Source organism: Dipodomys merriami, unplaced genomic scaffold, assembly GCF_024711535.1.
Source record: "Dipodomys merriami isolate MVZ:Mamm:240054 unplaced genomic scaffold, mDipMer1.0.p SCAF_72, whole genome shotgun sequence".
Classification (NCBI taxonomy): Eukaryota; Metazoa; Chordata; class Mammalia; order Rodentia; family Heteromyidae; genus Dipodomys; species Dipodomys merriami.
In genome coordinates, this window is record NW_027206313.1 from 4,505,603 (window position 1) to 4,649,781 (window position 144,179).

At 37.8% G+C, this 144,179-nt stretch overlaps 1 protein-coding gene and 1 long non-coding RNA gene across 11 annotated transcripts; one reads left to right on the top strand and one right to left on the bottom strand.

The window, feature by feature from the left end:
* Nucleotides 1–7,172: 7,172 nt before the first annotated feature.
* LOC138818233 (uncharacterized) lies at nt 7,173–17,705 on the bottom strand. The gene is made up of 2 exons (XR_011369017.1): nt 17,572–17,705; nt 7,173–8,487 (listed from the first exon to the last, which is right to left on the bottom strand). It is a non-coding gene; the product is annotated as an uncharacterized lncRNA (long non-coding RNA).
* Nucleotides 17,706–17,958: 253 nt separating this feature from the next.
* Nucleotides 17,959–108,783, top strand: LOC138818204 (casein kinase I). 10 transcript variants are annotated; one of them, XM_070009180.1, is made up of 14 exons: nt 17,959–18,403; nt 46,511–46,936; nt 52,538–52,578; nt 57,199–57,268; nt 65,774–65,922; nt 68,030–68,264; nt 79,705–79,790; nt 79,911–79,995; nt 82,608–82,756; nt 84,430–84,525; nt 88,242–88,337; nt 98,000–98,106; nt 98,594–98,617; nt 106,394–108,783. In XM_070009180.1, exons 2-14 carry the CDS (start codon nt 46,759–46,761, stop codon nt 106,446–106,448), a joined length of 1,371 nt encoding a protein of 456 aa, XP_069865281.1. In that variant the 5' UTR covers nt 17,959–18,403; nt 46,511–46,758; the 3' UTR covers nt 106,449–108,783. The 10 variants fall into 10 exon arrangements, with proteins under 10 accessions (XP_069865281.1, XP_069865284.1, XP_069865283.1 ...); XM_070009183.1 differs by having other exon boundaries at nt 88,242–88,331; XM_070009182.1 differs by having other exon boundaries at nt 82,611–82,756.
* Nucleotides 108,784–144,179: the final 35,396 nt, after the last annotated feature.

Consider the following 144,179-nt stretch of genomic DNA (forward strand, 5'->3'; position numbering starts at 1 on the left):
ACACTAATGTATCTTTAAAAATTATAATAAAGAATGATTTGGAAGACTTACTCTCCTGATATTCATGCTTATTAGCTAGCTACAGTAATCAATAATATGGTATTGGAAGATGGGTGGACACACAAGTCAGTGGAACACAAAATAGAAAATAGAGGCATAAAAAGTTAATCAGTTAATTTTACAAAAAGACAACACCTGTTGAAGAGAGGAATGACAAGTGCTGAACAGCTGAATGAGCAAGGGAATATGAAGAAAAAGAACCTCACCTAGTATAAAAGCTAACTCTAAATGGACTAGACTTCATTGAGAAAATCTTTGGGATCTTGAGCTAGGCAGAGTTCTTAGGCCCATTGACAGGGGTCTAAGTTCTTAGACCCATACAAGAAAAAAATGTGCAGATTAACTTCACCAGAACAGACTTTTCTCTGAGAAAGACCCTGTTAAGAAGACAATGTGGGAAGCTGAGCACCAGTGGCTCCCTCCTGTATTCTAAGCAACTCAGGAGCCTGAAATCTGAGGATTGTGGTTCAAAGCCAGCCCAGGCAGGAAACATCAGAGGCCTTTATCTCCAATCAACCACAATAAGCCACAAGTGGAACTGTGGCTCAAATGGCAGAGTGCTACCCTTGAGCACAAAAAGCTCAGGGTCAGTGCCCAGGTCCAGAGTCCCCTCCCCAAAAAAGCCCTCAAAAAGAAGACAATGCAGATATTAGGAGAAAATATTTACAAAACACGTCTGACATTGACTTAAGTCAAGACTATATAAAGAATTCAGGCCTGGGAATATAGTTCAGTGGCAGAGTGCTTTCCTAACACAAGGAGGCCCTGGATTTGAGCACTTCCATACCCACCTTTCCCTCAAGAAGCAGATATGAAGAAATCTTGAAATGCTATAGTAAAAAGCCAAATAATCTAGCTAGATAACAAGCAAAGACTATGACCAAGCATTTCACTAATGAAGTCAAACATATGCAAATAGTTAAAAATTATTAGCTTTTAGAGAGATGAAAAAATTTAAATATAATCATTATATGAATATGACTAGAATTAAAAAAACTAATAACATCAAATGCTGGCGAGAATATGGAGAGATTAAGTTGTCATTCATTCATGGCTGATGGGAATGTAAGATAGTTCATCTACTCTGGAAAATGGCTTGGCCATGTCTTAAAAAATGAGACATCTTTGTCAAAATGAACGTTTTCTTGTATAACTCATTGATGTTAATGTTCTGACTGTATGATCCAGAAATTAACTTCCAGAAAATGGGAAACTGGCATTTACACAGAAGCTGTGTAGAAATGTCTATAGCTGCTGTAGTTATAAGCCAAGAACTAGATTCAGCTCACATAGCTCTCAGTGTGTGATTGATTAAACAAACTAGTGACTAGATAGTATGGAATACAGTGTATCAGCAAAAAATAACAAACTGTGATGCATGCAGCAACTTGGATCAGAAAATTAGTCTGAGGAAAAAAATAGCCAATATCAAAAGACTAAACACTGGGTGATTTCATTTATATAACCTTTTTTGAAATGAACATATTTTAGAAGTTGAAGGCAGGGCAGAAACAACAGAGGTACTTTTGGAGAATTAAGGAAGGAGGTAAGCATGTTTTGTTTTGTTTTTTTTAAAGCATAGCACCAACACCTTAATAACAATAAAATTTTGTACACACACACAGAGCACTGCACAAAGAATCCTTTTTTTTTTTTTGGGTCCGGTCGTGGGGCCTGAACTCTGGGCCTGGGCACTGTCCCTCAGCTCTTCAGCTCAAGGCTAGTGCTCTACCATTTGAGCCACAGCGCCACTTCCGGCTTTTTTTCTTTTTGCTACACACACAGAGCACTGCACAAGAAATCCTTTTGATGTTTATTTTTGTGGCGTTCAATATAAGCTGGTGGTAAATATATGAACCTATGTAGGCAGCCAAATTGCCTAGAACTTAGCACTGACCACACACGTGAATGTACCAAAAGGGGACTTTGAATAAAACTAGTGGATTTCCTCCCTCCTTCCCTCTTTTCCTTCCTTCCTTCCTCCCTCCCTCCCTCCCTCCCTCCCTCCCTCCCTCCCTCCCTCCCCCCTCCCTTCCTTCTCTTTCTCTGCCCTCCCTCCCTTTGTCTTCCCTCCCTTCCCCCTCTCTTTTCTTTCTTTCTATCCTTCCTTTCTTCTTTCTCTCTTTCCCACTTGGACTGGCTTTGAACCACAATCCTTAGATCTCAGTCTCCAGAGTAACTACGATTATAGTCCTGAGCCACAGGCACCTGGTCCAAGAGGGGATTCTTGCTGGTAATTTAGATGCTCTGTGGCTCGTCTGAACCCCTCAATGGTGAGGAGGATTTATGCATTCATTCCAAAAATGCTTCTGGATGCTTTCACAAAGAGTTTACATAGTGTTTACAAGTGGAATGATGTCAGTCCATGGCTATTCTTATGTGTTTTTCACAGACAAATTCAGGTGCAAGTGAAGTTCAAAGATTTAATTTATTTTGGCCGACAGTGGGGTTTGAACTCAGAGCCTAGGCACTGTCCTTGAGCTCTTTTGCTTAAGACAAGGGTTCTATTACTTTGAGCCACAGCTCCATTTCCCATTTTCTGGTGGTTAATCAGAGGTAAGAGTCTCACAGATGTTCCTGCCCAGGCTGGCTTCAAATTTGTGATCCTCAGATCTCAAACTTCTAAGGAGCTAAGATGACAGGTGTGAGCCACTAGTACCTGGCTTTTCAAAGATTTAATTAAAAAAAGAAAACTTATTATGCTCAAATTTTGTGTTTCCCTTTAGTAGAGAAACATTTAAATCTAAGTATAAATGATAAGAAAGGCACAGTGGTTCACGCCTGTATTTTTAGCTACTGAGATTAAGGTTTGGAGGGTGGTAGTTCAAAATCAGTCCAGGTGGAAAGGTTCATGAGACTCTTGCACAATGCAAGGTAGGTGGCATAGTTCAAATGGTAGAGCACCAGCTAAACAGGAAAACTGAGGGGAATGAAGCCCTGAATTCAAACCCCAGTGCCTCCAAAACAAACAAACACGCACACAGCATAACCAATTACTACAGATGTTTCCTATTACTATGCGGAACCAAGTCATGATACAAACCACTGGGATGTTAGGTTCTCACCTTTACCTTTACAGAAAACTGTAAGGAATGTAGAAATCATCCCAAGATATACAGAATAGTCATCTGCCCATTTTCAAAAGTTTTACTACAGTTTTGAAAAATGAACTTTTATGTAATTATTTTTAGGATGCTTTATCCTATTGTTCCTGTTAGCATGAATTGTAGGAGAGTGGAAAGGGGGCAAAATAAGGTATTAACTTGTGCTAACTTTCTTTTCTTCTTTAGTAGAGGAACATTTAGAATTATTCAGATGACAACTACAACCAATTAATGTGTCCAATGGCATGATATGTTAATATGTTTACCATTTGTAGCAATGTTTCCCATCTGGGCTTAGTTTTGGAGCCCACTCATGAGCTTCACTCATTTCTAATCTATAGAAACTTAAAGGAATTAAATCTGATATTTGTAGAGGTCAAGGGTGGTAGAAGGATCCTAAAACAACTATGAAATAATGTGTAAGAATACTGTAGAATTAATTCCAACCCACAAGCAGTCTAGAAAGTATACACATAAACACTTTAAATTTGAAATAGCTTGAGTTATCAGGATCTTTCCCAGAAACTCCCCTCATTAGAGTGTGTGGAAACCAGATCAGTTCTTAGAAACATGTATGAAACTGAAGCTGTGGATTTATCCCAATACAACCTCTTCATGAAGACCATCTTGCTGTAGCAGTAACCATAAAAGGACTGACAGGTTGTGGAAGTCGAAGCGAAGGGGTGCTTTAATATCTATGAGGTAGAGACCTTGCCTAATCCTTTAAGCATATATACTTCGAACACCAGTAGCTCACACTTGGGATCCTAGCTACACAGGAGGCTGAGATCTGGGGTTCAAAGTTTGAAGTCAGCTTGGGCAGTAGTCTGTGAGACTTTGATCTCCAATTAAACTCTAAAAGTCCAGAAGTGGAACAGTGGTGGCTCAAGAGGTAGAATACTTCCCTTGAGATAAAAGCTCAGGGATAATACCAGGCTCTTAGTTCAAGCCCCAGGACCAGTGCCAAGAAAAAAATGTGTGTGTGTGTGTGTGTGTGTGTGTGTGTGTGTGTGTGTGTGTGTTTGTGTATTTTCCAGTTAGTACAAATTTCATAGGCATTGCAAAATCTACTACTATTTTACCTTTTAGCAATCTATGTAGTACACATTTATCTTTGCACAATGTACTTCAAACTCTTGTAAGTTAATTATATTAGAATAAGATAGTAACATTATCAAAGAACAATTTCACTGATAAGGAAAATAAAAGGCCTATATTTTCAAGACATTATAGGAAGGCATATTCTATTATCCTTGAAAAAAAAGTAAAAGATAATTTTGATGAAGAGAAGTTTCCAGAATTTTTTTTTCAGAACCTATGTTAAAATAGAGAAACGTGTGTGTGTGTGTGTGTGTGTGTGTGTGTGTGTGTGTGTGTGTGTGTGTGCTGGTACGGGGGCTTGAACTCAGAGCCTCAAGCTTTCTTGTTCACTGCTGGGGCTCTACCACTTGAGCTATGTCTCCAGTCTTGCATTTTGTTGGATAGTTAGAACTGTGATCCTCCCCATATCAGTTCCTCCTAGATAACTAGGTGCTATTTTGCAGGAAAAGTGAGTGAGTAGGTCTTAAGAGAAAGTACTTTGGTTCGTTCTTCCAGGGCATGTTCATGAGACCAAAGCTATAGATAACTTAAACCAAGTGTGACCTTAGAATTAGCTCAGTTACTGGATATGGGGTTCAAATAGAGTTAATTTCCAACGTTTAGACCTGAAAAATTTCCAAATGCAGAGACAGCCTTTGTGTCCAATAATGGTTCTAAACCACTGATCATAGGCCAATCTGAGGGTCCAAGAAGCTCTTTAGGCTGGGTTCCAAAATGATAGAGGGAAGAATCTAAAATTTGTTAAAAGGGATGGATCTAAAGGTGGAAAAAAGAGCCAGGTATTTTACCAGAAAGCATCAACATTTTACAGCGAGAAATGTGTGGGAAAGTGAGAAGTCTTTGAAGCTTGTGTTACTCTTGTGTAGTTGTAACAAAGGAACCTGACAAGAACAAGAGAGGAAGGATTTATTTTGGCTATGGTTTTATAGGGTTTCTTTCATTATGGCCAACCCCACTGTTTCAGGATCTGTGATGAGGGAGAGAGCATCATGGCGACGGGAGTTTGTGATGGAGAACAGTTCACCTCATGGAGGACAGGAAGTAGAGAAAGAATACAGGAAAAGTGAGGGCAGCTACAATCCCCAAGAATAAGCTCCCAGCGATGTACTATCTCTAGGTCGGCTCCACCTCCTACCTTTCAGCATCTCTGAATAATGCCATCATAGTTTGAATCCATGAAGGGATGAAGCCATTCATTAGGTCAAAGCTCTCAGGATAGACTCTGGAAACACCAACACAGATACTCTCAGAAGTATGCTTTTCTAATTTCATAGGTGTTTCTCCAGTCAATCAAGCCAGCAATGAAGATCAAGCATCACAACGCTTAAAGTGGGTGAATGTGATTGTGAGTGATTCACATGCAGTCAGTGGTACAGAAGTCGAGCATGTTTGAGCATGTGTGTGTTGGGTTTGGAGGTGACGGCAAGGGCTGATGGACAACATGCAAAACAAGCACATTCTGCAACCACACAGCTACTCACATGTCTACTGCATCATCTACACATACACATAACATGTTACACACCATATATTTATTCTATAGCTACACTGTGTTACATAAACCATACATTATCTAAAGGTATATTATAGACTCACACAATTAGAATGCAGATAGCAACTTACAGTGATATCCTTTTATGGAGACCACACCCCAAATTGGATCTTGCTTCACACTAGTCCAGCAGTACGGTGGAAGCGTCGTACCACATGAAAGAATGCATAAAACATATAATCTACTCACAGACAGTCACGAGACATGTGGGAAACCAGTATTACTGAGACCACAATGAGGAGACCAGAAGGAAGGGCAAAGACTGTTGAAGCAAGAAGAGGGCGAAAATTAGATGCTGGTGGGACAGGAACGTCTACATTACACTAGGCCATTTTGAAACATGTTTTGTGGTGAAGTGTGGATTGGGCAATCCACAATAACTTTACTTTAGTTGCATTCTTTAAGCTTGAGACCTAGAAAATATTTATTTATTTGCTTCTTACATTTATTTTGAACCTGGCTGTTATTGGGGCTTTAACATTCTTGGGGTCCTAACATGACTGCTTGGCTTTTTCTACCCAAGGCTGGTACTCTATCACTTGAGCCATAGCTCCACTTCCAGCTTTTTGCTGGCTAATTGGATATAAAAGTCTCAAGGAATTTGCTGCCTGGGCTGGCTTTGAACCACAATCTTCACATCTCAGGCATAAGCCACTGTTACCCAGCCCTACTGTTGTTATTTGCATAATATCAGATTCTGTATTAAGTTGGGAAAGGCTTCTGAGGAGAAAAGTCAAGAAACATTTAAGAATCTTGATGTCTTAAAGTACTTCCAGGCTGGGAATGTGGCTTATTGGTAACCGAGTGCTTGCCTAGCATGCATGAAGCCCTGGGTTCAATTCCTCAGTACTACATACATAGAAAAAGCTGGAAGCGGTGCTGTGGCTCAAGTGGTAGAATGCTAGCCTTGAGCAAAAAAAACCTCAGGGACAATGCCCAGGCCCTGAGTTCAAGCCCCAGTACTGGCAAAAAAATATATATGTATTTAGCTGGGCACTGGTGGCTCATGCCTGTAATCCTAGCTACTCAGGAGGCTGAGATCTGAGGATTGCGGTTCAAAGCCAGTCCAGGCAAGAAAGTCCATGAGACTTTTTTTTAAAAAATTGTGAATACCATACAGAGGGGTTACAATTACATGGGCAAGGTAATGAGTACATTACTTATCAAGCATTGTTGCCTCCTTTGTTTCCCCTTCCCGGCCCTTCTCATCTCCTCTCCCCCCCCATGTCAAAGATGTATATTTCATTTTCGACATAACAACTTGTACATCTCATCGTTGCAATGGGTCTACCTGTATCCCTATTTAAACAATTTGTTTTTTTCCCTTCCCCTCCACAAATTATACCAACATCAACTACAGTGCAAACAGGGGTTATATTGTGGGGGAGGGACATACAAAGCAACAAGGAAGTATCTTATAAATATGTTAGACACAATATCAAGAAAGAAAAAACATTTGAGTCCTTAACTTGGGGTTCATTTCACTTAACATCAACTTATCTAACCATTTCTGCTTGTCTCAGACATATACTAGTTATTGCAAATAAGGGAAACTATGGGACCTATGTTTCTTTGGGCCTGGCTTACTTCACTTAATATAATTTTTCCAAGTCTTTCCATTTCCTAACAAATGGGATAATGTCATTCTTTCTGATGGAGGAATAGAATTCCATTGTGTGTATATATACCACATTTTCTTGATCCATTCATCTACTGAGGGGCTTCTGGGTTGTTTCCATATCTTAGCTATGGTAAATAATGCTACAATAAACATAGTTGGGCTGGTAGCTTTAGTATGGTCTTGTTTGTAAATTACCAAAAATGGGATTGCTGGGTCATAGGGGAGCTCTATGTGGAGTCTTTTGAGGAACCTCCATACTGCTTTTCAAAGTGGCTGAACAAGTTTACACTCCCACCAACAATGCAGTAGGGTTCCCTTCTGTCCACATCCCCTCCAGCATCTGTTGTTATTAAAGTTCTTGATTATAGGAGGGGGGAGGCTGGGAAGGGATGTGAAGGGTAAACACAGGAGGAGGCTGCAATGCTTGGTAGGAAATGTACGCATTATCCTGCCCATGTAATTGTAACCCCTCTGTACAGTATGTTCACAAATAAAATAAAATAAAATTTAAAAAAAAGTTCTTGATTATAGCCATTCTGATTGGGGTAAGGTGGTATCTCAACATTGTTTTGATTTGCATTTCTTTTATGGCTAGTGAGGTTGAGCATTTCTTTATGTGTCTATTGGCCATCCTTCTATCCTCTTCAAGAAGTTTCTCTTTAAGTCTTTAGCCCACTTATTTATTGGGCAGTTGTTTCTTTGAAGATTTGTTGTTGGAGGATTTAATTTTTTGAGTTCCAGGTATAGTTTAGATATGAGACCCTTGTCCGATGTATGACTAGTGAAGATCTTCTCCCAATCTGTGGGCTTTCTCCGTGAGACTCTTATCTCCAGAAAACTGGAAGTGGCGCTGTGGCTCAAGTGGTAGAGCGCTAGCCTTGAGCTGAAGAGCTGTGGGACAGAGCCCAGGTCCAGAGTTCAAGCCCCATGACCGACAAGAAACAAAAACAAAACTTCCAAGATTTTAGCTCTCTCACACCTGCTCTTCCATGTTCTCCAGCGCAGTGGGCTTGGTGCTGGTTCTGCTCACAGAGCTGCAGTGGTATGCACTGCAGAAAAGAGAATAAGGAAGTAGGTGCTAACTTTTTCCCTCTTTCCAAAATAAAATTACAACTCTTCCTTGGAAGGCAGCCTACATGGGGAATGCCAAATCATCAAGGAAAATCCCAGGGCTTCACCCTCAATATGGTCAATATGGAGGAATGACAGAACTTCACTTGACATTTGATAACCTTCACTTAGCTGACTAACATGCTTTGGGGATGAAAACTGCTTTGCCATATTCTCTCTCTCTCTCTTGCATGCACACACACCACTAAGTAAATATATTCTGAATCTCACACACTTCCATAGCATTCTAGACTTATCATGTGCACACATTTACTATGAAAGTAACTATGTGTATGTGTGTGTGTGTGGCGGGGGGTGTATGTGCTTGTCCTAGAGCTTGAATTCAGAGCCTGGGCATTGTCCCTTACCTTTTTATCTCAAGGCTGGCACTCTGACATTTGAGCCACAGCACCACTTCCTATGGTGATCTTCAGATCTCAACCCCCTGAATAGCTATAATTACATGAGTGAGTCATTGGTACCTAGTATGTATACACCCACTGTGAACGTTTTTCTTGTAAATTAACGTAGGTGCATCCCTCATGCTGATTCTACGTTATCAAAGCTAATCACAATCTGGACATGTAGAAGATATCAAACTTCAAACAAGGCAGCTTCCTACCGAATCTTCAAAGACAAAATTACTTCAGAGTTCTAAGCAAATAAAAGTTTGGAAGATAAAGCCAGGTGTTGGTGGCTCATACCTGCTTTGAGTGAAAAAGCTAAGGGACAGCTCCTAGACCTTGAATTCAAGCCCTAGTACTTGTACAAACAACAAACAAGCAAACAAACATGTAACAGACAGCTGGAGGAAGTCATATGTTACTAGCTTCATGGGCAAGCATTTTGCTTAAACTGAGTCTTTTATAAACCCACAAAAAGGGAAAATAATAACCTACCTACGGCAATTAAGAGATGTTATCCAGAAAAAGCTCGACACTCTTCCATTAGGCACTCATCGTTGTCATTTCTATTTCATCCCATCCTACACAATAATGATTAAATTAAGCAGCCAGACTCAGACACTTGTATATCCTTATCTCAGCCACAGGGAGTAGTTTCTACCTCCTTTTCAAAATCTAAGCCCTTGTATCTTACTTGGAACCTGGGGGTAGAATAATGATTCACCACTCGTCCAGGCCCTAATATTCAGAAACTGTGAATAAATTATCTCCTGTAGTAAATAGGACTTTGAATTATATTAATGATTTTGAGAGAAGGGATTATCTCTGCACCACTATGGTGAGTTCGATGTCATTACTAGCACTCTGATAAGTAAGAGAGGAAGCCAGGAAGGGAAAACCTGGGCAGGTACTGGGACAATGACAGAATGGTGTGATGCTGACTTTGAAGATTGAAACAAAGAATGCTGGAAGCTTCTAGAAGCTGGTAAATGCAAACATGTGAGTTCTTTCTTAGAGGCTCCAAGAAAGGAACACAGGCAAACCAATGAATAAATTTTAGGTCAAAACCACTTTAGACTTTTGATCTCTAGACCTATAAAATAAATTTGTATTTATTTTTAATTCTTGAGGTTTGTAGTAATTTACTTTAGCACCAAGAGGGAAGTAATCTAATATTGTATTTCTATTTGGAGTGTGAAATATGGGGAGCTGCAGATACCGCAGTTCCACTGGAGTTCTTTCTGGGCTTTTTCAGAAGCCAGAGCTAAGCAATATGTGCAAGTTCATGGTGATTCTTCCAATTCAACTCTAGGATTAGAGGCTGGTTAGCTGCTCTCTGGTTTCATTTGTATTTATATTAGGCCCTTAGGGATAGGATAGCATCATTAGAACACTCAGTAATCCAATTTAGTAATTTCAGCAAAGCCATCCTCAACAAGAGGACTAATGTAAAGTTTAAAGAAGTCTTTGCATTCTTTGTCCATACAATGTATTTCACTGGAAATTGTTTCATTTTAACTTCAGCATTGAATACTTTTTCTTTTCTCTCTTTCTTTCTATTTATTTATTTTTGTGCTGGTCCTAGGGCTTGAACTCAGGGCCTGGTTTGTCCCTGAGCTTTTGTACACAAGGCTAGTGCTCTACCACCTGAGGCTCAACTTGCAGCTTTTTTTTTTTTTTTGGTAGTTAGCTGAAGAGTCTCAGAGACTTTCCTGCCTAGGCTGGCTTCAAATCACAATCCTCAGATCTCAGACGCCTAAGTAGCTAGGATTCCAGGGGCAAGCCACCAGTGCCCAGCAACATTGTGATACTTTATGAAATAATTTTATATTTATGAGATAAAGTAATCTTTATCAATCCTATGATTGATATTACAAAATTATTTTTATTGCTCTGGCCAGTGTTTTAGTCTGTTGGGTTTAGTAATAATAATCTTTATTATTATTATCATTTAATCACATGCAACTAGTTTAATTAACTTTGGTGACATTATTTTAAAGCTAGTTTCCCTTTCTTGGAGGTATGTAGGGCTTCATACTTGCTAAGCAGGTATAATTGAATTTTACTCTGTTATCTAGACTGTAAGACCAAATGACTGTTATTCCTGATTTTATAGTCTTTTCCTATCACTTAACAGAAAGAAATTAATATCTAATTTAAAGACACAAAGGAAAAAGTTGATTAAACTTTTGGTTGTAGCCCAAATACTAAACAATTGTATTCTCTTTATCATTATAAACCCAGGACTGATTTGATTAGGCAGCTTGCAAAAAGGGAGTGAGACCCATCACCAAGTACCTAAATCCAGGAACTTTATAACAGAACATTCCATTGTAAAGAGACCAGTGGAGCTTTCTTTGCTAGTTATGTATTAACACAATCAATAGATAGCAGGGCAATCGTGGCTTACATCTGTAATTGTAGCTACGCTGGAGACTGAGATCTGAGGATTATGATTTGAAGCCAGCCCAGACAGGAAAATATGTGAGACTCTTATCTCCAACTGATCACCAAAAAGCCATCAGGGGAGCTGTGAGAGCAAACGCTGAGGAACAGTCCGGAGCTGAAGCCCTGGTACTGATACAAAAGGAAAAAAGGGTTTGGGATACTGATTTCAATGATTATCACTATAATCTCACAAACATAAATTAGTAGATACCACAATAATAGTTCCAGAAAGCAGTAATGTTGACATGTGGTTTAAATTTGTTCTTAGTTAGGTTAGTTTATCCAAGCTGGTAGAGCACAATGCATTCACTGACAGTCCAAAGGTTAGATCTGCAGTTGGCAGAGTTTCATCAAGAAGCCAAGGTAGAGCTGCATGGTAGTAAGAGGCAGCTGTACTGAAATAGAAAGCTTTGGCAGGGCGTGATGGTCTATGTTAATGAAGAGAACACAAGCATGAATCCAGGGAGTCTTAAGACAACAGTGAGGCACAGATTACATCAGAGTAAAGCTGCAGATTGAACCAAGTGTTCACTTAGACATAGAGCCAGACTATGCAAGGACACACTACTCAAAGGACACAATGTATTGTCAGTTGTTTCTGCCCAACTGTAGGCCACACCTAAGGCAGGCAGTGCCCCTGGCCACTGAATAGAGGGAGAGCTGAAAGTCTGTCTAAAGGAATTTTGAGTGTTATGATAAGCAGATGCTGGACAATATCCCAATGATGTCTATGTGTACACTTAGTAAAATGAAGAATAAGAGAACCAAAAGGGCTAGAAGCATGACTCTGGTGATAGAGCACTGGACTAGCAAGCAGGAAGGTCTCAGTTCAAATCCTGTTATCATCATCATCACCACCATCATCATCATCATCAATAACAATAATAATAAATAGTAATAATGCCTGAAGCAAAGTCAAAAAACAATGTTTTTACCATGACTAAGAAAATCATTTCAATTCTAAGTTTCAGACTCTTTCAAGTTAAAAGTCAGCTGGGGACTTGATATTTTCAACTTCTGATTACTGTCACGTTGGATTGGAAAATATAGATTTCTGGGGTCATGTAGTATTTAATAATGACCAATGGCTTAGTGCTCACTACATACCGAAACTGACATGACAGATTCACCATTGCAACCACTGATGCTGGTGGCTCATGCCTGTAATTCTAGCTACTCAGGAGTTTGAGTTCTAGAGGATCACAGTTTGAAATGAGCACAGGTAGAAAAGTTCTTTACTGACTCATTTTACAGATGAACTGGGGATCAGACTACTTAAATAGTTTGTGTAGGAAGAAGTATAGAAAGAAACTTAAAAGTGGTATTATCTTAATTATAGCAAAAACAGAAAGAGAACTAAATGGAAGGTTTTAAAGGTATTCTCTTACATCAATTTTAAATTCTGTTGACCTTGTAATTTTATTTAATCAGTTATGAAATCAAGACCATAATAGGAACAGGTGGAAAGATGAAGACACGTCAAAAATTCAGCAGTACCAGTTGGTAAAGACAAGGATGAAGTTACAACCAAGTATGACAATGACTATAGAAACATAAATAGGCTAATTTCCTTCTTTACCATCCAAAGGGCATAGGAAAGTTTGACATAGCTTAGCAAGCTTTGGCACGGTGTCATTCTGTCCAGCAGCAGAATAGAGCAAGCCACTCTCCTAATCGTTTTGAGACAGTCATGGTGAAGAAGTTTGGAGGTAACGCATCAAAGCAGAGTTCCACCCAGTTAGAGTCTGGTCAGAACTGAGGTGGACAGAACTAGAAAAGTTTTCCAAATTAAGCTCACACCTTCTCTGGATTGGTTAGGTATTTAGAAAGGGTTATAATTTTCAAAAGAGAAGTTCAAGCTATACATTGTGTGAACACTAAGAATATAGGTGGGTGCAGAGGTCTAAGCTAGAGTGTGTATGGGCCCTCTCTATCTCCAACCAGAATCCTGAAGGATTTCTAAAGTCTGGGGCTGCGGATATACCTGAGGTAGATCTAGGGAGAGATACAGTCACAGGAAGTGAAAGACAAGAGAAAGGCAAAAACAAACAGGAATTGATCATTAGGATTATCTCCAAGTATTCAGTCCTTGTATTACCCAGAATTCAAGCTATTCTTAAATCCATTAAGAAAATAACAGCATTAGCTGACTCTTCCATTTATCACAAAACATTCTTTGGATGGCCAATTTTTCTTAAAAGCTGCCAAAATTCAGGTCTGCTAATGGAAAAAACACAAAAATTAAATTGCCTAGCAAGAAATTTACCCACTGTTTTTGGTAAGATACTTTTACACTTTGTGGTGTTTATAGATTTTTCTTTTTAGAGATTTTCCTTATTGAACTTCTTTCCCTTCAGAATGTATCTTTAAGGCTTAATATGCTTCCCACAAGTTATTATCGCTTACTGAGTGTCTACTCTTTTTCTTCTCTCTTATTTATAGGTGATTTACTTTTTTATACTGCTCTGAGGGAGTCCAATGGACTCGATTTTATTTTCTCCAAATTCATAGGTGGAGGTCTTAAGCCCTAATGTAATGGTACTTGGAGGTGAAGCTTTGGGAGATAATTAAACTTAGTCAAGTTCAGGGAGGGTACCCTTGAGGATGTATTTTTAAGAGGAAGAAGAACCCACAAGAGAAAAGAGGGAACAGGTATTACTGAAGGCCAGGATGAATGTTCTCACCAGAGCCTATAACCTTCCTGGCAAGCCTGATCTTGGACTTCTTGACTTCAGAAATGTGAGAAAATAAATTTAAATTGTTGAAATTATAGGTTACTCCATAATACTGTGTATTGCAGCCTATCTCAGTTCATTGTTCATTGCCATAACAGAATACCAGAAACTGTATAAAGGAAAAGGCCAGCCCAGTGCTGGTGGCTCATCTCTGTCACTACCTGGGAGACTGAGACTTGGAAAATCATGATTCATGAAGCAGCCCAAACAGAAAGGTCTGAGAAACTTGGTCGTCAATTAATCAGTGACATGCCACCATGAAGGCAAGGCTCAAGTGGTAGAATGGTGGTCCAGAAAGCAAGTGAGAATGTGAATCCCTGACTTCAAGATCTGGTAATGGCATAAAAAAGGAAGGGGTTTATTTTGGCGCATAGTTCTGGAGGTTGGGAAATCTAAGATCAAGGGGCTGAATCCCATAAGGACGTCCTTCTGCTTGAACTAATGGCAGAAAGTAGGGCAAAAGGGACAACACACGGACATGGACGGATGGCCGGACAGACAGATAGACATAGACAGACAGACAGACAGACAGACACACACTGAACATGAGGAGTGGATTTGCTTTATAACAATTTGCTGCCAGAGTAACTCCGCCAGTGCCACCAGTGAACTCGCTAATGCAAGAAAGGTTTTCATCTTTTCATGACTCAAACACACTTCCATTAGTGCCTACTTCCCAACTCTGCTACACTGAGGAGTTAGGATTCTAACACAAAACCTTTGGGTCACGGCGCACTCAAACCATGGAGCAGCAAGAACTGGAAAAGAAGTCTTCAGAGTGGGATTTTGTTAAGCATTTCTGGAGATCATTATTGAAAAGTCTCATGATTTTTGTATCTGTAAACCTCTTCCCATGGCCCAAATAATTAAAATGATCCTCCCTTATGTCTGGACTCCTCTTACCTCCACTCATAACAACACTCTGAAAGTTTCCTAAAGAGCTATCTTGCCCCACAATTGGAGAGTTCCCAGGATGTTTGCGGCCCCTCCCTTGATTTGGCAAGCTGGAGTAGGGAAGTGAGTAAAATGTGCTTCTTTGTTCTCAGTCCTAGGCAACTGTTACAGTGTCACACTTTATATCCCTTCTCTTTCTACTTGACCATCATACTTTTCTTAGTTGCATTTCTCTTCCAGGTACATTAAGAGTGATACTGAAAAAAGGAAGTGAATATAGTTCAATAATGCCTGAAGCTACTTAGCTGGTGTCAATCATTGTCACTGTAGCAGTTTTCTATAAACACTAATTTATTTTTTTTAATTTTTATTTTTTTACTGGTCGTGGGGCCTGAACTCTGGGCCTGGACGCTGTCCGTCAGCATTTCAGCTCAAGGCTAGCGCTCTACCACTAGAGCCACAGCACCACTTCCTAAACACTAAAATATTTTGAAGAATGATTTTTTAAACAAAAATCATTTTATTTCAAAAGTTTTAACCTGTCTTCCTTCCTTTCTCCTTCCTTCCTGTCAGTACTTGAACTTGGTCTTGTACACTCACTTGGCTCTTTTGCTCAAGGCTAGCACACTACCACTTGAGCCACAGCTCCACTGCCTGCTTTTTGATGGTTAAGTAAATATAAGAGTTTTATGGACTTTCCCCCTCTAACTGGCTTTGAATAGGGATCCCCAGATCAGCCTCCTGAGTAGCTACCAGTACCCAGCAAGTGAATATCTCATACTTTCCTGCTAAAAGCCCCAAAATGTTCTATTCTCCTCTTCCAAAACTTACTGCCTACAAACAAACAAAAAAAGCATTTGTTGGAAATGAAGAGGCAGCTTTTGCCAAAAAAGAAATATGACAAATGTACATTTTCAGTTTGTTATAAAATTGGATAGCTATGGACAAATGTATGCCATAATAGTGATAATGTAAAGTAATATATAAAATCACTTGAATGATAATATAAAGTAATGCTTGAAGAGCAGTAATGCTAGGAGACATGAAGATGACAAGTGATTGGTATTTAACTTGTAATGTAGCAAATGGAAAAGTATAAGCTGTCTGCTTTTGATGAGACTTCATGCTATAAAATACAGGTTTAGTTATGGTGTCTGCAGTTAGGCTTTTAATTCGTTAATGTAAGGTGTTTTCATATTGTCATTTTTTCTGATAATAGATCTAAAAGTTTAATAGTTTGTCAACTTTCATATAGGATGTTGTAGCCAAATTTTATCATTAATAAAGGGGTAAAAGCACAAATATTTTCACTTATCTACTTAGATATTTATATATATTTATACCTGAATTTCTTAAACATTTATCAAAGCGAAGAAATTGTTATGCACACCAGTTCTTATTTTTTTGGTAGGGTGGTTGGATTGACAATGAAGCTTTCTCTTTCTGAAAGATAGGAGTAACTTTATTGTTTAGGGATAGATCACAGACTTTAGCATAGGTCCTTTGATAGGCACATCATTCCAAAACGTGAGAATACATAAAATAGCTGATCAACTGGGCTCCAGTGGCTCACACTTGTAACCCTGGCAACACAGGAGGCTGACATCTGAGGATCTCAGTTGAAATCAGCCTGGGGAGGAATCCAGGAGGCTTTTTATCTCCAATTAACCAGCTAAAAACCAGAGCTCAAAAAACTTGAGCTGTGGCTCAAGTGGTAAAGCATCAGCCTTGAGTGAAAAAAACTAAGGGACAATGGCAAGGCCTTGAGTTCAAGTGCCAACACACACACACACACACACACACACACACACACACACACACACACACACACACACACACACACACACACACACACACACGCAGCCTAACTGCTGTGTTTCCATGTTTCCATTTTCTTTCTTCTGGGGTTCAAATCCAGTAAGTTTATACCCAGGGTTCAAATCCTGGAGTGCTGCGTATGAAAAACCCAGTGCCTCCTGAACTTGAGGCAAGCGTTTGTCATTAATCTACAGCTAAGTTCCCTGTTCTCTTCTCCCTCCCCTTCCTTCTCGTTCTGAGGCCTGGTCAGATTGGCCTCCAACTCACCATCCTCCCCTTTCAGCTTCCTGAGTAGCTGAGATTACAGGTATGTGGGTACCCAGTGCCTAGCCCAAAGAGTCGTGTGCAGAATGACAGCGCGGTGACCAGGAAGCACTGTGTGGTAGAGGAAAGGACAGAGCCTTTTGGTCTTTCTCTGTGGGGTGGCCGAGCCGCAAGACTTCAACTCCAGTTGGTGCTTTGCAACGTTTTCGCGCAGGAGTCACGCTTGGCTTCTTAGGATGCAGGGAGGTTTATCTGAAACCTCGCCAAACCTCCCCTACCCACACCAGCAGGTTCGGGGGATCACCTGCACTAGACGTGGCACCTCTCGACACCAGCAGAGGAGAGGGGAGCCTGAGCCACAGTTCCCTGTCCCAAGCATCTGAATGTGGACGTCTGGCTACAGGGCCTGCCAGGCCGGGCCCTGAGCTCCCCTGGCACCTGGAGGGTTGTTCTGACCCACCTAAAGAACGCCGCGGCTCCTTGGTTTGGCACACGACGCCCTCAAGGGTTTTGGTGGCATCTCTACACCGCGGAAGCCCGGCTCCGGTTCTCCCCCTCGGACCTCGCGGCGCCTGGCCGCCCACCGCCTCGCCTCCCACCGCCTCTCCGGACGAAACGCTCGCCAACACCACCGTTCCGCAGCCCCCTCACGCACAGCGCGCGCGAGAGGGCGGAGACGGGGCGTGGCCTCCGTAGCGTAAGCGTGGACAGCCAATGAGCGCGGGGGGGGCCTCTCTTCGGGTCAGCGAGCCGACCAATCCGAAGCCGCCGTGCTCTCCGGCTCCGCTCGGCTGGCTTCGCCCCCTGCGGGCCGCCGGGGGGCCGCCGCCGCCGCCAGAGACACTCTTTCCTCTTCTTTTTTTTTTTTTTTCCCATGTGTTCACTTCCGGGTCCGGCGCCGATCCGGATGCTCGAGGCCCAAGGATGTTTGACCTCCGGATAAGCGAGGCGCCGCTGTGCATTCATTCCCGGCTGCATCGGTGGCGACCGCAGCGGCCCGGCCGGCGACTCTCCCGCCAGCGGCGGTGGTAGGAGGCGCTGGCAGGTCGTGCGGAGACTCGGTCCGAGCCGAGCTGCGCTCCCTCGGCCGCCGCTCGAGGCTCCCTCCCTGCCCCCCGGCTCGCCCCGGCCTCGCTCGCTCCCTCCCGGCGTGGCTGCGCGCTCTCCCCCTCCGGCCGCGGACGGTGTGATGTGCCGCCGCCGCTGACCGACGGACGGCCGGACGGCCGGACGCGGGAGCCGCCGCGGCGCGCCCGGGCCGCGGCCCTGCTGCCGGCGGCCGCGCCTCTGAGGTAAGGCGCCCACCGTGCGCGTCGCGGCCCGGCCCGGCCTCGGCGCGGCCGCCGCCCCGGGTGGGGCTGGGTGGGCGGCGCGGGGAGGGGGTCCGGGGGGGGGAAGGAGGGCGGCGTGGGGGGGCGGGGGGCTCCGGGGGGCGGGAGGGAGGCCTGCGGCCCGGCTCGGTGCAAAAGTTGCCCCGTCGTGCGGCGCGAGTGGAGAGGCGGGGACCGCGGGGACCCCGTCCGGGAGGGGGTGTGGGGCGGAGCGCAGCCCCCTCCCCGCGCTCGCCGCCCCCCCCGACCGGGGACCCCGGGGCGTCCGAGCGCGGGCCGGGGCTCGCCCGGCGGAGTTCGAGACTTCGCCGTAAACTTGCCCGCGGCGTGCGCCGTCCCGGGCAGCGCCGCGACCGCGGAGCCGGCGCAGGGCCCCCCGGCCCCCGGGCTCCCCAGGCCCGCGCACCCCGCGTTTCGCCCCCGGAGGCCGTGCGAGGCGGGGCGGGGCCCCTGGGCCGGGGTCCCTAGGCCCTTGGCTTGGTCCTTCCTCCCCCCCCCTCCAGGTTTCAGGGAAGGAGGGGAGACAAAGCTGGCGAGTGAGGGGCCCGCGCGGGGAGGGGACCCCGCCGTGCGGGGTCGTGTTAGCTTCGACGCGGTGACGCTCCGGCCTCGGGGCAGTGCTGGCCTGCCCGGCACCTTGTCTGATCGCTTCCAGAAAACGTTTACAACCTAAGTGAGGAAGACAGGTCACTCATTTCTTGCACTTCTGCACTCCTGGGTGATCGACGTTCGGGCCCCCAGACGCAGTTCACTCAATTTTGATACTTTTAAGCATAAAAATGTCGAATTTTTAATCATGGGTGGCTCGTTGAAGATTAGCTTTATCCATAAGCAAATACATCCTGGAAGAAGAATACTCACGAATGAATGTAAGAATAATTTTCAGTGAGAAGGATTTGAGACTGGTTTAATAAGTCATTTGACAAGGTGAGAGCTGATTTGGGATCGTCTCAATAGCTTTTTTTTTTTTGAGTTGTGCTTAAAAATGTTTTACTCTTTACAAACTTTGCTTCATTTGTGTCCTGAGCCAGTGTCAGTTGTCTTCTTACTTTGTATATGTTAACCTTTATGGAAGGTGAGGATTATATTCATAAGCATTGGAAGAACTGCATCAAATTAATTGTGTGACTCTGGCATCCAGTTCTTACTATGGTGTGTAGGTACTTCCGCTTTAAGTGAGCTTGCATTTCTGCCTATGCATCAGGTAGGAGTTCCTATGAGAGTGGAAGACAGGATGTTTATTGTTATTTTGCTTTATTACTCCTTAAGATGGGGTCCCATTATGTTACCCAAGTAGGCCTTGAATTCACTGCCTAGCCCAGGCTGAGTTTGAACCCTTGATCATCTACCTTAAGCTGGTGCCACCACACATGGCTTGGAAAGGCTAATTTTAATGTTGATAGAGATAAGCCCTATATGGGACCATCTCAATGAATGATTATATTTATTGGCGATTTATTGTGCTTATTGCTTTGTTCTGTCATTTAAAAATTAATGCATTACGTAATTATTGACATTTTCATCTTTCGACTTGCAAACACTAACCAAATATTAATTATTAATAACTTAATTCAACCATGCCTATGTGTAAGAGACTTGGAAAATGTGGTTGATATTGGAAAAGTAGTTAGAATATGAATGAAATACTCAATAGTTGTCTTCAGAGAGAAGCAGGCATGCTCAGAAATAATTGCAACAAGATTTCTGTGGATTTGGTTAGAGGTTCGTGGAGCATAGTGTATGTGTGCAAGATATTAATCTGGGGGGGAGAAATGCATGGGCCTTTATTCCCCCCCCCTCCTTTTTTGTGTTGGGGCTTGAACTCAGTGCCTGGGTACTGTCTCTGAATTTTTTGTTCAAGGCTGGAACTCTGCCACTTGAGGCACAGCTCCACTTCTGGCTTTTTGGTGGTTAATTGGAGATAAGAGTCTTGACAGGGCTGGCTTCAAATAGAGATCCTCAGATCTCAGCCTCCTGAGTAGTAGGAGTACAGGCTTGAGCCACCACTGCCAACTTTTTATTTACATTAATAGGGAAGGGGGGGGACTAGGTAAAGGGAGCATCCTGAGCACACACGTGTGAGATTCCGAGTTATAGGACCTGTTGAGCTGGACATAAGGTTGCTGAACCAGGAGTTCCTTATAGATGAGGAAGCTGTGAAAGTAGGTGGAGATCATAGAAGCCAGGATCCCTTCTATTTAAAATGAGTCAGTTTGAAGTATGTAGGTTCAGTGTCTGTCTTCTGTGTTGATATTAGGTAGGCAAATAAGGATAAAACGCTTAAGGAAACAGTTTATAACAAAGTAGTCAACTTGCTATCATTCATGCTACTAGAGGGAAGTGGAAAAGTATATAGCCCCAAATAGTTTATACATGGCTTTGTTATATATTTTTTATTTGCATTTGAATATGGGTGTGTCTGGTAATCTGACAATTGGTTTTACATGAAATAAACCAGACTGTAAAAACCATGAGTCAGGAAGAAATGGGAAGTGTCTTCTCTGGTCAATATTCTAATTCCTTCATGCTGAGAACAGATCATCATTATGGTACAGTCTTTTTTTTTTTTTTTTGGTTCACATTTTAAAAAGTTTTTCTTTCAGAATGGAACAAATGTTGGTTTCATATTAAAGGGCTTCTCAGTATGTCAAACTAAACAGGGAAAATGCTGTAATACTAAGTAACAAAACAAAATGCAGGTCACTGGATAGATCTGTTACTGCTAATGCCACTTGAAGGTGAAATTTACTCTGGATAAAATGACCTGTAAAAGAAAAAACTATACATGAAGAAAAGTATAACAGTAGGATTATAAAATGAAAAATAGCACAGTTTCAGATAAGTATATGAATTTTGTAGTCATTAAAGATGGCTAATACTTACAGAGTATCAGATAACTATAAAATAATTTAGTCTTAATCAGAGGAGTGCTTAGAAACACTAGTTTGCCAGTGCAAGTAAAGTCGTATTACAGGGCAAGTGTTTTAATGTTCCCTGCTTCTGAAATAGTTTTCCTCTTAGCATTCACGGTGAATTTACATAGTAGCTGAATTTGTGTTACTTGGAACCTTCCTAAAATGATGTCAGTTACAATTTGTTTTAAATATTTTGTGCTAGGGCTGTAATTGATACTCTTAAAACAGCTCTGAGTTAGATGGTACAATTACCCTTTTTGAGAACGGGGAAATAGTTTTCTAGAGTTTAAGTAGCCTGTTGAAGAAATATCTTGGGAGTAGCATTTTTCCCTAACTTCGTAGTTTTAAGCCACCAATTATTTAATTTTATCCCTAACCTTCCTTCTTCATTTTTATGTCTTTTCTAAACATATTTGATACTGTCAGTAGGATTGAATATTGTTTTTCCAAAATATAATGTGTTTAGAAGTGGCAGTTTGGGTGGTATCTGATTTTAGTTGCAGGGATTCTATAGGGACAAAAAGTATGTCCCTACTAACTTAACCTATTTTGGAGCATCATCTTTGTTCCTCTCTGTAGAAGAAGACCACACTGAACCATACTTGAGATTCAAATGTGTACTATCCATGAATGTAAAGTGACTCTGCAGGGCCTGTGAACTCCTCAGAGAATACGAACTGAGAGAGATGCTTGTGGATATAGATAACATTAAAAACACCATAGGGACTGTCTTTTGATATTCCTCCCCACCCCCCCATTGCCTTCTATTTAGAGAAGTTAGAAACTGTACAGAGTGGCTCATGCTGTCCTGTAATCCTAGCTGCTGGGAAGGAAGTTCAAGGGCAGCAGGGATGGTGGTGATGGTATGCATCTCTCATTGGCTAAGATGGTAGTGTGCACCTGTTTCCCAGTGTTGAGGGAAGCACAATGGCCCTCACCTGTCATCCCAGTGAAAAAAAGAAGCACAAAGTAGGAGGAACCATCTGGAAAGTAACCAATCCAGAAAATGATGAAGATAGGGCTCAAGTGGTAGATTGCTTGCCTAGCAAGCTTGAGGCTCAGAATTCAAACTCAAGTCACACAGACACACAGACACACAGACACACACACACACACACACACACACACACACACGTGTGTGTGTGCAAAAGGCGGAAAAAACCCCAAAGGAAAAGTAGAGTTTTCAGGAGATATGTCAATTTGCATTTATGTATTTGGCTATTTGGGAGATAAAACAGACTTGATCCCCCTCCATTTTTAAAAACTAATGATGTATTATCTAATTATAATTAAATTTAATGAAAATTTGTGGCTAAATTATGTCCATATTTTAATAGATTTCAATGGAATAAGGTAAAATTTCATGATATTCTTTTTAATAAGCTTTTTTTTTCTTTTGTGCCAGTTTTGGGGTGTGAACTTGGGGCCTGGACACTGTCACTGATTTTGCTCAAGGCTAGTGCTTTACTGCTTGAGCCACAGCTCTGCTTCCTGCTTCATTTTTTTTCTGGTTAATTGGAGATAAGAGTCTTAGAGACTTTCCTGCCCAGGCTGATTGTGAATTAAAATCCTCAGATTTCTGCCTCCTGAGTGGCTAGATTACTGGCATGAGGCATTGGCCCCAGGTTTACACAAACTTTCAGTGTTTAAAAAAATTCTTTCGTTGTTGTTATAAAGGTGATGTATCGAGGGGTTACAGTTGTGTAAGTCAGGTAAAGAGTACATTGCTTTTCAGCATTGTCACTCCTTTCCTTTCTCCCCAGTTTCCCCTCTTAGTCCCCACCCACAAGTTGTCAAGTTCATTTCCAACACAGTATCCAGTGAGTACCCCTGCTGCATTTGTTCACTCTTTGTTCCTCCATTTCTGTGCCTCCCTTTAGGCTTCCAAAGCCATAAACAAACAGAACAAAAAGAAACCAAAGCTAGCAAAAAAGAATAAAAAACCCACTTGTTTCCATTTCCTGGGGTTCATTTCAATAAATATTATTTTTAATGTGTTTTGTCTCTAGTAATGTTACATTTCAAGCTAGATACAAGTATTACAAGTACTTCCTTTAGATAGTAGCCAGAGAAAGAGGGTTGGTTTTTTGTGAACAGGGACAGAAACAGACAACTTCCCACTAACTGCCAGAGAATGAGACTTTGAGACTTTGCCATTTTGTTCTTGAAGATTTTTTTTTTTTTGTTTCTTTGGGTCTGGTCTTGGGGCCTGAACTCTGGGCCTGGGCACTGTCCATTAGCTCTTCAGCTCAAGGCTAGCACTCTACCACTTGAGCCATAACGCCACTTCCGGCTTTTTTCTTTTTGCTTATGTGGTGCTGAGGAATTGAACCCAGGGCCTCATGCATGCAAGGCAAGCGCTCTACCACTGAGCCACCTTGCCAGCCCCTCTTGAAGATCTTTGAGAGTGAGACTTTGCCATTATGTTCTACATGATCAGAAAAATTCCTATAAGATGCCAAGGAATGGTGCTGTATAACTCTTCCTTTCACTTATCAAGTTGCTGATACAGATGAATTGCTAGAGGGTTGATTGGTGGGTAGAATAACCAAAGACTGGGGAAGAGCTCATTACTGTAGACTACCTCTCTTCACTCACTCATGAGATGAAATGATACACTTACTTCTCTGTAGAATTAACTGCCTGATACCCATGCTACACTGAGTTACAGTCTCTTTTCTAGTTTGCTCTTGAACTTCTATTTCCAAGTGGTAATGTATAGTCACCAAGAAACATTTGTGTTACCACTCAGTGAACTACTAGTATAGGTAGCTACATCTTGATGCTACAGTTGCATAGTTGAATGAAATATTTAGCTAACTCTGAAGTTATGAGAACCATTGAATGCATTGAAACTGGGAGAGTAGTGAAATCAGTTACAGTTGAAATAGCTAAGGATAAAATTTTAAGTGATTGACAGAAAAACCTAGTCTACAAGGATTCCACAGGAAGGTCACTTTTCAAGTATTGTGTGATGTCTGCAGATTTTAGAAACAGAAACTGGAAATCACAGGTGATGCTATGTGGTTTTGGCAGGAAAAAGAAAATAGAACTTCATCAGTAGACTTGTACTTGAAAAAAGATCTTGTACCTTGCATTCTTTTAGTTGCAATGAAAAGTTTAGGTGATTTTTAAAAAGATGACATCTTTTTTTTAAGCTAATTTAAGAATTGTTGATTAATATTTAAGTAACTACCAAAGTATTTCTAAGTTATACTTCCTCTTAGAGACTTATTAAAAAAATCTTTTAAAAAAGAGTTTCTGGCATTTCTTAACCTACCAGAAATTTATTCCTACATGAATTATTTATCTAGTTAAACATCAGTCTCATTCCCTTACATTTCCCAGTGTGGTTCCTGATCTGGTTTCATGTGGTACCTTTCAGCTTTTATACTGCATCAGCATTGGCAAAGGAGCCTTACAGTTTCAACGTCTACTTGTCTCCTCAATCTAAGTAGATGTGTTGGTGTGAATTGGTAGTGGAGAGTATTCTTTAAAAGAGAAAATGCCACACCCTTGATGTATATCAGGAACAATTGAGTTGTTGCAAAGCATTGCTGGTCTAACGGCTGACTATATAGTTAACCTCCTTACTTGGTCTAGCTCAAGTGGAAAGGAGAATTTGCAATTCAAAACAGGAGGTCCAAGTTGGAAAATAGAGGTATATGGGATATACTGTTTATCTGGATTTTACTACATTACAGCGCCTCTGAAATCTAGTATATACTGAAATGGAATATTGAAATAGGGAATTAGTTGGAGGCTGGAAACTAGCAATGCAGAGTTCTGTTCTGCCTCTGTGACTTTCTTGCTCTGCTAAATGAGTAGTTCATCCACCTGCTGGTAGCAACATCTAGATATGCTTTGGTAAAAAGAAAGAAAGGGGCTTTTTCCTTTTTTTTCTTTCTCATTCTCTTCATTTATTTTTAGTTTATAATTGCCATTTTTATTTAACATTTAATTCTGAAACTTACAGATCACAATCATGTTATGCCAGAAGAGGGAATAATTTACTATCATGAAAGATGATAGACTAAATATGTGTCCTCCATAAAGAAAAAAATAAAGCCTATTTTTTTAAAAAACTCAAAAGTTTTGCCTAAAGTAGGACTTACAGAAATGTAAAAATAAATACTGAATTGTCTCTAAAATGATGAAAATTTCATTCTTTCATACACACAACATAAAACGTTAAAATAATAATTTTTTTCTCTTAGCCAGTCCAGTAACATTTTTTAAATTTTTATTGTGAAAATACTGTACAGAGGGGTTACAATTACATGGGCAAGATAATGAGTACATTTCTTATCAAGCATTGTAGCCTCCTCCTTTGTTTCCCCTTCCCATCCCTTTCCATCCTCCCCCACCCCTCAATCTCTTTATTTCTCTCTCTATCTGGTAAAAAGAAAGAATGGGGCTTTCTCTCTTTCTCTCTAATTCTCTCTCTCTCTCTCTCTCTCTCTCTCTCTCTCTCTCTCTCTCTCTCTCTCTCTCTCTCTCTCCCTCTTTCTCTCTTTTTGCATAAGCCAGAAGGTCTTTTGCATTAGCCTTTTGAATTAACATCTTTTCCCCTCAGATTTTATTGATCAGAATTAGGTCGTACATTAACCAGTCATGACGTGGAGAATAGGGTTATCTCTCTAATCAGGACATGCCCTCTGCAAGTGATATAGGGCTGCATTTCCTTGAATTCTGTGGTGGAGGAATATTGGGAGTAGAGAGAATGTGATAGAAGTGAATGTTAGAGGGATAATCAATAGTGACAGTTATATCTTGTTTTGAGAATAAAAATAAATAATGCATATGAACACACTTTGATTAGAAAGCTGTTTCTAAATTGCAATATTAAATATGTTTAGGTTTGAATATTTTCAGTGCTAAAACCCTGCTAGCTTTTTAATTGATGAACATAATCAACAATACAGGTAATAAGATTGTATATTTTTGATAGAACTCAAAAGCTTATTTTAATTTGAAATTAAAAATTTGTAGTTTTTAATTTGTTTTTCTGAGTTGCTGTCATTCTTCCTTGCCCAAAAATTGCCCACATCTTTGATCTTAATTAGATTACTCTGTTCTGCATACTAGTGGACAATAAATGGATTGAGGAAATGAAAGTTTATTAGCAGATTTTTGTATTGCAGAGTCTCAGTGAGATAGGAGGAAAGGATCATTTTTAACTTACTTTGAGAACAGCAAAAATGGATGGTAGTATAGGGAGGTGTGGGGGAATCACAATTTAGAATTGAAATGATTCAGAGGAGGGTTGAGTGGAATGTTGTAGTCACACACTTGATTAGTAGAGTTCTCATATCCTAATTACTAATGTAGTGCACTTTCCACCTAGCCAGTGGGAGGTAATAAACACAATCTTGTCTACATTGCAACTTTGCTCAGAACTATGGGTGTGACTATTAATCAGCTAGCCAGCCATTTTTCATATAGATTATCTGTGTTTGTGTACTTTGGAAAAAGGTAGCCAGAGGTCTGATTTTTTTTTTTTTAAAGTAAAACAAGCAAACATGTATTCACTCTCCTCCAGTAGTCACTAGCATCAGCCGCTGCAGCAACACACAGAAGCACATACCCTAAATAATCTCAAGTTCAGTCTGCATTATTGTACGTTTATGCACACACATAAATGTGTATGTGTAGTCAATATACACAGTAAATCTGTTCATTTCCTGGACAGTTAATGACACTTATTTACAAGTGGGGGAGATTTGAGATGATTTTTATTTATTTTATTTTTGTATTCCCCTTTGGGGTTTTAACTCTGCCTATGTATTATCCCTACCATCAGCAAAAACGACAATTCATTTTGAGAAGAGAATATTCTTGGTGACAGATTGTTGTCTACCAACTTAGATTTTGACATAAAAATCAGTTTTTATTGCACAATATCCCTAACACATTGATACATTGTAGTTTTTTATTTTAAAAGTTGGATTCATTAGGTTTATTTACTTTTAACATTTTAAATTAAATTAAAATGACCATATGATACCTTCTGGCATAAGTGTACTTTGTAAAAATAGTGTATTTCTAAGCATTTTGAAATTACTGTGTTACTGTTTTTTAGATTTATTTGGTTTTGACTTTGGGTAGTATGTTAGGTAGTGTATTATGAAGTGATAGAGTTAAAGTTATATTCAGAATTTTCTCTAGTAAGTAGGGAAGTGAAAAATATTTTTTTTCTTACACCCAGTCTGTGTCATGTTTATGTTCTATTTTTGTGACATCCCTTTTCTGGCATTGAATATGTACTTTCAAGTGGCAGGCAAATATATTAGGTAATTTAGTGGAAAGAAGAGTGGAAATTCAGTGAATTCCACTAGTTATAGATGTGCAAATATGCAGCTACAAGTCTTTTTAATAAAATTCTAGTTTCAGATAGCCTCGCCTCATTTTGGAGCTGGAATTATTAAATCTCACTTATAGGTGTCGGTATATTTTAGCTAACATACCTTCATGACAATGAGGTTGCCTGAATATTTTCTGATATTGTATTGAAAGTTGATTAACTGAAACATATATGTTGTGTGATTGCTTAATATACCCTACTAATAAGGATGTGTTTTGAAAACTGGAAATCTTGAGTGTGTAAGAATGAGACTAACAAGTAAGTGAAAATGGATTTTACCATACTCCCTAGTTTAAAACTTCCAATAAAATTGGTATGTTTTTCTCCTGTGAGAGTAAAGATAAATGAACAATTTTTGTTATTTATTCAAAAGATTTCATTGTGATTATTTCCATACATGCCTATTCTTTGTTTACTCTATTAGTTTCTTATCTCCTTCCTGACTTTTTGAAAGAAGTTTTGATAGGTTTTAACATTGTATTTTCATACATGTATATAGTTTTTCCATTATTCATCCATGTATATAAAGTAATTCAGTTTATTCATACATGTACATAAAGTACTTCAATCATATTCATACCCCACTACACATTTGTTTTCCTTCCCTGTCACACAGATTCCTACCCTAGACAGTCTCAGTTTTACACATGTGTCATTCATTCATTTGCAAAAGGTCAGATTTGGCATAAGAGAAAGAACATGTGATATTTGTCTTTTGCAGGTTGGCTTATTTTACCTACTACGATGATCTTTAGTTCTATTCAAAAAGTGGACATTTTAAGACAATCCTGAAGTCTTTGCTGTAGGGCCTTGGGAAAACTAGCACAATGAATTTGAACCAAGAAAGGGTCTTGTAGAATGCACCATCTACCAATGATAATATTAATTTTTTCTTGGGATTTAAAAGAGAGAAAAGGTGTGGGGACCCTACCAACTAGTTTATAGTTCAGTCTGGGGATATGATCAGTGCATTGATACCATTAAGGATTTCTATACGCTATTGCAGTTTTGCTACAAGGTTGAAAGTAACCAATTTAGCTGGGCAGTGGTGGTTCACGTCTGTAATCTTAGCTACTAAAGAGACTGAGATCTGAGGATCTTGGTTTGAAGCCAGCTGGAACAAAAAAAGTCCCCATGGAACTCATATGCAATTCACAAATCAAAAACCTAGTGTGTATGGCTCAAAGTGGTAGAGGGCTAGCTGTGAGCAAAAGAGCTCAGGGACAGCCTAGGCTCTGAGTTCAAGGCCCAGACTGACCAAAAAAAAAACACCCCAAAATAAACCAAAAATCATTTTGCCTCTTTCTTGAAAAAAAAAAAAAAAAAAAAAAAAAAGGACTTCCTTGGCCAGATGATAGTGACTCACATCTGTAATCCTAACTACTCAGGAAGTTGAGACTGAAGGGTGGAGGGTTGAAGCCACCCCTAAAATAACCAGGAAAAGCTAGGCTGGAGGTATATGCTAGATGGTAGAGTGCCAGCTGATTGAGCTTGAGCTAGTAAGTGCAAGGCTTTGGTTTCAAGCAAGACTTTTGAGTTCAAGCTCTAGTAATGGCTAGAAGGAAGGAAAGAAATAAAAGGATGTCCTTTTCAGCCTGCCTTCTTAATTGTAGATGAGGTATGGAGATAAGAGAAGAAATACACAGAAAGTTTAGACAGTGGATCAGGTTAAAAAGTGACTTCATGGCTTTATACTTAACATCCTTAGTGAGGCTACTATATTCATTGCTCTTTAGTAAATTCTAGTAAGCATCACATCATCATTAGAACATTTCTAAAATTAAGAAATTTTGTGAAAGGGAATTAAGAAAAACTTGTTATCAGTTTTGGTGCCTGGGGGGATATTAAGACCTAATTAAAAATACAAATATGTCTTCAAAGATACTAAATATTATATGATGGCACTAGTATTGTTAATGAAAAGTTAATTTATCATGTTACATTTATATTTCCAAAATCACTGGATTGTGGTTTTCTGTTTGTGTTTTGAGACAGGGTTTTACTCTGTAGTCTGGGATAAATTTGCACTCACTGTCTTCCTGCTTTAGCCTCTCAAAGTGCTGGGATTATAGATGTGTAACATCAGAACAGAAGAAATCTCAGCAGTTGTTTATAACTATACTTCTGGCTTACTTCATTGGTACTGTCGTTGATGAGTATCTGTCTATATATTTCCCTGAGGGGAGTATAATGTTTGTGCTGCTTGTAGGTTTGCATGTATAGTTTGTAAATATATATCTCAATAACTGGTAATTAGTATTTTATAGGGCTGTTTTATCTGGTAGAAACTACTAGATAGAAACTAATTATCTTCTCTGATATAGTTTTAGTAATACGCTAGTGATTTTTTTTTTGCTTTCTTCTAAATATAAAGAGCTATAGGTTTTTATTTATTATTATTTATCTTTGTTCTTTTAGCTGTTACTTTAGGTTTTAGTGCCTCAGTTATTATCACTGTATATATGGGTCCTAGAAGCACAGGCAATTAGGTGGAAAATGTTTCAGGTGGCTTTGGCATATCCGTATTCTTTAAATGCCTTCTTTAGTCATTGTTGTGAGTATAGAATTTTCCTTCAGAATATAACTTCATGCCAAAATTCTTGCAAGCAGTCCTCTTTTTGTGTAGCTTTTTTCTTTTTCTTTTTGTTCCAGTCTTGGGGCTTGAACTCATGGCTTTGGTGCTGACCCTGAGCTGTTTTCCTCAAGACTAGCTCAACCACTTGAATCACAGTTCCACTTCTAGCTTTTTAGTAGTTTATTGGAGATAAGAGTTTCATAGTCTTTTCCTACTGGACTAGCTTTGAGATCTCAGATCTCAGCCCTCTGACTTTTCTGCCTGGTCTGGCCTTGAATCGAATCATTGATCCTCAGATCTCTGTCTTGTGAGTAGCTATGATTACAAGTATTTAGTCACCCATACCCTGCTAGCTTTCTTTTTATAGGTAACAGAAGCAAGGGTGTGGTTATAATGCATCTATTTTAGTTTCTTTGAACTTCCTTAATTTGTTTTAAAACTTCATTGCAAAAATCTTTATATTTATTTTGGCTTTCCCCACCCTACTTCAGTGCCTAATCTTTATCCTTTCTTTTTTTCCCCTTTTCTTTCCTTTTCTTCCTCAAAACAGTGCTCCTTAAGAAGAAACCTTTTAATTATGGCATTCTGAATCAGAAAAATTCCAGAAATAAGTGTGCGTGTTATATACTAGTATTTCCCTAAAGAGGACCTTGTTGTATTGAAGTCTGTATTCATTTCTTTTTACTGTTGAGCACTGTTCTCTAGCATGTTTATCTAGTCAGCTCTTGAAGCACTGTTTCCAGTGTGTGATGATAATGAATAAAGCTAGCATAAACATTTTGGTTCTGGCTTTTTGTGTCTGTAGGTTTTAATTTCTTTCGGGTAAATTCTTTGAATTTAGATTATTGGGTCATATGAAAAGTGTATGATTAACTTTATAAGATATTGCCAAACTGTTTCTTGAAACCACAATATAGAAGAGTTCCAGTAATAAGTAGTTCTTAAATTGAAAATGGCTATATTCAGTTAGGTTAGTTTGTTTGAGTGCATGCTAGCAATATCATGACAATAACATAATTGTGAATACAATATTTTCATTGTCATAGAACTGTCAGTCCAGGAATAATTTAGGAGAACCTCATTTTTCAGTGAGTGTATTCTCTAGTATGCTATGGAACTTTTCTTTTATGCTGTGATCTCTGTAAGAAACACTAGGCTTTTAATCCTGGTGTTCTGATGGAAGTTTAAGGTACCTTTGGATCAACTACTCTGTCTCTGACTTCAAGTAGTCACCCTTTTGGGAAAGATTCTTTTGATCTTAGAGGAGTTTTCCTTTCTCATTGCTTTTTTTCTTTTTTCTTTTTTCTTTTTTGTCGGTCATAGGGCCTGAACTCTGGGCCTGGGCGCTGCTCCTCAGCTGTTTAGTTCAAGGCTAGCGCTCTAGCACTTGAGCCACAGTGCCACTTCCGGCTTTTTCTGCTTATGTGGTGCCGAGGAATCGAATCCAGGGCCTCATGCATGCAAGGCAGGCGCTTTACCACTGAGCCACCTTCCCAGCCTTAATGATTGCATATATTTTAAAGAGTATCTTAGAGAGTTAAAAACACTGTTCTCTGTCCTCAAACTTGGTAGTAAGAGGTAGAGGATTGATCAGAAAGTTTCAAAACTTTTTTTTTCATTTGGGTAAATCAAAGATTTTCTTTTTGTGATACCAGTCATTGATGATTGTTACCTAGTTCCAGTAATTTATGAGAACTTGCCTTCTCTTATTTATTAAATGGAATACTCTGTGTGTGTGTGTGTGTGTGTGTGTGTGTGTGTGTGTGTGTGTGTGTATGTGTGTGTAAAAGAAAGAGAGAAATTATTGGAGCTTGAACTAACTCAAGGCTTCGAGATTTCCTTTAGCTTTTTTTGCTCAAGGTTGGTGCTCTACCACTTGAGTACACTTCTAATTCTGGATTTTTGTTTTTTTAAAGAGTCTCTTGGATGGCCGGGCACTGATGGCTCTTGCTTGTAATCCTACCTACTCAAGAGGCTGAGATAAAAGAGGATTACAGTTTGAAGGCAGCCAGTCCAAGAGACTCTTATCTCCAATTAACCACAGAAACTGGAAGTAGAACGCCATGGCTCAAATGGTAAAGTGTTAGCCTGGACCAAAAGAAGATCAAGAACAGTGCCCAGGCCCTGAGTTCAAGCCTTAGGACTGTGAGGAAAAAAAAGGCTTCTTGAAGTTGTTTACCTGAGCTGGCTTTGAACTACTCTCCTTACATCTCATCCTCCTGAGTAGCTAGAATTATAGGTGTGAGCCACTGGTGCCTGGCTTGTAATTCCTTTTTTTTTTTTTTTTTAAGACAGGATCTCACTATGCTGCCTAAACTAGTCTTTTTATAAATATGTATATATATATATAGAGAGAGAGAGAGAGAGAGAGATAGATAGATTGTAAAGGGACGAAAGATGAGGAGGATGGTCTGTGTTTCTCTGGGTGTACATAATAAATGCTTAGGGTGCTGGCCATATTTAGATGAGACGGTAATCCAGAGAGTAGGGGAAGGCTAAGAATTTTCAGGTGGCGGATTTTACAAGGTAGTTTACTCAGTGTTTTCTGATCCTTTTTTGGTGACCACTGATTGTTGTAAGAACTAACGTGATCCCTTTTAAGGGCATGGCTGACAGTGTCATACTAGGACTTCTTAAAGATCTCATGACTCTTTTCATCATCACACTGAAGACCACACTATCAGCACACAAATCCCTGGGGAAAACAACTGTACTGTACTTAAGCCCTGGCACTTGGAGAACTGCCAGACTGGATAATTAACTGGAGTAGACTTACAACAATATTTATACTCACTGAAGAAATTGAGATTTTAATATTTTCTCATTTATCATTGTCTTATTCTTACAAATGTCTAATACTCCTGTCATATAGTAGCTTTAACTATAAAAATACATTTTTACTGCAACCTATGTAAAAACTATTTTCACTTTTTGTTTGTTTGTTTTTTGGGGTCCGGTCCTGGGGCCTGAATTCTGGGCCTGGGCGCTGTCCCTCAGCTTTTAAGCTCTACCACTTGAGCCACAGTGCCACTTCCGGCTTTTTTTCTTTTTGCTTATGTGGTGCTGAGGAATCGAACCCAGGGCCTCATGCATGCAAGGCAAACACTCTACCACTGAGCCACCTTCCCAGCCCCTGTATTTTCACTTTTACTATACATGTGAACTCCGTTTTCTGTTCTGCTATGTGCTATATTAGTTAAAAAAACTGTTGCTTGAGGGCCTCTAAATTGGCTTAATGATCCTGTAATGGATCCCAATACATGGTTTGGCAAACACTGCAGTGATAGGTAGTTATGTTTAAAAACTGGAAAATTCTGGATCTTGAGAAGTCACTGAAATGAAGTTCAAAGTAGAAGTATTGTGAGATGATAGTTACTAAATCTTTCTGAGACAAAAAATTTTGTAGCATATAATTAGAGAAATTTATCTCCATTTCTGACATGATAGTTAATGATTTAGCTTTTAAGTATTCTTTTCTTAGACAGCCACAGTTGAGCAGATGCCAGAAGCCAGTAACTGGGACACTTGCTGCTAACAGAAGCACATGATGTAGTGGCTAGCCATCATCACAAACATCCTTACTCATTTAGATTTCAGAGGCGCTTGAACATGTGTATTAAAATATAACTTACTGAGACTGAAGAAAGCATTTGAAAACACTGAATGAGGCATTTCATGTACTGAATATGGGCCTGTTAATTTGATTTAGCAAAGGGAATCAACACTGTGGCAAGTAATATTTGAATACAGAATTGGATTTTTAAAAACTTAGTTGCAGTTCTATACTTGGAAAGAAGACAGTGAAAAGTTACAGGAAAGTTTATCTATAGATAACTTCTAATGCTTAATGTTCCAGGTAAGTGGAACAATTTTGTATATATTCCAACTGCATTTTGGAAGAGTAGAATATTAACCATTAAAAGACTTACAGTTGCTTATTAGTGTTTAGTTGAAAACTGGTGTTTTCTTAAGAAAACATAATAAATATATACTGATAAATTGTTAGAGTACTTTCTCCGTTTTCTCTAACCAACCCTAAGGAGATCAGTTAGCTCTGAAAAGCCCTAAGTTATTGGGCCATACAGATTAGAAAAACTGATTTCTCTCTTCTAAAGATTTAGTGATCATCAAATTAGAAATATGCCTGTGGCCTACATTTCTAGTCACTTAGTCAGATTATATCTAATGTTTTCTAAATTTAGGAACTCTTTTTATCTTTATTGAATGTTGCTATATCAAAATTGAAATTGTTTATGAAAGCAAAGTAAATGATTACTTGTTGAGAATATTCACCAGCACCATTTTCTGTGAGTTCCCTGTTTATAGTTAAATATTTTATTACTATTTGTGCATATTATGTAGGTAAATGTATATTATTATTTTTAGTAGTAGTAGGCCTAAGGTTTTAGTTAAAGTGACTATCTTATTATAAAAGATTATAAAAGTTAAAATATCCTCAAGAAATATAAATAATTATTTAAATTGTGTTATGAAAAGTTATAAGCAAGTATATTTCTATGAAACTTCTCTCTAGTTATTCCTATAGATGCCTAATTTTCAGGTACTTTTCCTTGTAATTTTTGAGTTTAAAGTTTCTGTGACAAAGCCAGGTGCTGTGGGTTTACACCTATATTACTATCTACTCAGTAGGCTGAGAACTGAAGATTGTAGTTTGAAGCCAGCCTAGGCAGTAAAACCCATGAAACCCTTTTCTCTTATTAACCAGCAAAATGCAGGACGTGGAGGTGTGGCATGTGGCAGAGTACCAGCTTGGAGTGAAGAAGCCAACAGAGATTGTGAGGCTCCAGTACTAGCATAAAACAAAGCAATATTAGTTTTACAATTTGAGTTTTTTACTGCCTTAATTGCATCTGTAGGTGTAATGTTAAGGTTTCTTCATGGTCTTTTTAGCAAGTAGTAGATATAAATGAGAACTTGGAATCCTTTAGCTAATCACATTTTTTTGTTTGACTTCTGATTTTTTGTTGCAGAAATAAATTTGTTTTAAATGACTACTGCACTGCATAGAACACCATAGTTTGGTTTCTAACATTTTTCCCTTTTTATACTTAAATCTTATTTTCTTAATCTTTTTGCAGTGCACTTACTTAAGTGGTTCTAGTATTTTTTATTGGTGCTAACAAGGTTAGATATTAAATAAATACAGATGGGACATAGGTTTTAGAATTGTTTCATATATATACGTATTGTTTCTAATATATATGTTATCATATGTATAGTACATGTGTATATATATACACATACATATATTTACATATCTACACACAAATATATACGTGTGTATTTATTTTTGAAGTACAGAGTATAGAACCTACTGCTTTACCATAGAGCTCCATCCCCTCCCTTTTCTTAGGATCCAAGAAAGTAACAATATATTGGTTATATAACCATATCATATGCTTTCCTGAATACTTCCTACCTATGATGTGGAAAGATGGATTTTAGGTGAAGAACTCTGTTTATTATATCTCTACTATTGGATTTTATTTTCATTCAAACAAACAAAAACAAAGATTTATAGAGGTATTGATTACCTTTATTAACTTTTTTTAATCATTTGAATTATTCTTTTTTTTTTTTTTTTTTTTAATTTTTTTATTGTAGAGATACTATACAGAGGGTTACAGTTACATGAGTGAGGTAATGAGTACACTTCCACTTCCTCTTGAACATTGTTACCCCCTCCATTGTTTTCCCCCTACCATCCCCTCCCTCCCTCCCTTCCCCAAGGTTCTTTTTTTTTTTTTTTTTTTTTTTTTGATCGTGATTAAGTGATTACTTAATTTCCGGAAATTCACAGTATTGTGGAATAATGATGCTCATTTAAAGTCACAAGTTCATTCTAACTTTCCTGGAGCAAATTGTCTATCACAGTCTGTAATATATAACGGTGCTCATATGTTATATACCATATATGTGATCAGCAGCATGGGGATATTTAGTAGTGGTTCAACCAGATGAGTGGGAGTTCTTTGTTTCTTAAGTCCTGTTAGTTTTGTCATATCACCTAACCTTTTGGATTCATCATCCACTTATCAGGGAGACCATGTACTGTTTGTCTCTTCGTTCTTGGCTTACCTCGCTCAACATGATTCCTTCTAGCTCCATCCATTTCCCTGCAAATGCCATTATTTTGTCATTTCTAATGGCTGCATAATATTCCATTGTGTATAGATACCACAATTTTTGGATCCATTCATCTGTGGTGGGGCATCTAGGTTGTTTCCATATCCTAGCTATTGCGAACAGTGCTGCAATAAACATGGAGGTGCACGTGTCCTTGTATATTGGTTCCTGTTGTTCAGGGTAGATGCCTAGAAGTGGTATGACTGGGTCGTAAGGGAGGTCAATCTTTAGCTTTCTAAGGACCCTCCAGACTGCTTTCCAAAGTGGTTGTATGAGTGTACATTCCCACCAGCAGTGTAATAGCGTTCCTCGTTCTCCACATCCCCTCCAGCATTTGTCGTTGGCTGATTTGTGGATGTGGGACATTCTGACTGGGGTAAGGTGGTATCTCAGGGTTGTCTTTATTTGCATTTCCTTCACCACCAGGGATGATGAACATTTCCTCATGTGTTTCTTTGCCATTTTTATTTCTTCATTTGAGAAGTCCCTCTTTAGTTCCCTTGCCCATTTAGTAATTGGTGTGTTGGGTTTGGGAGGGATTAGTTTCTTGAGTTCCCTGTATATACAGGATGTTAACCCCTTGTCTGATATATTGCTGGTAAATATTTTTTCCCAATTAGTTGGTTGTCTTTCTAGCTTGGTTGCGATAGCTTTATCTGTGCAGAAGCTTTTTATTTTAAGGTAGTCCCATTTGTCGAGTCTCTCTCCAATTTGTTGTGACCCTGGGACTCTGTTCAGGAAGTTCCTTCCTGTGCCTATTAGTTCAAGTGTCTCTCCTACTCTGTCCTGCAGTAGTTTCAGAGATTCAGGTTTAATGTTAAGGTCTTTAATCCATTTTGAGTTGATGTTGGTGCATGGTGATAGGCTGGGGTCCACTTTTAGTTTTCTGCATGTGGCTGCCCAGTTTTCCCAGCACCAGCGGTTGAAGAGGCTGTGTTTCTTCCATTGTATGTCTTTGGCTCCTTTGTCGAATATCAGCTGGCTGTAGGCCTGTGGATTTATTTCTGGATCTTCTATTCTGTTCCATTGGTCTTCGGGTCTGTTTTTGTGAATTATTCTTTATTAAGCTTTGACAATATTTTTTAGTTATTTTTAGGATGAAAGCTACCTGTTAGCAGAATTTATTAATGTCTATGCATGGAAAATTAAAATAATAAGAATACATAAGCAATAGTCCTTTGGCTCATACCTACAGACTGAACTTTTCAGTAGATACATCTGCTTTTGATTATTTGTCTTAAATGCTCAGATGTTCATTTCCATAGTTCCATGTAACTGACTTTTCTCTTTTATACTGTCAGATTTTTGCAGTCTCTCAGTTATATGCTAAGAATTACAGGATTATTTTTAGATCACATACTCCTTATGTCCTCTTTTAACTAAATGTTTGGATAGTTATGCTTTCTCGTTCCTTTCCTTTGAAAGAGGGGGTCTGGTCGTGGGGCCTGAACTCTGGGCCTGGGCGCTGTCCTTCAGCTCTTCAGCTCAGAGCTAGCACTCTACCACTTGAACCACAGTGCCACTTCTGGCTTTTTTCTTTTTGCTTATGTGGTGCTGAGGAATCAAACCCAGGGCCTTAGGCATGCAAGGCAAGTGCTCTACCACTGAGCCACCTTCCCAGCCCCTTTAATGTTGTTTTTATCTCTATTTCTTGTTCTAGTCAGTTTTTACATTATCTCTTAGCAGATATGCTTGTCCTCGTATTTCCTTCTACTTTGTGCCTTATTAATAGCCAAACAAACTAATGTATTGCTATGTACTTTTCTTTTCTTTTCTTTTTTTTTCTTGTGCTAGTCCTGGGGCTTTAACATGAGGCTTGGGCCCTGTTTCTGAGCTTTTTTGCTAATGGCTAGGGCTTTTTGAGCAACTGCTCCACTTCTGGCAATTTTGGTGGTTAATTTGATAGAAGAATTTCTCAGACTTTCCTTCTTGGACTGGGTATTTCTCAGACTTTCCTTCTTGGACTGGCTTTGAAGCACTTCTCAGATCTCAGCCTTCTGAGTAGCTAGGAAGACAAGCATGAACCACAATGCCCAGCTGTACTGTAGTTTTAACATTGTTAATGTAGGTAATATTTACATTCTTTGCTGTGATCTTTTTCTTGCAGTCTTTTGGTTTAAATTCTCTTAGTTGAAAATCATGTTACTATGCTTACATTGTTATCATAACTCTGGAAGCAAGTAGTATGCTTAGCGATACTTTATTCCATGCCTAGCATTTAAAGTCTCTTTATGTCCCAGTTCAGGTGAACAGTTTTTGGTGATTTAAACTTTCTTTCCCTCCCTATTACTATCTATGATTAGATATTTGCGAGTTGGAGTGTTGGATTGTTTCTAGTTTGAACTCAGGGCCTTAGACTTCCTTGGCTGGTATTCTACCACTGAGCCATGCCTCCAGACTTGTTTTTTCCTAGTTATTTTGTGATATAGCCTCCCATTCCACTTGGGAATACCTGAGCTGTGATGCCCCAATTTTAGGCTTTCTGTTGATGCTGGGATCACTGGCTAGTGCCACCTTGTCCAGCTTTTCTTGATACAGGTAGAGAGGGAGTCTGCATGAGCTGGCTTGGAACTACAACCCTCTCAATTTCAGCCTCCCAAGAAGATTGGGGTGCTAGGTATGTACCACTGCACCCAGGATTTTACTGGCTGAGATTGGGTCTTGCAAACTTTTTTTTTTTTTGCCTAGGATGGCCTTAAACTGTGGTTTTTCTGATCTCAGCTCCCAAAGTAACAGGTAGGATTATAGGTATGAGTCACTGGCACCTGGCTCTTTGATTTCTCTTTTTAAATTCTTTTATATTTCTGCTTTTTATATTAGGATCACTCTCCCCACTTGTCTTTGACTATTTACTATAGTAGTATTTTTCATATTTTGCATGTTGCTATACTTCTCAAAATCTCTGAAAAGCTAATTGTTTTGACTTTCATTGTTTCTAAACATCGCTTCTGTTGTTTGGATGATCTTTACCAGAGTTAAAACATTTTTTTTTTTATATATGAGTACAGTTTTCTTTCATATTGTTCAATTCGCATTTAATGGTAGTAGTGATACTTGGTTGTTGGTTTATATTCATGAATGGTCAGGTTAATATTTCTGGGTAAATAATTTCTTGAGTTTCCTTTGTTATTTTATTTACTTAGCTGACTTTTCTTCATAAAGCTCTTTATTATCTACAGAATGTGTGTCAGGTTTCAGGTACTTTGTTAGGTTCAGGGATCATTAAAGTTATGTAAGAGTACTTATCAGACATGATAGCAATTACAGTGTGTACAGTATAAGAATGCCTACAGAGGGGCTGGGAAGGTGGCGCATGCCTTGCCTGAGGCCCTGGGTTCGATTCCTCAGCACCACATAAGCAAAACGAAAAAAGCCAGAAGTGGCACTGTGGCTCAAGTGGTAGAGCGCTAGCCTTGAGCTGAAGAGCTGAGGGACAGCGCCCAGGCCCAGAGTTCAGGCCCCATGACTGGACCCCTCCCCCCCCAATAAAAAAAGAATGCCTATAGAGATGTCTTAGTCTAATGCTCCCATTTTATAATTATTAAAATAAATTTTGGCAGATTGTCTTCTCCAAGTCTCCCAACTAGTTAGTATCTAAATTGGTGCTTGGAAGGCTTCTTTTGTCTAATCTTGTGCTCTTTCTATTACACAGGCATGCGTCCATCAAAGAGGTCTAGAAGCAGATAGCAATGATCCCAATACCTGGGAGAGTTGGGGCAGGGTACAAAGTTTGAGGCTTAGTTCTGAGAAGAGGTTTCACAATAGAACTTTATATAAGATTAATTCTTAGAGCGTGTGCTAGAGACTTTGGGGTCTTAAAGAAGTCAACAACCACGCTGGAGAAGCCCACATGGCAGGAACTGTAACCAACCCTAGAAACTGAGGGTTGCCTGTATCTTATAGTCAGTAGACAGATTTCACACAGTTGGTGTTTTGCACAGGAGTTCTGCCCCAGTCTGAAGAAGATGGGACTGTGGCCTGTAGTACAAGCCTGAGTGGGTAACTCAGCCAAACTGTACTTGGTTTTCAGTGCATAGAAATCATAATAAAATGAGTCTGTTGTTTGAATTCCTTCTCCTTTTCTTTTTGTTGTTTCTTGGAAATAAGATTTTCCTGCCTTGGAACCCCAATGTCAGCCTCTCCTGAGAAGCTAGAATTAGGGTCAGGAGTCCATGCCTGTGTACAAATACAGGCATTACAGATGCAGTATATACACCGTACTCAAAGGTCGTTACTTTTTTTTTTTTTTTTTTTTTTTGGGGTCTGGTTGTGGGGCCTGAACTCTGGGCCTGGGCGCTGTCCCTCAGCTCTTCAGCTCAAGGCTAGCGCTCTACCACTTGAGCTGCAGCACCACTTCCGGCTTTTTTTCTTTTTGCTTATGTGGTGCTGAGGAATTGAACCCAGGGCCTCAGGCATGCAAGGCAAGCGCTCTACCACTGAGCCAACTTCCCAGCTCTCCAAAGGTCGTTACTTTTGAGAAAAGTTACCTGTGAGTAATCTTAGGGAAAGCAGGAAAGCATATGGACATCCCAGATTGAGCTGTACTTTGCCTGGATTGTTTGAATTTTTTTTTTCTATATAGAATGTGTTTTTGGATACTTTAGTAAGGGAATGGAAATTTGCCAAAAATTTTCCTTTCTGAATATAAAAAGAGGGCTTAAAAATCTTTTAAGTAAATATTTAGACACATTCACTGAAAACACCATATTTTAAGTGAATTTATGGTAAAGATATAGTGGGGAAAACATGATCTTGAGATAAAATTCTCAGTTTTGTGTGTAAGAATTAAAAAAAAAATAAAAACATTAAGCCAGCTGCTGGTAACTCATGCTTGGAATCTAGCTACTAATGAGGCTGAGATCTAAGGATTGTGGTGTGAAGCCTGTCTGGGCAGGAAGAGTTTGTGAGACTCTTACCTTCTATTAATCTCTGAAAGATAGAGTGGAGCTGTGACTCAAGTGGAAGAGTTACTCGCCTTGAGGAAGAAAGCTCTCGGGAAGTACCTAGGCCCTGTGTTCAAGACCTAGGACTGGCACAATTTTGTTTTTCTTTTATGATTGATGTTTCTTATACTTTCTAAGAATCTTGATTATATAAGATCCTTTAAGGACTCCCTTTTTGGATTTGAATATTGTGTTCAGATTTGTGATCCATTTTAAATCATTCATGACATGATGTAGGGTTCACATGCATTTTCCCTCACAGATGTATGGTTGTTCTGGCATTGTTGTTAGAAATACTTTTTTTTTTTTTGTCATTAATGAACTGATGAGGTATTTTGTTGGCTGTGGATATGGACCTATTTCTGACCACTTTCATTTATCTATGTGCCAGTTTCTGTGGCAGCTTTGCCTTGTCTTGATTATTGTAGGGAGAACCCTTTGATGCTATGCTATGTAGTATAGATCCTCTAATTTTGACTTTCTTTTCTGAGATTGTTTATTTTAGATTCTGCTTTTCAAAATTAGTTTTAGGATCAGATTATCAATGAAAAGGCTCTGAAGTCATATTTGGGATTGTGTTGATCCTGTAGATCAGTTTTGGGAGAATGGACATCTTAAGAACATTTAGTTTTCTAATCCATTTATTTCTTTGAGATTTCTTCTCAGTGATGTTTGGTGTTTTCAGTGTACCTAGTGTGGAACATGTTTTGTTGAAATAAAAAAAATATTTTTAATGCTATTCTGTTTTTTCTTCAATTTTATTTTTTCATGTTTGTCGCTAGTATATACAATTCAACCGTTGTATATTGACCAGGATTGCTGTAGTTCCTTAGTAGATTCATTTTTTCCTAGTGACATATTTTTCTAAGGATTTGATTGTTTTATGCATACATAATCATCTGTGAATAAAAACAGGTTTACCTTTTTGTTTCTGATTTTTATGTCTCTTTTCTGGCTGGTTCTTTAAAACATTATTGGATACAAAATCTGATAGTGAATGTTCTTAAGTGTTTCCCCCTTTTCCAGTTTTGAGGGGAAAATAATTCATGGCTTTATTATTTAGAATCACATTAACTATTTTTCCCCATTTATTAATCTTAAAACTTTCTGCCCTTTTTCTGTATTACTATGAGGTTTTAGTCACTAAAGAGTCCAATTTGGTCTAATTAAATTTCTTACCTGTTGAGATCATGAGTTTTTTAATATTAATTTGGTGAACTGGTTTAAAATACTAAATTTATGTTTCTCCTATTCAAGTCTGATTATTTAACTTCTTATATTTTATGAGAAAATTCTGTGTTCATAAAAAGTACTGGTTTACTTTTCTGTGCTTGTACTGTTTTTATTAGGTGTTTGTATGTATTAGTGTTGTGCTGATTTCACAAAGGAAATTGATTATCCTATGTTTCTGAAAGTTTTTTTTTTCAAATCAAAATAATCTTATTTTCCCCTAAATAATTGCCTTAATTCAGCAATGAAATATCTTTATGGGAAAGTTTTTATAGTAAATTATTTTTTTTCCCCAGTAGTTTTAACTCAAGGTTTTGCACTCACAAGGCAGCTGTTTTTGCTCTGGTTAGTTTTCAGATTGACTCTGTTTTCCACATTGGCCAGACTGGACCTCATTCCTCGGTTTACACTTCCCACTGTCATGTGATGACAAACATCTCCACCAAACCCAGGGCTTTCTCTTCTGACAGTCTTGTGACTTTTCTGTCTGGATTGGCCTGAATCCATGATCTTTGTGATCTCCGCTTCTCTCATGCTTTGGACAAACAGGCATGTAACTACCCCCAGCTATTGGTTGAGGTGATGTCTTGAGATCCTCTTTGGCTTGCTGGCCTCAGAACATGATCTTACTGTCTCTGCCTCCAAAGTAGCTAGAATTACAAGCCAGGCATGAGCCTTCAGTCAGACAATAAATTTTTTTTTTTTTTAAAAATAGGTACTTACTTACTGATACTCTGTTTTATATTGATTTGTCTATGTAAGTTACAAATTTAGTAGCAATAATCCTTGATTGTTTTAATAAAATTTGAAGGATCTTTTTGGTACTTTTCATTTTTTTGTTAATTGGTAGTATATTTGATCATTTTTGCTAGGAGTTACTAGTTGTATTTCCTGCCCTCCTTCCCTCTCTCTTTCCTTCCCCCCCCTCCCTCCCTCCCTCCCTCCCTCCCTTCTTCCCTTCTTCCCTTCTTCCCTTCCTTCCTTCCTTCCTTTCTCTTTTTAAAGAACCAGTCTTTCCACCCATTAAGACAGTATTTTCAGCCAGGTGGGGTGGTTTATGCTTATGATTGTAACTACTGGGGAGACTGAGATTGGGAGGATCATGGTTCAAGGCTATCTGAGGCCAAAAGTTCAAGAGAACCCCTCCCAGTCAGTGTGTGGGTGTGGTTATATACAACTGTCATTCCATCTACACGGAGTCATCAGTGGGATTCTGGTCCTGGTTGTCCCGCCTGGTTGAGCTCCTGTTTGACAAATAACAAGAGCAAAAACATCTGGTGGCATATATTCCAAGTATAGGGTTCTGAGTTCAGACCCAATAACTGCCCCCATTCGTACCCATGTTTTTCTATAAGTCCATGGACTTGAAGTATTTCTTTAAATTGCTTCTTATTTACTTTAACTTCTTAAAGAAGTTGTAGATCATTGATTAAATTTTTAAAAGTCCTAATTTCCCTCTAAGCACTGCCTTGGTCTGTAAGCTAAAAAGTTTAACTATCTCACTGTTACTTTGTTAGAATTGATTTCCATTTCCCATGTGATTGCTTTTTCAATTCATGAATTACTTAAAAGTTTGTTTCTTTTTCAAACATTGGGAATTTTCTAGTTATCATGGTTACTAACAACTAATTTCATTTTGGTCAGATATACTCTCATGTTTCATTTATTTGAGACTTAAATTATATAGCTCAGCATGTAATCTTTCTTAGCAAACATTCTTCAAGGTTGGATGTTATATTTTGTAATTTTTATAGGTAACACTAAGAAGTTACTTATGCATTAAGCAGTACTTGATCTTCAGAGGAAATAAATACCAATGTGTTTGCAGTTGCAAGTACTCTTTATTCTTGAAGTTTCAAATTTCTTTCTGATATTGTGATTTGTTAAAGGACAACTTAAGAATTTCTTGTTCAAATCATCTGATGACTAATTCTCAGCTTTCCTTCATCTTAATGGCTTTCCTTCTGTGTGTGTGTGTGTGTGTGTGTGTGTGTGTGTGTGTGTGTGTGTGTGTGTGTGTGTGTGTGTGTGTGTGTGTGTGTGTGTGTGTGTGTGTGTGTGTGTGTGTGTGTGTGTGTGTGTGTGTGTGTGTGTGTGTGTGTGTGTGTGTGTGTTCATTTTCTTCGTGATGATCCAGATTGAACCATAAGTCTTGTGAATGCTAGACAGGTGCCTGCCACCGAGCTACATATCTCAGCCCCTCAACTGATTTAGAGAATAATTTTTACTGGATGGAGAAATGGGTTGAAAGTCTACTTTCTCTTTTCATTTGTTTGAAAACTTCCTTTTATTCATCTTAGCGCCTCCACTGTTTTTGTCAGGAGCTCTGTTTCTCTATAGTCATGGGTAGTTCTCCCTTTTGTTTTTTTAAGATTACTTAAAAATTTTTTTTTCTTGTGGGTTTGAGCAGTTTTTGTGTCTCAGTTCAGTTTTCTGAATGAGACTGCTGAATGTCTTCAATTTGTTGATTGACTTTTTTTTTTTAAAGGAACTTTTCAGCCAAGCTTTTTTATACAGCATAACCAGTAGGAGGGAATGTTTAAGAATACCCCATTATATCTAGAAGCAAAGATTTTGTGTAGTTTTACATCAGGAACAGAGCAAATAAACAAGAGGCATCAGCTGTAGCATGAGAATAAAATAGGGAGTGTACATAGAGGGAGAACCAGTTGGAGGGGTAGGAAAGCCAGTGGGGTATGTGAAAACTCATTAAAACTTGTTTAAAAAAGGGAGTAGAAGGGATAAGAAATGTAATGGAGGGGAGTGACTTTAGTTTGAGTACATTATAATACATGCTTTGTACAATTAATATTCTACTGAAAATTGAGTATTGGGACTAATTACATATTTGGGAAGTTACCAAAAATTAATGATATACTATTTATAGCAATCCAATTTCAGAATTACAAATAAATCCTTTATTAATTCTAGTTTTTTTACATTACAATAAAGTTAAAGCTTTTTTATGTTTTTGTTTTGTTTTGAAATCAAATCTTACTGTGTAGCCTAGACTGGTTTAAACTCAGAATTGTACTGCCTTGGCTTCCTGAGTTCTGGGGTTGTAGGCTTGAGCACCACACTGAACTCAAAGCTTTTTTAACTAAAGAAAAGAAACCTATTTATATTGTTCAAACTAATGTAAGGGATCATGTAGAATAGGGTTGCAGATTTACAGCAGAGTATATGGCTGAAATTCTGAGAAGTGAAGAAGAGAAGAGTCTGTTCAGACTCTTCCCAAAAGCCTTGAACTTTTTATGCATGCTTTAATGTTTTCATCTGTATTTAGAAAATGCAATAATTTGCCCATTTTTTAAAGTTGATACTTCTCACCTGTCCTAGCCATGTGTAATTTCATTTTTTCTAAAAAGTCTAACTCAAATGTTACCTAAGAAAATTTTTCCTAATGAGATAGCAAGAATGATTTAAGAATCACTAGTTTTGTATTCCTTTTCTGTATATAAATAGGAATAAATACTTGAATAAATGAAAATCAAAAGAGAATGTCTATTTGAAAAGACTGAAAATTATTAAGCATATGAGCATGAAGAAGACACTTTCAATAAGGTATTCTGATTTTCCAACTGTTCCATCTTTCTGCCTTAAAATAGAAAAACTATTTATTGAATTTCTTGTATTTATTTAGTTGATATGATTTTTAAGTTGCAAGATTCTAGGTTAGTGAGTATCTACTCTTTTATGACACAATACCTTTTAGCACTATTTTATTTTAAAAACATTTTTAAATTTTTTCTTTTTGTTTTTCTAATTTTTTTTAGCATTAAAGTGTAGAATTAAAGGGCAATAGCCAATTTAAGATTCTGCAGCAATATAGCAATAATTCACGGTGTAAGTTCATGTTATGTCATCTCACTTCATCTTTTCTTGATGTTCCAGCTCTCTATCAACATCAGCTCATATCACAGAGAAGATACTTTCAAAGACATGTTTTGCTGAAAAGACAACTGAGAACAGTTTTACGAATGGGATGAACACGCTCCAGCCCATTGACTACCGACTGAAATTTGAATGTTAAGAGTACCCATCTGGTAGAGTTACCTAGGGATGTACCTATTCTCACAGTACCCTAATTCAACGTGCTTGTCTTGATTAAAGAATTCAAAGTGGAGTACCGCAAACTTGATATGGATAATAAAAAGAAAGACAAGGACAGAGCAGATGATAGAATGGCACGGCCTAGTGGCCGGTCCGGGCACGGCACTCGAGGAACTGGGTCTTCATCATCTGGGGTGTTAATGGTTGGACCTAACTTTAGAGTTGGAAAAAAAATTGGATGTGGCAATTTTGGAGAATTACGATTAGGTAAGACTATTTTGTTTGTTCCATTTTAAGAGAAGCATGTTTTTAAATGGAAGATAAGTTTTAATGAAAAAGATTGTCATTTAATCAATTAATTTTTATGGTAATTCTAAAGAAGGTAGATGTTAGGCATTTCTTATTGACATGGTATTTTATTTGTGAGAATTACCTGGCATAGTAATGTCTACTTACTAGAGTTTAACCATTCTCTTTTTTTTTTTTTTTAATAATATGAGAGAAGAAGAAAGTAGTTTGAAAAGGTTGAGAAGGCTAAAAAAAGGTGCCAATAATGAGGACTTTTGCAGTGTTCTTTAGGTATGATATTTAGGTACCTTTCTTATATTTTAAGATAATTAGTAACTTTCAAACTATATATGACTTCACATTAATGTACCGAAATGACATAAAATTAATGAAATTTACATTGTTGTAATTGAATTTTTCTCTCCAATCTTCTTCACTTTCCCCTAAAAATATGTTGAAGGGCTCAGGAATATTTTCTTAACAAAAGACTCAAGAGTATTGACTCAGGTTATCATATTTAGGTAAATTTGGGAAGCATTCATCTAATAAAAAAAACTCTACATTTCAGAATGTTGAGGGAAAGTTACTTGCCAGATGTTAACAAACAATTTAAGACAGATTCAGAAACATAAAGTCTCAGTCTTTGAGCACCTAGTATAGTAGAATTGTAGTTGTCTCCTTTGAAGAGAAACCAGGAAGGAGTGGGGTGGGGGAGTCAGAATTGATGGGCAAGAAAGTCCTGACCAGTGGACCACAAAGAAATTAAAATAAAAGTTAAGCTTAGGTTCAACTCTACTGCTCGAAACAGTTCCAGTTGAGTTCATCTACTCAACTGTTTCTTCTCATTATCTTGTAAAAACAATTTGTAGTGACTCTTATCTCATGAGTTTTTTGTTGCTAATGTACATTAAATATTTGAATGAAGCCAAATAAAAGCTAATAAAAGATTACATACTTTGTACCTAGCTATCTCATGATGTGTCTGACAAACTTTTAATAGAATCACAAATATTTCTAAAGGTAAATGTGTTGCATTTTCCTTAAAAGATACTGAATCTGATAGTTTGGCATTTTTAAGTTGCTTGACTTTGGAGTTAGAGAAACCAGACAATTTACTTTTGTCTAACTTTGATGCTATCCAGCAAATACTTGACATTAAACTAGAGAATAATATCAAATGTTTCCTATCTATATAGAATGTATACTTTTAGCCATGCAGTGAGCCATTCAGGGCCTCAAGTTTGTCAACTTCATATTACAGTTATTTCTACTTCCTAGATTAGAGGATAATTTAAGAAACCAGCATTATATCTGCCTGTACTTTGGCTATTTCTATTTGAAATTTGTTTTGCATGATTTATTTCAAATAACTATGCACCAACATGCATATATATGTATATATACACAAACATATATACATACATGTACATTATATATATTATATGTGTATGTATTCATACAAAATAAATCTAGTGGACTGTTTTAACCAGGACAGTAGGAAAAACTGTATGAGCCAGAAATTACAGTTTATTCCTAAAGCATAAAACACTCTTTTACAATCTTTGAATAAGTAGTCATATAAAAAAGGTAGCTTCTTAGAACTTCTAATCTAATTAAATCATATTATATATACCTGTGTGATATTTATATAAATTTATTTAAATGTAGTATCTGTATCAAATATGTGTGTTTTATGTATGTTTAGAACACATTGTATATATGTTTATGTATTCTATATATTTATATACATAGCATATATATGATGTATATTAAACATATATACATGCAGAACTAAATCAACTTATTCTTTCTTATTCAAAGACTACTAAAGAAGGCATTTTACCCCTTCTGTCAAGACTCCAGATAATTTCTCTGTTTGGAAGATGAATTATTCTTTCTATAGCTGGCTAAACAATTTGTAATGCTGTGAAAGTTGGTTTGGATTTTTAAAATATTTTCTTTCAAATCATTTTTTTCTTTTTAATTTAAATTTTATTGTAAAGGTGATGTACGGAGAGGTTACAGTTACATAAGTCTGGTAATGTGTACATTTTTTGTTTGAACAGTCCTACCCCCCTCCCTTATTTTCTCCATTTTTTCCCTCCTAACTCCCTGCCTCCGAAAGTTGTATCCTTAATTTCTAACATAGTGTTTAGTGAGTATCACTGCTCAATTGGTTCCATTTGTCCTACCTTTACTGTGCTTCCTTTTCGTCTCCCAAAATCATATAAACATATACAAGGCAAAGTCTACAGAAATAAATAACAGTGACAAAAGAGGATAAACCAGCTGGGCCTGCAGGTAGCTCAAGCCTGTAATCCTAGCTACTCAGGAGGCTGAGATGTGGAGATCATGATTCAGAGCCAGCCTGGGCAGGAAAGTCAGTGAGCATCTTATATCCAATTAACTCTCAGAAAACCGGAAATGGTGCTATGGCTCAAAGTGGTAGAGTGCTAGCCAGCCTTGAGCGCAAATGCTAAGGGATAACACCCAGGCCCTGAGTTCAAGCCCCATCTCGCCCCCCTCCCCCACACACCCTCAAGAAAAATCCAGCAAAAACAGTATCATTTTTTGAGTATAATAAACTGTGTTTTCCTGTGCTATTTATTATGAATTACTATATCTGAAACAAGATACTATTAACTTCTTTTTTTTTTTTTTTTGTCCGGTCGTGGGCCTGAACTCTGGGCCTGGGCGCTGTCCCTCAGCTCTTCAGCTCAAGGCTAGCGCTCTACCACTTGAGCCACAGCGCCACTTCCGGCTTTTTTCTTTTTGCTTATGTGGTGCTGAGGAATCGAACCCAGGGCCTCATGCATGCAAGGCAAGCGCTCTACCACTGAGCCATCTTCCCAGCCCACTATTAACTTCTTGACATAATTTTTCTACAGAAGTTTCCGTTAAACCCCTTCCTGTTACTTTTTTTTTTTTGGCTTCTTATACGACATAGTTCAAAACTCTCTTTATTTAAGTGTTTGTGTTTGAGAATTGTTTGATTGAAAATTCTGTAGGTCTTATATATCAACTACATATACAGATTAGGTGAATTCATTATTATGTTTATTTTTCTACTGTTTCTAGCTAAGTCTAGGACAAAAAACACATTCCCAAAATACAGTGGTTTCAAGCAGAGAGAGAGAGAGAGAGAGAGAGGAAGAGGGAGAGGGAGAGGGAGAGGGAGAGAGAGGGAGAGAGGGAGAGAGGGAGAGGGAGAGAGAGGGAGAGAGGGAGAGGGAGAGGGAGAGCGGGAGAGTGCCAGTGCACACACACCCAGGCTGTCAGTGTACTTGTGCATCCTTCATATGTGCCTTCCCTGTCTTTGTGCAATGTGCTCTTTCTTCAGTACTCCTTCCAACAAGTCAGCCAGATGAACAAAAAGAGCCACAAATGCACACATGGATTCCTGGGAGTGAGAGGTGACATACTTCTTGTTCACTGATATGCATAACTTAGTTGTCACATGGCCACAGTCAGCTGAAAATGAGGCTGGGAAATTATGGTCTGGTAGCCATTTTCAAACGTGGGCATTCTGTTGTTATGAAAGGAGGAAAAGGGATATTGGTGGGTTGCTTATCCCTGCTGCAAACATATTTAGTATATATTGGCAATTTCCTTTGAAATTGAATTATAACACCAATTTTCTATCACCATTTTCCTTGGAGACTTCTTTCACACCCACAGTCCCTTCTTACTCATACCATCCACACAAATGTATACTTTGTGCATCATGTGTTTTTTGTGTATACAATAATATATAATAAATTTTATTTAAAACTGGAACTGTGTCTGTGTTAGATGACAAAAATGTATTTGTATTATTCTCTGATCTTAGTCCATGTTTATAACTGTAACCTCCAAGCTTCAGCAAAACCTTTTTATTTTTATTTAAATATGATGCCTTTAGGATTTAGTGCCTTTTCCCGACACTGAAAATGTAGACGTCCAACCACATATGCCAATGAAAATAAAACTTTTGAAAGTATTGGTATGTTTTGGTTCTATGGGATCTATAGCAAACTTGTGACTTTTTTCCTATTTATAAATAAATACTATATACAAAATAGTTATAAAGAAGTGACAGCCTTGTAAAGTGCCTATTTTTCATCTTTTAACTTGAAATCAGAACTGCTCTTTTGTTAGATACCAGTAACCCAGTTCTTCATTATTCATTTAAGCATATTAGATAAATGTAAGTTTTCATATATACTGAATTCTTGAAAATGGATATATAGACATCTTACTACTGCTGAGTTAATTGCCTAAAAATACTGTGTAATATTAAATTTAATATAGGTTTAATAAGCATCTGCATTGAGCTTAATGTTCATCACATTTGGCATTTCTCTTGATTCATCTTTGTGCTAAATACATTGAATCTATGAGACTTAAGCTACTTAGCATGAGTATTACGTTTTTTTCTTAATAGTTTTTACTCATTGTTATACATAAGGGCATAAAGTCATGTAACTAGTAATTTGCATGAATAAACACTGCTGTGGAGAGGTATCAGGTGACACATATATATGGACAAAACTTTGCTGATCTGAATGAAATTCTGCTATTTATCAATTGCTGTATGAAAGGAGGTTAAAGGGTATTTTGTAGAAAAGCATTGTATCCATGGCTGGTGTTCCGTAGGCGCGTGTGATTCTTGACGAGGTACTCTCACAGTTTAAAACAAAATACAATCTCTCCCCCCCTCTCCCAATCTGTCACTTTTCTATGTTCTTCATGACAAAACTAACTTATACTAATTGAAAATATTGGATATTTGGAAATCACCTTGTAATATTTCTTTTATTCAATTCTTTTAAATGTAATTGTAAAAGTACACATTAGTTTAGCTATTTCTATATGCTAATCGCCTCCAAAATTCTACAATAGTCTCCTAATGTTATAGATACCACTGGAATTTTCTTGATTATAGACACTGCTAAAATTTGCTGTAAATTTTTTAAATTTTTGAAGTATAATGATGTTAAATCTATCTTGATTTGTCACTCACCTCTTCTTTGTACGTAACAGTCTCCTCAACATTTAGGAGTTTAAATGTTTCATGGAAATAATTTGATCGTAAGGTAATGTGTTAGTACCCTTTTTTTCTCAAACTTGTTAACCTAGTTTTCTAGAGCCATATTTTGAATACTTTTTTCCTTGCATGTATAAAAGATTCCAAATCTTTACTTACATATCTGATACATTTCTAGATTAAATGAGCCCTAATAAGACCATATCCCGTAATAATGAAGGATTTAAAATGAGTGATTAGGAGGGGAATTTGAAATTTCTGCTTTTATTTTGGAGTTTTAAAATTTAGCATTCACCTAACTGTAGATTATTTTCTAAATTGTATGTAGTATTCCAAAAACCAGAATCTTTTTATTTTTGTGAGTGAGATTTACTAGTATTACTTTCTACTCTGGAGATGAAATACTAAGCATATCAATTTAAATATTACCTTTTGCTTCATTGAGTAAAGACTTTTGCTTCACTCAAATGTATTATATAGTTTTTTAACAGTACAGTTTATATAATTAAATTATAAATGATTAGCAAAATCTGATTTTTTCTTTCTTTTTCAAGGGAAAAATTTATATACAAATGAATATGTGGCAATTAAACTGGTAAGTTCATGTTTCTCATTCTTAATTTTTATTAAATTACATTTTAATTTAAATTTCATATTTATATTTGGGAAGTTTATTTGAAAAGGAAAAATGATGTGTGACAATTTTTTTCATTTTTTTATGTGAAAATACTGTACAGAGGGGTTACAATTACATGGGCAAGATAATGAGTACATTTCTTATCAAGCATTGTAGCCTCCTCCTTTGTTTCCCTTTCCCATCCCTTCCCATCCTCTCCCCAACCCCCCCCCCCACCAAATCCTCCCCTCCCTTACTCCCCCCACCAAAGTTGTAAAGTGTGACTGAATTTTTTGAGGTCCTTAATATCCTAATTCCTGTCAAGTTCATGATAATGTGTGAGATACCAGTGTGTTTCTTTGCCACAAAAGCTGTCCTTTACTTTGGCATAACCAAAGAACTGAATAGTGAATATTATTGCTATTTTTAATTTAGTTAAAAATTTTAAGTAGATGAAAATTCCCAGGATTTTTCTTTTGGATTCAAGTGTTGAGACAAAATGTGTTTTGTGTTCTGGATTCTTTGAACACATACTTTAAAGTAGTTTCTGAAATTTTTTGTATTGGTTCATGAATATCAAAAACTTAACTGCTTGGCTTTTAGAGTTTCACAAATGTTTGATGTGAGTGTGAGGTAGTGGGAAAGCAAATACCCATGCACTTTTTCTGAAATTCTAAAAGTGTCCAATATAAGTAGAGAGATCTCTTTTGCAAGAATTTAGACCTAGGAATTGTTTCTGTAAGGCAAACTTTATTGTGGCTTTTCTACAGGCTTGTTAGCCTGGATTCCCAAAGGTTTAGCTTCATTTTCCCAGCTTTATGTTTCTTGATCTGTGATAGCAGGGTGATGTGAAATTAATGATACAAAGGAGAGAGGCAGGTACTTAGGAAAGAGGCAGGTGGGAGGAATCAGAAAAACTTAAAAGGATCTCTCTGTGTATGTGTTGACTTTGACTTTAGCAAATAGTTTATTTTTAGCAAATAGTTTATTTTTACTTGGAAATAAAGATGCCCAGTAGGTTTATGGTATAAGCCATCAGGAGAAACTGGCTGATACACCGTTTACATAGATGATTTATGAGATATACATTGGGTAGTTTGTTGTCACTAAGTTTGTCACTATTTTTTTTTTTTCTTTTTGGGGCAGTTGTGGGGCTTGAACTCCGGGTCTGGGTGCTGTCCCTGAGCTCTTTTGCTCAAGGCTAGCACTCTACTATTTGAGCCACAGCTCCACTTCTTGTTTTTGAGGGGTTAATTGGAACTAAGAGTCTCACTGGGACTTTTCTGTCTAGGCTGGCTTTGACCCGTGATCTTCAGATCGTAGCCTCCTGAGTAGTTAGGATCATAGGCACTAGCCATTAGCACCCAGCATCACTTTCTTAGAGTTGGAGTCACACTAGTCAGTAATGAGAATCGGTTCACACAAGCTCTCGAGATCTAAATGTTAAGGAAAGGGTTGATTTCTAATTTTTAGTGAAATATTTTACTATTACAAATCCAAAATGCCTAACTTAGTATAAATAGTGTATAGGCTGTATAGAAAACCAAATTAAAATTGTGTCCTCATGAGTGTGCACATGATTCACAGTGGGAGACCTGTGACGCAGTGCAAGAACCATACTTGAGTATTTATACGGGTGTGGCTGATTTTTGGCCTTCTTTGTTCCCTGTTGTAGGCTAGTGGACTTGAGCTGGATGAGTTTTGGCATTGGGGTTGGGGTGGTGAGCACAGTCAGAAGCACGACAGCACTTTTTTCTTGATTATTGGTGCGGCAGCTCTGCTCCTGGAAGAGAGCCTGCATGTCAGGGGTTTATCTAATAGGCCAAGATAGATAAGTCATTGTGTCAAAGCAGGTGCTACTGCTCTAGGCTGACCTTACCGTCTCTCAGTTATTGAGTGGTGACTTTTAGGTCCTGTTCTTAACAGATTTTGAACTGGTTTATCCTGTCTGCACTGATGATGCCCTAGTAAATATTTATCATATTATCTTCCTGTCTTTATACACATACATCCTTCTTTTGCCCGGGGGGCGGGGGGGGGGGAGGTGAGATACTTGGGATTGAGCTCAGAGACTTTGGCTTATTAGACAGGTGTTCTGCCAATTCACTCCTTACTTTTTTCTTTTTCTTTTCTTGTTTCTGGTGCGAGTAATGATGCTTGAACTAGAGTCTTGAGTGCTATCACTTAGTATTTTTGCTAAAGGCTGGCACTCTACTACTTGAGCCACAGCTCCACTTTGGGTTTCTGGTAGGTAGTTGGAGATAAGAATCTCATGATCTTTTCTGCCTGGGCTGGATTTGAACTACAATCTTACATATCGAGCCTCCTGAGTAGCTATGATTTCAGTCATAAGCCACTCACTGGTGCCTGGCAACTTTCTTTGTTTTGTTATTCGTGAGGCTTAAAGTCAGGGCTAGGGCTCTGTCCCTGAGCTTTTCTGCTCAAAGGTAGCATTCTACCACTTTGAGCCACAGCTCCATTTCCGGTTTTCTGATGGTTAAGTCTCACAGACTTTCCTGCCTGGGCTGGCTTTGAACTGCAGTCCTCACACATCTCAGCCTCCTGGGTAGCTAGGATTACAGGCATGAGCCACCAGCATCCAGCTTCCTTGGTTATTTTGAAGTAGGATTTTGAGTTTTGCCAGGGCCGGCTTGGGCCGCAGTCCTCCTGCTTGGGTGATCTTTTGACAAAGACCACTATGTCTGTCATTGTGCTTCCTCTATAGCTTAGGATAATAGGTGCGTGCCTTAGGGTCTAAGTCATTGATTGAGATGGATTCTCACAACCTTTTACCATCTCAAACTCCCATCTTCCTGATCTCTGCCTCTCAAGTAGCCAGGGTTACAGGCTTGTGCCATTGTGCCTAGCTAGGTTTTTAGCTAGATTTTTTTTTTTTTAGCTGTATCATTATCATTGGCCTCTCCGCTTGGTAATTATTATTTATTGTTTATTATTTTTCCTTTTAATTATATTTTTCTTCCTGCATTTTTTAGACATTCTTACTTTGCTCTAATCTTTTAAAAAAAACTACAATGATCAGCATTACATGTAGAAATTATATTGGAGTAACAATATTTTTAGATCTATGTCTTCATTAGTATTTGGAGTTGACTTATGATAGATAGTCATAGTCTCCTCAAATTCATCCAAAATTATATTGGAACAATACAATATTTTCTGCATTTTGGTACTTCGTTTGCTATTTTGCATTTTTAAAGGTTTTTTTTTAGTTTTATCTATTTCATCTTACTGCAACAAATAATATATAATTTTGTTCAGAACTGGCCATAAAAGTAATACTTTGAAAATATTGTGAATGTATTTTCAAACATATCTGATTGTGGCACTTGTGAAAAATAAAAGCATTAAATAATGTATGATATTGAAAGAGAAACTTACAGTGACTACTCTCAACTCTGTTACTTGATTAAAGTTTTTACATTGCTCTGATGTTACTCTGTTTCAGATTGATAGTTTGTTTCCAGGTAATTTATTAATCTGGCCTTGGTTATTACCTTCACATTTTGTTGTTTGCACTTACATAATAACCACTCCTTTATTGGTAATAAAAATAACCATCTGTGGCAAGGTGACTTTTGTCATATGGTGGTATAATAATAAAATTTTATTGCTAGTGACATACTGGAATCAACTTTGGATGACTAAACTTAGATCTAGTTTCATCATTTTTTTTCCGAGAGATAAATGTTTAGTTTCACATGATTATATAAGTGGACAGTTTTTTTATATCAAGGCTATGCACTTGTAGATAGTTAATAAGAATCACAGGGATTATGGAATTATGAGGAAGATAAAGTTTCAACTTACTAAGATGAGGGAACAGAAAAGTATACAAAGGTTAAATAACTTGCCCAAAGTCTCACAACTACTAAGTAGAAGATTGAGAATTCAAACTCAGCATAATCTGGTTTAATGTATGTTCTTAAATACTGTGCTCTTAACTAGCTTGTCTCTCAAGAACTATGCTGATTATTTTAATTATAATTTTAATATTTAAGTTTCCAATGAGGATTTAATTATTTCTTGTCTCATTGATTGTAATATCATTAAGATGTGTCTTGGTGTAATTGCTTTTTTTAGTTATTCCATTTGGAGTTTCTATTTTTCCTGTCTTTGTGGTTTATTATCCTCAGTTCTTGAGTTATTATAGTAATTATTTCTTCATATATCACCTGTGTTCATTCTTTTTTCTCCTCCCCTCCTGACAAATGTGTTTTCTGTTTTTTTCTTTCCTTTAGCATTCTATTCTAATTTTGTGTTTACCTTTCACTTTCCAGTGTCTCCTTTGTTGGATTGGTCAGCTATGAATCTGAATTTTTAATTTAGCTATTGTAGTTCTTATTATTTTTAAGAATTCCGTTGGTTACTTTGTTATCTTGTCTATTTGTTCTTTCTTACATTTCTTGTATTACCCCATTTTAGCGCAAGTTTGTTTTGTACATGGATCTACTCTTAGGAAGACAAAGATGCCTAATTGAATATTATATAAGAGCAGATACTAAAATTTGTAACATTTGGAATTGGGGCCTAGTGATTTTTAGTAACTTAAATGCTTTTGCTTTTTTGTTGTTTGACTAGGAGCCCATGAAATCCAGAGCACCACAGCTGCATTTGGAATACAGATTCTACAAACAGTTAGGATCTGGAGGTAAAGCTTTCTATTCTTAAAGTTTGAATTAAATAAATTGTCATGGCAATAATCTTTGGTTTCAAGGAATAATTTTTAAAATTGATTGAGTGGTTTCTTGTCACTGTGCTTATGAGAACTTGTCTTACCATGTCTTTTTTAAAAAGGGTTTTTTGTGTTACTGGGTTTGAACTCTTGGCCTCAAGCCAGTGTTACACCCCTAAGCCCTCTTACTGTAGTCTTAAACTATAACAAATTTGGAGCTTTTTATGGTGGTGCTAATATTAGTAGAGAATATTATGGAAAAATGCTTAAGAATGTAAGATGCATATAACTTCTATATTCTTAATTTTTTAAGGAATATTATAGCTTTCCAATTGTGGTGATTTGACTAATAGTCATATAGAAGATAATCACATGCTACTCTTTGGAACTTGTTAATGTTACCGTGTGGTAAATGTTTGTGATGACAATGTGATGACAAGAGTATTCTTTCTGGGGAGACCCAAATGCAATCACAGATATCCGTATAGGAAAGAGGCAGAGGGTCATGTGCCATTCATAGGAAAGAAGAAGGCGTTGTGACCATGAGGCAGAGACTAGAATGGAACAGCATTGTATCAGTAAGCCAAGAAATGCTTTCATGATTTTATTGGTCCAGGAAGAAGTCTCCAGGTTTTCCTCCTATTGCTAATAAAAGGTTTGTGGCCTTACTTATTAAATACTACCTTGATTTCAGTTTACTGAAACTTGATTTCAGCCTTCTGGCCTCCAGGCTGTGAAAGGAAAAAAAAAAGTGTTTTAAGCCACCATATTTTTAGTAACTTGAGTGGAGATCCCTAGGAAACTAATACAGGTATATATTTTATATAACTCTAAATTTAAATGAGAATGGATATTTTAAACCATTGGAAAACAGTTGATGGAAAAAATTTTTGTTGAATTTTATACCTCCCATATTAAAGCTTCACATACTCTACTTTTGAGTACTTTTTAAACTAATTTTACTTGTATAGTTTCCCATATATAGATAAGGCACAAAGTTTGTGTATACAGATTTAATAAATTGGAATTTATTCCTATATCTTTTTTTAGTAGTACTAGGGTTTAGACTCATGGCCTTAAGCTTGGTAGGCTTATATTCTACTTGGGCTGTACCTCCATCCATCTATTCATGTATCTTTTTGTAAGCATATATATGTTCTAGTTTCATTTAGTAGAGATTCTACATTTTTCCCTAGGAACATACTAAACAAATGAATCATCATTGTGGTGATAATAAATTTGCAATTTCATATTAATTCATTTATCCCTATAAGCTTAGAATACATATTTAAATCTGATATAAACACTTGTGTTCATTGACTTGGCTGTGGCAAGGTATTGAGATAATCATTTTTTAAGGGAGATTTCCTTGGCTCATGATTTTGTAGATTTCTATCTGTAACTGCCAATTGCATTGTGTTGGGTCTATGGTGAAGCACTATATTATGGCAAAAATATATTGTGAGTAGTGGGGGAAATCTGTTCACCTCATAGCATCTGGGAAACAAAGAGACAGGATTCCAGTATCCACTTCAAAGGCACATTCTCAATGGCATAATTATTTGTCCCAGCTCATAACCATAAAGGCTCTGTTATCTTTTAGCAGTGCAATAAGCCGGGGACCATAACAGTGGACCTTTGGGAGACAATCCAGATTCAAATATTAGCGAGGCCTCTGTGTTACAGAAATTATCATTGATAACTTTTTTTTAAGTTATGGAGATAAAATTAATTGTATGTGAAACCAAACCATTTATGTTTAACAAGTAAGCTATGTAGGAAAGAAAAGGAGTTGATTCATCTACTAAAAATTAAAGAAAGCAACCTGAAATATAGGATATTCCTGTATCGAGGGTTTCAGATGTTTTCCTCAATGTCTTGAGTCTCTGTGTTCTGCTTCACTTGGTATGTGTATGTAGGTCATTCTCTGGTTAGTCCTTGATAGTAAATAATTCATCATTTTTAGTCTAGGCTAGTAATATTTCTTTTAAGAATTGATCAGCAAAATAAGACTGAACTTTTCTGTTTCCTATTTGGCCCTTTGCTTTCCTTTGATTTAATCACAGTGAATTTGATTTCCCAAAGCTAGGTCATTTGAGCATCCCAGGAGGAGCCAGAATCACAGGGACTGAGCATCCAGAGCAGGGCTTGGTTGTCTGCTGTGAAAGAGGTGTTAGAAGGAGAGCAGGGGAGATAGAATGCAGAGAAGTTAAATACAACAGCTCTCTCTACTAAAGAATGGATGTAGTTATTGTTTTAGGCTTTAATAAGTCATTATATTGAATTACAAAAGCACACTTTTACCATTTTAACTTTTTAAAAGCTTTAATTTTAAAAATTATATTAGAGGGCTGGGAAGGTGGCTCAGTGGTAGAGTGCTTGCCTTGCATCCATGGGGCCCTGGGTTTGATTCCTCAGCACCACATAAGCAAAAAGAAAAAAGCCGGACGTGGCGCTGTGGCTCAAGTGGTAGAGCGCTAGCCTTGAGCTGAAGAGCTGAGGGACAGCGCCGAGGCCTAGAGTTCAGGCCCCATGACCGGAAAAAAAATAAAAAAAAATAAAAATTATATTAGAGATACTGATATGAAAGTGAAACATAGCTGCACATCTTTTAGCACTTGAGAGACAGTGCAGATGCTCCCATATTTACAGAGCAGTATTTAAATATGTAAGATGCTTCCCTCCTCTCCTGAGTTACAGTATCATTTATATGGATTAGAACATGAAGGACTTTGCCTGAAGCTCATCACAATGACTCTGAAAGTCTTAACAAATGTGGTCTTTTTGTTGTGTATTTTATGAATCATGAATTTTTATATTTTTGTCTTCTTTTTACAAGTAAACTGTGTATTAAAAACACTTTTGAATATCCATGTGAGACTTCTATTAAAAACTAGAGTACTCCATTGTTTTGGGGAGAAGTAGTATCTTTGGAACACTTTCATTTTGGAATTGAGTCAAGAAATGGTTATATTTTTAGATTTTCTTAAGCATAGATGAGTCATTTCAAGTAATTTAAACTTAATTCTTGTATAGTATATTAAGCTTCATTTAAATAACATCTTGTTCATAGTTTTAAAAATATGTCATTGATATCGCTGTTTATATAACAAATTGAAAAATAGAAAATAACAAGTGTTAGTGTGGATGTGGGGAGATTTGAACCCTAAACTTGCTGGTGGATTTGTAAAATAGTGCAGACACCATGGAAAACTGATGGTAGTTTCACTAAAAGCTAAACAAAGACCTACCATTTGATGTGGAAAATTCATTTCTGGACATGTGTACATGTGTATGAATGTATATATGTACATGGGGCCTTATGTTTGCTTGGCACATGAGCTCTGCACTGCAGTAGGAAATGATTAATTCTTAAATAGAAAAATAAACCTGTCTTTCATTAGATATGAAGTTATGATGTAAAATCTCCACATTTCTCACACTTCTGCCATTTTAAGTTTTAAAACATGATGCATTCATATGCAGGCATATCAGTTACATTAACTTGAGTTTATTTCATTTCTGAATAAATAATAAAACTTAAAAATTTTGTACCTCTTAGTTTTATAATTACTTTCTTGTGATTGGGCATATGTTTAATATCTGATTTTAGCGAGATAGAGGTAGGAGGGAAAAATCATTGATGAGACTTTCGCAGTTCATGGAAATAGTGAAAAATGAAGTGTTCTATAAGACTTTCTGACTGTAAAATTCTGCTGTCCACAACCATCAGTATCCAAAGAAAGATAGGCTCATGGCATTAACCCAATATTTTATATATATATAAGAAACTTGGGCTGGGAAGGTGGCTCAGTGGTAGAGCGCTTGCCTTGCATGCTCAAGGCCCTGGGTTCGATTCCTCAGCACCACATAAGCAAAAAGAAAAAAGCCGGAAGTGGCGCTGTGGCTCAAGTGGCAGAGCGCTAGCCTTGAGCTGAAGAGCTAAGGGACAGCGCCCAGGCCCAGAGTTCAGGCCCCACGACTGGACCAAAAAAAAAACAAACAAAAAAAAAAAAAAAAAAAAAAGAAACTTTACTTGAATTAGTTTCATCAGTTCATAATTTCATTCATAATTCAAAATTTAACTCATTAATTTCATAGATGTATTAAACACATGTTTAATTGGTATTCCTTCACAACTTAAAGATAATGAATTTGTTAAAAAATATAATGTAGCACATTTTAAGAAAGATTTGTAAGTTTGTGCCTCAGACAAGTCCTTTCTGGGACTATTTTTCCCTCCACTGGAATGACTTGATTTCTTTTATTTGGGCTTAACTTGTTGACTGCTACTATTTGTAAGTCTGTAACTTTACACCTACTGTCATGTCAGCACTTAATGTTTAACATTTATTGTGTAGCAACAACTCCCATTATAAACCTTCAGAGTCTCTGGATGAACTTTACTTTCACTATTAAGACAAGGCAAGAAAAGTGATAGTGTTTTACATATTTTGCAAAAAATGGCTTTATTGGCTCTTTTGGTATAAATAACCAGATTCTCAAATACCTTTAACATCCAGACTACTGTGATATTACATGTCCATAGTGTCTAGAACAGAATTATGAAATGGATCATGATATAATTTCTGTTAATGTAGAGTTAGTAGCCATATTTAAAAAAATATCCTAATGGTTTACCTTAGAATCCAAAACACACAAGAAAAACACAGAATAATCAACAAAACATTCAAACACACAACATACACATACGTATGCTTACAATGAGATTTCTTAAGTAGTTTTTCATTTTAGAAACTTTTGGAAAAAATCCAGTCATTAAGTAAACTAAAATTTATTGCTATTTTATTTAGAGCTAATTTCTCCACAGCTTTATTTGGAATGTAGGTAATGAGTCACAGGAAGTACAGAAGTCCTTTGACAATCCTCTTATTAAAGAACTTCAAAACCTGTTTATTTTTACATCTGATACATAGTTTTTATAAGCTTTGATGATCTAGTTTTCTTGTACCCTACAGATCAGAGCCAACTACTTAAAGAATGGAAATGAGTTATTAAGAGTTTGGAAGTTGTTAAATTAAGAACATAACAATAAATAACTTTCAGCAGTATTGAGGAAAAGGAATAGCAGTTTAAGAAACTCATAGTATCTGCGAGCTGTTGAAAATCCTGGTGGCCCAGAGCTGTTTAAGAAGCTTAATTGTATGGGGCTGGGAAGGTGGCTCAGTGGTAGAGCACTTGCCTTGAATGCCTGAGGCCCTGGGTTCGATTTCTCAGCACCACATAAGCAAAAAGAAAAAAGCCGGAAGTGGCACTGTGGCTCAAGTGGTAGAGTGCTAGCCTTGAGCTGAAGAGCTGAGGAACAGCGCCCAGGCCCAGAGTTCAGGCCCCACGACTGGACCACCCCCCCCCCCCCAAAAAAAGAAGCTTAATTGTGGCCAGGATGTGTTTGATAACAGTGGCACTGCAGGCATGGCTTACACCAAGGTAGTGATTTCTAGTGTTAAGGGAAAATGGGGCACACAGGTATGCTGAGTGTGTATATGTGTGTGTTTGTGTGTTTGTAGTCAACCTTGACATATATATGAGAGACATGTATATAAATAAATAAATAAATATATATCAGAATCTTGCTTCTAAAGAGAGGCTCGTATATGCAGCTTGAACTTGTTTCTTTTCCCCTGTCATTTTTATACTACCTTTCCTGCCCTCTCCCCCTGCTACCATGATTTGCTCTCTCACTAATATTCACATGTAACAATTATTGGACATATCCAATACTCACAAGGTTGAATGAATGGCAACTAGTCACACAGCTAAACTGGTGAATATTGGGGGTCACACTAGGCATACAGTTCAGTGTTTTTTAATCGTCTTCAATCAACAACCAGCAAGAAATTTCTAAAATTCTTTATTAGAAAGAACGGTAAGATTTATTTTGGAAAGATTCCCAGTGTATTAGCTGAAATAATGTAGATTTGGGGGACAACTCAAAAGGTGTAATTCCTTAAAAGGACTCACAGTCCCACAAAATAAACACCAGGAAACAGGTACTTGAAAAGGGGCGGGCTCAAAGGGAGCAGATGAAGAAGGGGAGAATGTAGTCATAAAATTCAGAGCAAATCCTGCAAAAGAAAGAGAGCTGAGGGAAACAGTGGGATTGGGAGGGATAGGAGAGAAGGTTGAAAGAGGTGACGTTGATTGAAATGTATTGTATTCATAAACTAGTGGCAACTCCTTTGTACAACTATTTAAAGATTATAAAAATCATAGTTTAAAAGGATTCCCTGGGCTGGGAATGTGGCTTAGTGGTAGAGCGCTTGCCTAGCATGCCTGACGCCCTGGGTTCTATTCCTCAGTACCATATAAACAGAAAAAGCCGGAAGTGACGCTATGGCTCAAGTGGTAGAGTGCTAATCTTGAGCACAGAGATGCTCAGGGACAGTGCCCAGGCTCTGAGTTCAAACTCAAGAACCGGCAAAAAAATAAATAAAGGATTCCCTGCCACACTTAAATTGTTTTTTAAAATTAAGTGATGTGCACAGAGAGGTGCTACCATTTCATAAGCCAGTAATGAGTTCTTTTTGGGCACTGTTACTCCTTCCTTCTCTCTCTCTGTTTTTCCTTCCCACCCCTTCCTACATGTTGTGTAGTTCATTTTCAGCAGTGTCTACTGAGTACCACTGCTGCATTTGTTTGCCCTTTGTTTCTCCGTTTCTGTAGCTCTCCTTCCTCTCAAAGATAGATAAAGGACAAGACAAAAAAACCCAAGAAACAAACAAAATATACAAAAAAGCAAAAACAGACAATGCTATCCTCACCATCAACAGCAGGGGAAAGAACAAACACGCAAATAAACTACATTTCCAATTCCTGAAATTCATTTCGATAGAATTAACTGATTCTACTTGGCCTGAAATCTGAGATTTACTTGCCTCAGCCTTCCTAATGCTAGGATTATAGGTGTGTATCACCACACCTTACTTCTCTTCCACAGTTACTGGAAAAAAATCAACCAGAAATAAAACAGGTATTTTTAATGGAGTAACTTAATTCTTCATAAGCAGTATGTAGATATGGTAGGTAATCTTTTATATGTTAGTTTATTGGAAGCCAAGTACAGATGACCTCAGATATATTTGAGGTTTGTCTTACTTGTATGGGTGCATAATGAAATTATACTAATATAGTATCTTAAAAGAAGAAGCCATATTAGTTCACAGTTTCCCTGCCTCTGGAGTCCAGAAATGGTCTAGCAAGGTCCCCTATTGAGTGTCTCCCCAGGCCAAAGCCAAGGCACGAGCCTGGGGTCTCCCTGGACTATCTTCATGCTCACTGGTCTTGCTAGCATTCAGTGACTTATGGTTACAGGATCGAGGCCTACAGTTCCTAGAAGCTTCTATCCTGGCACATCAAGTCTTCACAGCGTGATGGTTTGCTTAAGGCTCTATAGGAAAGCACATTTGTTGCTTCTAGTATGTGATTTGTAGTGTTTTTTTTCTTCAGCACTAAGGTTTGAACTCAGGAAGGCTTTGCATTTGCTAGGCAAGTGCTCTACTATTGAGCTACCCTTGAAAATGTAGAGCCTCTTTTTACAAAGGGTCTGAGTAGGTTAGATTCACCAAAGCACTCACTCTTTTGATTGACTTACTGATAGGGGCCTTAATTACACACACATACACACACACACACACACACACACACACAAACACATGTATATGTGTATAAATAAATAGTATATATATATATATATATGTATGTATAGACAGGGAGAAACGTGTGTAAGTAGATGCTTGTGTGTGTCTATGTATATATGCATAGAAACATACACACACATATATATACATATATAGGTAGCCAAAGAGTAAGATCCCAGGAATTTTGCCCATATTTAAGGGAAGGGGATTTTATAGGGGATTCTTTTTTTGGTCAGTCATGGGGCCTAAACTCTGGGCTTGGGTGCTGTCCCTCAGCTCTTCAGCTCAAGGCTAGCGCTCTTGAGCCACAGTGCCACTTCTGGCTTTTTCTGCTTATGTGGTGCTGAGCCCAGGGCCTCATGCATGCAAGGCAAGCACTCTACCACTGAGCCACCTTCCCAGCTCTATAGAGGATTCTTAAAGATAGCTTTAGTAGCATGCCTACCACAGAGTTATTAAAACAGCTGTTTGTTCAATAAAAATGAATTTTTTCTATGTGCTAAGTATTTCTCTAGACCATGGAAAAATAAACAATAAAACTAGAAGTCCAGCATATAAGGTGGTAGAGAGACAGTAAAATACTCTTTACATTGTCATTCAGTAATGCAGCTACAGTAGAGGTGTTTAACCAAGCTGCAGTGTGAACACCAGGGAGAAAGTGGAGGAATGGCAAGGTTTGCTCATGGAAGGCGTATTGCATGTCTGGAAGAAAATAACAATACTGCTACAGTTCTTGAAATTTTAAAGCTAAAACATAGTTGCTATTTTCTATAGAGAAAATATTTAAGATGAAATTGTTAAATGATCTTTTCTTTTCTCCTAGATGGTATACCTCAAGTTTACTACTTTGGCCCTTGTGGTAAATACAATGCTATGGTGCTGGAGCTGCTGGGACCCAGTTTGGAAGACTTGTTCGACTTGTGTGACAGAACGTTTTCTCTTAAAACAGTTCTCATGATAGCTATACAACTGGTGAGTAAAGCGAAGTGTTCTGTGATACATGGTTCATTGGTCACAAGTTGAAGTTAATAGCTCTATTAAAGTTTTATGACATCCTGCAGAGCTTTTGACCTGCCTGATACAAATGTTTCTGATGTTTATATATGCATCATAAGATACATATAACTTAAATAATGTGTCAAATATATTTTATTTATATGAAAATTAGTATCATAACTGCTTGAAGAACTGAATGTTTCTAAAGACTGTTCACTTTGTTTTTTTCTATGACTCTTTTCTTTAAAAGAGAACCCTCAGAAACATAATCCTTTTTGTTTACGTAGTTGTATAAAGAGGATACAATTCTATAAATCAGTTTGTGAGTACATTGCATCTTGACCAATGTCACCACCTCCATCATTTTCCCACATTCCCCCCCTCCCCCAGTCCTCACCCCCAAGCTATGTAGCTCAATTTTTACAAAATAGAAACAACAAATCTTAAAATCATTAAATTCCAGGGGATCTATGAGAAAACAACTTAGAGGCTTTATTTATTTACTTTTTTTTGAGACTGTGTCTTACTATGTCTTGCTAGCCAGGACCTTGCTAGGTAGCCAAGGTTAGCCTTGAACTCTTAGTTCTACTATAGTTTAAGTGCTGGAATTATAGGTAAACATAACCAAGCCTAGCTTAGAGAATAGTTTTAGGAGAGGTTTGACATGAATGCCAATATGACTATGCTGTAGAAGTCTTAAAATTGATTTTATTCATCAAACCATTAATTATACTTCTATTCATCTTATGAAAGTATTCAGATGTACTTAAAGTATTTTGTACAAGGACAGATATAATTTTAAAAAAGGGACAAAGAATGCAAATGTGGAGATTAACAGGATAGGTTGGTTAAATTATCACTAGCCTAAAATAATATGCAGCTATTAAACATATGTATTAAAAGAATGTTTCATAACTTGGAAAATGCTTATATAATTGGTTAAAGCATAGGTTATTGAATATTATATGTAACCTAAAGTTTGTTAATAAGGAAATCATAGTGACTTATATAACTTTGTGTTTATATTGTATTATTAATCATTATTGCAAGTAGTTGAAGCAGCTTTCTAATTTTTGTTTATTTGTTTATTTGATTGTTTTTGTGTCACTCCTGGGGCTTGAACTCAGGGCTTTGACACATCCTTGAACTTTTTTGCTCAAGGCTAGCACGTCTATCACTTTAGCCACAACTCTAATTCTGCCTTTTGATAGTTAATTAGAGGTAAAAGTCTCATGGATTTGCTACCCAGGCTGACTTTGAACCATGAACCTCAGATCTCACCCTCCTGAGTAACTAGTAGGATTTACAGATAGTAGCTACCACGGCTCGACTGTGTTCTGATTTTTAATACTCTATTTTATGATACTTGGACGATGAACACTATTTGAGAATTTGTAAGTGATTAATACAGGTCTCCACTATTATTAGAGTTAGATGCCAAAACTTTCCAATTTTAAGATCCTATTTTTAAGTGTTCAATACCTAGGAAAAAATTAAGTTAAATAACAGAAAATAAATACTGCAGGATGGTGTTAGTCATTTTTAACATCTTAACATCTTAAACTCTTAAATTGACTACTGATCTAAGTTGTTTGACTACTGATCTAAAGTAGTATGAAACTTTATGAGTATATCCATTTATGTTTTACTTCAAAGGTTTTTGACTTCATGAGCTACCATCCTTTGAAAATGTTGATCATATTAAACCATGTACCATAACTTCATGAAATTATATGTAAAGACATAGTTTAGGTGGGAATTAGATACACACACACACACACACACACACACACACACACACACACACACACACACACACACACACACACACACACACACACACACACACACACACACACACACACACACACACACACACACACACACACACACACACACACACACACACACACACACACACACACACACACACGAGGAGCTATAGACTAGTATGGAGGGTTGAAACAGTTTCTGATTTTTTTTCTTTTTTATATTCATTGTGGAAATTTTGCCTTGCCTTTATTGTGATTTCTTTTGCTAGTCGAATCTAAAATAAAATTTCTGTTGTTTCTCTTAAACCAAGATTTCTCGTATGGAATATGTTCATTCAAAGAACCTGATCTACAGAGATGTAAAACCTGAGAACTTCTTAATAGGACGACCAGGAAACAAAACCCAGCAAGTTATTCACATTATAGATTTTGGTTTGGCAAAGGAATATATCGATCCTGAGACGAAGAAACATATACCCTACAGAGAACACAAGAGCCTTACAGGAACAGCTAGATACATGAGTATAAACACACATTTAGGAAAAGGTATGTGTATGTTTTGTAAGTGTGGAGGTTGGCATTGAGCATGCTGCCAATGTGAGTTTATATTTGGAATTGTGGTTCATTTTTTGTAGACTACAATAGCTTGTACAATGGTTTTAGTTTTCACATATCTAGAGGTTACTTCCATTTATATTAATACTATATTACTAAACTATAAATAAGTGACTGCTGTCCTTCTGTTCACTGTATCTTTTTTTCTTCCAGTAATAACTTTGGCGTATTCATCTTGATACAGTTAGAGGGCTACACTTGATGATTTCTATTAAGCGGATGTGAGGCAAAGGCAGAACTGGCTTCTAGCTTAAGTGTATCCTTGCTGTAAGACTTCAGTGGGCAAACTATATAAACTTTTTTCTTTTTTCTTTGTTGGTCGTGGGGCTTGAACTCTGGACCTGAGCACTGTACCACAGCTCTTCTGCTCAAGGCTAGAGCTTTACCACTTGAGCTGTAGCACCACTTCCAGTTTTCTGGTGGTTATTGGAGATAAGAGTCTCATGAACTACTTTCCTGCCTGGGCTGTCTTTGAACTGTGGTCTTCAGATCTCAGCCACCTGAGTAGCTAGGATTATAGGCATGAGCCACTGTGCCTGGCTAAACTTTTATTATTATTATTATTATTATTATTATTATTATACAGAGAGTTCCTTATTTGTAAAAATGTAAAATAATGCCATCCTCACAGACTTTTTATAGCTTGGGCCAGGTTCTAAGGATCACATATATTTGCTTATTGTATAGCATTAGTCTTTTTTTCACCTGGAAAAGTTACTCAGTGTTTCTTTTTTTTTTTGTCACTTGTGGGGCCTGAACTCTGGGCCTGGGCACTGTCCCTCAGCTCTTCAGTTCAAGGCTAGTGCTCTACCACTTGAGCCACAAGGCCACTTCCAGTTTTTCTGAGTGGTTTATTAGAGATAAGAGTCTCATGGACTTTCCTGTCCAGGCTGGCTTTGAACCCTGATCCTCAGATCTCAGCCTCCTGAGTAGCTAGGATCATAGGTGTGAGCCACTAGCACCCGGCCTTCAGTGTTTCTTTATAGTTCATGACCTTATTTTTGAGGAACAGCACAGTCTTATTTTCTTCTCAGTTCCAGTCACTTATTCTTCTTGATCATGTTTTGGGGTACATGGTCAGCATAAAGTGGATATGCTTATTGCAGTATGTCAAGGGCTGCATGATGTAATTAATTCCAAGCTTCTTTGATCATTTGTTTAGGGTAGTGTCTGTTGCTGACTTTTTCCATTAAGGAACTTTCTGTTAGTGATTTTCTGGCATTTTTTAACACATTTTGATGTTCTAACATTAGCACGCACGCTTCCTTTTACCCCTAATTGTTGATTTCTGCCTGTAGAGACTGCTCAATGCATATGCTCAAAGGGTCTCAGATTTGATCACCATTTGTTTCTTCCATTAGGTTCCATGTGACATGTTCTTAATGTTTGAGTACTTTTTACTTTCTGATTGCAAGTTCTTCCAAATTGATCTTGTAGTTTCTCTGTTCCAGCCACATAGCAGAAGTCATACGTCCTTTTATTGAATAATGTTAATATTTAAAAAGCAAGTTTTAGCCACTGGTATGTTCTTGCAATGGTTTGTTATTGCAGCGAGGCCCTGAATCCAGAACTAGGAAATGAGTATGTGTATATATTGACAAACAAAGAAATATACCTATAAAGGTACATGCATGTTTACACATGTATTACTATTTTTCTATTAAATGCTTTTAAGTTTATACTGACATACCTGACTTTTCATCTGCACAACAAAATAATGTGCCCCCAAAGGTATCTATAAGTCTTTTCCTATTTACGTTTGTTTCTTGTCATCAGTTCGAACTCTTCCTAGTACTATTGACATAGTCCTTTTCAGAAGTCCAGGGTAGCAAGAAAAGAGCTTCAGAGTTGCCAAGTGGCTGGGATCATCCATCTGACTTCCTGCTTAGTGTGATGTCTTTGTTACTCTACAATGCCACAATTGTTTATAAGTTCTAATGTGGGCAGATATTTGAGTTAATAGTTTTTTTTTTACTATTATGAAAAAGGTCTGTGGCATTCTTACAGATTGTTTTTGTTTTATGCAATTGTTTCTTGTGCAAAGTGAATTATATGTGTATGTGCGCACATATGCACTGTGACTGGGACTTGAACACAGAGCCTTTAGCTCTCTTGCTTGATTATCTTACTCACAATTGGTGTGATCTTAGAGATTCTTGTAAAAGCAATGTGATACAACTGCAAAGAGTGACTGGGAACTGGCACATGCACTGATAGTTGGGTGCTATCTAGAGAGAGCTTTAGAACTGAGTAGTATACAGTCTTTCTTACATACTGCTTCCTTCATCAAACCCTTCAATTTGATATACTACCTTACATCTCTGAAGTAGGAAAGCAAATATTTCAGATATTCCAGCACCACCCATACCAAAAACTTAGCAATGAAACTTCTGTTTGAAGAGCTACTATATACTGCAACAAGGTCAAGATGACGCTCACATTGCTGAAGCAAAAACAGTTAAAGACTAGGAAATCCATATGGTTTTACCCCCCCGTAGTTTCTTTTTCTTCTTTTTTTCTCCATCACAGGGTTTGAACTCAGGTCTTAGATACTATCCCTGAACTTATTCACTCAAAGTTAATGCTCTAACACTTTAAGCCACAACTCCACTTCGGGATTTCTGGTGGTTAAATTGGAGAGGAGTCTCACAGAATTTCCTGCTGGGCTGACTTCAGAACCATGGTGCTGGGATCTTTAGCCTCTTGAATAGTTAAGGTTACAGGTGTGTGCCACTGGTGCCCAGCTTATACTGGTAGTTTCTACAAGTCATTTGAAAGACAAAACTGTAGTATTAAAACAGTAAAGCCATTGCTTAAGAAGGAGACAGTAAAGGTAATTTTCTTAGGAGAGAATTTTTGAAAGATGTGTAAAGTTCCATTTAAATTGCTAAGTTTAGCAGCCAGATACACCCCCCCCCCACTTAAAATGTCTGAATGACATGATTATAGTCAAAGTTAAGCAAATAAAGACCAAGACCTCTAGTATAATGACCCTGAGTTTCCATATTTCCCTTTCATGTGAGACGTGGGAGCAGGTCATCATAATTCAGGAAAACATGTCTTTCACTAGTCAGGTCTCAGTGTCTTCCAAATGGAGAATTTGTACAATAAGTTAGTCTGAACCATTTATGTTTAACTTTGGAATGACAAGAACACACAGACACAGACACAGACACACACACACACACACACACACACATACACACAGAGAGAATTTGTACAATAAGTTAGTCTGAACCATTTATGTTTAACTTTGGAATGACAAGAACACACAGATACACACAGACACACACACACACACACACACACACACAGACACACACACACACACACACACACACACACACACACACACACACACACACCAGGGCAGCTTCGTGACAAGAACACACAGATACACACACACACACACACACACACACACACACACACACACACACACACACACACACACACACACACACACACACACACACACACACACACACACACACACACACACACACACACACACACACACACACACACACACACACACACACCAGGGCAGCTTCGTGATCTACAAGCATAATAAAGCAAACAAAGAATTTAGGATCTCATGCAAAAAATTCCACACCTAGTTGGCCCTCCAGCAGTGGCCTATTCTCAGTGATGACCAGTCAGCCTCTCCATTTCACATCATCCGCTAATTCACTATGACAGCAAGGAAAGACAGAGCTGATGAATTCCAATCACTTCATTCAACCAAGTCAAATTGGAGATAATTCACAAGTGAACTTCAGGATTTTTATTTTTTTTAACTCAGATTTGAATTAACATGATAATTGGTATCAGATACTAATTCTTTTCTATAGGGCAGTTTGATTCCAAAATACAGTCTCTAGTAACCCAAGTTCTCACAGAGTTATTTTATTCTGTTGGCAAAAGCTGCTTGGCTTTCAGCTTCTCATTCTTTAAGTAGGTTCTGAAGGATGGGTATGAGGGCCCACGCTTTCTGGAGCTGTGAAAATCTGTCAGCTACCCTATAGTTAACTTGCCAAGGTTTGTATAAGCATAGGTATAATCAAGAACTCAAGGTCATCCCAAGACAGTAACTGGACAATACTAACACAAGTTTCTACAGTGAGGAGACACACTGAATCCTGTTCATCTCAAGCTGTGTTGGTGAACAGTAGAGCAATTAAAAGTTACCACATGAATTTCCAAACCTTCTGTAAATCCACCCAGTTTGGAAACAGTAGCTTGTCATCAGTAATGTGTCATCTGAGCAGTGAACAGAAGTGCTTGAGATAATATTTTTGGTGAGTGTATTTCAGGAGCAAACTTTGCTGGTGGATTTAAAATATGAATGGCTAGATGCAGAATTGTCAGGATTGTACCCTTTATTAAAAACAGCACACCTTATTTGACAGTGTCTGTGAGAGATTTTCATTTCATGGGAGTTAACAGACTATTTTATTGTAGCTAACAAAGGTTCACCACTGTTTTATTGTGTGATATGAAGTCACAACTTCCTATGGCCTAATGTTCTTTATCTGAACAATGGTAAATGCAGCAGCATTCTATTTGTAGAAATGGCAAAAGTGAGTGATATGTTTGTCCTTGTTGGGAAAGCCCTCAGAACTATGGAAATAGCACTAACTCTCTTTACTTTTTCAAGAAGGAGCCAAAAATTTCTTTGGCAAGTACAGCAAACAATAAAAGGTTTAGTTTTTCTTTACTTTTAAAGCTCTTCAATTTTAATGAAGATTGGGTAGATGGGCAATATTTTTAATTTTAAAATGTATTTTATTATCTTTAAGTTGTTCAAAGGTGTTTCAATTTAACATGTTGGTTTTTAGTACATTGTGATCTATGTCACCCCTTCCGTTATTCTCCACCCTCATCCCAATCCCCCCATCCCTTCAAATTATCTAGTTTAGATATGGAGTATTAATAGAGAAATACTTGCCAGATTACATGAATTTCTATTTTAAAATACATTGAGAATAAGATAAAGTAATACGAGTTTTGGTCCACTACATGCTATGAGTTTTTGATGTCTTGAACATACAGTATTTTCTGGTATTTTGAATAGAGGGCACGGCACTGTGAGGAGTCTGGAGGGCAGAAGAAGGAAAAAAGAGGAATTATGACTTTTTAGTGTCATCTTATATTCATGTACCTGACACAGCAGCCTTGTTTTGCTTGAGCTTTTGTGATTACTTCTTTTATTTATTTGTATATTTGTTTGGTTTTGTTGTCCTATTAGGCAAGTGCTCTCTTCCAGAACTCTTATTTCTAGCTCCTTGGCAATCCCTCCCTCCCTCTTTTTTTTTGACTTTTTAAAACAAGCTTCCCCTAGTTAGTCCAGGCTGGCCTGGAACTCAGTCTGTTTCTCCTGACTGCCTCTGTAACATGCTAGGATTAGAGATGTGCAACCCTGTATACCTGGCTCTTTGATGGTTACTTTTAAAGCCTGGTTAATTCTTTTTTTGGTGTGTGTGTGGGGGGGGGGGGTGGAGATTGGTTGCTGGGCTTGAACCCTGGACTTGGGCACTGTCCCTGTGCTCTTCAGCTCAAGGTGAGCGCTCTACTGTGGTAGCCACAGCGCCACTTCTGGTATTCTAGTGGTTTATTGGAGATAAGAGTCTCATAGCCTTTCCTGCTCAGGCTGGCTTTGAACCATGATCCTCAGATCTCAGCCTCCTGAGTAGCTGGGATGACAGGTTTGAGCCACCAGAGCCCCACTAATTAAATCTTTGATACTTTGTTTTAATTAATTTTTAAAATAAAGATTCTGGTTTCAGAATGCTACATGAATTTGTAAGTATTGTTTCTTTTTGAGACTGACATTATATCAGATGCTCTACCTTAGCTTCCTCCTGATCCTCCTTTCTTGTTAAAAAACTTTACACTGGGTTTTATTATATTACTTACATGTGTATGCATGTCCCCCTCTATCCCTCATATTTTTCCCTTCCTCTCTAATCGCCTCTTACCCATTTTTACAAACAAATTTTATGTAAAGCATGTATTTTCAATTATATAACTTTCATATGGATTTAAAAAAACCTTTTTTTAAAAAGAATTTGAACCTTTAAGAGATCTTTCTCACGTAAAAGAAGTATTAGTCTTTAGAAAACCTTCCTGTGACTTTTGCTACTTGCTGCATAGCCAGATTTATTTCCAGATGTGTCAGTTGTGAAAAAAAAACAAAAGAATTATGTGGGAAAATTATATTTTGGATTGAATTTCAATGGTGGGTTTATTTTACGCCTTCATATTTATGGCTTGAATTTTTAAATGCTGTGTAGGTTATGAGAGTAATACTGTTAGACATCTGTTAGAGCCATATGGGTAAAATTATCTTATGATTATTCTTAGTTGTCAGTGTGATAATTAAAGGCCCCTTTCCTTGGATGGAATTCAATAGGAATTGCCTTTTATTCTGAGTTTGTCTCCTAAATAATGAGTCCTACTGTAGAGCTCAGTATATTTTTTTAAATATATTTTAGTCTTTTAAAGTGTATTTTATAAAACGTAGATCTCATATGTGTACATATCTTTACATATTTCTTGTTGTGTAATGCTTTTGTAAGGATTATGGCTTTAAAATTCATGTCCCTATTGTTCATTGCTAATATAAAAATCTGGTTGATTTTATATATTGATCTTGTTCCCTGTAATTGTTAAAACTCACTAGTTCTTAATAGACATTTTGTAGATTACTTTAAAATTTCTGTATCAAATCAAAGAAAAATAGTTCTACTCTCCAATTTGCATACATTATGATGTTTGTTTTCACAGCATTTTTTTTGTAGTGAAAGAACTGTTTGTACAATTCTATATTAAATAGAAGGATGGGAAGAGTAGAGCTTTTTTAAAATCTTGATCACTAGGTATCTTTCACTATTCAAAAGTTATGTTGTAGTTCTTCCATAGTTGTCCTTTGTTAGAAATAATGTTTTAAATTTCTTATTTACAGAGTTTTCTTATGGGAATGCATGTTGGATTTTTGTTATGATTTTTTTTTTTTTTTTTGTCAGTCGTGGGGCCTGAACTCTGGGCCTGGGCGCTATCCCTCAGCTCTTCAGCTCAAGGCTAGTGCTCTACCACTTGAGCCACAGCACCACTTCCGGCTTTTTTCTTTTTGTTTATGTGGTACTGAGGAATCAAACCGAGGGCCTCATGCATGCAAGGCAAGCACTCTACCACTGAGCCACCTCCCCAGCCCTGTTATGATATTTTTTATATCTAAGATGATCCTGTGATTTACATGTTTTAAAAAACTCTGTTAATATGACTTACATTGATTTGCTTTTGAAAGTTAACTAACCTTACATTCTAAGCATTAACTTTACTTAGTTACAGTATATTACTTCATTACTTTATCAGGAATATTTCCTATACTTCTGCTACTTGTTGTATTGTCTTTGGTTTTTGTAACAAGGTAATAAGATGGGAATGACTGTTATTAAGAGTATGTAGAATTTGTATTTTTTTCTTGTTTGATGTAATTCGCATGTGATGTCATCTAGCCGTTGTATTTGGGGAAGGCTCTAAATTTAAAATTAAATTTCTTCAGTTGATATGGAGCTATTAACATAGCCATTTACTTATTTATTAATTTATTTTGGTGCTGGTCCTGGGATTTGAACTTAGGGCCTAGACACTGTCCCTGACCTTTTTTGGCTTAAGGTTAGTGTTCTATCACATGAGTGATGGATCCACTTCTGGCTTTTTTGGTGCTTAATTGGAGATAAAAGTCTCCTGGCACTTCTTGCCAGGGCAGTTTTAGAACCATGATCATCAGATCTCAGCCTTATCAGTGGTTAAGATTACAAATGTGAGCCACTAGTGCTCAGCAACTGTGTTTAGATTATTAATACCTTTCAGAGCTTTTCTGTATTATGTCCTAGTTGTTGAATTTACGGGTATAATATTCGTAAAATATACTGTGCCTGTTCTCTGAATGGCTATAGGATTTGTTCTGTTAGCCCCTTTATTGTTCCTGTTATTGGTAATACATGCTTCTTTTAGCATACTAAGAGGATTAAAGATTTTATGGAAGTTTTCAGATAATCAGCTTTTGTTACTATTTTTCTGTTGATTTTCTGTTTTATTGGCCATTGATTTCTTCATGATTATTTTGTTTTTTATTTAATTTGTGTCAGCATAGATAGGTATGTAAATATATAAAGTCTAGAAATAGTAGATTGAAAAACATCTATGCATTATTTTTGAGAATGCAAGGTATGCAAGGGGAAAGAATCTTGTCAAGAAACAGTATGAGAATACTGCATATCTATATTGGAAAGAATCTGAACTTTTATCCTGCTCTAGAACCAAAAATAAGTTACTTCACAGTGCAAAATATATGTAAATGTAAGAACCCAAAACTATAAAGCTTAAAAAGAAAAAATAAGAAAAAAAATGTTTGGGGGGGGAGTCAGTCGTGGGGCCTGAACTCTGGGCCTGGGTGCTCTCCCTCAGCTCTTCAGCTCAAGGCTAGTGCTCTACCACTTGAGCCACTTCTGGCTTTTTCTGCTTATGTGGTGCTAAGGAATCGGATCCAGGACCTCATGAATGCAAGGCAAGCACTACCACTGAGCCACCTTCCTAGTGCAAATTTTGCAACGTTTTTAAAGAATCAGATTCCTGACCACTCTCTATAAATTGGAGTTCTTCAAAGTATGGAACTTTGCTTTTTATTAAGAAAACAACAAAAACAAGCTGTGGTGTCAGACAAAGGAAGTATTTACAAAATATATATCTGAAAATGACCTGTATTCAGAATACGCCAGGCACTTTCACAGGTTTGACAAATACTCAGTTCTAAAAAAAATGGGCAAAGCATTTGAACAAATATTTCACAAAGATGTATGCGAGATTACTAGCACATAAAGTGCATTTAAACATCAGTCCCTAGTGAGATAGATACAAATTAAATAATACTTAGCTGTTTGCATGGCTAAAGTTTAAGAAATCAACCATATACTGGACAGGTTTTGAAGTAACTGGAACTCTTGTACATTGCTGCTGAGAATGTGAAATGGGATACACACAAACCTTTTTGAAAATATTTAAGACTTTCTTACAAAGATAAATTTACACTTGTCATGTGATTTCATGATGTAATTTCTAAAAATTTATATTCAAGAAAAATAAAAGTATATATTCATAAAAAGACTTGTATAAAAATATTCAAAGTTCTCTCCCTCCAGTAGCTCCAAACTGGAAACTATAAGTATCTTTCAGTAGGAAGATTAACATAATGTGCCTTGCTATTCAGCAATAAAAAATAATGAATTACTGATACATGGAGTACCATGGGTGAATCATAGAAACATACTGGGTGAAAGAATTCAGAAATGAGGGGCTGGAAAGGTGGCTCAGTGGTAGAGCGCTTGCCTTGCATGCCTGAGGCCCTGGGTTCGATTCCTCAGCACCACATAAGCAAAAAGAAAAAAGCTGGAAGTGACGCTGTGACTCAAGTGGTAGAGCGCTAGCCTTGAGCTGAAGAGCTGAGGAACAGCGCCCAGGCCCAGAGTTCAGGCCCCACGACCGGACCTTAAAAAAAAAAAAAGTTCAGAAATGAGTCTGTACAGTGTGATACCGTAAAAAGTCTCAGTGGGAAGGGAGGCTAACGGCAAGATTATTTGTACGTATATTAGAGATGCTTCCTGATGATGGTGGGAGTCGTGTACAAATGACGTCAAAATTTACCAGATTTCATGCTATCATGAGAGTATTTGATTATAGACAAATTATCTTTAGTGAAAGGAGTTTCTTTTTAATGATTTTCGAACCTCAATAAACTTCAATATCATTTACTAAACTTTTGAGGCACAGGCCTCCCCTTGGTTTCATATCCAAGGAATCCGTCACCGGCAGTAGGATTTCAGTTTGTGAAAAGTTCAGATCATTCTAATTTTCAACTGGAGTCTAGAAGTAGGATTTTTTTTCCCCCCCAAAATTTTTGTTTTAGGACACTAGGACCTAGCATCCATAAAGACTGCTCTGTGTAGCCACTGCACATGCTTTTGATGGTAATAAACAACCTGCAGCCTTATGGAAGGATATTAGTAAAGAACACACACATGTATCTTTGAACTCTGGCACATTGTTAGGAGGGTCCATGGTAAAATTTTAAATGCTTTCTGACTGCTTCACCCTAATTCTGATCCTTTTCTTGAGAAGTTTGCTTTTCTTCAAGCAGCACCTGGGGTAAACATCTTTTATGCAAACACCATTTAGTAATCTATTGTTTTTTTCTTTTATTGTTACTCAGCATTCTGAATTATAACTTAAAAGATCCAAAAATGCAAATTTAACTTCATTGACAAAAATTGAAATACTTCTTTTTATAGCAGTTTTTATTGTGATTAAGTGATTACATAAATTTCACACTATTGTGAGATAGTGATACTTAGTTACTAAGTCACAAACACATTCTAACCTTAGTTACTAAGTCACAAACACATTCTAATCTTCATGGGGCAAATTGTCTTTATTGTGGTCTATAAAGTTTATGAGTTCTATGAGCTTTGATAAGACTGTTATTTCTTCCACATTGGGTGATATGTACATTTCTTTCCTTTTCTTAGTGTCACCTCTTGTAATAAATATTTATAAGGATCTTTCCTGAACCTTAGTTTGTGATAATTAGTCAGTTATGTGTTATATGACATTTCATTGATAAACAGAAATAACTTGAAAATGATGATTTGTTTTAGTCTTAATTTTTGGTGATAGTGGAGGGATTATCACTATTGGTATGTGTCAAACATCAGTTTTTTAAAAATATTTTTATTATCTTGGTGTAATTATACAAAGGAGTTGCATTCATTGAAGCAATTTATGAATATAGTGCATCTTGATCAATGTCACCCATCAAGGTTTCTTGAAATATACACAATACTAATTGTTCTCAATGTTGATGGGGAAAATGTGATTGGAAGTTTTATGCTTTCATAACTTCATGTAATGGATCATTTAATAAAGTTAACTAAATAATTTAAATCTCATGCTTTTTGGGAGCTTTAATATGTTGTGCTCTAAGTCTTTAAAATGGAGCTGTAGTCCACAAAGACTGCTTAATCACTTGAATCTTTTTTCCCTTCTCCTGTATTTCCATGAACATATATCTGAGTAGATAAGAAAATCTGTAGTAGCATTTACATTATTATAATAGTATATTTAATCATGCTTAATATCTAAAAAATGCAGTTATGATTTAGTTTAGTCATAATTTTCTCACTTGTATGCAAGGGACCTATATTTTCATTTATATATTGAACTTTGGGAAATAAATTTTGAAAAAGAATCAGTTCTCTTTTCTAACTTTAACTGGTAGAGAGCAGTGAAATTTGTGTATCTTCTGTTTCAGAGCAAAGTAGAAGAGATGATTTAGAAGCTTTAGGTCATATGTTCATGTACTTTCTGAGAGGCAGTCTTCCTTGGCAAGGCTTAAAGGTATTTGTTTTTGTGTTTCCTTATTTAATGTAATTAAGTCATTTATACTTAAATTACCTAATCTAACTAATTATTTTTGACTTATCATATTCTCAGGGATGTTTCTTTTTCCTATTTTAGGCTGACACACTAAAAGAGAGGTATCAGAAAATTGGCGATACAAAACGAGCAACACCAATAGAAGTGTTATGTGAAAATTTTCCAGGTAATGAATAATGCCAAACTGATAACTGCTGCTATTTATTACTTCAATTTATAAATATTTTTATACTTTAACGTGAAGACTTTAAAAATGTGTTTTACATGGTGGTATTAGATGAAAATTCCATCCTTTAATAATGTTAGCCCAGGGCTGGGAAGGTGGCTCAGTGGTAGAGCGCTTGCCTTGCATGCATGAGGCTCTGGGTTCAATTCCTCAGCACCACATAAGCAAAAAGAAAAAAGCCGGAAGTGGTGCTGTGGCTCAAATGGTAGAGCACTAGCCTTGAGCTGAAGAGCTGAGGGACAGCGCCCAGGCCTAGAGTTCAGGCCCCATGACTGGCCCCCCCCCCCAAAAAAAATAATAATGTTAGCCCAGTCCTAGCTGAAGTTATACCTTCTTCAGTGACCTTTTTGTGTTGATAGTACTATAGTTTGAACTCCGGGCTTTGCAGTTGCTAGATAAGCACTCTACCAGTTGTACTACACCCTAGCCCTTTTATCTTTAGTTTTCAGCTTGCAGTTTTTCACACAGCCATCCTTAGATAGTGATCCACCTGTCTGCACCTGTTTTGTAGCTGGGATTATAGGTATAAACCATCATGCCTGGGGGGTTTTGAGATAAGGTCTCACTAACATTTTTGTCTGTACTGGCCTTGAACCCTGTTCCCTCCCATCCCTGCCTCTTGTGTAGCTGGGATTATAGGCATGTGCTTCCATCCTCAGCCCAATAACACATTTTTTTTAATTTTATTTTTTATTATTTTTTTTGGGTCCAGTCGTGGGGCCTGAACTCTGGGCCTGGGCGCTGTCTCTCAGCTCTTCAACTCAAGGCTAGCACTCTATCACTTGGGCCATAACACCACTTCCGGCTTTTTTCTTTTTGCTTATGTGGTGCTGAGGAACCGAACCCAGGGCCTCATGCATGCAAAGCAAGCTCTCCACCACTGAGCCAGCTTCTCAGCCCCAAGAATACCAACTATTAAGTTTAGTACAATATGAGTCATTTGGCTCTCAAAGTCAGCTTCAAAAGAAGAGTTTGAAAGTACAGTAAAATCTTCCCGACCTTACTAATTTTAGGCTAGATTTACATTGGAGAACTGTACACATTTATGAAAACATTTTGTTTTCAGGGAAGCATATAGCAACTCTAAATCAGTGAATTTTACTTATTCTAGGAATAACAATACATAACTGTAATTCTGGAGAGTCATGGTTTAGGACCAGCTGAGCAAAATGTTAATGGGACCACATGGCAACAACTAAGTGGGGCATGTTGTTTCATGTCTACAATCTCAGTTATTTGGGGGTGTAGTTAGGAAACTTGTGACCTGAGGCTGGCACAGGCCAAAAGTGACCTCTTAGGTGAAAAGAAACACACAAGGGCTGAGGACATGGCTTCCTTGATAGAGTGCTTGCGGCACGAGCGTAAGGACCTTAGTTCAAACTCCAGCCCCACCAAAAAAATATTGGTTTTCGAAGTCAATTAAAGAATAAGAATAATTTTGTTAATAAATTAGAATACCTGCTGTGATTTGTGCAGCAGAAAAAAGGAAAAAGAGAACTGGATTTGAAGATACAAGATTGACTTCTTGTTTCTGGTTCTCCCTTATCATACTGTAATGTCAGTGTAATCTGAGGTATCTCTTGTTAAAGTTTACAAATTCTTTTTTTTTAACCATTCCTGGGGCTTGAACTCGGAGCACTGTCCCTGAGCTTCTTTTGCTCCAGGCTAGCACTGTGCCACCACCTCTGGTTTTTTCTGTTTATGTAGTGCTGAGGGATCAAACCCAGGGCTTCTTGCATGCTAGGCAAGCACTCTTACCACTGAGCCATCTTCCCAGCCCTTGCTAATTCTTCATTGTCAGCAAACTTGTGTGCCCTGAGGGAGGAATGTTGTGACTAATAGCTCACCATTTTGTCTATTTTTTTCTTTTTCCCCTTCTTTTTCTTTTGGAAGTATTTAAAAAGAAAGTATGTATTTATTAGATTTGGGAAATGCCATGGTGTGCAGAGATTTGTCTATTACCAATTAGTTGTTCACCATTTGACCAGATATTAAGAGAATACATCAAAAGTGTTCCAGGGTTATATTTTTGAGAACTATTTTAGGTTTATTTTGAAAGTTCATTTGGTTAAAATAATGGTCATAGTTAAGTTTAGGCATTTGCTATTGCAGAGTTAGTGTATATTGCTGACTCTAAAGGAAATCCAACAAACCAGTACTTATGCTGTCACATAAATCAATTCCCACTGATATTTTTAGTAAATACTTTAGTAAAACATATGCACTGAATGCGATTTAATAATCATGCATCATTGAACTGCTAATTAAACTTTAGTACTGTCCAGGATATCTATTAAAAATAATTTTATAAAACTTTAGTATTTGCTAATAAGCAGCAAAAATAGTGGTTAAACTAAGCTTTACCTTTTTTGTCTTTATGTTCTTTCCTCCTTTGTTTTCTTCTAAAAGGGGAAATTTTGTTGTAATTGAACTTCAAAGATTTTAAGTTGAAATAGTTCGTTTTTTCATGTTTTTGTAGCACATTGTGCTTTGAGACAATAACTATTTATTATAGAGAAGTGTAGTCAGAGTAATTTTTATTTTCTTTCTAGAAGAAATGGCAACATATCTTCGTTATGTAAGAAGGCTAGATTTTTTTGAAAAGCCAGACTATGATTACCTAAGAAAACTTTTTACTGACTTGTTTGATCGAAAAGGATATATGTTTGATTATGAATATGACTGGATTGGTAAACAGTTGGTGAGTACTCTGCTGTATAATAGAAGATGATTTTTATGGTATTTGTTGAGAAGAGTTGAGACCTGATATGTATTTATTTGTATTAGTTTAAAGGATTCATCTTCCTATTTTGAGAGGTTTCTTCAGGTGATGTCAAGCTATTGTTACTTGAGTTTTGTTGACTCTCCTTATTAGAATAATAGGTTCTTTTGGAGGTCTCATCCCAATTTGATTCTTAAGATCAAGTATACTATTTTTGTATGATATTCTCATGATTAAATATGTACTATCTAATAAAAGGTGCTTTTTTATAAATCTCTGAGTCAAAATATTAGATATGTATAGTTTTGTTTATTACATTTATTTCTTCAATTTTATTAGAATGACAGGTTCTGTTCATAAATTAGCTTTGGAAATGAGATACATTAAAAATTATTTTGATAAGAACCTAAAAGTAGCAAGTCTTACAAGGCTTTTTATATTTATAAAAATATTTTAAATATTTAAATATTAGGCAGGCATTGAGTCATGATCTTCAGATCTCACCTCCTGAGTAGCTAGGATTACAGACATGAGCTATACTCTAAAAAAAGTGTTTAAAAACACTTTTAAATAGTATATTTTGAGAATAATACTGTTTTCAAGAGCCATAATTTATTTAACAACTTTTAATATTTTTCCTTGATCATTTTAAGCAACTAGAGAAATGATTTTAAAAAAGATTTCTGATTAACATATATATAAAACATATGGTACCAGAATCAAATACAGTTGACAGCAGAGGATAAACCAAAGGAGAAAGAAAGAAAAGAAAAAAAGAAAGAGAGAGAGAGAGAGAGAGAGAGAGAGAGAGAGAGAGAGAGAGAGAGAGAGAGAGAGAGAGAGAAAGACAAACTGCACACAGTGCATTAAAAACAACAAAGAAAAACCTCTTGTTTTCATATCTTTGAGTTCATTTTGATTAGCATCATCTTATATGGTCATATGTACATAGCTTTTGAGCTGTTGTGAGCCTCTGCTAGGACTGTCTTAGACTCAATACTAATTACTACAAATGAGGGAAACTATGGGGCCACGGTTTCTTTGGGTTTGGCTTACTTCACTTAATATTACTTTTTCTAAGTCTTTCCATTTCCTTACAAATGGGGCAATGTCATTCTTTCTGATGGAAGCAATGAGTGTATATTTCCATTGTGTATACATACTGCATTTTCTTAATCCATTCACCTACTGAGGGGCATTTGGATTGGTTCCATATCTTACTGTGTTTGATAGTGCTGCAGTGAACATAGTTGTACTGGTAGCTTTAGTATGGCCTCGTTTGTGGTCACTTGGGTAAATGCCCAGGAGTGGGATTGCTGGGTCATAGGGGAGCTCTACCCTGTGTCTTGTATATATTTTTATCTGATTTGGAAAAGGGAAGGGGAACAAAATGGTGAGACAAAGGACAAAGGGTGGCAAAAGTGATACTCAAAAAACCGTATGTTGGAAATGAAATTTATATCTTGGGGGAGAGAAGAGGGAGTTGGTGGGGAGGGAAAGTGGGAGAAAAACAAGGGAAGGATAACAGTGTTCAACAAGAAATGTGCTCATTACCTTATGTATACAACTGTAACCTTTACTCTCCCTTGACAGTAAAATGAAAAACCATTCTGAAGTAGAGTGTATTACTAGCCCCTGTTACTGTCTTGTAGCCTACTCCCGTGGGAGCCGTTCAGCAAGACCCTGCTTTGTCATCCAACCGAGAGGCACACCCACACAGAGATAAGACGCAGCAGTCCAAAAACCAGGTTTGGTGCCCTTTTTACCTCGGAAATAAATTTCATTCATACGGAAATGATATGCACACTTTTTTCTTCATGGGATCAAACACACATACACATTGAAAAATTTAAAATAATATTTTTAATGACCTATTTTTCCTAATTTTTATTACTAGTTTAAAAATAGTGGAAATATTTAATTATAAATTCTTAATTTATGGTATAAATTATTGTAAACTTAAGGCATTTGATATTCTATTAGTATATAAGTGGATACTCTACTGGAGTAAGTTATAATAGGAATTTATCTTTCTAGTTATTGTGTAGTTCAGTAACTTACTGTATTTAAAGCTATTTTCTATGTATTCCTTTAGAAATGGAGAAGTAAGGAAGACAGTTGAAGATCTAAGAGATTATTGTTTTGGACCAGTTATTTAGTTAAGAGGTCGTCATTCAAGTCTCAGGATCATACATAGATGGGTGTGGCTTATATGGACCTTGGACAAATTAATTAATAACACAAAATTTCCAGTTTCTTGAATAATAATACATGCTGATTTCAAATGTATAGTCAGCTTTCAATAAGTCTCTTGTTGCTGGTATTACTGTTATCACAAATAAATACACATAAAACTACATTTCTGAGCAGGATAAGCTGTACCACATGTGATGAATTAATAAAGTGCATGGAGGGTATTATGTAAATATTTGTGCATCTGGTAAAGGTTATAAGGAAAAGGTGGCTTTTGAGATGTATGTGAAGAATGAATCTTTTTTTTTTTTGTGCTGATCTTTGGGCTTGAACTCAGGGCCTGAGTTCTGTCCCTGAGTTTTTGTCTTCAAGGCTAGCACTCTGTCACTTGAGCACATAGCACTACTTCCTGCTTTTTGGTAGTTAATTGGAGATAAAATTCTCATGGACTTTTCTGCCTAGGCTAGCTTTGAACCAGTATCCTCAGATCTCAGCCTCCTGAGTAGCTAGAATTACAGGTGTGAGCCACCAGTTCCTGGTAAGAATGCTCACATTATTAAAGGCAAATGATAGCATATGGGCATTTTGGGGATAGTCAACAGTTTTTTAAAAAGCATAAATTTAAGCAGTTGAATTTTCTTGGAGCAGAGAGTACATTAGTAACAAGTTACAGAATATCAGTTGACAATTGAGAGTTCATATTTTTGGGAAAGAGAATGGAATGGTGTTGAGCAATATTTTCATTTTGCTTTTTGTAAAAGAAAGCTTTTTTGAAGCTACCTTTGCCTTAAAAGTTTTACTTCTTCCTTGAATTGAATAGAGTATCTAGAGATAATTGGTTATAACCTTTTTTGCAGAAGGACAATGTCTTGTCCTGTTTTACTTTTATCTTTTTTATCCCATAAAGTTTAAGTGAGCATCAACACAGGGAGAAAGTGAAAGGAAAGAACACCATTTATTAAAATCTATATAGCAAATAAAATGGTATGCTTTTGGGAGTATGTGACACTGTTTGCTGTAAAGTTGAGCCAATTAAAAATTAATTTCAAATAATTAGTGCAATGAAAGTTCTCATATAAATCAGTTCTAATACAAATTACAATAAGTTGATCGTTTGTGAGCACTCTGAGAAGGTGATATAGAAGGTAATAGCTCAAAAATTGAGACTTAGGAGGCTTGGGGTTTAGCCCAGTGGAAGGGCGCCCGCCTGGTGCGCGCAAGGCCCTGGGTTCGGTTCTCAGCCCTGGAAAAAAAAAAAACATAAAAAATTGAGACTTAGTTTTATGTTTTGTCTAGTTAATTTTTTGAATATACTTAGAAGATCAATAATTTGTATTTCCTTACTAGGTTGTAAGCTTACTGAAGCTAGTAATACATTATTCCTTTTCACACTAAATTTAGGGAGAATATTTATATATATATATATATATATATATATATATATATATATATATACACTTATATGTATATACTTACATATGTAAATTTTCAGTAAATTTTCTAATATAAACTTGGTTTGTTGTATTGAATTTGGTTTCTGAATATATAGATTCTTGTAGCAGAAAAGTTGAGTATCTAGAAAATCTCTCCTTAAATGGCTGTATATCAATGAACATTTAAATTTTGTGAGAGACTTTCAATTCCAAAGGAAAAGTTAGTTCTTTCAAGGGTATAAACCTTGTTCATGTGCCATAATAAATAATTGATAAGCTTTTATTGAGTCAACAATTGTTTAGGTGATCCTATAATTTTATATAAATGCTAGATGTGTGTAGTCGTTTATATAAAGAGAGAGTATGTTATTTTAGCTACATTCTTAGCAAGAGTTCTTTAACCTCAAAAGACACTTTGCCTGTCTCAGATATTTATCTCAATTTTGGCACCATTTTCACTTGTAGATTTAAACGCATCTGGTTTATTTAAGTATAAGGCATACATCTGCCAAATTCTGGTTATGAATTTTGAAGCTTTAATAGAAAGAGCTATCATAATTGTTTTGATGATATACTTTATATAAATGACATTGAATATGTAATTTTACATTATGCAATTTAATTTAGAAAATTTAATGCTAAAACATTTATTCACATCTTCTACTTGATTTTAACATCTCTGCCCCAAGAGTTTCTATAGTTGCACATGTACTTTTTGGCTCCTTTAGCCTTTGTACTTGGTGCCAAAATTCCTTTAACTTGGGTTGAAAAAGAAAGCAAGCAAAGAGTACTGAAGACTTTAGAGTCTATTCATTGTTATAAGGACCTTGGCAGTATTATTGGCAGAGCAGTAGGTGCAGAGTTGGAATCCCTACTATGCTTCTTGTTAGCTCTTGAGACTTTGCGAAGTGTTTAGTGTCTTCATTAGTAATATGGGCATACTATTTCCCATCTCAAAATGTGAGGCAGATAAAGTAGCTAATATAGAACCAAACAAGCAAGGACTAAAATATGAAATTTTCTCCATTCTTTTTATTAGTGTTGCTCACATTTCTTGAAACACAGGAATTGACCATTGTTAAGAAGCTATTCTTAAAATAAAGCCAAACCCCCAAACTACTCTTAATTCTAATAGTTGGTTACTATTAGATTGTACTTATAGCCATACAGATTTGCTAGGATATCAAAAAAAATTGAGAATTTTCAACATGTTTTTATAGAAGTGAATTCTCTAATTCGAAGCAGAGTTTTTAAAAAACAGGAAATCTGAGACTCATAAATGTAGGACTGTTGGTTTAAAAAAAAGTTTTTTTTGTCATGTAATATTCTCTTCACTTTTCAAAGAACCTTTTCTGTTTTATCCTATTAGCCTTATAATCAGGAATAGAATACTAAACAAGAGAGAAACTTTTCTAAGATCTCATGTACATCTTTCTAAGGCCTCTCTTTTTACATTGTTAAAAATAGCTCTTCATAAGAAAACACAGGGATTTCTGTAAGAAAATGTAGACTTTTTTTGGTGCACTTGAGATTTATTTGGAGTGCTGTCTTGGGCTGGACATGCCATTTTTACTTCCTTGGTTCTTTGTTAATCTCATTGTATCAACTGAGAGGCCACAGAACCTACAAAGCCCTTTTACTTCTAAAATTTTATTACTTGGAAAGTTGTCCACACTTTGTGTGCAAAAAAAAATGCACCTGTGATTAGTTATTATTAGGATAGTGAGGATATTTTTAAATTCCTTTATGCGTTTGTTTTATACGTTATGAGGATGAGATGTTTAACATATTGGGTTTTTCTTCTTCCATGCATGCCACATGCATTAAATAAATGGCAGTCGGCAGACCACAGGGCAGCTTGGGACTCCCAGCAGGCAAATCCCCACCATTTGAGAGCTCACCTTGCAGCAGACAGACATGGTGGCTCGGTACAGGTATTTTCTGATTATTGCATGAGTGCTTATTCCCCAAATTTATACACTAACCCTTTTTTTTGAACTCATGGCATGATTTTATATCCTTATGGAAAACTCGTTGCTGAATTCTGTCCATAATTCTATTCTTTTGTTATTTAACCAAAGAACAAAATTAACATGTTCTAAAAAGACCACCAGGGATACTGCAATTTTGCCTTTGTTAATTTTTGCAGACATATGCATCTAAAATATTTAAGTCATACTCATAACAGACTAGAAAAGTGAACTCTATTATTTTAAATATTTATGAAGCTTGATTTTCAATAATAAATCTTTTGTAATGCTTTATGTAATAGGACAGTTTTATACCTTTTTCCATGCATTGATTTTTGCTTTTGTCAGTTTTCATTCATATATTATATATAAACTTTTCATCTTCAGTACTCAGAATATATTTTCTGATTAATTGATCAAATGACTATGGCCCTGATTTATTTGTTTATTTGTTTGTTTGTTTATTTATTGTTGGTAGTGGGCTTCAACTCAGGATCTGGGCTCCCTCACCGAGCTATTTTGCTCCAGGCTTGCGCTTTTCCACTTGAGTTACAGATCTACTTCTGGCTTTTTGTGACTAATTGGAGTTAAGAGTCTCTTGGATATTTCCTGCTCTGGCCGGCTTCCAGCTGTGATCCTCAGATCTTAGAGTCTTGAGTAGCTAGGATTATGGGCACGAACCACCAAATCCTGGCTTGGCCCTGATTTTATAAAGGAACATTTTGCTTTTCCTTTTAGAAAATGGTTGGATAGATAGTTTCCGTGATAAGTATTTATTAAATACTTCCTCTCATAAATTGTGTTAATTTTTACACAAATTTAAAGCAATTTTAAAATTGCAGTTTGTGTTTTCTCATATACACTTAGGAACAGCTACTGCAGTCTGCCCTCTCAAGCTGTCTCTTTTAGTCATTTGTGTGTATCGTATAGTTGGGAAAATATATTGAGTTTCTTATACTTTTTAAAATATCTGCTTAAGAAAATATAAATTTTAAATTTATATAAATAAGGTTATATCTCTATTTCATTTTAGAATCTTTGATTGTTTTTCTACACATATTTCTAGTTAACAGTTCCCATTATATTTGATCAATTTTGTATTTTTCTGAATGAATATTTAATCAACCAAGTCTATGCTCTGGAGTTTACTCTTTCCTTAAATTCTAAACCCATGATTAAACCTTATGAGTTTGATTGTTTTTCTCATCCTTAAAGTTTAGAAATAACTTAAATGAAGTAACCAGCTCTTCATAGAATTTTGTAGTCTATGGAATTTTTAGTTAATACATAGTAGAAATGTTTGTTTTATAAATTAAGTGTAGAGTGAAGGGCTCACAGGCAAAGGGTGCCTGAAGTATAAAATGTTTTGTCACTTCAGTTCCTATTGCAAAAGCTACTAGGGACAAATGATATATTTAACTTGCATAAGAGAAACTGAATTGTGTATGTATCTACCTATGTTTACATGCATTTGAGTTCCTCTATGTGTTTTGCTCAGTGCTCAGGGAAGTCCGCAACTGTTAAGGTGTTTCTGGAGGGCTATCCTATCACTTTTCTATCATTATGCAGCTGATTATCTTAGCCTCTTCTTACTTATGTGGCTCAAGGAATCCCTTTGGGTTTATCAAAGGGTGAATGAGTGTGGTTTTTGGCTCGCTACAGTACTTCACATACTTTTTTTTTCATGTAGTTTGATCATTTCTTTCTAAAACTTTTCTGCCTATAAAAACTGTGCCTGACTAATGTTCATTAGTTTACTAACTAGAATTCTAGCAATATGGACAATAATTGAATAGGTAAAACAAGAAATTACTATTTTCATTGAGTTAATGAGTGTATTTTACAGTATTAAATAGACCTGACATGACAGACATTAAAAATGTTTGACATTAATGAAAACTTTCACTAACAGTAAGATAATGCCTGAGTCTTGTCCCAATGAAAAATTAAATTAAATTCATCTAATTCTTTGCAGTTTATACCATACTTTGCAATTTATGCATATTTTCAAAGTTATTTGAAATGTTATGATACCTGCTTAGACTAAAGAAATTATAAAATAATAAAATCTAAGTTAATGTGATGATTGTAATTGAATACTATAGTTAACCTGGAATGAAAATAGAAAGAGAACTAAGGAATGTTATGATACCTGCTTAGACTAAAGAAATTATAAAATGATAAAATCTCAGTTAATATGATGATTATAATTGAATACTATAGTTAACCTGGAATGAAAATAGAAAGAGAACTAGGTGTTCTATCGTTCTCACTACTAATAAAAGAAGAGAAAAAAACGAAGCTGGGAGCTAGTTACAGGAGACTGAGATCTGAGGATCGAAGTTTAAAGCCAGCTCGGGCTGCAAAGTCTGTGAGACCCTTACCTTCAACAACCATCAAAAATAATAACATTTTTTAAAAAGCTAAAAGTGGAGCTATGGCTAAAGTGATAGAGTGCTAGCCTTGAGCATTAAAGTTCAGGGATACCACCTAGACAACACCTAGAGTTCAAATCCCAGGACTGGCAAAAAAATAAAGAGGAGGAGAGAGAAGACAAACTCCCTAATGGTGCTGAAGATAAAACCTAAGGCCTTATAGGTGGTAAGAAGATGTTCCATCACTGACCTGTACAAGCCAGCTCAAAGAAAACTTATTTATTTATTTTTTTGGTTGGTCATGGGGCTCGAACTCTGGGCCGGGGCGCTGTCACTAAGCTCTTCAGCTCAAGGCAAGCGAGCGCTCTACCACTTGAGCCAAAGCGCCACTTGCAGTTTTCTGGTGGTTTTATGGGGAGATCAGAATCTCATGGACTTTTCTGCGAAGGCTGGCTTTGAACTGCGATCCTCAGATCTCAGCTTCCTAGTAGCTAGGATTAAGGCATGAGTCACCAGTGCCAGGCCTCAAAATTTTTTATTAGTAAAAATAACTCTGGTAAGAATTTTCCTTTGAGAGTCTTCATGCAAGGGACATTAACTACCTGTGGGATACTTTGAAGCATTCAGGAGATACAAAGTCTTTCTGACAAAGACATATTGTCAATGAATAGCAGAGGAATATTGCATATCTTTTCTAAGAAAAGGTATTTCACCCAAAAATAATACAACTGATTCAGATACAAGATACTCAATGGTTGCCTGAAATGAGCCATTCGGGGCCTGTGGCATTCCTCTGGTAGCATTTCACTGTAGTATATCCCAGCTTGTTTAGAGCTGCTGCCAGGTGAAACCTCGTGCTATTTTTAGCCTATAGAAAAATCTGGTACTTGCTATTTTAGGTAGGCATTTCAGTAGACACTGACTTAGTAGAGTCCAAACTTGAGCTCCCTGTGTTTCCTAAAGTATTGCATAGTAGACCAGACTTAGAAGTTAACAAATTGGTGACATTGTTGTTAAGTCCACAAGCCTGTGATGACAGATTTGGTTCAAATTCTGTGTCAGAGTATCAGTAAAAGGACATTAATAATGTCTCTAGCAGATGATTTTGTTGTAAAAGTTAGTAAAAAACAAAAACAAAAAATCCAGACACACCAATATTTAGCCCAGTGGCTGGGTTTAGAATGTGTTAGATAAATACAGTCTGTTTTTTTCATAAATGAAGAAACTATTTTTCCATCTCTTACAGATGTTTAATAATCTTAAAGATTTCTTAGAAGTGAAATATACAGGCCCAGCCAAAAAGAAAGAACTATCAAATGAAATTTTTCCCATTTTTTTTATTTTAGTGAAATTATGTTATTCCACCGTTGTACATTGATAAACTGCTCCCACAGAAGAGACTGGGAATGATATGTTCTTGGTCTGTAAAAATCCCTAGGAAATTGAATATCCATCTCTGGGTAGTCATTGGTAATAAACATGGCTGAGAAATAGATCTGTCACATTCAGTTTCTTGGCCATTCAGTGTTCAGAAAGTATTTCTATGAATGGTTTCTAGATGCTAGGCACTATCTTTCTCTAGAGGTTTCCATAGATAGAGGGGGCTAGTGAATAGGCAGTAGAGATACCACAAAGTACCAGGAGAATATATAGGGACACACCAGTCCTGGATTTAGAAGGTCAACATTTCCTGGAAAAATGTAATACCCAAGTAAAGACCAAAACAACATAAATGAGTTAATTAGTTGAGAAGGTTGAAAGGGAAAAGAGAAGAGGGTAGAAAAGAGAGCATGCATAAACTTGTAGAGCAGAGAGACATATTCAAAAACTAAATTCAACTAATCTGGTATGTCAGAAATCAGGCTGAGAGGTAAGCAGGAGGCAAATTTTGCAGGAGATAGTTTTTGTTTAATAACAAAGTAATAGTTGGAATGTACTCCAAAGAAAATTAAGTAGGGGACTACTTGACTAAATTTGTGTTTTCTGAAGACCACCTTTGCTAGAGATGAGAGTAAAAGAACTGTGAGTCAGGGCACAGCTAGACCATTGCTTAGGAACATTGATAAGTAGTGAGACGGGGAGAGGTGGAAAGATGAGAAAAGTTAATTAGAAGAGTTTAGTTGAATACAAGGGCTGATACTTTCCTGCTTGGAAAATTGGAACTTGAAAATTGGGTTTAAAAATGTACTAGGAGGGAGGCCGGGAGGGTGGCTCAGTGGTAGTGCTTGCCTTGCATGTATGAGGCTCTGGGTTCGATTCCTCAGCACCACATAAGCAGAAAAAGCCAGAAGTGGCACTGTGGCTCAAGTGGTAGAGCACTAGCCTTGAGCTGAAGAGCTGAGGGACAGCGCCCAGGCCCAGAGTTCAGGCCCCACAACCAGGAAAAAAAAATGTACTAGGAGGATAGAAGGGTTGAAATGGATTGGAATACAGTATAAACGTGTGGAGATGTAACAATGAACACACCTCTCTGAGTAAGCCATTAGAAAAGTGTACTAGTAGTAGCAGATTTGGTCATCTCTCCTTGTCTTACCCTTGTGCCTGCTACAGTAACACAACTCTCTTGACTCAGTATCACTTGAACATTTGCGTCCTGTTCCACCGAGGGGCATCTGTATGTAGAAGGCAGAAGTTAAAAGAACCCTAAGATATGTATTCAAATATTTTTTTCTTTCATGCGATTGTTTCTAACACATTTATAAGATTATTTCTTTGTTGCTTTGTATGTCCCTCCCCCACGGTATAACCCCTGCTTTCACTGTATGTGATGTCAGTATAATGTGTGGAGGGGAAGGGAAAAAACAAATCGTTTAAATAGGGATACAGGTGGACCCATTGCAACAATGAGATGTACAAGTCGTTGTGTTGAAAACAAACTTTACAACTTGGGGCGGGGGGAGGAGAATTAGGAAGAGGGGCTGATGGGAAGGCATGAGAAGAGGAAACAAAGGCGGAGGCTACAATGCTTGATAAGAAATGTACTCATTATCTTGCCCATGTAATTGTAACCCCTCTGTACAGTATTTTCACAATTTAAAAAAAGGCAGAAGTTAAGGACGTGTTGCCTAGTATGTAGTTTACCCCCTGAAGATGGGAAGCCTTTGGATTGAATTTTAGGATTAATGCAATTTTGAGCTCCTGGGGGCAAAACAGAATCACAAACTATGTAAAAGGCATATGTAGGGGCTGGAGGCATGGCTCTGTTGGTCGAGTGCTAACCATGAGCGAAAATGTCAGGTTCCAAATTTGAGTCCCAGTCTCAGACCAGAAAAAATACATGTAACCAGACACTGTTAAGAAAATGAAAGAATAACATTAACTGTTGTAATAAAGTTGTCATACTTGAGTGCGTATAGTACGGAAGTATGAGTAAAGGCTAGGAAAAGGATTGGACAGTTATGTCTGGCACTGGTAGAACACATAGTTATCAGTGATGGAATTGTGAATGTGGAATTTTCTAAAACATTTCTAAAACTATTTTCAATTACTGCTATAAAATCATTGAAGTTACAGCGTAAGGAACAAAATTGAGCAACTGTTAGAATCACATATTCCTTTTATAGCTTTCTAGAGTTCTGATATCTGCACAGAATTGTAGTTACCTGCTTTTATTATGTTAATAATTTCTAGATCACATTCTGTGGTCTAGTTTAGAATTTTATTGTCCATTTTATTCTTGTCCACTTATTATTACATTTATTGTTATTATTAGTTTATTTTGATACTCTTTTATAATGTTTACAGTAACATCTCTGACGATTTTAGTGATCAAAGAAAACAGGGTTATTATAGCTCTACCAGTGAAGATTAGCTTGAAAATTTATTTGGTTTGTCATTGTTCAGAGTCTATGAGACCTTACGGTCATCTTTTGGAATATTAAGAATATCAGATCTCTAGTTGTAATTTTTAGAGTATGTAAGAAACTTAGTTTCAAATAATATACATAGACCTTAGCACAGGTCCAGTAACTCTCTGGAAATTATTTTTTTCACTATATGTCATATTTTTCAGATGTCTTTTAGAACAAAACTGAGTGCACAAATAAAATACACAATGACTTAGTATTTCTAATATGCTTACTGGGTAGATGGAAATCTGATTGGTTAATACATTGAATATCAACTGTATTTGGTAATTATGATTGAAAGAGTCAAATATATATTGAAAGATAGTTGTGTAACTAGTTTCTCATGAATTAACTCTATTTAGAAAATGTATTTACTTTAAAAGACCTACAAAAGTTCTGTTACCTTTGTAAGATGGGTTATCTCTGTATTCAAAGTCCTATGAAGTAACTTCTTTAGTAGGCATCTTTTGAGTGAACTGTTACTTATCTCTCACATGCTCACCTATGAGCTGTTTCCCCAAAGTGTTCCCTTGAATTTTGATAGTGAAACTAGAGTCTGGTGCCCCCACCCTCTCTTACTCTAAAATAAGAGCTATACTAAGTGTCTTTTCAAAATTGTAATGTGAGAGGAAATTTCTTTAGAATAAGAGAATAGATAACAATCCTAAAAACACCTGAATTTTCAAGTTTTTTGAAATGTTGAGTCTGAGAGCATCTGACATTTTTATATAATTTTCCTTAAAAGAAAGGATCCTGATGAACACTGATATTTCAGAAATACCTGTCTTCTAGTTCAAATGAATTCTAAAAATATCATCTAAATATAATTCTTTAGAATATGGCTTGCTTTGTTGACTAATTTAGGTTTCAAACACTGTAATGATACATTATTTGTAATAAATCTTTGTTCCTCCCTTGTATAAACACAACTGCTTGTAAATGAAAGCAGCTTTACTGCCATGGCATTTCTCTCAAATCGCTGTGTTAAGTAGGGTGGCTTTGTGAGGACAGCAGCACTACCACCGCTTAACCACGTATGACATTTTTTCTGACTTGGGAGCTATTGGCCTCTACTCAAAAGGTTAGGGAATTTGGGAAACCTGGGAACAAGTACATAAAGGAAGATACTACTTCCTTTTGCTCTGGTTCTGATCATCCAGGTCAAATGGAATTGGAAACATTTCCACAATGTAAAGCTTATCTAACCAAGTCAGTTATGACAATCTTCCTTGACCAGCTGGAATAAACTAGGTACTGTGCGTGTGAAGTATATATAGTAACTGTTGTTGGAACTTGAAATACTTTGGTTTTTAGATTATGAACTATGAAACCTGAAGTAAAGGCATACAGGTTAGAGGAGACTGGAATTTGAGATGATGTCACTTATCCCTTCAGCTACCCAGGGCTAGTAAATAAAAAAAGAAAAGGAGGGCTGGGAAGGTGGCTCAGTGGTAGAGTGCTTGCCTTGAATGCATGAGGCCATGGGTTCGATTCCTCAGCACCACATAAGCAGAAAAAGCTGGAAGTGGTGCTGTGGCTCAAGTGGTAGAGCACTAGCCTTCAGTTGAAGAGCTGAGGGACAGCACCCAGGCCCTACAACCGACGAGAGAGAGAGAGAGAGAGAGAGAGAGAGAGAGAGAGAGAGAGAGAGAGAGAGAGAGAGAGAGAGGATTCAGTGAACTTCTGTCAACTGTATGCAAAGCTCTCTGGTAGTTAAAGGTGGTGTAAAACGCTTTGAGAGTGGCGGAAAGAGGGGAAGAGTAGGTATTACTATATTCCTTTCCTTAGATCATTTCCAGAAATATTCAAAGCAGTTTTGTATGTCTTCATCTGTAGATGCAAAACCAAATCTAGTGTTTATTTCTAAGGGCATATTCCACATAGAATACTAATAACTTCATTTCCAAAACTCAAGAATTAACTCAAATATGTTAACTGATTTTCTCCTTTGAGAGGGAGGGAAGGGTACTCTTCTGTTTTGTATGATGTAGTATTTCAGGTAACTAGAACAGTACCTGCATACTATGAACTCAGTTAAAACTTTTAATTTCAGTTTTTCAAAATTTATGAGGTTCTTATAAATAAATAGTATTGCTAAATCTAATAGTTTGGATGCTCATGCCATATATAGAAATATATATCTGTATCTATATATAAGTTTTTCTGATAAAGGGATTTGATAAAGGTTAAAGAAAATCAAAGATAATTCTTGATGAATTCTGGGAAGATAAGGCTTCAACTGAATTTTTTTTCTATGGGAATCATAGGAAAAATAATAGATGTAAGTAGAATTTAACCTTAGAATTGTTGAGATTACGGTGCCAAACGGTGCAGCTAAAAGTGCCAAACGGTGCCGCTAAAAGATTGGGTGACTTGTTAGGCTTCTATAGAAGTGTGAGAGTGGAGGCCATGATTACAAATGATGCTCGTCGTAATGATGGTGGCCACTCTGTGTAGATGTCTCATCGAATCCAGGCACTCACTACAGATTGTACTGATTTCACTTCATACTCTCAGAAACCATGTTAATTAGATGCTGCTATTTTCCATTTTTTAGTTAAAGACCCCAAGGTTTACTTTAGCAATATAAGGTATCTTATATATCTTGTTTGTCTATTTATTGTGTGTCTTCACACTTTGCTTCCATTAAAACTAAGTTTCATAACAATAGGAACTGTGTCTTATTTTTGGCTGTAGCTGACACAGAATAGGTGATCCAAATAATTTGTCAAAAGGAATGCATGCATGCCTGAACGAGTGAAATCCTGTGACAAGAGAAAGAACCTAACAAACTTCTAATGAGTAATATAGTTGGTTTTGAGTGTAGACCCATCGCCCCAGTGATCAGCTTCCATCAAAGAGATGCAGAAGTGTTTTGGAAGATGAGGGCTGAGCAAGCCTCACAGAACTGTATTTTGAAATTCATTGATTACCTTCAAGAAAAGTATTTACGTTTCTTAAGTGCAGACAGAAAATAGATAAGAGAATTGAGGAATAAATGAAAACTTTTGACGGTAGAAGGGAGGAATGAGTCATATACTTTTTCAGGTTTAGTATTAAAGAGGAAAGGAAGAAATAGGATTATGGGTGAATTGACAAAACAAGAGAATTTGGGAAATTTAGTACGTTTGTTATTGTTATTAAGGTTTCCATAGGAAGGAATTTACGATCTATCAATGACACCATAGAGTAAGAGTTAACTTTCAGAATCAGAAGTGATCAAAAATTTCACAAAAGAAAGATACTAGCCTTATTTCAGTTATGAACAACTACTTACTAATAGTTTTGTATTTCTCATATTAATTTTCTAATTTAAGTATTTTATACAGTATATATATATATATAAGTATGTATAATGTATGTTTGTATGATTTGTGAGTATTTTTTTTTCTTTTTGAAACAGGTTGTAAGTTCTACAAATGGCGAGTTAAACACAGACGACCCCACTGCAGGACGTTCTAATGCGCCCATCACTGCTCCCACTGAAGTGGAAGTGATGGATGAGACCAAGTACGTATTGCTTTCGTTCCTTTAGGAACTTTTTCTTCTTTAGCTCTGCATGTTTAAAGTTCATTTGTAGTCACATTCACTTATTCCCCTCCCCCCTCCCCCCGGAAACAGATATAAAAGAAGTAATACACTTAATTATTTTATTTCAAATAGTGCCATTTCAGTAAATACTTTAATAATAGAACCATAATTACAAACTTTGTTCAAATTCTCATTTAAAATTAATAGCATATTTTTAGCTTTTGGCACTTGAGCTTTGTATGAAAGTTGTTACCATACTATGTATATTATTCTTCCTGTAAGTATAAAAATAATTCATTTTATAGGATGTTATGTAATTGGTTATTAGTTTTAAGATACAAATTACATTAATTCTGCTTGGATAATTAGCATGATAAACAATGTGATCATTTCATTGTGTGCTGTTTCTGATGATCTCTCTTTCTTTTTTTCCCTCGTATTTTTTTTTTTTTTTTTATGTGTATAGCTGCCAGAAAGTGTTGAACATGTGGTGAGTTCTCAAGTGTAGGCAGGCAGAAATAGCTCCGTTGGCTATATTTCAAATACTTAGCGGTTAAAAACAAAACAAAAAACAACAAAAAAACAAATGAGCCTCTGACCATAGAAATTATAATTGGTAAAAGCTATGTAAAAATACTTGCTATCATTAATAGTAGCTCGGGAGAGCAAAAGATATTTTTTTGAGGAGCTCTTTTGCCTGCTGCAACTTTTTTGCTTTGAGTGACGTTTTGATTGTATAGATGACATGTCCACTCTGCTTGTGCTTGTGCATTTCTTTTTATTTATTCTAAATAGAAAAAGAGGCAGATTTTCTTTTCTCCTCTTTGTAATTACTATGAAATACTTACAACAGACTCTCTTCCCTATGTTATCACTAAAACTGTATTTTAGTTACTAACCAGTTATCATGGTGGTTCAATATAATGTTGACAAACTTAATGATAAACTCTATGGAGAGAGTATGGATTCTCAAAGTAGCTCCTGACAATTAACAGGTATTATAAAAAACATTGTTTTTATTTGTGAAAATGATACTGACACAGGCTTTCAGTTGTAATTTTCTGTCTCAGTTTCAGGAACATTTTGAGTCAGACTTAGAATAAACAAAGGAAGATGCTTAGATTAGCAAATTTTGAAGCATTTTACTTATCGAATATTATATAATTTCTTTAAAAATGCTTATTCACATTGTATTTATTATTATTATTACTGTTATTATTATGGAGTTGTACAAAGGGGTTACAGTGCTTTTTGGTCAGTGTCACTTGTGTGTTTTGTTTAAATATAAAATAGTTTGTGACTTTGAGGACCACTCCTTAGGACAGTTAAGAAGGCAGGATGGCAGGATGGAAGGTTAGAGTAGTGTGACCCCTGTTAAGCGTAGCTGGTAGAGTCCTGCTGCCACTTACTTGTTACTGTCTTCACGCTTGTTTCCTTCCTATGAAAGAACGTGAATAGTGTTATTTCACTGGTTGTGGAGAAAAGTAAATGTGATAAAGCTCTTGTATAGTGTCTGGTATCTCCAGTTATTTTCTCATTACCAGACCCTAGGGACCTTTCTCATTTGCATTCTTCCAGCAGTGTCCCTCTTGTATTCTTCCTTCCTTCCCACCCTCTTCATAGGAACAGGCTGTTCGTTCTGCACTCACTTCCTTCCAGAGACTTGATTTCATTCAGCTCCATTACTTTTATTTTTTTATTCATTCAGTTGTACTGCTGAGATTTCAGAACTGTTGAGTACTCTTCTCACTCCTAAATAGATTACAGAGTAGCGGGAAAGATTGCAGTTGTACTAGCATAGGGTAGTTTATGATACAAATTACAGAAAAACAATTAGAGCTTGTAAAGAAAGAGATTGCTTCTTGACTTGGAAGGTCAGAGAATATTTTATGGAGGTGGCTTTGAAGAGTAGCATTGTTAGTGATTTATTTGGGATGAGTCAAAGTATGTACTATGGGTTTGGTTATCTTTCTAGACATTAGGGAGACACATCTTTGGGAAGCCGGGAAAGGTACAGAACTTGAGGGATAAAGGGTAAAAAGTACAGCAGTGGAGTTCCCTGGACACTGATGAGAGTGAGCTGTGCAACTCATGGGCAGCGGTGGAAGAGAGGAAGGGAACAGCCACTGTATGAAAGGAAATGTACTTATTACCTGTCTCACGTAAGTACCGTCCCTCTGTACATCACTTTTATAATAACAGCAAAGTAAATAATTTTTAAAAAGAAGAATGAGAAAGAAGAAAGTGACAGAAAAACTATTCCTGAAGGAGGTATTTTCCATTGCTTAGAACATGATGTCCAGATTTCTCTTTTTTAACTTGTTATTATAAAGGTGATGTACAGAGGGGTTGTAGTTTAATAAGTCAGGTAATAAGAACAGTTTTTTGGGGGGGGACAGTGTCACCTCTTCCCTCACTCTCTTCCAGTTTTTCCCTCCCATCCTTACCTACAAGTTACATAGTTTATTTTCAACGTAGTGTCCAGCGAGTACCATTACTGCATTCATTCTTCTTTTGTCCCTCTATTTCTTTGCCCCTCACAACCCTCCCCAAAACAGTTCAAATAAGACCCCCCAAAGAGAACAACAACAAAAAAAGCGCCTTCTTGTTTCCATTTCCTGGGGTTCGTTTTGGTCACGGCTGTACATGCCCAGAGGCGAGGCCTTGCACTGTGTGTCCTCTAGATTCCCAGTATGTCAGAAAAGGCCCCTCGTAATGGTCACAGTCTGGCCAGCACCCCTGCCACCCCCATCTTTCTCACTGTCTCACCTTCTGTTCCATTGACTGGTTTGGCTTTTCTCTGTTAAAGCTATTTATGTGTTTCCTACATGATGAAACTTTCTGAATTTGTTGAAAACAAGGTTTTTTCCATCCTCAGACCCCTCCCCAGTGGTTAAAATAGCAAGCCTCAACAAATTATTACTAGTTAATTAAATAAGTATTTAATGGACTGTCATGTGACCATTTAAAAGACGTGAAATGGAAAACATGTTAGGAGAAAGAAGCTAAACACAGAGGCGCCTCACATTAGATGATTCCATTTGAATGAACGCTCCAGAATAGGAAGCATGTAGGACCAGAAAGTAGGCTAGCGGTTTGTAAGGCAGGAAACTGGGGGAGGACAACTGCTTATCGTAATGTGGGTTTTTTTTAAAATGGGAAGCTAAACACCTTTCCCTTTGGTGATGAGGATGGCTGGCCAGCCTGTGAATATGTATCACTGTAGTGTACACTTTAAAAGGGTCAAGTTGGAACATTTTCCTCAAGGTAGGTTATAGGAATCCTCAGAACTTTACTAGCTTTCCACTAAAACTCTTTAAACACATAGTTTTTACTTTTCCTTCAACGAGGTTGATTTTAAACATTTGTCCAGATTCATGAATACATTCCTCATGTCCTCTAGTTTTTGTCTAAGGTCAGCAGCATTTCCTTTTTTAGATTGTGTTAGATGATTCTGTTAGAAACCTGCCTAGAATTATTTCAGATTTTTTTTTCTATCTAATTAAACAGCAAGTGTAGCTGTAGATTAAGTTGTAGAATGCCAGTCTTGAGCAAAAACCTATGGACAGCACCTAGGCCCTGAGTTCAAACTCTAGTAATGGCAAAAAGAAAAAGAAAAAAAAGGAAGGAAGTGATTTGTAATTGCCTAAGAAAGCAGACTTCTTAAAAGCCAGCAAACAGTGCAATCAGATAGAAACATTTATTTGAAGCATCATAGTGAGCAGAAAATTGACTCCAGGATGTAACTTGTTTTCTTCTGTAATTAGATATAATTGTTTTGTATCAGTATTCTTGAATGATTAAGAAACTTGTTGCTTAAAAGTATGTTAAGGTGACAGTTCATTCCTTTATTGAGTTACTAGTATTCTGGACTTTGATAGTCTTTAGAATTATAAAAATGAACAAAATGTTATTTTTCAGGAGATGATTTTTACTGAGAATAACAAAAGTAAAGCGATAGTAGTAAAGGCTATAGAACTTTCTCTAAAATTTTTTTATTGTAAAGGTGATATACAGAGGGGTTACAGTTTCATAAGTCAGGTAATGAGTACATTTCTTTTTGGATAGTGTCACCTCTTTCTTTGTTTTCTCCCGGATTTTTCCCTCCCAACCCCCACAAACTGTATAGTTCATTTCCAACACAGCGTCTAGTGAGTATCACTGCTGTATTGGTTCACCCTTTATCCCACCATTTCTGTGCTCCCCCTTCCCTCCCCAAATCAGATAAACTTACATACAAGGTACAGAAATAAAAAATAGTGACAAAATATCTAACTTATTTTAATGAACCTAGAATCTCATACATGTCCGGAAAGTGATCCGCCACTGAGCTATACCCCAGCCTCTATAGATGATTTGGGTAGGATAAATGGATTTTAGGTATACCCAAGATCATAGGTGAAGAGAAGAGTCTGAAAGACCATGTAGTATGTGCTAGTTGCATTCTTCTCCCTATAAAGGTAAAACTGAGAAGTTGAGTGAAGAACATAGTAAGGAGCCATGTGACTAATGCCTTAGCCAGTAGAGAATTGTCCATGAGACCATTATCATAAACTGCCCATTCTAATGGGCAGTTTAGCTGGTAGATTTGGAGAGAGGAGAGACTTCACTGCAAATTCCAGCTACTCTTTTTTCAAAATGTTTTACTTGTTTTGAGACAAGGTCTTGGTCTGTAACTCATCTCACCTCAAATTCACAATCCCCTTGTGTCAGCCTCTTGAGTGCTGGGATTAGAAGCATACTTCACCACACCCAGCTGGAAATTCTGTTCAAAGATTCAACAGTTGTTTGGGCAAGACAAAAATTTCTGAACTAAGGCAGCATGAGAAAAGGAGGGGAAAAGATCTTGTGAGTCATTTTAGACTGAGACTAGTTGCCTGTGGACAGAAGAGAGGGAGAAGCTGGGATAAGATGAGTCTTGTAGGTCCCTGCTTGCAATCGTTAGGTGGATGGATGGTCTGCCCCTGATATGAACCCTTCCTGCCTAACTGAATACCTCTCCCTGTTTAAAATCAAGATACTGCAAGATGAAATTGCATGTTTGGTATTAATTTTAAGGGAAGAAGGGTCTTTGTCAAAGAGTTAAAAGATTAGATGCCATTAAAAGATAATTTGTCTTAGCTTACTTAGGTAAGGAGAGGTTGGCTGGCTTTTTCTTTCTTTTCTGTTTCTTTGTCTCTAGTTTCCCTCCCTTCCCCCCTACCCCCCATCTTTGAACTCAGGACCTTGTGTTTACTAGCTAGGCAGGCTGTTTTTCTTTTTCTTTTTTTCTTTTAATTACAATCTTGTTTTTGCTTGGAGCAACTGAGACCATGATCTTCCTGATTGGAAGTAGAAACAGGAGCAGTCATCCAGCAGCTATACTAAAGAGCAGTGCTTTCTGACCTGACCTTAAAGTTCAGACTTTGTTAAGAAGGCTGTCCAAAACACCTATGTGAGATACGCACAGAAACTTTTACTTCATGAAGGTCACTAAAGCTTGTGCCCCAGAGCCAAAACATTCATTTATTCAGTAGCTATTAATTAAATGAGTACCAACTTTATGCTACCTTGTTGGGATGTATCTGCGAGCAAACCCTTACTTATAAAGCTTAAATTCTAATGTGAAGGAACAGGAATTTCAGAGTGTAATAAAGGAGTAAAAGCTGGGCCACGTGGCTCCAGTTGTGGTACACGCGCTTATTAATGCTAACAAAGCCGTCAACTGTAGTGATTTAGGTCTGGGATGGAGACAGTTGAGCAGAGACTTAATTCTTAATCATTAAGGGTATAACTCTTATTGGAAATGACTATCAAGTTGTAAGGATATATTTTGGTAACATTTCTGAATTTGAATGCATTCACATTTGATGAGGCAATGCTGCCATCTGGTGGTGGTTTCTTTAGTAGCAGTCTAGCTTTGCTTTTGCAAGTCTAAGGCTGTTTTTAGTTAGTGGGAATTTATGTCTTTTTTTTGTTGTTGTTCTTTGGTAGGTTGTTGTTGAACTTAAAGGGGTTCTACAACTAGAATTCACCTTAAGATCTTTAATCTTAATGACTGGCATGGATTTCTGTATTTGATCATACTTAGGTTGATAAAAGGTTACTTAGGTTCTGACTTTCAGAACTGAAAGCAATAAATAAAGCATGTGAATAGCTAATACAAGTGTGGAAAACTGGGACTTGAACATGTTCACAAAAACGCGTATGACATTAAGTTTCTCATTCTAAAAGGCATATGTAACTTAAAATAGTATCTTAGAAAAAGCTTAAAAGAATAAACCAAGGAATTCAAAACAACTATTTAGAAACAGTTAACACCATTCAAAGGACTTTATACTAATTAATTTCCACTTTCATGTGATGAGATTCTTAAAGTTAATATTTAAATTTTGGTCTGTTCATTTTGAATGCCAGGTTTTGATTACTTGCTTTCTTACCCTGTGGATATTTTCCAACTTTTTTTCCTAAGTCTTTGAAAGATTTAGTTTAGATGAGTGATTTTCATTTCTTAAAAAGCATTTTTGACTTGAATTATGTTTTCCTTTGCCACTCCAGAAAATTTATGCAACGGATTTGAAATAGATTTGATAGCTGCCATTATAAGTTTTTGCTTATGTTTTTCTAAGCATAGGAAAGATCGCTTACACTGTGGGCCTTGCTTTCCTGTGTCAGCACTTCTCTTAGTCCCTGACTGAGTCATTTCATGTTTCCTGGTAGTCTCCCCAGAGAGGTGAGGTAAAGTTTGTAAAGATTCATAATTGTACCTAGTCCTGGTTGAATCTTTAGCAGCTGACACAATTCTTACTGGCATCTCATTGACTGTCATTTTGTGCTGTTTGGATGGGGCTGTGTAATGTGGATCTCTGCATAAACCACAATAAATGATGTGGAATTATTTTTATTAAAGATAATTCAGGCAGAGAGATTGATAACAACTAGATAGTGTAGAATAGGTCTCTTAAAATTAGAGGGTAAGGGCTGGGAAAGTGGCTCAGTGGTAGAGCGCTTGCCTTGCATGCATGAGGCTCTGGGTTCGATTCCTCAGCACCACATAAGCAGAAAAAGCTGGAAGTGGCGCTGTGGCTCAGGTGGTGGGTGCTAGTCTTGAGCTGAAAAGCTGAGGGATAGTGCCCAGGCCCAGAGTTCAGGCTCCATGACTGGCCAAAAAAACAACAAATAGAAAACCACAGGGTAATTATTACAATTAGCTTGCAGATGTTGGTAATACTCCTTAATGAATGAGAGTTAGTAAGAATTGGAAGAACATTTTGCTTTTTATTACAAAATATGCACACCAATATGGAAACCTCAAGCTTACCTAATCATGTTTGCCTGTACCAAAAGTAAAACTCAAGACTAGAGCATGGATCAAGTGGTACAGCACTTGTCTTCAAATACAGGACTCTGAGGTGAAGTTCTAGTACCACCAAGAGAAAAAAGTAAACATAAAAGGAATTAATTGTTTAAATCTCTTTGGGTGGGTGCTATCGAGTCATACTCATTTCCTTTTCAGTTCCTATTAGCCTCCACATCATTGTACAGTCTGGCAGGAAGAAGGTGTACTGTGAGAACCTGCTTCTCTCCAGTCTTCACTTAGGAATACAACAAATCAGAACTACGTTGCTCTGAGTGTATAGTCTGAACTATGAAATCACCTTGATTATGCTGTTTGAAGTCCTCAATATATTTTCACTTAATACACAGTAAGGTTGACATTCTTTTAGCTCTGTCAGTTTTGGCATTATAGGTAACACTTCTCTTTTCCAGTTGATAATATGGCAGGAAATATAGAGTGTATTTCCTAGTTCTTTTTATCTCTGGAATCCAAACTGACACTTGATGACCCTGAAATCCCTACCCTTGGGGTCCTTATTGCCTTTGTCACGGTAGCTTCAGCAGTCTTGTATGAAGAGAACGGGGAGGCTGCCTAAGAGGACTGTAGAAGAGCACGCCCCTGTCAGCTTACTGAGCATGCTAAATAACGTGCTGGGTTGGTGAAAATGCAGAGTGCCAGAGGGTCTCCCCTCCTGGAGCAAAGCCATTTGAATTTGCTGGCTCCTGTGTGCTACATTTCCTAGGACATCTTGCTACAACTAAAAGGCATGTTGATTAGACATAATAGTAACAACTCTGCCATCGTTTCACTAATATACATGCTTCACTGGTGTATTTACTTTTTTTTGCACTAGCCTGTTGCTTCTTATAACCCTTTATAGTTAATATAATCAATTCAACCATTGTTGAATGTGTTTGTATAACAAAGCACTGTTTCCTGTCTTTCCAGGTGCTGCTGTTTTTTCAAACGAAGGAAAAGGAAAACCATCCAACGTCACAAGTGACTGTGGCCACAGACAGGTCCGGGGAAGTTACTTGCACGTTCATCTGCTGTCTTGTGATTGAAGTCATCTCTGTAGTGACCCCACATATTTTCAAGGACTCACTCCTAGAAACAAAAAGTCATACTTTCCTACTTCATTTTGTGGTTGTCTTACATTCATATTTTTTTTTCTACTTTCACTTTTATGGAAGCTTTAAAGTTTGATCAAAACCTGAGCGCTTTGTCCATCAGTGAATGGAGTGGACCAGTGAGGTGATGTTGCTGAGTACGTTTCCACAGTGTGTTTTCCAGAAGCTCTTCTGCTTAGGAAAGCAGTATGGTATCTTACATGTTAAGCAGTTAGATACCTAATTTGTTTTTTTAAGATACTTTGTGTAAAAGCATACTCAAATGGAAATTTCCTTCTCAATGGACAGGGCAGCAGCAGAGAAAACCAGAATTGGCTGACCATTTTAAAAATAATTCCTTGAGAAGTTCATGTTTTGTGTCATCTGCATTGATTTCAGCATTTCTGACGGTACTGTCATTCATGAGTCCTGTTAGCATTCACTCTGTGAATTGTGGTACAGTCACTACCCAGAGGTACTGAGCAAAGCACTGGGTGGGTCAGCAGATGGTGGTGATGACGTGAGTCACAAAGAAGGGTGGGAAGTTCCAGCTCTGGCTTTTGTCGCCGTACTATGTGAAGTACTGTGTTGCAAAAGTGGCAAAAGCACTTGTTTTTTTAAAAGTCCAAATATTTGTATAATATAACTTTATGCTTCCAGATACTAGTGTATGTTAGCTGTCAAGGAATGAATATTTTGAGAAGTTGGAATTTTTAAAAACACACTAAGAAAAAGAAATAAATGTGAACTTGGTTGTGATAAGTAAGGCTGAAGCGTGAGGTCCCTGAACGCTACTGCTGAATGATAGATCCTCCCCTGAGCAGAAAACCCAGCTGCTCTGCAGGGGTGTCTGTTCATTGTTTTGCTCTTTGGTTAAAAAACAAAACAAAAACACTTCCCAGCAATAAAAACTGGTCACTCACTCGACTGCCCTCTGTGTTTTAGGCCCTGGTTTTAACTTTGCTAGGCTTTGGGAATTTTCCCACTTGCAGCAAGATTTCGATGATTGAAAAATGTTAGGAGAGGATGGGTCAGGTGCTTTGTCTCCCTGGTCTTTTGAAGTGCCTGCAGTGTGTGAGTAGAATAACAGGTGTGTGGAAGAGGAAGCCCTTTCCACGTTTCTTTTAGTGTGCTTTGTTTTAAGCCATAAAGATGAAAGTCTTGTCACATTTGACTCAAAGGGTTAAAACAAGAAGACTGGCTGGAAAGAATTATGTTGGTTAGTTCTCCTATTTACCGTTCATTCGTGAGACTTAGTCCAATCCCATGCAGTCTCCTCTTTGTCTTTAAGTATGTGCCTCCAGTGTGCTTATTTATTTTTTATTGTTTCAAGGTAACATTTAAAATGTGCATCAATGTAAACAAATCCACATTTTACTTCATTATTGCATTTACAGGTATTTAATTGTACTTTGTAATTTATTTTTCTTATTAGCCAAAAGCTCAATGTGTTGTTTTTGATTTATTAAGCATCGTATGATACCACAAATCAGGACGTTGTTTGTCACTGTTGCTCTGAGTCCTAGGATTGATCTTTTCTTGATTTTGAAGACCTATTATGCCCAGCTTGGAAGACATTGGCTGTCTCATTTGGTCAACAGTTCCATTCTATCTGTTTGTATAGATATTTGTTATAATGTCTTAAATTACAGAAGTTACATACTGAGCTTTTATTTTTGTTTGCTTTGAGCAAGATAGATGGATGTTTGGCCATTATAATGTGAAACCACTTCTTTCTTTACAGTATTTGACCAAATTTGTGTGTCTATGATATTTGTAAAATACATGGGCTATCTGTATTTCTTATCATAAGCCTCTATTTAGTTTTATTCTCAGTAGGGTTTTTTGGACTGTACAGTGTTTATATGATCTGAATTCCTTATACATAAGAAGGTGTGTATATTAATCCAATTATGGACTTAAATATTTTAAAAGTATAAATACCCTTATTTGCTGCAAAGACCAGTGTGTAGACATTTGCTTTTTAGCAATACTTTTTTTAAGTGCTCCATTTTAATGCCAAGGACGGAGTCTTCCGGCAGCACGGACGGCCCGTGGTAGGCAGTGCAGGTGTGTGTGGGCTACGCCAACAATGTTTTGCATTTTTATGCTTTTCTGTCAACACTAATGAAGTCAACATTGCCTGAACGTCTGAATAATGAAACACATCCCTGTTTAAAAAAGTATGTAACTGAAAAAGAAATAAAAAATAAAGGTAGTTTTTTTACACTTGCCTTTTCCCCTTTACTCGAAGCACGGACAGCATCACTCATCCAAGCAGGAGTTTTAGAAATGCACCATTTCGTCTGTGAGCTGTGAGCAGGAGAGCGAAAGGACCGTGCTTTGGTTCCGTTAGAACATAGCTGTGAGGGGCACACGACCCAGAAGATCAAACTGATTTTTTTGGTTTATGTTTTTCTGAATTAATTAACTGGACAACTAGAGCTGTATGCCAATACACTGAAGGAAACAATTCCTCTTAGAGAGCAAAATCATGTATTATGCTCATAGAAGTTGAGCAGTGTGAGTCCCGTTTTAGGTGAGCAGATTTAAAATGGTTGCAGGTGGGAAGTGCGAATGGTGACCGCTGGCCTTGCGCCGCCGGTGCTTGGCCCGGTGCGTGCGCTCGCGGCGCTTGGTTAGGTAAAGTAGCGCTCACCTAGCCTGGGCAGGCTGTTGTCAATAAGCCCCACTGACCAGCAGGAGAACTAACATATAACACATCATCTTTAGACGGCTCTACCTAGAAAAACCTGATGTAAGACGGGTTCCCATCTCAATGGTTACGTATTGGTATTACTAAGAACCTTTAGAACTTCCAGTGATTGAACCTTAACCTGGCTTAAGCAATAGGAGCTTACACTTTCTCGTTTAATTACAGTCCAGTCCTACAACACTTCGGACATGGTTAATCCCAGTACTAAGACTGGACTGGTCTTTATTTCCCTTGGCTTGCTACCCCAACCCCAGGCCCCCCCACACCCCCTTTTCCACGTTTGGTGGTAGTACTGGGGTTTGAACTCTAGAGTTTCCTGTCTACTAAGCAGGTGCTCTTATCACCTGAGAACTCCATTTTGCTTTAGCTTGCAATCCCCACCCCAATAAGCTTTGGTGTTTATACCTGGACTGGGTTGGGCCACACTATGCTCTTCCTGTTTACACTGGGAAAGGAGTGGGGTTAGAGGCACACGCCATCATACCCAAACTGGTTGTTGTTATCTTACTAATTTGTCTGGGTTTATCCCAAACTGTAAGTCTGAGGAGCTGAGATCACAAGGTGTGAGTCATCACGAGGCAGTGGCTTACTTTCCATCCTGCTGTTTCTCTCTTTCCGTGTGTGATGGTGAAGTGGCCACCCGGTAACCTGCGATTTTACTCTGCTGCCTTAGTAACTACAGTAAGATCTTAAGGTCTGCTTTTCTCAATGGTTTCAACAAGCACTGATTACTGACGTTCCTGCAATGGATTGTGTGTCTACCCCAAACCAGTTACTATGGACAAGGTAATGCAGTTTTCCCAGTGGGTGAGCCTGGGCCGTGGGCTCACCTTTAGAAGATACCTGGACTGAGAAATGGGGCAGAAGAGAGGTCACACAAAAAGATAGAAGGGTATTAACACTAGGAGAGTGAATAGCTACTGGATATAAGCAGAATAAACAGTCACTACAATGTGGCAAAAACATACAGCATGAACACACACCTGATTAACTACCCATTACTGTTTTTCAGAATCTTAACAAGCATTTTTATTATTAGAAGTTACTTATGAACTTATGAGTACTGTTGAAAAATGTTTTAGAATCAGGTAAAAAAGGAAGATGCTAAGTTACCTTATTTGATGTGCTTTTGTTTAGCTTGTCACCGTTTTGGTGATAACTTTGGATTAGAAGAGCTAAAACATAACTTTTCTGTGAGTGAAATAACTATGGTAAAGCTTTATGATATTCAGGGTAGCAAGTTTGTTCTCTGCCCAGCTCTGATAGATTTATAGACAGTATCAAGACTTACTTCCTAAGAATGTGTGGATCATAGCAAAATAAAGGACTGGCAAGGTGTATCAGCAGTGTATTGCTGGGACAGTAAGTTCTCTTTCCCCTTTTCTTCTGGTTTTAGGCTTTGTGGATAAAAGCAAGCAAAATTAGAGGTTTTTATATACTTCAGCAATTAGCAAACAAATTTGCACATATTTTATTGATTAAATGTAAGACATAGTACCACTTGAATATTATTTTTAATACTTCAGTTAGCACTTGAATACAGTAGAAGTATATCAGTGATAGAAATTTAGTTATTTTGCAAGGATACTACTTAATTTGGGATTTGAAGTTGACTGCAAATATTTGAGTTGTTAAATGCCGATCTGTGGCATGCATTTTCTATTTCACCTTTGAAAATGTCTTTTCCTACCAATAGATACTAACAAGTAATGTTCTCAAGTCTTGGATGAAACACTTGAGATTTCTATTATGTTCTGTTCTTGATAGTTGCCTTTTATCAGATCTGCAGAAAAAGCTAATTTCTAATGCCATCTGTTTTTCAGTTGTAAGGAATTCTTTAAAGGATTCTTTTTGTTTATAAAAAATTCAGGCTGGCCTCAGGTAAAAATATTATAATAGCTGAGGATAGTGGCTTATGCATAAATCCCAGTTTTGCAGCAGACAGAGATGGGACGATCATGGCTCATGACCAGCCTGGGGGCAAAGAAATTAGTGAGACCCTATCTCAAGAGCAACCCCAAAACCAAGCCAGGTATGATGGCGCACATGTGAACTCCCCAGTACCTCTGGAGGGATAGGTATATGTCCAAGACTTTCTGAGCCTCATCAGAATAACAAAAAGGACTGGGGGTGGTACTCAAGTGGCCGAAAGCCTGCCAGGCAAACACAAGTTCAAACCCATGATCCCCTAAACAAAAGATTGCAATAAAGCATCACTGCCATCGAGCTGTTGTGTGATTGGGCAAGGCAGAATTTTCAGCTGCTTCTAATATTGGCTGGATTAAGTCTGTCCGAGTTCAGAAATACATAAGATTCACATACTTTCTAAAGAAAACATCTATGAGTAATATACATCAGGTTTGAATATCTAACATTTTTACAAGCTTTGTAAACGTATCCAGCTAATGTTTTTTTCTCTTCCACATATATTTCTACCCTCATCAGTTTCAACACACCATGGGAGACACTATTTCAAGTTGTACTGGGTCAGAGTTTTCGGAGCTTCTTTGAACATCTGTTTGTTGTTCTGTTCATAGTATTTGTAAAGGTTGAATTGAATCTCAATTGACTTCTTCAAGTAATCTGTAGCTGCATTGGCCACACCTGCTGATTCATCAAAAACTAAGGAAAACCACTAAGAGTATGTGACTTGATTTAAACGAACTAGGGTTACACTGTAGTGTCCAAATGTCATAACTTCCTGCTAAAAGGTTCACAGTTGAAGTTTCTCTGGATGCACTTTGTGGCCACTGGAATCTACCACAACAAATGCACCATCAGCAGACAACTTTCTTAGCTAACAAATGATCCATACAGAAAGTTCCTTGTGTTGCACTTTTATTCTTATTGTGTGTGCGTGTGTGTGTGTGTGTGTGTGTGTGTGTGTGTGTGTGCACATGTGTATGTGAATAAATTCTGCCAGGAAAGGGATGTTTTAGTTCTCCAGTTGTTCCATTTCTTTCCTGTGAGCTGGGAATATTGTGGTGAGTGCTTAGTAATGAAGAAATAATGCTTTTAGCTCAAGTATTCCATAATAAACACAATGCCTTGCCATGTAATTGTATAACAAATTCAACTCCCACTGTGCCTTAATGGTGTCATATTCAAATATTACTTTTTTGACATGATTAATAGCACTAGTAGAAAAAAAAATATTTGTATGAGAATAGGTGTGACTCATGGGACTGCTGTTGATTTACAATCACTCCTGAGATCTAGTGTGTGGAACAGCAGTACAGAGCAAGATATACCACATCTGGGCTCCTTCACAAGTGTCCACTCTGCTTTTGTAGCATGGCTGGGTTCCAATAAAATTGTATTTATAGACACTGAAATTTGAATTTCAAGTAATTTTATATGTCTTCAAATATTGTTTTGAATTTTCTAACCATTTAAATACAAATATTAGCTGTCTACTGCAGAGGTATGAGGATCATGGTTTGAAGCCAACCTGGTTAGAAAAGAGGAAAGTCCGAGACTTTATCTACAATTTACTAGTAAAAAGCCAGAAATGGAGCATGGCTCAAGGGGTAGAGCACTTTAGCACAGAAGCTCAAGGACAGCACTCAGGGCTTTGAGTTCAAGCCTCAGGACTAGTGTGCGTGGACACACACACACACACACACACACACACACACACCACAAATTGCTAGGTGCTAATAGCCCATGCTTGTAATCTACTCAGGAAGTTGAGATCTGAAGATCATAGTTCAAAGCCAGTCAGAGAGGGAAAGTCCATGAGACTCTTTAAGCCACCAAAAAGTCAAAAATGGAGGTGTTACTGTGCTGGTACAGTGCCAGCCTTGAAAAGCTCAGAGACAGCATCCAAGCACTGAGTTAAAGCCCTAGTAGTGACACACACAAGCCTATATATACATATATGTGTGTATATACATTATATATATATATATATATATATATATATATATATATATATATATATATATATGATCCTTACTACCCCATTGCTCATTGGCTATATTGCCTCACTTAAGGACATACGTGAACTAAAAATGACTGATTTTATGCCTTAATAAAAACAAAGTACCAGGGAAAGTCCTCCGTCAAGCCAGTAATATGCTGAGGTCGGTCAAAGTTGAACAAAGTCTAGTATTCTCATTGCTATAGACAATTCTTTTGACCACGAGTGCCATTAGCTGTTTATCAGGTGCTTTGCCAAAATCCAGGCCAATCGTTCTATTTCTTTTTTTAAAAAAATTAATTCTATTGTCAAGGTGATGTGCAGAGGAATGATACACCTAAGGTGGTGAGTACATTTCTTGTTGAACTTGTTCCCCCTTCCTCATTTTTCTCCCACGTTCCCTCCTCCTCACCCCCCCCACAAGTTGTACAGTTCATTTCCAACATAGTCTTGTGAATATTGCTATTGCCTTGATTCTCCCTTGGTCTCACATTTTGTTGTTCTCCTTCCCTTTTCTATTTCAGATAAAGGTATATACAATACCCAGGGCACCAAAATAAAAAACAGCGACAACAGGGGTTAAACTATAGGAAGAAAAAACACAAATGAAAAAAATCACATAGTACATTAAAAACAACAACAAAGAAAAACCTCGTTTCCATTTCTTGGAGTTTATTTTGCTTAACATCATCTTATGTGGTCATGTACATAGCTATTGAGCTATTCTGCTCATCTGCTAGGACTATCCTAGACGTAGACTAATTATTACAAATGAGGGAAACCATGGAGCCTAGGTTTCTTTGGGTCTGGCTTACTTAGTATGATTTTTCCAGTCTTTTCATTTCCTTATGAATGGGTGATATCATTCCATTCATGGAAGCATAGAATTCTGTTGTGTACATATACCACATTTTCTTGCTCCGTTCATCTACTGAGGTGATTCTGGGTTGGTTCCATATCTTAGCTATGGTGAATAATGCTGCAATAAACAGGGTTGTGCTGGTAGCTTGTTTGTGGGCATTTGGGCAATTTGCCCAGGAGTGGGATTGCTGGGTCATAGGAGAGCCCTATGTGTAGTCTTCTGAGGAGCCTCTGTACTGCTTTCCAGAATGGTTGAAAAAGTTTATGCTCCCACCAACACTAGTTGTTTTGCCTTTTGGCCACATCCCCTCTAGCATCTGTTGTTTTATAATGGCCATTCTAACTGGGGTGAGCAGGAATCTCAATGTTGTTTGATTTGCATTTCCTTTATGGCCAGAGAAGTTGAGCATTTCTTCATGTGTCTATTGGCTATTCTTATTTACTCTCCAGAGAAGTCTCTCTTTAAGTCTTTAGCCCACTTATTAATTGGGATAGTTGTTTCTCTGAGGATTTGTTTTGGGGGGATTTAATTTTTTGAGTTCTGAATATATTTTAGATAAAAGGCCCTTGTCTGTTGTATGGCTAGTGAAGATCTCTCAATCTGTGGTTGTGTTTCTGGATCTTTATTAAGAAAATTTGACCTGTGCTGAGGAACCCTAGTGTTTCTCCTATTCCTTCCTGTAATGTTTTCAGGGTATCTGCCTTTACCTTGAAACCCTAAAAAAATCAATGGCTTTTCTGTATGCCAATGATGAGAACAGCAAGGCTGAAATCAGGAAAGCAACTCCTTTCGTAATAGTCCCCCGCCCCAAAAATAAAATATCTAGGACTTAACCAAAGAAGTGAAGGACCTCTATGAGGAAAACTTTAAATACAAAAAGGAAATTAAAGAAGAACTCCTGGCTTGGGAGGATTGACATCATGAAATGGAAGGGCTGCCAAAGGCATCTACAGATTCAGTGCACTACCCATCAATATCCAACATCATCCAGCGTCAGTGAAATAGGAAGCAATCCAAAAATTCATGTGGACTAATAAAAGACCCTAAGTAGCAAAAACAATCCTTAGCAGAAAGAACAATGCTGAAAGAATATTAATACGAAACTTCAAACGCTATTACAAAGCTATAGTAATAAAAACAGCTTGATACTGGCACAGGGACAGGCTTGAGACCAATGTAATAGAACTGAAAACCCAGCAATGCGCCTGTAGACTTATGGCCACCTAATCTGCCATAAGGGAGACAACAAAATTGGATGGAAGAAATGGTGCTGGCAAAATTGGTTAAACACCTGTAGAAAACGAAATTGTTCTGTTTCTTTGCCTTGTCATTCTCATTATCTCAAAAAAAAAAAAAAACCAACACACGTAGATTTGATTTTTTTTTCAGAAATACATGCAGACTTTATTATATGATACATCCTAAAAGTGCAATTTACCTTTCATTTAAATAACCTACTTTGCTTTCCCTCTTTAGACAATCTTGTTCTTTTCTTTTTTTTTTTTTAATTTAATTTTATTTTATTTGAGAACATACTGTACAGAGGGGCTACAATTACATGGGCAGGATAATGCATACATTTCTTACCAAGCATTGCAGCCTCCTCCTTTGTTTACCCTTCACCTCCCTTCCCCGCCTCCCCCCTCCCCCCACCCAATTATACCCCCCTCCCCCCCCACACCGACATTGTAAAGCTGGTTTTGACATGACATTTTGTACTTCTCATTGTTGCAACAGGTCCACTGAATCCTTAAACGACTTGTTTGTCCCCATCTCCTCCACATGTTATACTGACATCAAATATAGTGAAAGCGGGGGTTACACTGTGGGGGAGGGACATACAAAGCAACAAAGAAATAATCTTATAAATGCGTTAGAAACACATGCATGAAAGAAACGAAAACATTAAAATACATATTTAAGGGTTCATTTTCCTAACATCACATTATCTGACCTTTTCCGCTTGACTCATACCTATACTATATATTGCAAATAAGGGAAACCATGGGACCTATGCTTCTTTGGGCCTGGCTTACTTCACTTAATATAATTTTTTCCAAACTTTTCCATTTCCTAACAAAAGGGGAAATGTCATTCTTTCTGATGGAGGCATAGAATTCCATTGTGTATATATACCACATTCATCGTAGATTTGATTTGACGTGACTTCCGGGTGTAATGTTTATTTGTGAAGATCACCATTTTTCTAAACTTATAATTTGCCTTTTAACAAATTATTGGTCATAAATGGTTATCGTGTTTGTCAGTCTGTTGCTGTAGAAAACAAACAAAACAAGAAACTCAGCCAGCGGCTAGCTAGGGGCCTACAGAGGCTGAGCTCCGAGGGCTGAAGCAGAGAGATCGATGAGACGCTTACAGGCCTTGAACTTGGAGTCGCACTCAGCTCAATTGCCCATTTCTGCCACTGCCGCTTGGAGATAGAATCTCACACATTCTCTGTCCAGGGTGTTTTTGAAACACAATCCTGAAGATCTTAGCCTCCTTAGGAGCTCGGATTACAGGTGTGAGCCACAGCCATTAGCTTACAATGGGCTACAACTTTTTCTGTGTACTTTTGCACACACACACACAATCCCCAGCTAATTCGGAAGCTTAAAGCTTTGTTTCTCATCTCAGATGATTTTACAATTGTGTGTATATTGTTTTAAATGCGGAGCCTGCTAGCTGGGCAACTTTTTTCTGATCATTTCTTTTTCCTTTTTGTGAAAATGAAACAATTAAACTCTTAATTCCGGAATTGGATTAAACTTTTGAGTTCCTTTTCCTAGGCAACACAGATCTTAAGAGACATACACTTTCAAGCATCTGTCACTACCATTTCAGTCAATTTTTTTATTATTATTATTAACTATTATTATCTTTGTGGTAGGTAGGCTCTCATAACTAATGAGTAATGACAGCCAGGTTAAGAATCTGCCTGCATTGACTCCTAATGCAATCTGATTGACTCCCTGTTCCTAGGTATCAAAGACCATCAACAAGGATGCTGTTCCTCTCCAACTTTTCCCTTTACATTTAGGGCATTCATTCTGTCTATTTAATAGATTCAAAGATGATGGCATGTAAAAGTTCTCATGAATTTATATGAAGGGAGATAATATGTTTGAAAAAAGGCCCCATTTTTTTTTGTCAGTCCTGGGGCTTGAACTCTGGGCCTGGGCACTCAGTGCTTCAGCTCAAGGCTAGCGCTCTACCACTTGAGCCACTGTACCACTTCCAGTTTTCTGGTTTATTGGAGATGAGTCTCACAGAATTCACTGCCCTGGCTTGCTTTGAACTGCAATCTTCAGATCTCAGCCTCCTGAGTAGCTAGGATTACAGGTGTGAGCCACAGGCACCCAGCTTACCTTTTTTTTTTTTTTTTAATCCTAGTTACAAGGTATATAAATGATCTCTAACAGAGTGATTTTATGTTGCAGCCCTCCCAAGAGGGGGCTCATCTCTGTCCTAGAGGAAGGGAGGAAATGTGGTGGGGCTTTCTAAGGATTACTTGAGGTAGATGGAGAGGAGGAAACTCTACTAAAACTATTTTTTCTTACAAGGTGATTATGAGTGAATTTTGAGTTTTTCAATACTTTACAAATGAAAATTTTAAGCTGATGTAAGTAAATGGAATGATACAAAATAGACTTCGGATTATATGGATTTTCCTTTCAAGAAGTTTGGCTGAGCTGTGCGCCCATGGCTCACACCTGTTATCCTAGCTATTCCGGAGACTGAGATTGGAGGATTGAGTTCAAAGCCAGCCCGGGCGAGGAAAGGGTCTGAGACTCTTTATCCCCTATGAACAGTTGTATGGGAACCCAGTCTTGACAGACAGAAAAGCCACATTTTGAGAGGTCGAATTGGGAGTCTTTATTGGACAGCAGGTGACTGCAGGTGGACACCTGTCCCAAAGACCTGTGGCCCCTCAAATACACTTAACTCTGTGAGGAGACGGAGCCAAGAGAGCAGGAAGGAAAAGAAAGAGCAGCAAAACAATACCAACAAACAGACCAACTGCAACGGACGGCTCAAATGGGATCCATGGCGACCAGAAGTGAGCCAGGAGACAGGAGGCCTGGTGTCCCATACCTGAGCCCCTCTAGGCCTAAATGGGGTCCGGGTCAGGGAGCAGGGTCACAGGAAACTCTGAGTCCTGCTCAGTTTTAGGCACAGGACTGACAGGTCCAGTAATCTATCATCCAAATCCTGCCCCTACCTCTAGGAATTCAGGCACACACATCACCTGGGGGTGGAACTTCCCTGCGTCTACTGTGAAAACAAGATGGTGCCAGTTAAACCCAATTTCCTATCATCTACCACATGGCCAAGATGGTACTGGTTAGACCCTTATTTTTCCTTATTTCCTTAGTTTTCCTTATTTCAGAACCATCAAACAGTAGTTGCTCAATTTGCTGGTTGAATGAAGAGCAAAGGAAGTTAGAAAGGCTGCCTAACAACAAATAACTGGGAGAATTCAAACCCAGGTCTTTCTGTCTCTACAGCAGAAGTGTTGAGTCTCTGCACTATACAGCTCCATTGGAAGACAAAGACCCTAGGGCTGATCACTTTTCCACCATGTGCAAGTTTAATAGATACTCAATAAGCAGGCTCATCATCTTAAAGTAGTGTAGAGAAAGTGTAGTATAGTGTAGGTACCAATAATTCACTTTTTATCTATGAGATTAATTGCTTGGTTAAAGGAGTATGCAAAATGATTACAACAAATTTCTTGCTGCTTTTAATTTTTAACATCTCAATGGCTATACATGTACAGGTTGTCTAGCATTCGAAATAACTTTGCTCAGTTAAAAAGACACGAGAGAGATACCGGTAGAGAAATGGGAAAGAGTACGATGACAAACCGCAAAGGCTTTACCATCAATAGTACGGGAAGCACTTCAATTACATTCCACAGCCTAAAGACACACACCACTGCATTTTCCTTTGCATGAAACTAGTCTGACCTTCATAGTTCTGAAATAATAGGAATTTTTTTCCCCTCAGGTACCTGTACTGCATTTTAGGATAGTAGTTAAGCAGAATGCGTGGCATGAATAAATATAGTTAGGAATTGTTAAAGGAGATTTTGATGGAGAACGCATGCTAAGCAGTAATATAAATGTAAAAGCTTCCAGCAAAATGAAATTCATAGTATAAAGGTCAAACCTGCCTAAGAGAGACTTTTAGGTGAACTACTGGGTTGAAAATGGATTCTGGATTTGTTGTAATAGTCAGGAAATGTGTGAGGGTGAAGCATTGCAGTTACGTGAATAACAGCATTGTCTTGTGCTCTATTTAACAGAAATGTGTGTGATTTCTGTTAAGTCAATGACAAATGGCTACCTTCCTTCTTCCTGAATATGAAATTAATGACTGAAAACACTGTTGACAAGGTAGGTTGTCAAAAAAATAATGTATGTATTTTATCTAGAACTGATAGGATTTTTCTTACATAAACTCTAAAGATTTTATGGAATAGTTCAGGAAGAGAGATTTATGTAATTTTGACTTTAGCTGAGGTGAACTAAAAATAATTGGAGAAAAAATTAGAGAATTAGATCCTTTACTTGAATCCCTGAAGTGTGTATAGTGTATGTGTGTGTGTGTGCATGTATGTGTGTGCACACATGCACATGTGGGTACATACTATAGCTGGGGCTTGAACTTAGGGCCTGGGTGCTGCCCTTTAGTTTTTTGTTTCTTTTCTTTTCTGTTTTTTTGCTAGAGGCTAACATTCTACTTTGAGCCACACTGCCACTTCCAATTTTTTTGGTAGTTGGAGATAAGAGTCTCACAGACTTTCCTGCCCAGGCTGGCTTCAAACTCTGATCCTCAGATCTCAGCCTCCTAAGTAGCTAGGATGTCAGACATGAGCTACTGGTGCCCAGTTCTGTGTTTCCGAGTAGGATTATTCTAGCTGGGATTCTTTCTCTGCTTTTTAACCTGAAGTGCATAAGTCTTCCAATGTGTGAAAGGTGGAGTCACCGTTCTACCTGGCTCAGGCTCTCCCAAGGCTTTTCCACCTGGCTCAGGCTCTCCCAAGGCTTGTCTCATGAGGTGGCCGCATTCTTGTATCACTCTTTGTACACTTGACAAGAGCTGTGGTTTAGTATGGTGGTTGTTTCTTCAGAAGTTGTGGTTTAGGGATACAGTCGTTTCTTAGCATATTAACGATCTGTTGTTAAGTCACCACACCCAAACTTGCGTAAGCTAACCGCAGTGAGTTCCTCCTCCTAATTGGAGTGGCTGACTGGGCAGTTGTGTGGCTCTCTCTGGATTCATGGTCTGTGGGTGTTTCCAATGGGTGGACACAGCTGTAGTGTCCGGACCTCTCTCCACATCACCTTTTACCCTTGACTTCCCAGCAGGGCTGTCTTGGTGTTGTAGGAGGTGGGAAGCTGCCAGGCCACTGGTGGGTCCTGGCATTGCAGATGTAATTCAGATAATCCCACTGTTGCTTATAGCAGGCAAGGATCCGTCCACTTTCAAGGGATGTGAAAGGCTGTAAATCCAGTGACAGCAGAATGAGTGTGCCTTTGTTCAGGCCACCAGCCTGTCCCATTTCAGTATAGCTTTTCATTCAGCTTTCTTGACCTTGTTGAGAATCTGGACACTAGCAGCTCACACTTGACAGCCACTCAGAAGACTTAAGATCTGGAAGATTAAGGTTCCAAAGTCAGCCTGGGCAGAAATGCCCATGAGACTCTGTCTCCAATGAACCATCAAAAACAAGCTTCAAGCATGGCTCAAGTGCTAGAGCACCAGCCAGGCAAGCTGAGCAAGTACCTGAGTTCAAAGCTTAGTACCACTACATAGCATCAGATACAAGGAATCAACCATCCTACGTTGGTCCCTCTAACAAGAAGTCAGATTAGTATTAGTTTTAATAGTGTTGAATAGTAAAAGGAAATTACTACTGTTGAATAGTAAAAGGAAATTACTACTTGTATGCTTTTTTTTAGTGACATAGCTCCTTTTTTATGTTTTTAAAGTCAAAAAGAACTTAAAAGGTGTCCTTCATTACAAATAGGCAGTAGTTCTCAGTCTAAAGACTCTTGAGACTAAAATGGGGTATTCATATAGTATGAGATAATGTAACTTAGACTAGCAGGAAGGAAGGCTGAATTCTTTCTCAGTTTACTTCCAACTCTCACTACAACCAGGTGTTTTATAAAACTCTGTGGTCAGAGAGGGTTACTTGTGTGATTTTTGTAGTGTTCAAGCTTCTTGACATTCCATCTCCACAGATACAGGAGAAGATCTAAGAATCTGGGTTTTGAAATAAACATTTATACAATTTTTTTGATAAGTAGTCTGTTTACTTCAATACTTTATATCACTGGAAACTTTGGAACTTTTTCCTTCTTCCAAACTTCTAATAATGAAATATATATTAAAGTGATCATTGGGCAGTGAGAAGATATTTCACTACCTGCATCATTTAGAATGCCTTTGAGAATAAATATCCTAAATTAGATAATGCTTTTGCTTCTGCCATTTAAAAAGCTGTTGTCTGAAAGAATTATGCATTGCTGTGATTCTTTCATTCTTTTCTTCCCTGTCATAAGAAAGCTACCATTGTGGTTAATTATGAAGAACAGATCTTGATGAAGGTGAAAACTCACACTTTCCTCTGTCTGATAGGTGGAAGCATCAGACTCTTTTCTAGGGAAACCAGTTCTCATTACTGAAAAATTAGCTTAAAATCAGTTTTAAGCAATGAACAATGAAAATTATTCAAGCAAAATGTGTACAGATTGGGTGCTAAAATTCCTATATAAAGCAATTGTTTTTAATCAGAAAATAGAGTTCAATGACTGAACATTTAAGTAGGCCAAGGACAATGTCACTAACATATAATACTGCAAAATGCCGGTACTCACCTACATTATTTTTGGGAGGGAGTAATTTTTAACTTTTTTAAACCTCAGTGGGCCACATTTTTAAACACAGAAACCACATACATGCCAAACAGGCTACATGTTGCATTTGGCTACCATTTATGATAAAAATACACATACTTCATTCTTCTGTTAGGGCAACTCCCTGTGTGATCACATGATGGCAGTATTGACTATGTGCTAACATTGAGCTGCTTTTCTTTTCTTTTCTCCCCGGCTCTAGGTTGTTCAGCCTTGTTTAACATTGGTGGTGGAAAAGATTGATAGCAATGCAAATGTATTTATAACCACGAGAGATAGTCACCTTCCACCCCAATTAGCCTTTGCATTGATTTACTGAGGAAAAACATCTATTACTGAAAAAGTCTTACAGATTAGTGTTGCATTATTTTGTTACAGTTGAAATATCTGCAGAAAAAAAGTGATCCCGCAGATTCACTTTAACAAAAAAAAAAGTACTTTCCCAATTATTAAAAAAAAAATTAAAAGATTTATCATTGAGAATACAACTCTGGTTTCTGAATCCTTTACCACAGTGGTTTGCCCTTAAAGCTATAGACTTAGTTATTTGAATATATATTTTTAATAATACACTTGTGTCATATTTCCGATCCTTAAAAAGAGATTTATTCATGAGCTGTTGCTTGCATATAGTCATTGATCTACCAAAAAGAGGAAAGAAGAAAATCCCATTTTTCAAGGTTTTTTTTGTGTGTGTGTGTGAGAAAATAATTATGATCTAAAGACTTAAAAAAGCTGCTACTGCCTCTTGAAATAAATTTTTGTATCCCCCAAAGAATGGAATACAGCTGAGGCTGGTTGGTAATGATTCTATAAACATCCCGGTAACCACTTTCTCGGGGCGGGTTCGCCCAGAGAAATCCCATCTGAGATTTACATGGAGCCCAAATTGGTGGAGATTTACAAGGCAGTTACGATTTAGTGCTTTTAGCTTGAAAGAAGGGAGTAAGGTTGTTTGCTTTTTAACTAGCTCCTTTTCTCCCCTGGCCCCTATTCCTCTTAAAAAATAATGGTATTTGGACACGTTTGGTGACTTTTTTGTGTTTTGAGCTGTTATTGGAGAAGATTCCCCACATGATAATTCACTACCATTTGAATTTGTATGTCAGAGCAAGGTCAGGGCTGGAAAGGAGGCTCTTCTGGGGCCACCTGGGCTGCATAAATGGCGAGATAGTAACATGGATCCTGAGCTTGTATAAATAGCCTTGTGAGTATATATAAATATTCTGGGGGAGGCAGCTCCCTTGCTGCTATTTTCACAGGCTCAACTCTGTTTGCCTGAGCCTTGTGTATGTTTACTAGCAGTCGTATATTTCCTTCTGTTTATGAATACTTGAGTATTCTGGGCCTAAGTGAGGATATTTACGTTCCACATACCCTGTTCTTAGCTCAGCTCATGCTAGTCTGTAAAACATTTTTATAACAAAACGATTGCAAGATTGCTATAGAAACCTTAGAAAACACGAGTAAGTTCTAAGTAAATAAAAGCATATGGTGTCCTAGCCAGTGCTGATGGATCTCTCCTGTCATCGTAGCTACTCAGGAGGCTGAGATCTGAGGATCATGGTTTGAAGCCAGCCCAGGCAGGAAAGTCTGTGAGATGCCTATCTCTAACTAACCAACAAAAACCATGAAGTAGAGCTGTGGCTCAAGTGGTAGAGTGCTAGCCTTGAGCAAAAGAAGTTCAGGGAGAGCGTCCAGACCCTGGTATTAAGCCCTAGGACCAGCATGCATGTGCACACACTCACACACACACACACACACACACACACACACACACACACACACACAAGCATACAGTATCTTATGCTGCTATGTCAGTTCTACAGTCTCCTGGTTTAATATCTGTGTGTATCTTATTATCTATATATCTATATATTATTTATATATCTATATATTATCTACATGTTATATATTATCGCTATATCTATATATTATCTCTACCTATTATCTCTATCTATATAGGTATATATAAGTGTAAATATACAAATATGTAGTGCAAAAATTAAATCATGTTTTACACACATTTTCCCCTCACCTGAACTGAATTTCTATGTGTACACAATTCACTTCTAGTTATTTCCTTTAACATCAGCACACCTTCCTATTTCTCCCTGTGAAGGATCCTAGGTGGCTTGGTCCCTTAGAAAACATAACCTTAAATAATATTAATATAGTCAACCACTGAGTCTGATTGTACACATCCGGAAATTCATAGAGAGGATCCAACTCCAGACGGCCTGCTGACGACAGAGACACATTCAAAATTGTATAGGAAGTTTAAGTCGAGATTTGACAGGCATAATTGCTGATATGTTCAGTCTCAGATGAAATCAATGTGGAAAAGGGAAGGGAAATAATAGGTCTGACAGCTCTTCCAGTGTGCAGCACTTGCTGTCTGTAGAGTCCTGTTAAATTCCAGCCAGCAGTTTAGGAAGGGAAGGCTTAAGTGAATGTACTAAAGAGGAGCTGGCTGTCTTTTTTTGGAGTGCTTTGTTTTCAGTTTCCTTGGTGTTCTGAAACACAGTGGGTACGCCTGTGCACTAGTCACTCCCCCGTCACCCACGATGAGAGGCATTGTGAACTCCGTGCACACAGATGCCAACTGCAGGGTGGAGGAGCCCACTCAGCAACTGCTCAGTGTGGAGAATGCAGGTGTGCAAATGCCTGTGTTTGCATGCACAGGGGTCCAGGGTCCAATCAAAGCTTGGCTACTGAAGCCTGATTCTGTCCTGGGCTCCCTTCTGCTGCGTGGCATCTGAATTCAGGCATCTAGTCTGAATGTGGCAAAACTCCACCCCATTATCCTCAGCTGGGTCTCATTTTGAGCAAAACAAAAAGGTCTCAGAAAAGAGGAGGAAATAGAGACTGGCTGGTGGTTTAGGGTGAGGCAGAGAGCAGAGGAAATGTTGAAATGTTTAAAGGGCCACCGTAACAGTTTGGAAATCTTACATGCTGAAGCAACCTTGGGGTCTAGTAAGTTGGCTGAACGGCCTTTGTGAGCACTGTTGCCCAAAGAGCTGTGTGTGTGTGTGTGTGTGTGTGTGTGTGTGTGTGTGTGTGTGTGTGTATGTGTGTGTGTGTGTGTGTGTGTGTGTGTTTAGAACTGTCAGGACAGACACATTTTTGTTCTGTGTGTCGTGTCACCATGTGCACAGGTTGAACCCCTGTGAAATTTTCAATAAAATGTTACCCAGACATTTGAAATTGGCATTGATTTTTAATTTCTACAGAAGTTATTACAAATATATATCAGTGTCAATTAAAATGGTTTCATTGCTTGCTACATCTAAGAAATCAAATCCTTTAATTGCTTTTGGCATGTGGGTAGTAGCGCTAGTTTCAGAGTTTAAAGGTCAGTGAGGATTAGGCTCTGAGTTTAAATTAAATGGCTTTAATTTTTCCCCCTCTCCTTCCTAGAATACAAATGTGGTGGACAGGAAATACTGGCATGAATAAACATTAACCAGTTGATGCCTATTTTCTATTTGCATTCTTTCTCTACAATTCTCTACAATTGCAAAGATAACTTCAAAGTTGGCATGTCATTGTGTTAATAGTGAGTAATAAAATACAAATGGAAACGACCTGAGCTTTGATTTACAAAAACAGCACGAATAAAAATGTCAGTTTTTGATGTCCTCAAATTCATGGTTCCCTCAGTGAAGTTGATGTATAAGGTTTTCTCTAAATTGTTTGCCTTTTTCTATTCCCCATTTTCCATCCTCTCTTCTTTGTAGTATGGGGGAATTTTTCTTCTTTAGTTGCCTGTTCCAAAAAGGTAATAAAAACAATCAACCCTTTCTGAAGTCACAGTTAGTGACTGGAAAGAATTCTGATCCATATCACTTTATCTCTTACTTGTGAATTCTGCAGGCCACAGATTCCTCAGCTGTGACATAAAGGCAATTAAACTATTTATCTGAGCAGTTTAGACACTAAATCCTGTGGTCTTATCTGTAGTTTCATTGTTCTTATAAAAAATTTTTAGAATGTTCACTTTTGGCTTTCCCTTTAAAAAAAAAAAAAAGAGAAAAAAGATCTGAACACCTTCTGAATATAAGGAACTCTCTCACAGAATACATTGTGTTAATGGAAGTAGAAAGGTATTTTTGTTTCCTTAAGGAACACAATTCATATAAGGGAGAGTAATATTTGTCATAATGTGATAATTCCAGCATTATACATTTTTACATAGGAAACTACTACTTTGAGCATTCAGTTATTTTCTGGTGCTATAACAAAGTCTATGAAGCTGGGTAGTATGTAAAGAAAGAGAGTTGGAAGTAGAGCTGTGGCTCAAAGTGGTAGACTGCTAGCTCGGAACAGAAAGTCTTAGGGACAGCGCCGTGCGCAGAGTTCAAGCCCCACAACTGAAGAAGAAAAAAAAAAGGAAAAAGGAAAGAGAACTTTGGAGGCTTCAGGTCTGTGCAGGAACTCAGGGCTTCTTCTTAGCTTCTTTTGCTCAAGGCAAGCTTTTTTTTTTTTCTTGCTAATTGTAGATAAGAGTCTCATGGACTTTTCTTCTTCCTTTTTTTTTTTTTTTTTTTTTTTTTGTGGTTGGTCATGGGGCCTGAACTCTGGGCTTGGGCACTGTCCCTGTGCTCTTCAGCTCAAGGCGAGTGTTCTACCACTTGAGCCACAGCGCCACTGCCCGGCCTGGCTTTGAACTGCGATCCTCAGATCTCAGCCTCCTGAGTAGCTAGGATTACAAGCGTGAGCCACCGGCGCCCGGCTTGGACTTTTCTTGAGAGACAAATCTCTAGCAATATGGATTGAGTCAGGCTAGAAAAGAGAAGTAAGACGAAAAGAAAACAAACAATCATTACAGATAGCACAGGACTTAAAATAATAAAAATGGTACTAAGAAATAGGAAACACATGCATAGGTAAAATGGATGATTTCTGAAAATCTCCAAAAATGGTTTGAGGAGGAAAAATGTTTAATAAAGCAGCAGTAGAGTTCAAAACCTCTTCTCACAGGAAAGTCTCAGGCCTAGAATGCTTCTCAGGAGTATTTCACCCAAAACTTGAGTATGAAGGTCTTTATATTATGTAGATTGTGCTAGAAAATAGAAATAGGAAGTGGAGCTGTGGCTCAAGTACTAGAGCAATAGCCTTGACAAACGGAGTTCAGAGATAACTCGCAGGCCAGCAGTTCAAGCTTCAGGACTGGCAGTGCGGGGGACAAAAAGAGAAAAAAGAAAATAGAAAATAGAATGAAGGCTGGTTTGGAGGCATGGCTCAGGTCGTAGAGCACCAGCCAATGAGCTAAAACAAGCATCAGACACTGTGTTCACGTCCGATCTTGGAAAAAAGAAAGAAAGAGAAAATGCAAGCAAGCAAGCAAGCATGTGTGCAAACCATCAAGTGAAAAAAGAAAGGAAGGAAGGAAAGAAAGAAAGAAAAAAGAGAGAAGGAAGGAAAGGGAGAAGGAAGGAAAGAAAGAAAGAACGAAGAAAGAAAAGAAAGAAAGAAAATGAGAAAGAAAGGGAGAAAGAAACAATGAGGAAGGAAAGAAGGAAGAACGGAAGGAAGGAGGGAAGGAGGAAGAAAGTCATCCTCCAATTCATTTAGGAGCTACTACAACCTTGGTTTCAAAGCCAGATTAAAGTATAGGAAATTAAACCTATTTAGTTATGAATCATGATGACAAGTTCTAAGTCAATAACGAAAGAAGGAACCCTGAACATCAAGAAGAAAATAAAACAAAAAGAATTAAAAAGAAACAAAGAACAGTCAGAAGTTATGGGTAAGTACTTTAAGATGTCCTTGAATTTTCTAGAATACACTTGATGGTTGGAACACAAATTGTTTCTTAGTGGGACATAGTTCTAAATACACGTAGAGAAACGTAGTTCCTGAGAAAATTAGGTAATAAACAGAAGGTCAAGTAAGGTATTTCATCTGAACTGATGTGTATATTTATTTCTACACAGTCAATATATGTTTAATATATATCAAACACAAATATGGTATATACATATATATGTATGTATGTATATATATAATGAAATCAGTGCAAAATGAAAAAGTATAAAGTAATAAAATTTGATCAGTATATACAGAAAATCACAGTGAGATCCTTCATAAATATAGACATAAAAGCTTTAAATGATATATTAGTAAATATAATGGAGCAATAAATAAAAATTATTATGTGTTACGACAAACACAGGTTTTTTCGGGATACAAAGGCTATTTTAGTAATTGAAAAATTCTGTATAATGCAACATACTAGCAAGTTGAAAAAGAAATATCACACATGTATAATGAGCAATGCAGACAGGCATAAAATTAAAAAGTATGGCCAGGCACTGGTGGCTTATACCTGTAATTCTAGATGCTCAAGTAGCTGAGCTATGAGGATTGTCATTCAAAATCAGCCCAGGCAGGAAAGTCCATAAGACTCTTATCTCCAATTAACCATCAAAAGGCCAAAAGCAGAGCTGTGGCTCAACTGGTAGAGACATTAGCCTTGAGCAAAAAAGCTTGAGAACAGTGACTAGGCTCTGAGTTCAAGCCCCAGGATTGGCACAGGCACACACACACTGGCACAAGCACACACACACACGCACACACACACACACACGCACACACACACACACACACACGATTAATTTCAGAAAAATAGAAATAAAGAACTTTGTCAGCTGATGAAGAGCATCAGTAAGAACCCTGCAGCTCTTACACTTGGTGATAAAATAGTGAATGTTCCCCTCAAAAATCAGAAGCTAGTCAAAAGGGGTCATGATATGGAATAGAAAACATACAGGTGAGAACTAAAGCAGTAAAAACCATTCCTTTTTGCAAAGAATATAATTCCTCCCTCCCTCTCTCCCTCCCTTCTTTCCTGTCTTCATTCCTCCCTTCCTCCCTTTCTTTGTGCCAGTACTAGGGCTTGAACTCAGGGCCTGGATGCTGTCTATTAGCTTTTGCATTTAAGCTGTGCATTTGAGGCACAGCTGTACTTCTGGCTTGGTTGGTGGTTAATCAGTCATACAGACTTTCCTGCCTAGGCTGGCTTCCAATTTCCATCCTCAGATATCAACCTCATGAGTAGCTCCTGAGAGCAGTTTAGTAGAGTTAAAGTTGAAATTTCAAAAAATGGTTCTGGAACAATTGAGCACTTATGGGTAAAAACAGCCCTCAATCAAAGATTCACACCCAATAGAAATGTCTCATCCCACATTCTCGTGACACCACTGGTTTCTGCTGAGAAGTCTGCTTTCAGCAAAATTGGGAAACCCTTCTTGTTACTTTTCTTTTCCAGCTTTGAGCACCTCTCTATTTTAAACCCCTTAATGCTTGATTATAATGTGTCAACTTGGCTGAGCTGAATCTGCCTGAGCATCTTTAGCTTTTTTATGCCTGAATATGTGTACCCTTCTCGAAAGCCAGGAAGTTTCTTTCTCTTCTCTCTCAAGCAAGCTCTCTCAAGCCTCTTCGGTATTTTCTATCTTCTTAAAAACCAATAACTCAAAGATCCATTCTTTCAATGTTCTCTCCGAATTCCTGTAAGCTCTGCTGTGCATATTGGTTCTCTTTGTTTTCCTCTTCCAACTTTGTTCCAGGCAGTCTGCATCCTCATTGATTCTTCTCCTTGAGGCAGTTTGCTATGGATGCTTTTTATTCTTTTCATTTTGTTTGGTGTGCTTTACTTTGGAGGATTTGTTTTTTTTAAAGCTCTCTAATATCTCTAAAGTTCTTTTTATAAAGTCTGTTTTTATCATGGAACTGGTTTATTATTTAATTTTTAAAACTATCATTTGTGCAGAGTGGTCGTAATTCAATACATCAGTTTACGAGCACAATGCATCTTGCTCAGTGTCACCTTCCCATCACCATCCTCATCTCTCCTGAAGTTTTTTAAGTTTGCTGAGTTCTTAAAATGCACATTTAATAATTTCTGACTGAGAGTTCATCCATAATTGATGACTTTATGGTCAGTTTCTGGCATCTCATTTGTCTGCTGGGTGAAACCATCTTCGTAATAGTTGGCGCACAATGCCATCTACATATTGGAAGACTGTTTTCTCAGTCTTTGTAATCTGGCTTTGTTTGCCCCTTTCCCCTAAGAAAATTCTAAGAGGGCTACCTATTTTCTCTACATCTGTGGTCAATACCACTATTTCAGCACTAGACAGTGCGCTGAATCTCATTTTGCCATGTGTCCATTGTTGGTGTATTATTTGGGCACTAGAAAGTTCCACAAAACTCATTTGACACAAAATGGTCAGTGTGTTGTTCAAGGTGGTTGGGAGAAGAGTCTAAAGATCGTGTCCATTCCCATAATACTCTACTTGGGGACCAGTGGGCTTCCATACGTCAGTTGCTGTTACTGACCTGTGGTCAGATGCTGTGGGGTTCTGCCCGCCACTGGGTTTTACCCTGGAGGGAGCTGCCCCAAGTCCTAAGCAAGGACTTGGTGCCTACTTTCCTGTTCCCAAGCACAAGAACCCACTCTGCCTTTTGCTTCCTGGGTTTCTGTACGGTGTTAGGGTAGGCCTCTGTTAACAGAGGCCTTGGTTTTAGATGTCATTAGCTTGGCACTGACTTTAGGGTTCATTCCTATGTTCACTTCCTTATTCTACCCACAAGCAGACAGCCCCTTGGCCATCAGACTAGTATGGGTAAAAATGGCTTCTTATTCTGCCATTTTATCTATTCTGCATTTTAAGGAAGTACTCTGAAAAGTCAGAACACAGTCTGATCCATTCTTCTTCCTGTTCCCTTGACAGAGAGGCCACCAAATTCTACCAGCCCCTGCCTGACGTGCCTGTACCAGGGGAGCAGCAAGCTGCCCGGCTATTATTTTTAGTGCCCCATGACATCTAGAATATTCCAGGTCCCATCAACACTTGGAAGTAGAGGGAAACAGCAATTGTTCTATTAGTTATTAATATCCATCTAAAATCCAGAACATTGCATGCCTGCTCCATTATTTCTGCACCTCCCTGCTCCCCCGAGAAGGCAGAAGTTTGGCATTTCTCCCAGTCATTCTTCGCTGAGCTCGTGAGGAGTCGCTCATGACAATGACTCTTCCACACCATTGTGTGTTCTTAGTGGTCTGGGTAGCCACACTTGGAGTAGCACCCACTCTGGCTGGTACTCAGAATCAAGCAAAGCAGGCCACGGTCCCTTAGTAGTTCCCTGAGAAGTTTGAATGTTAGACTTCGGTTTCTGTTTTCTCTTCTTTGCACAGCCGGAGCTGAGTGTCCACTTGGCCATGCCTGTCTGAGCAAGGGGCAGGTGGGACGCAGCACCAGTCTCCCTCCTGCTTTGTGGTGAATGGCTTGATGGTGGCTGGCGATGCCGGAGCCTCTTGGCTGGTTTCTAGGTTTCTCACAAACAGAAGTGTGCAGTCTGCTGTAGAGTTAGTATCTCCACGGGAAGAGAGGGTCCAGTGCTTCCCAGTTTAGCTCAGGCTCTGGACTGTCTATTCTGTGACATAGGCTTGTTTTGTTTTATACCAGTATATTGCCATCTTAATGTGCTTTACATAAAGTGCTGGAAGCTTTCCGATTAGTTTTCGTGCAGAGAGCTTAACTACTATCGTTCTGATGTTGTTTTATTTTTATTATTTATCTTTATATTATATTTTTATTTTATTATTTATTTATTATTATTTTTTTGTCAGTCATGGGCCTGAACTCTGGGCCTGGGTGCTGTCCCTCAGCTCCTCAGCTCAAGGCTGGCACTCTACCACTTGAGCCGCAGCACCACTTCCGGTTTTCTGAGCAGTTTATTAGAGATAAGAGTCTCACAGACTTTCCGACCTGGGCTGGCTTTGAACTACAATCCTCAGATCTCAGCCTCCTGAGTAGCTAGGATTACAGGCATAAGCCATGGGTGCCTGGCTTTTTTAAATTTCCAAATATCATTTAAGTCCACCAATTTCTATCAAACAGCTGCTGAAACTTTGAAATTTTATTGAACCAGCCATGAAAATCCTCATCTTTAAAATAGCTATTCACAATACCTGAACACATTGCATTTCACAACCTTTCTTTTTTCTCGTAATATTTTACAGAATTCTGTTTTCATTATATTGTTCTCCAAGCTGTTAGATATCATGAAATGTTGTTAAAATATTTTTAAATTAAAATTAAAATATTTAAATGTTGTTTGTTGAAGGTCTACAAACCTGAAATACACTTTGGTTATTGTGATTGTTCTGAATTTGGGTACTATTAATTCTTAGTTTAGCTGCAGATTCTTTTGGATTTTTTTCTGCTCAAGGATGACATGTGAATCACAACTGCACTTTTCTTTCCCAGGATGGCTTCAAACCATGATCCTTAGATCTCAACTTCTTGAGTAGCTAGGGTGACAGGACTGAGCCACTGCTATACTTGATGCTTTTTGCTGGCTATTTGGAGATAAGAGTCTCAAGGAGTTTCCTGCTCAGGCTGGCTTCAAAGGATGATCCTCAGATCTCAGCCTCCTGAGTAGTTAGGATTACAGGTGTGAACCACCAGTGCTCACACGGCTGACGTGACTGGAAGTAATTAGATGCTGTAGTAGAAGAGCCTGGATCAGGCTTTTGGCTTAGCTTCCTTGAAGGCATCAGAACAACATCAGTAGAGGTAGCTGGTGTCTCCACTATACAGATGTTTATTCTAGGACCGTACCACACCACAGACATGACTCATGCCTGGCATGCACGATGGATTTACCCTGCTCTGTGTCATTCACAGGACTAGATAGTAGATAGTAGATATGATTCATACTGCAATAGAAAGATGGAAGCCTGCCATGGCTGATCTTGTCAACCCAAAGAAACAACAGAAGCCCAGACTCTGCCTCCCAACTTTCTCCCAATCACAGGCGGGAGCATCCACTTAGTGGATCCCAGATCATGGATGGACACCAAGTTGTGCTGCTGGCTGTGGAGTCCTTGACTTTCCTGCGTCCCCTAGCCAGTGAAGTGGATTTCTAGAGGGCTGTGCTGGAGTTGTGAGCAAATGCCCCGTTTCCATGGACAGCGAGTTCCAATGTCTCTGTGATCATGGCGCTGGGGCAGCATTCTTGTTGAGATGGGGTTTCTAGGCCAGGAAGGCTTTTGAAAACAGCTGCCACTTGCTTTCACTTTCGATCTTTTTTTTCTCCCTCCAGAAAGATTGTGCTTCCATAAATATTTATGAATATGTTTTTTATATATATTTCTTCAAGCAGATGTTGATTAATCAAAGTCTGATTCCATGAACAGTTATAGAATGCATACTGTATTTTAGGTGTTCTGGTTATTAATGAGAAGATTTGCATGCCTTTAATTATTTTCTTGGGAAGTCATTAGATTGTACACCCAGTTAAGAGACTGGGAGGAAAGAATGCTTTCCTTATCAATTGGTAAATGGCTTAATGTTCTCAAGGCAGGGGCGGGGGATATTTACTACTGAAGGGGCTCAGGATTTCACCCTCACCTCTGCTTTTCACATTGATCTGTTTTGCACTGACTTAGTCATGGCCACCAGGCTCTCTCTCAACTTCTGGTAACTACATGCATTCTTAATAAAGGACCTGGAAGTTATTTATAGTAAAAGGTAAAAATAAAGAAATGAAATGCAGCCACTGTCCAGGAGGAGGGAGGTGGGATGTTTCTGCTCCCTCGTCTTCACATTGTGTAATAAAGACCCCTACAAAGAGGAGGAGGAGCAGGAGTGTGCAAACATTTCAGATGATGCTCAGAGTAATTCAGTGTAGGTCTGGCAGCAGTCAGAACCAATCCATTGAATCTCGAAGGCAAAAGCCTTCTACAGAGCATCTTTCATCCTCCAGGAGTAGTTCTCATTTTTCACTGGACACTAGGAACATTGCTATTTACTCTCTTGCATCCAATGAGTGCATTTTGGAATAACAATGGAGTAAGCAGTCCATGTATGTAGATATAGGTTCTAGTATGGCCAGTCACTTTGCAACAATAAAATCATATTTGTTCTATGCTGTCTTGCAGATGTCTTTTCTTCATTGTATGAAGTGTCTGTGTTCCATCCCTAGTGCTAATACTACGATAGTTATCAAGTGCATTCTGTCATTGACATGTGGCTCTGTGGAGGAAAAAAGTCTTGAATTGTGAGTTGAGAAATCTAGTTTCTTCGTTTTGTCCCTCCTCTTGTGAAAATATAGGTGAGTTACATCATGGCTATGGGCCTCTGGTTCCTTGGCTGTGGAAGGAGTGGCTCTTCTATTTCAACTCTGAAGTTCCAAGGAGCAAATCCTGAAGTGTCGTCAACAGATTCAGTACTTCTCTGTTACAGAAATGCAGCCCATTTGTAGAGAGGACTTCTACTCTCACATCGGTGATGGCATTACTCATTAAAGACTGTCCTTTAGTCTTTGTTTTAGATGGTATTACTATCCTCTCTTTTAAAAAGGCCAGATGGTTGTACAAAAAATGTTTTGCATACTCCTTGACCTTTCTTAGCAGAAACTTCTCTCCTTTCTGCAACAGGCAGAATAATTGTCTCCCCAAATGTCTACTTTTGATCCCAGGAGCTTGTGAACATGATGGTACATGTCAAGGGGGCAGTGAAGGTTATAACTGGAATAAGATTACTATTCAGCTGTCTTTGAAATGGAGAGTTTTTTACACGCACTTAAAATGATCTTTAAGTGTTGTGCAAAGGAATTGCCACTTAGCAAAGCTGTTTATAAATACAATGCATCTTGATCAATGTCACCCCTTTCAAGATTCTCACCCATCCCTCCCATACCCATCCCTTCCTTCACTCTTTTTAATTTCGTGGGATATACATTGGGTTCATGACTGCATTCTTCCCCTGTTTGCCTCTTCATTTGTGTTATCTTCTCCTCTTTATTCATCTACTCTTTCCCCTTGATCCCACCCCACCCCTCTCAAGTACCTGTTTCCTGGGGTTTATTTTGTTGACCATTGACTTTGTAAGGAATTACACTATTTGAGTCTTCCCTTCAATCTACCTTGTTTCATTTAATACATTTATATAAACTTGCATACCACATTTTAGTTATAAGTTGATAAGCTAAATCTACCTTCCACATATAAAGGAAAACACACATCCTTTGTGCCTCTCTGGGCCTAATTTACTTTCTAATGATTGGGTAAAATTCCATTGTATATGTCTACTACATTTTCTTGATCCATATGTCCATCGAGGGGCATCTGGGCTGACTACATACCTTGGATATACTGAATAGTACTGTAGTGAACATGGTTGTGTTGGTGGCTTTACTGTTTACTGGTTTGTAATCTTCTGTATAAATGCTCAAGAGAGCAATTGCTGGATCCTAGGGTAGTTCTATTTGTATTTTTTTGGGAGCCTCTATACTGTTTTTCCATAGTTGTTGAATAGCTCCCCCCAACAGTCCTTTTAGGTAATGAGGGACTTAGAAGTCAGTGTTAGATTATGTGATGTAAGTAATACTTGAGTGATCATTATTGGCTTTGAAAATGGAGAATAGGAACATAAATTAGGAATTATACCTTCTAGAAGCTCTAGACACTGGAAGAGGTAAGGAGCTTTCAGAAGAATCTCAGCCATGCTATCTAAAATCATAATTTATCCCTTTTAGAACAACTTCAGATCTCCAGTTTCCAAAACTATAAGAAATAAATGTGTGTGTGCATGTGTGCATGCACATGCATACACATGTACGCTAGAGGTTCTAGCTCTTAATTAGCTTTTCCACTCATCAAGTGATGCTCTATCACATGATCCACACCTCCACTTTCAGGTTTTTTCATGTTAATGGGAGATAAGGGTCACTCAGATTTGTATGCTGGGCTGGCTTTTAACCATGATTCTCAAATCTCAGCCTTATGAATAGCTAGGATGAAAGACTGAGCCACTGGCACCAGGCTCAATTTGTGTTGTTTTAAGACACTAAATTTGTGGTAATTCATTACTGCAGTAGTAGAGAACTGATATTCTTTTCCACATTGCTGAGACAGATTTCTAAGTAAAACAAAGCTAAGTGGAATTTGTCTCTATTTGTGATCTCACAGGCCAAAGCATGCACAAAGGCTGCACTTTAGCAGGCTAGATAATTTAATATCAGTGTGTGCTTTGATTCATCAAGGCACAGAGAAGTCACACTGTCTATTGCCTATAAAAAATAGCAAAATAAGGCCTTTCCCTCCCAAACACAGACTATTGTGAGATAAATGTGTTATAAGGCCAAGGTTATAGGAGGAAAAGAGAGATTTAGACATACATGAAAAACCTAAAAGGATCTTCCTCCTTCTTCTCTGACAGAGAAAGAAAAGCCCAAGAAAAGTAATAAGAATCCAAATTTGTGAAATCAAAATGACAACATGGTTTGGTCTTGCCTTGGGTCATTTGTAGCAGTGATTCTACACAGAACTCAGTTTTTATTTTTGACTCTGTCAACCTCCTCACGTTTGTTGTTACATCTCTGCTCTTTGCTTGGGATTTTCTCCTCCTCCTTTCCACAGTCTGAGAAATAAATATTGCCTTACAACAAGTTTTCCTTTAGGTTGTTGAATATTTGTTTTGATAAGTATAATTGAAAGCATGGGAAACCCTTCATTACATTGCAGACTACCATAAATAGAATACACATTCCAGAAATATTTGTTGAATCAAGCTATGTTTAATCAACATCTGTTTAAGGCAAATAAATGGAAAAATTATTCATTGGTGTTCAAGCCACTTCTTTTGTTTATCTTTGAATGAAAGAGATTCATGCAGTAGTCTCAAGATGAAATTATGTACAAGAATAATATTATCTTGTAGATTTCATCTTATAGAAAAGAAAATATCCGAAAAGGACTTTATTCAAAGAAACAACATTTCCAAATATTAAAGCAAATGATACATGATAGCATTCATTTGGGTGTATCTAATCACTCTTTCCATTAAGGTTGGAGGTATAGGTTTTCGGAGTTGGCTCATTTAGTTGGCCAGAGTCAGTTGTACATATGTCTTCCTGGTGTTCAGTGATGTCACAATGCTATAACTTGAAACTGGTCATGTTGGAAATATTTATGAATAGAGGTAGGCACATGTTATATATTAGGATTTTTCCCTCTTTGGAGGGAGGTTGTGTAATACTTACCATCACATGACTCATAATAGTTCATACCAAAATAGACGCCTGGGTTAAAAAAGTAGAGCCAAGAGAGTTAACTTTTTTTTTTTGGCAATGCTATGAAGACAGCATACTGTTTTGATCCTTCAAGAGGCTGTTAGGGCTCACATTTCTTTCTGCGTCTCAGGATATATGTTGTCTTTACCTTGGGTGTGACTCTCTGGTATGCAGAAATGTTAGCTTCTCTGCTTGTCTGAGGCAGGCTTGTCTCCACCCTGGGTCTTCTCAGCACCAGAATGACATTTCCCTCTGTTCTTAGTTTTTAGCCTCTCAGGCTTAGGTTTTCAGCTAGAGTTGCTGTCACACAATCTGGTGCACATATTGTTTAGCCCATCTACTGACTTGAAAGGAAGATTTGATTGCAGATTTGGGACTCTCTTCTCCTTAGCCCTTGTTCTTTGAGACTTCCCCTTTACGTTTTAGATTTTTGGCTGCGCAGGACCACTGCTTTCTCTGGGCTTTGTGGAGTTCTCAGCTCTGTAACTTGGGAAATGTTCTTAGACAAAATGAGCTAAAGTGGTCATAGATTTCATTTCCTGTGTTTCCTTTTCCTGGAGGAACACACAGTCCATGAAGATATTTGGCACTGGCTGTTCCATAGTTACTTGCATGGGAAAGATAGTCCACCACCATCTACATTGTCGTAGCTGGGGCTAGACAAGGAAAGAAGGAAGCAGAAGTAAGATTCTTCCCTAAAAAGGGAAGCTTTTTAGGCAAGAAACATTTTTGTCACTTCAATGAAACTAATTTCAAAAACCATTCAGGCTGGGCATTGGTGGCTCACACTTGTAATCCTAACTATTCAGGAGGCTGAGAGTTTTGAGAATCCTGGTTCAAAGCCAGCCTGGGCAGACAGATCTGAGAGACTCTTAATCTGTAATTAACCAACACATGGCAGGAAGTGTAGCTATGGCTCCACCAGTTTTCAGTCAAGGAAAATTCTTGTACTGGCATGTGGGCACACACACACACACACACACACACACACACACACACACAGCCACCCACCATTTGATAATCATAGTTGAAGGTACCTGTCATTCAAAAAATTCTAGTTTTGAGGTTACTTAAGCTAGTCCCTTCCCCCCAAACCAGTACCTATTTTACTACTAAGCCATGGAATTTCTATATAGTGTGGCACATGAAGAGATTCAATTTCTATTCCGAGCAAATGTGTAGAAGTGACAATTGTTTCAGATAATTTTCATGAATGTTTTTCTTTGGGTATTTTTGAACTGCTTAAAAATTAAAAATAAAAACAACAAAACAAATCCTTAAATCACAGGCCAGGCAAAAATGATAGGCCATGACCATTGCTTATTCCATGCTGGTGTATGCCCTGAATTTTAAACCTTCATTTAAAACTCAGAAGCTAAGAATCCTTTCCCTGCATCTATTCTGTCTCTAAATGCCAACCCTCCTACTGTTTTTTCTTAATATAAAATATTAATGAATATAAAATGGCTTGATCAATGTCATACCTCCCATTGTTCATTCCCATGTCCTCCCCTCTCCATTCCTGTTACAGACCTTCCTTTTCATGTGTTGTACACTGAATATGATTGCATTTGCTCACCCATCCTTCTTCAGTTTGTCCTCCTAACTCTTATTACTTCAGTTATGAGACCTCTGATAGAGGCTAGGCCTCTTAAGTACTCCTTTAGTTGGATTCTTGCTCTGTGTTTACCCATATACAGTATGTACATGGATATATATATATATATATATATATATATATATATATATATATAGGCATGCCCATGTCCACGAGTATGTATGTCTTTTAGGTCTTGCTTCCACATATGAGTAAAAACATAAAATATTTTGCTTTTTGAACTTGTTTTGCTAAGTATGATGTCCTCCAATCATATTTATTTTCCTGCAAATGATTTCATTTTCTTTATGCTATGTACTATTCTGTTCTCCATCTCTCTCTCTCTCTCTCTCTCTCTCTCTCTCTCTCTCTCTCTCTCTATATATATATATATATATATATATATATATATATATATATATATGTCTCTATGTGGATACACAAATACCCCTCCACATCTTTATTCAGTTCTCTTTCAGGTACCTCAGCTCAGTCTATCCTTTGCCTATGGTGAACAATGCAGTAATGAATATTGTTATGCAAGGATCTTTCTTGTATATTCATTTCTTCTTCTTCAGATATATTCCCAATAGTGGCCTAGATGGTCAAATGGGAGATCCTTCATTCTGATTCCACAGTAGTTGCACTAGTTTACATTCCTACCCACAGTATATAAGGTGTCCCTCTCCTGCCCCTTCCTTGCCTCTCCCCCCTCCCTACTACACCCCATCTGCTTAGTATTTGTTATTGCTTGTTTTCCTGATTGATGCCATTCTGAAATGGGATCTGAGAGAGAGAGAGAGAGAGAGAGAGAGAGAGAGAGAGAGAGAGAGAGAGAGAGAGAGAGAGAGAGAGAGAGAGAGAGAGAGAGAGAGAGAGAGAGAGAGTGTGTGATTTGTCGGTTATGGGGCCTGAACTCTGGGCCTGGGCGCTGTCCCTCAGCTCTTCAGCTCAAGGCGAGTGCTCTACCGCTTGAGCCACAGCGCCACTTCCCTTAGTATGGTTTTGATTTGCATGTCTGTGATGGCTGAGGATGTTGGACATTTGTTTATCTATTAGTCATTTGTATTTCTTCTTGTGAGAGCTCCCTTGAGTTCACTTGCCTATTTATTAATGAGATTCTTTTCTCTTTTGCTCTTTCATTTCTGGACTTCCTCTCATATTGTGGATATTATTGCGTTATATATTGAATAGCTGGCAGAGATTTTCTTCCATTCCATGGGTTGTCTCTTGATTGTGGTGACTGTTTTATTTTACTGGGCAGAAACTCTAGAAGTTGATGTAGTCTCATTTGTCATCTCTTGTTCTATCCTCTGGAGGGACCTGGCATCTGGATGCATCCTCTGCAAATACTTTCTCACAGGCTGTAGCTTGTCCTTTTCTTCACTTGGTCCTCTAATTATTTATACATTTTAAGTTCTTTGAACATATTTGCAAGAGAGATATTTTTTCTCATAAGCCTAAAAAATGTTATAATTTCAGATTCAACATGCTCAGTGTGTTTTGAATCACACTAAATGAAAGCAGAAGCACCTCAGATTTATTTGGCAACATTTAAAATTTACCTCATAGAAAAAAAGTCTTTCAAGTTTCAAAGCAGCAAGAAAACTTGGTGCCAAACACCAAGGAACTCAAATGAAGTACGCCTCAAAGGTTCCCCACCATACTGGGAGATAATTAGCGGAGCATTTAAGCAGAGACTTCAGAGGAAATGTCTGTTCTTTGCGAAGATGATATTCATATTTATAAACAATAGAAAGACGTTGTCAGGTATGCAAGGGGTCAGAAAATGCATTACTCACCCATCCTTAGAAAATGAAGTGGAGCTTCTTACTGTTCAAAGGTGCTATGCTAACATCACCTGGGAACTTGTTAGGAATGCAGAATCTCCCATTCTGCCTCAGATGCACTGAAATTAGAATCTGCATTTTAACAAGTTCCCTAGAGGCTTCATATGCATGTCAGAGTTTGAAAAGTACAGTTCTTACTGATCAAAAGTAAAAAAAAGTGTTTTGAAAAGGATGTCTGACAATAAGAAGACTGTTTTGCTGGGAACCAATGGCTCAGGAAGCTAAGAACTGAGGATTGTGGTTCAAGCCAACGCTGGCAGGAAAGTCTGGGAAACTCCAATGAACTAGCAAAAAGCTGGAAGTGGAGATATGGCTGAAGTGGTAGAGCACCAGTTTTGAGCTTAAAAGCTAAAGGACAGCACCTTAAGCCTCAGTACTGGCAAAAAAAAAAAAAAGAAAAAGAAGATCATCATTTTCATTAATAGAAGTTAAACACATAGATCTGACTAAAGCTTTTCCCACCAAACCATATTTAAAATACAGATTACACATAACATAAAATGATAAAATGTAGTAGAGTAATAATTTGTGTTTAAACTGCTAGATTCTATTGACCAAGATAGCCATCATTTGGGAAATTAGATTGTGGAGAATTCTTGACCTTTCTTTGTGACATTTCACAAAGAAAGAGGTATGAAATGTCTAAGATGACATGTGATACAGTTGGTAAGCATCTCTGGGAGCAAGAAGGGGAGGCAATAAATCAATCATTTTGTGTTTCTGTTCTCTAATCAGCCAAAATGTCTGATGTTTATGTTCTCTCATCAAATAATAATTTTTTAATTTTATGTATGTATGTATATGTGTGTATGTATGTGTGTATGTATGTATGTATGTATGTATGTATGTATGTATGTATGTATGTATGTATGTATTTTTGCTAGTCTTGGGGCTTGAACTCAGGGCCTAGGCATTGTCCCTGAACTTTTTTTCTCAAGGCTAGTGATCTACCATTTAAGCCACAGGCTCCACTTCTGGCTTTTTTTGGTGGTTACTTGGAGATAAGAGTTTCACAAACTTTCCTGCCTGGGCTGGCTTTGAACTGTGATCTTCAGCATATCAGGTTCCTGAGTAACTAGTATTACAGGCATGAGCCACTGGTGCTCAGCTTATTTATTTTTTCTTATCTCATAAAATAAGAATCACAAACAGTAAAAGGCCAAGAATGGCTAGTGAGTGTCATACAAACCTTCACCTTTGTAGGAAGTGTGGAGGTTGCTGTTGTGAACATCTTTATATCTACAATGGGATTTAGTAAGACTGATGGTGTGTGTGTGTGTGTGTGTGTGTGTGTGTGTGTGTGTGTGTGTGTGTGTGTGTGTGTGTGTGTGTGGTGTGTGTGTGTGTGTATTCTGGGCCTGTGTCTGGTGCTCAGGGCCTGGGTACTGTCCTTGAGCTTTTGTTCTACCACATGAACCACAGATCCACTTTTGGGTTTTTTTTTGGTATTTAATTGGAGATGAGAGTCTCATAGACTTTCCTGCTCAGGCTGACTTCAAACCATGATCCTCAGATCTCAGCCTCCTGAGAGCATTATGGGTGTAAGGATTGTAAGTATGAACCATGGTGCTCAGCTAAAGCTACTTAGATTTTTAAATTTGTTGTAATTTTGTCTTTGGATAACTGTACCATCTTACCTAGCCCTATTCCTCTACTAGTACAGACACTAGTACAGATGTCACACATTTGACATCTTTATCTTAAGGGTTTTTCAGAAATTCTTGTCTTTCAACATTATGTCTTGCAGGACTCTATGTTAATATGGCTCCAACGTATTCATTTCAGACAGCTGTACTTTTCAATTACTGAATATGTCGCATCTAGTCTTGGTTAATGAACATTTAATTTGTTTCCTAACTTTTGCTCATATATACAATACTAAGAATATATTTATTCAGTACTCAGAGAAAGTATGCAAAGGATTAGGCAAAATCTAAGTTCAGCATATTTCTCTGTGTGTGTGTGTGTGTGTGTGTGTGTGTGTGTATGTGTGTGTGTGTGTGTGTGTGTGTGTGTGTGTGTGTGTGTGTGTGCTGGTACTATGGCTTGGACTTAGGGCCTGGGAGCTGCCCTGTAGCTTTTTTGCTCAACGCTGCACTCTGCTATTTGAGCCATGTCTCCATTAACAACTTTATGCAAGTTCATTGGGGAGAAGAGTCTTATAGTCTTTCCGATCCCGGCTGGCTTCAAACTGTAATCCTCAGATCTCAGCTTCCTGAGTAACTAGGATTGATTGCAGGCATGAGCCACTAGCACTTGGAAAATTCCCACAGATTTTTAATACATTACTTTGGAGTTTCTACTTGTCATAGTGTGAGGAAAGAACTTTATTGTATTTGACCTCTAATGGATAAAGAATGCCTAGCTCCATTTTTGACCAGCGTGTTTCTTTTCTTGTATCTCACCGATGCTGTGAGCCTAGGATGGAGTCACTTTGCTGGTCTGTGCGATCTATTATCATCTGGATCCTGCTCTATTTTTTTCACCTGTGTATCCCAAGCAGCTAAACGAGTGCCCGGCACACAGTAGCTACTCAAATTTATTGAATGAATGTGAATGTGAATGACATTTTTAATATAGCACAGAAACAAGCAAGGGGCGTATTCAAGTCCCTTTCTCAGGCATTTACTTAAAGATGTTTAGTCTTCTCCCTTCATTCTAAGAGGCAGTCATGTCCCAAAGGTTCTTAAATACCTGATATGAGAAAAATAACTACACACGTGCCGCGCATTCTAGTTGAAAGAAAAAAGTATTTCGTTTAATTGATCGCCGCTGCGGACCATCACGCAATAGGTGTGAGGTTGAGATATCCAGGCCTGAGAAAAAGATAAAGGACGAAAACTGACTGGTGGAATACGGGTCGTGGTTTTCCCCTCACCCTGTGTCTTTATTTTAAAATGGCATGGGACCAGGATTACACCTGTAATCCTCCATGCTCAGGAGGCTGAGGATACTGAAGATTGCTCTTCAAAGCTGACCTGAGGAAAAACGTCTATCCCTGAGACTCTTACCTTCAATTAACCAACAAAAAGCCGGAAGTGGAGGTGTGGCTCAAGGGGCAGAATGCTGGCTTGGGTGGAAAGGTCACCCAAGAGCGTGAGGCCCTAAGTTGAAGCCTGGGTACCATTACAAATGCATTACAATAGAAAATGGAGTAGGAATTCAGAGATTATTCTGGTAGGAGGTGAAGACGCTGTAGGAGATGTGTGTTTCATGGCAGCTGCCATACTCCACCCCAAACCGGTCCTTCCCTCCCCCCACAACCCGTCCCCCAGACTTCAACCAGGTCTAAAGGAAAGAGTGTTTGACTTCATAGTCTATTGCTGACGACTTGACAAGAGTGTCTTTGGTTGGTGTAATGGTGCGTGGAGGGGAAACCGTGCGGGGTTTAATATAGTGCATGCTATTCAGGAGAGTTCATAGACAGTTTGGACACTTCAGCTGGAGAGAATGGATTTAATGAAGCACGCCTGCCCAGGTGGCGTCAGTGGCATTCAATGCTGGCGCACTGCTGCCTGAGCCACACTTCCACTTTCAATGCTTTTTGCTGCTGCAGAGAGATTAGAGGTAAGAGTCACACAGATGTTTCTCCCTGGACCAGCTTCAAACCATGATCCTCCGATCTCAGTCTCCTGAGTATGGAGACTTACAGGTGAGCCA

Coding starts and splice junctions, on each gene's coding strand:
- LOC138818204 (XM_070009180.1), top strand. CDS start 46,759: ATGGATAATAAAAAGAAAGACAAGGACAGAGCAGATGATAGAATGGCA. Junction 52,579..57,198: donor AATATGTGGCAATTAAACTG/GTAAGTTCATGT, acceptor TTGTTTGACTAG/GAGCCCATGAAATCCAGAGC. Junction 84,526..88,241: donor CGCAGCAGTCCAAAAACCAG/GTTTGGTGCCCT, acceptor AATAAATGGCAG/TCGGCAGACCACAGGGCAGC.